Here is a 108,374-nt window from a genome sequence, read left to right as displayed (position 1 = left end):
CTAAGAAAATTAGTTTTTGTACTAAAAAAAAAATTGATGCCAAAAAAACACCCTCTTTTTTTTTCTTTAAGGATATTTAAACATTATGCGAAAAAAAAAATTGATGCGTTAAAAGTTGCGAAAAGTTTACAGTAAGTAATATAAAAAAAACGGACCACCCTGAATAATTCTTGATCTAATGATCGGATCTTCTATCACTCAATCTCAATGGCTAGAGGAGGTGACCTCAAATATATTTATTAATTAGTAAAGACGATATTTTAAGTTACGAAATCAAACAGAAACCTATTTTGGGGGTCAGAAATCCGGTTCCATCGAAAAAAGGTATGCTTAAATTGTTTTGTCTAATTTCGTAACTTAAAATGTCGTCTGCACTAACTAATTAGCATATTTGAGGTCACACCCGCGACCTATTAATATTGAATCCTAAAACGTGAAGATTCGATAATTTATTTAGGATGGTCCGTTTATTTATTTTTTTTGGGGGGTCACTGAACATGTAAAACAATTCTGAAAATTTATAAGAAAGGAAAAGGCAAAACTTATTTTAATAAAATTTTTGAAATACTTAATATATTTCTAGAATTTTAATAGTTTAATTACATAGCTCTCACTTTTTTCTTTCTAAGGTCACCAAAATTAAATAAATTTGCTCATTAAAGAAGAAATTATAAACTTTAAGAACACATGAGCTATGGTCCGTCATTTTCTTAAATTGCGTGTAATTTCAAAATGTCCCCTTCATCGTAGTTTTTGCGCAAGCAATTTTAAAAAAAATATTCCAGCCCTTTTTCAGCAAGTACTTTCTCACAAAATTGCATGAAAATGTGAGAGTTGGCGTTCATTGGTCCAGTTCATTTGATTTCGACCCTATATATCAATTAAAGCTCTGGTAGAATATATTAATGTTTGATGCAATTTAAAAGCAGTATTATAACTAAAGTACTTAATATTTTGTAACTAGAGTGTATAAAATAATAATTGCAAGCTAATCCTGAAAAAAAAAAATCAATTTCTAAGTTCAATTCTTTCATGAATTTACTAAGACACAAACTGTTGGCAGAGCAAGTTTTTCTTCAGTATATAATAAATCGTGTGTTTAAAGGGACGTAACACTAAATTGGTATTATTGAAATGTTTTTATCCTATAACAAATTACTCACACTCAATGGAAAGTTATAGTAAGTTAAATGTTTCACAGCAGTCTAATCTACATTTAGTCAATTTTTTTTTAAAATTTTTTAGTCTATTCTGAGCATTAAATAATTATATACATTATTTCCCTGCATAAAACATTCAAGAACTATAAAATGAGGCTTAAAATTTATAACCTTTATATTTATAAATATTATCCTGAACAAAAAAATTTTTTGACTTAATAATTATTTGTAATAATCATTAAAAAATCAAGCGATTTAAATCATGTCAACCCTGTTACAAATATGTACTCATGAAAAACATTTGTCACAGATATTATTAAAAGAAATCGATAAGCAAGAATGTATCATATCTGAATTATAATTTCTTAATATATCACAGATATTTTTTTTTTTAATTTGAGTTTTTTTTTTAATTTTAAGATCTTATAATCAAAGAAAGATAACTTTGTTTTCTTTATGTACATAACCATGGAATTAAAAAAATGTTGGGAAAAAAGCTAAAGAAAAATGTATTTACGAAGAGTTTGTTTAATAATGAACTGGAATATTTTGGTGTTAACGTTGCAACATTAAAAATAAAAAATTAACGATTGCTAATTAGCGCAGTAATGTTATTAAAAGTTTCTAAAAAATTTTTTTTTTACTTTAAAAAATTCCAGGTAAAAATCAAAAAGTTAATCTAACCGTAAAAAGCAAAAAATCAATCAATGAGCAAAATTAAAAAAATAAATACAAGTGGAAATGTAGGGGAAAATAGCAAATATAAAGAATTTGCAAAATAAATAAATATAATGAATGAATTGGGATGTGTTTATTCTATTTCATCATCAAGGTTTGAGGTATCCAGCTGACCACAAATGTTCAAGGTTTTTACAAAAAGTTATTCTTCGCTCTTTTCGTGCTATCATCTAAAACGCTGAATTCTTTGTTTTTTCCGTATTTATCAATAGTGCGGGTGGGGGCATTTTTAAACAGGTAAGGGCAGAGTGTAACAGATCCAAAATGAATGATTCATTCATATCTTTTGGATTCATTAAAAATGACGTATGTTACTAAAATAAAATTTTATTTTGTAACTTCTGTAGCAAATAAAGAGATTTGAATAGCTTACTGATAAGTTATATTGCTTTCCAAAGGTTGTATTTTTACATCAAACTGTTTCTTAAAATTGTTTCCATGCAGGTTTTTTTTTATCAGTGCCCGAAACTTCCACTAAGATAATAGCTCAATACAGAGAAATAACTGTTAGTATGCATGCACGGAAATTATGTTGTTGTTTTTTGTTTTGTTTCAGAGAGAATGTTAAAATATAAGTAAATAAAAAATAAACGCTCTCCTGAACAATTTGAAAATGTGGCTTGTTATTATATTGCTCCCAAATAATTCAATTTAACATTCGTAGTTAGCGGTGGCTGGTCTATTTGAATTCTATTCTTGGTTCAATCCGACCACATTACTGACGTAAAGTATCGTTATCATGGATCGGAGTGCCCTTACCGTCGGGCTAACGGTGGCAGGTTTCCGATGTTTTCCTCTTCGTGTAATGCAAATGCGGGTTTTTCTATCATGAAGTCTAATTTGTCCAATTTCTAGGTCTAGGAATTCTCTTGTCTTCCAGATTCTACGCTAGTTATAAAACAAAATTAACAGTCATGAATTACATCTCAAAATAATTTCGTGAAAAATGTGCATACATTACTTTTCATTGGATTTTTTTAAATATACAGGGTGTTCCAAAATTATCTTTACAACTTCAAAAATTCATAACTTCGAACATAAACAAGATATATATATTCTGTCTTTTGCATGTATTACTGCAACTAATAAAGTTTTTTTTTTCAATAGGCTGAAAAGTTTTTAAGTGAGGATGTGGACACCACAACAGAAAGCTCAATGCGTCTCATGGCCGTATTCGTCTCATGGTTCATAGAGACGAAATCAGATACACAGGTGCAACGGAACTTCAGGACAAATTTCCAAAGAGACTCAATCCAATCCAGACCCTCCATCCGTGCATGGCACACAAGCTTCATGAGCACCGGATCAGTATTGCATAAAAGTGGAGCCGGACGACCCAGCACAAGTCCAGAAAATGTGGAGCGAATACGGCCATGAAACGCATTGAGCTTTCTGTTGTGGTGTCCACATCCTCACTTAAAACTTTTCAGCCTATTGGAAAAAAAACTTTATTACTTGCAGTAATACATGCAAAAGACAGAATTTAAATATCTTGTTTATGTTCGAAGTTATGAATTTTTGAAGTTGTAAAGATAATTTTGGAACACCCTGTATAATTGAACAATTCCGATTTTTTTAAAAATAACCGAATTAATAATTGAACGTGTACTGTTTACTGTATAGTTGACTCCTTGACGGAATTTACAATTCATTCAAACAATTAGAACTCTTACAGAGAATATGTTCCTTTATTACATTTTAGCCAATCAGATGAATAAAAGATAGTAATTCTACCGTTGAACAGTGTTCATTAGACAAACACTGTTCATATTTTAAAATTTTTTGGACGGAGCTATTCCAACTAATATCTATTGATAGACTAGATAAGAAACAAAACAATAAAGAGACGAAACAATAAAAGATAATTGATTGATCACGAAAAGTGATTTCACTCAGTGCATCGCTTTGTCTCTTGTTTTTCTACTTTTAATAAAAAAGTTTGATACCTTACGATCTTAATGTAATCGAAAATGCAGTACCATCTTTACATATGGGCACAAACAGGCTTGAGAATCTTACTTTTTATTTAAAAAAAAACTAAGAACAAACAACTTTGCTTTACATATTTTTTAAAATAAATATATGTTTGTGTTGTTACATATGACTTTATTGGAAATATTAATCCATATACAATGTTCAGCTTTAAGTGGACATAAACAAGGAGTAAAAAGGAACAAAATTACATTAACAAGCAAAGAAAACACATGACAAACGCATATTAACACAAAAAGAACACAGAGATAAAATTAAATTAAAAAAACTATATACAGTGAAGAATGAAGAGTAGTCTTTACAGAGTGATCTCTGGCATCCCAGTAAAGTTTACAGAGATCACCCCGCTCTTGAGATTGTTTGTCCAGTAAAGGGCATACAAGCAAGTGGTCTGAGTTCATAGTTCCCGAATTGCAGATTTGGCACTCACTAGATAGAAGGATACCTATTCTGTTGAGGTGCTCTGCCAAGCAGTCATGGCCTGTTGAGAGTCTGAAGTTTGCCACAGCCTTCTTACGGGGACTGTGACAAAATTTCTTCCAACTGTTTTGGATGTTAGCCCAGGGTTTTCCGGTGGATTTTACTGCTTGGTTGCGCTTTAGGTCGGCCATAAGTTTCTCGGAAATTTTTTTTTTAAGGGAGTCTGGTGGAATCGGTTTATTACATTGTGGTTCGAGTGTCCCTTTCTTGGCTAGCTGGTCTGCCTTTTCATTGCCACGTGCGAAAATAAATATATTATATTGTATAAAGTGTGCATTTTGTTTTTCTTTCTAGAAATAGTTATGGATTATCAATAATTTGGATAGTTTATCACCAGAAAAACTTAAAAGGGTAACCGACATCTGTCATTCTACTTTCTAAGGTTTATACTCACCTCACTCACCTGTAAAATAAATGAATGTGAGCAAGTTTTAAGTCATAAAAATGCTTGACCACTACCCACTCTTTTTAGTATTTGAAATGAGTTGAATAAAGCAATAATTGTAAGAGTTTGGAGGGACAGCAACTTCTAAACTGGTAATGGCTGTTGCTCATTGAAAGATTAATTGTTTTAATAACTGCTAAGTTTGACAAAATATTTCACACCGTTTGATTTTTTTTCTCGATTTGTTATACCTTTGCGTTTTTTATTTAATTATTTTAATTAGCTTTCGTGGTTTAGAAAATTATTTTATTATTTGAGGATTGAAACTGATTAGAATCTTATTTATTTTTTAAATTGTGCATAGTTATGTTCATTGAGTTTTTGGGGTAATCAAAATGTGTTTAAATTTGTTAAAATTATTGCATATCATAAAAATGCTTTATTTCATGTATGTGAAGTTTTTTAGTTCGATTTCAAACAATATGACGTGCTATAGAAGCCCAAAGCATTTCTGTGCCCTGCAAGAACGCATAAGATATCGCTATCTAAATTTCAGTATTGTAGCACTTATAACTCTGGAGTAACAAGAGCAACATACACTCATGTCCACAAATATACAAACAGACGCATTTTTGGGGATAACTCTAGAAATGTGCCACATCTTTCAATTTTTTTTTCAAAGGAAATGTAATACACGGCAAAAGTGGTCAATCCCATTGGACATTACAGACATTTTTTTAAAAAAAATCAAATAATATTTTCTGTGTATGGTCTAGAAATTTTGATCAAAAATTCAAAAATTTTAGTTTGCTTGAAACAGTTATATAATTGAGTAAGGAAATTCTCTGACCGGGGTACCTGGTTGGTAGAGCACTGAACTCCCGTTCGTGACTCCCAGCCGACTGAAGACTCCCCGTGTAGTAAATGGTGACCGTGTAGTAAATGGTCCACGTTCAATCTGTCGGGTCATAAAGTCCTCCATGTTCGGATAACAAATTATGTATCTGGGGGTACTGGATTGGAGATTAATCGTTCTCTGGTTCAGGTCAAAATTACAATCTGTGGATGAATGAAAGGGCCCGCTATGTAAAAGGGTGTGACGTATGCGTCCACAAGTCGAGTTTTTGGCCATAGATGGCTCCACTGGAAACTACGAACAATCGCCCCCCTTTGCCTTAATGGCCTACGGCAACAACAAAGAAATTTTCTTTGCTCTATAAACTTACTTTTAATCCCAGAAACTCAAATAAAATATAGAGATACGTACCGTGGAAGATGAAATGGATCGCAAATTTTGTGCAGACTACTTTTCACCCAATATCCTAAAAAAAAAATTTAAAAAAATCATACCGGAAGTCTTGAAGTCCACCTATGACGTCATAGCAGCTCAGATTAGTGTAAATTGTATATCAATGCATTCGTATAATCGAAAGAAAGTTATAAACACCTCTGTCGTCTGCTGATAGTAGAGAGAACCAGGTATACGATGAATACTATCTAGCATAATCTTTTGCGTTGAATACGTAGTAAACAGCAAAAATAAAAAATATTCTTCTGCAAGGACAAGTCCAATGAGAACAGTATCTAGAAACGATGATTTTGTAATAGGTACCTATAACTGTATAGCTTTTTTTTTTTTTTTTGAAACTGTTATTTGATAACTATTTTCAGTCAGAGAGTGAATATCTGTTATGACCCAGTTACAGTAACGGTGATTTGTAATAGTTACGTATATTTATATACTTTTAAACTGTTACTTGATAACTATTATCACTCAGAAAGTGAATATTCTGTATCAACGTATTAGAACAGTAGTAACACATGTTTCTGCTGTTCTAATCCCTTTTATGGAAGTTAGCAAAAGTATGATGCAGGTTTCAAAAATGTATGAAACAAAAATCATATATGTGGCTGAATAGTAAACAAACAAATCAAAATTCGTTGCAAAAGAAAATTATAGTTTTTTTAGTAGTTTAAAATGAAGGTTGAACCTAAAAAGAGAAAGAGAACAGCTAAGAGTTTGACAAAACTGATTAAAAAAACGCGTCCAGGTAGAGTTAAATGGAGAAAGCTTAAACACAATGGTCCCATGTTTCCACCAAAATACAAGCCTTTGCCAAGAAATGTCTCTTTCAAGTACAATAACAAACGTTTCAAGTTGAATAGGAAAGCTGAAGAAGTCGCCACACTCTACGCCAAGATGCTTAAGGAGAAATACGTGAAAAATGTGACGTTCAACGAAAATTTTATGAGAGATTGGAGAGAAACGATGACTTCGAGAGAGCAAAAGAAAATTACTTATCTCGAAAAGTGCAATTTCACGGAGATTACGCAGCATTTTGAGAAAGAAGCCGAAGCCAAGAAAAAATGGAGCAAGGAGAAAAAGCAACGGGAGAAAAGAAAGCGGGAAAAGTTAGAGGAAAAATACACCTGGTGTATGGTAGATGGCAAGAAACAAAAGATTGGGAACTACAAAGTCGAGCCACCAGGTTTGTTTAGAGGCCGAGGCAATCACCCGAAAATGGGAACTTTGAAAAAAAGAATCGCGCCAAACGATGTTACCATCAATTTATCAACGGGTTGCAAAGTACCGAAACCAAGTGTAGGTGGGAAATGGAGGGAAGTGGTGCACAACAACACTGTCACGTGGTTGGCATGTTGGTTTGACGACATATCCAACACTTATAAGTATGTATTTCTTAGTCCAAGCTCTACATTAAGAGAAGAAGGCGACATTGCAAAGTTCGAATTGTCGAGAGCTCTGCATAAATATAGCAATAAAATTAAAAAGGATTACATGAAAGGTATGAAATCGGATTGTCCCGTGTACAAACAAACATCAGTAGCTTTGTACTTTATAGACCGTTTGGCGTTAAGAGTTGGGAATGAAAAAGGGAAGGATCAAGTAGACACTATTGGCTGTTGTTCGCTTAGAAAAGAACATATTAATCTGAGAAAAATGGGTCGTAAGTGTGTCGTAAGCTTTCATTTTCTTTCTAAAGACTCTATGGAGTATAAAAATACAGTCGAAGTCGAACCATTAGTCTTTAAGGCCATACAGGAGTTGCTAAAAGGCAAAGGTCCAAAGCACAAACTCTTTGATGAAATAACGCCGGCTTCACTGAACGAGCACTTGCACACGATAATGGAAGGATTGTCCGCGAAAGTATTTCGTACTTACAATGCTTCTAAAGTGTTCGAAGAACAGCTGAAGGTGTTCACAAAAAAGAACATGAACATGATTGAGAAAGTTAGAGCATATGAGCAAGCGAATAGGGAAGTTGCTGTACTTTGCAACCACCGAAGGATGCCCCCCAAGAACTTCGATAAACGAACAAAACAGCTGAAGATGAAAATAGGCGAGAGGCAAAAAAAGTTAAAGAAACTCAAGACCGAACTTGACGATTTTAGAGGCCTCAAGGAAGAATTACCAAACGAGAAGTCGAAGAAAAAAGTGGCCGTGAAACAGCGAATGATAAAAGCTTGCGAAGAACAGTTGGAGAAGCTAATTAATACTAAGGAAAAACACTTACTGAATAAACACATTGCTCTGTCGACGTCGAAGTTAAATTACTGCGATCCTAGAATTTCGGTAGCTTGGTGTAAAAAATATAAGGTTCACATAGATCGAATTTTTACAAAAACTCAAAGAGAGAAATTTGAATGGGCAATTCAGATGACGAAAGCAAATTTTAAATATTTACGAAAAGACTGATAATGAATCTTGATTTTAATTCATCCTTTCGCTGAAATCTATTTACCAGCTGCGAAAAACTACATATTAAATTTATTTTGTATTTTTTTTATATTCATTGCAATTTCATTATGTTTGTTTAGATCAAATTTTTCAACAAAAAAGAATGTATATTTATTAAGAATTACTATCTTTTAAACGGAAGAAGAATAAAACACTATATAAAATTTTTAAAAACCACGTTTTGCAAATAGACCAAAAAGGAGATTTTACTTTTATTCGTCAGATCTAAAACGAAAAACTTAGAGAGCATCACTTTGCAAAGACATCAGATAAATCTTCGGTAAATTTATTTTTGAAGTGATGTGTCCTACGTTTTTAATTTTAGATCAAAATAAACTTTTTATAGGGTTTTCATCAATCTTCTCTTTTTACATTTGTGTCTGTTAGTTTGTTTTTGTTGCCGATTATGATGAATCGGCAATTGATATATATAGCATAGCATGGACGGTCAAAAAACTATTGAAGCTTGTATTATTCATTGGACAGTGCTAGCAATGCCTCCTAGAAAAGAAAAGACCTCAGTTCGGGTTACCATAGACAAGAAATTCGATCCTTTGGTAGTCCAAACGTAATGACATCTTTCGTATTAACCACCACTGAGCAGCTTAGTAGCCCGAACGCAATGACATTTGTCTTATTTTTCATCCACTGCGCAGGTTATGTTCGTTACATCGGACTACTAAATTGATCCGTGCTGAGGCCTTCTTTCTTCTAGGACGTGTTGCCCCGGCACGCTCCGCTCACCAACCCCCATGGTAGCCTCTTATTCATCATTATTTTCTCCCTTTTTCAGAAAGAGAGAGAGATAGACCATTATGTTTATAAAATATATAAGGATTATCATTTTATGTCTAAGAACAGTTTGCTAATGTGTCAGTCGTAACTAACAAAATGAACGATTATTTGGATTTGTAAAATATTCAACTGTATTCGAAAAAATATTTAAACTTAAGATTACCGAATCTGTTACCCAATAAGAAATAATAAATGAGAAGTAAATTTTTTTTTACTTTCAATATACAGTATACTCTCGATATTTCAAAGTTGAAGGGACGTGAGAAAAAATTTCGAGATAGCGAGTTTTCGAGATATTAAGTTCAGAACTAAATAAAATTCTAAAAAGTAGAAAAAAAATACATTCTAAAGTATTACTCTAAAAAGTAGGATAATGAAACATAAGAATAACTACTATTAAATATGTATGTAATGATAGCTGACTATAAGTCTAAATACAACAATGATAATTTTATTTTTAAACGTAAGACAAGAACAATTATGCATTAAATAGAAAAAAAATTGGTTTACATTGCGATTTTTCCGAGAAAAAAATCATTGTCTATTTCAAAAAAAAGTTCGACACAGCAAGGTTTTGAGAAGAAACCCTTCGACATAAGAATTCAAATTAACCAAAGGTGGATATGTTGCGGCAAGGGGGAAAATATTTTTTTGACCTAATAAGGTTTTCAAGATATCGAAGTTCGTGATAACGAGAGTATACTGTAATATGTAATTGAATCTTACCAAATGTAGGTAAAAGTGCTCTTTAATTAATTTAAAGTTCAGTTTGCAACTCGATACTCTATTTGTACTTTTCAATAGAGCTGGGTAACACTGTGGATTTATAGAGAAATATTTTTTTAAATGTCACAGAAACAATATTTTATAATATATTCTCCCGGCATACTGTACATTATTTAAAGCAAAATTATTGAAAGAAATAATCGCGGAAAATGCACTTTAATTACAATAATGAACGAACAAATTTTATTTAAAAAAAAAAAGAAAAAAGAAACTTGTATTCAATCCTTTAATGAAAATGTCAACTCTGTAGTTGCATTTCATCGGGCAATACATCGCCCCTCGTGAAATTCTTGACTACAAGTTTAACAGCTTAACGTCATTCTCCTATTGAACCTTAATATTTTTTTATTTCTTCTCCTTGTAAATAGTCTTAGTTTTTGTACAACTTAACAAAAATAATCACGGGCAAAATAAGTGAGAAAATATTAGCAACATAGCACTTAATATTGCAGTAACTTTCGATCAAATTACAATTAAAAAAAAAAAAAATTCGTTTTAAGTTTATAAACAAAAATGGTCCTTTCTGCAAGTCAAATTTCGATTGTTTAACTGCATTCCTGCGGCTTATAGGACAGCCTGCATGGGATTTTTTAATTTTTTTTTTTACTGCAAGTTATTAATTATAATAAGAATATAATTATATTAATTATAACAGTTATTAATTCTCGAAATAATTATCTAATGCTAATTTTTTAATTACTCCTAATGCATCTGTGTATACAATATTGTCATTTCAAGTTTCTAAGTCTCTCGGTTTATTCGCTGCAAAACAAAATGTAACGTTAAGTTAAACACCCGAAACAGCGGCCGCTCTTTCAATTTTCGAACATAGAAAAAAAATAATAAAAAAATTGTTAATCCAATATTGACTTTATTATTAATTGGGGATAAACTCCACAATAACATTTTTAATTATCTAAGGGACATTGGTTTTTACAAGTCTATTTAGCTTAAACTTATAGCAGAATGTTTTTTTATAAAACAAGTTGGCTTTTGCGCCAATAATTCTTAATAAACTAACTTATTAGGAAAGAATTGCCCACCGTTTTATTCATTCCCTTCTTCTCCTATCAAAATAAATCAATAAAGAAAGCGATTTTTTGCCAGATGTGACAACCTTTAAAACTTTCCTCTGGCGATCTTCTGTCGGGGAAGGTGAGAAGGAGGAAGGGATCATCTTACCCACGTGATTCAATAATGCCATTTACTAAACTCGGAAAAATGGCTTTTTGCCCAATCTGGACAGTGAGTAATCAACTGAGAGGCGCACGACTAACAATCCACTAAGGAAATTAACAGTCAGTTTTATTAGAACTTTTTTTTAACTTTCTTTATCGTACATCAAAGAGATTAGCGAACGGTGTAGTTGAAAACTTTTATTTTGAGTTTATCGTTATTTTTTTTTTTAATTAGTGACATGATTTATCGTTTAAGAAAGTCTTAAAAATATTAATGTGTGCCAGATAGATACTTTTATCTATTGATACATATCATTTTTTTTTCTCTCGACATGGACGATGTGTGAATGAATACGCAAGTATGTTTTGACGCCAGGCACTTCCGCGGTCATGGAGAGAAAATAAGTGAAAGTTGAAGTTATTTTTAATTCAGGTAATATTTTATAATTCTTTTTCATATTAAAATATTCTTTATTTAGAAACTATGCTAAAACGAATCTGAGAGGCTCGCGATTTAATGTTTAAAGAGGACTTTCCAAACTTGAAACCTTAATCTGAAATAGTAAATAAGATGTACCAGGACTTCTAACTTTACATTGCATTTTTATCCTTCTTTTTGCAATGAGTGAAAGATTCATAATTATGATTTATTATATTACATGATTAAAAACTTTATTCGCTTTAAAAATATATTAATAGGAAATAACAGATATTTCCTATTAATATATTTTTAAAGCGATTCAAGTTTTTTAATCAATTTATATCTTACACTTTAAGTTTCTTAGGATTATTTATTTAATAGTTATAAAATTGGAATTTTCTAGAAAAGTCTCAAAAATAAACATGTATGTTTAATTTTTATTAAGTAGTGGGGTAGTCACAGATTGTTTATTTCTCATGAAAGTAGAATTAGTGATTAGTACTTATATATTTTCCACAAGGGCAATATTATGTTTACATTTTCAATATTTGTTTGGTCATTGAAGAGATAAAATACTATTTTTAACCAATTTCTTGGTGAAATTACTGACACAAATGTGACTGCCACAAAATTAAAATTTGAACTTTCTTTTTAAATTTTTATAGCGCCCTTTTTTCTAGAAATGTTTCGTTAAAATATTTTGGGACTGTTATTGATTAATGAAAAGGAATTCCTTTAACTTATTACCAAAAATAGTTTGATTTAAAAAAAAAAATTCCTTGGAAGATGCTTTGGATTTCGAAATTTTATCTATTGTAAGGAACTGGCCATTAACTCGAGTTCATGTCTTTTAAATAACCGAATTCATAAAAAAAATTTTAATCACTAAAAAACTTGATGAAAAAGGATTAAATGAATGAACACATACCACATAAGAAAAAAAATAGCTCCCCAGAGTTGGCTTATCTACTTGATCCCACTCTAACCTTTACTATTTTTTTTTTAATATAACCTTCTTTGCACAACCTAGCCAATTTTTAATTATTGCTATTATCCACATTTCAACCTTTACTATTTTCCACATTTATGTAAATTAAGTAGTGCATTGAATTTTTTTCGTGTGTTTTCTGAAATTATATGAAGACGGCTGAAAAACTCATTTGACATTTAAAAATTAATGAAGTTGGTGTGTGTGTGGAGGGGAAGAAAACTTAAAATGGGTTTTATTGAAGGTTTGTTACTAGAATCTATTTGCTAACAACTTAATTAAAAGTTTTTATTACCGCACTTCCCGTTGTATAAGTCTTACCACTGTATAGGTTGCACCCTATTTTTTATTACGAAATAGCAACTTTCTGGTATATCGGGTGTATAAGTCAACCGTTAAAAAACCCAAGAAAACTTAATATGTAAAGAAAATATGCTGCGAGAAAATGCAAAATTAATTGAATATTGACATAATAAAAGTAGTTTTTGAAAGAGGTTAATCCATACAGAATTATCCATATGTATATCATTGTTTATAATGCATCGATATTTCACGATCAACGAATGTCTGACTTTATACCCTCTTAATCGACCCCCCCCCCCCCCACGATTTATAAAAAAATTTAGTTGTTTGGAAATTCGACCTTATACTCCGGTATATACGGTATTTTTTTAAGTTTTCTTTCCTTTGGCGGCATTTCTTTACAATAAAATATTTAATTGAAAATTTAGAAATTTAATTTTGCAAAGGTTTTAAAAGAATAACTTTTAAAAGTTTGCTTACCATTGTTTCACAATAGGAATTATAAATGATTTTTTTAAAGAAAAATTTCAAAAGTTGTTCTTATAATGCTTAGTTATTTATTTTTTGAAGCAGGAGGCTCGGCTCACTAACCCTCGTGATTGTTTCGCATTCATCATTGTTATTCTCTTAAATGGGAAAGATTTCCGTATCGGTATTTTGCGCCCAAAAAGTCGCCAAGTTTCAGCAACAACATGGCTAACACATGTTTTTTTTTTTTTTTTAAGCCTCTTTTAGCCCTGGCGGTGGTAGTTTGTTACTACAAGTACCGATACGGAAATGTGCCCCGTAAAAGTTATTATTTACCACAAAAATAAAGAATATTTTGTGTAAAATGTATCTAGTTATAACAATTTTATTTAAGAGCATTTTGTTTCTGTGTTAATTGGAAGGAAATGAACGATAATTAAGATTTGAGAAGTGCCATGAAAATGCTTAAAATTTGTAACTTGAAAATAATTTTTTTTTTCAACTTAGGAATACAGAAATCATGGCATAATTTGAAGTAACAAATGAAAAGTAACTTAACTCGTTACTTAACTCGTTATCGAGCTAAGTTACTTTTCATTTGTATTTGCTAAGTTACTTTTCATATTATATCAATAAAACAATTCAAATAAGAAACTGTTATTTGCATTAAAATGTTATTATATTTAAAAATTTCAGTATCATTGTTAAGTTTTTTATCTAGCAACATCTAACTTGTCTCCCTTTCCTTTTTTTTTTCTTTCTAATTTTCGATATTATTTCGAGAGAAATCTAAACAATGGATAAATAATTATTATTTAAATCAAAATAAATGAGGGAAAAAAAATTCAATAACTTCAAGATGAATTGAAAGTACGGAGAAAACGTGTGTTAAGCTCATCAATGAAAATGATTAAAAATTAAAATATATATAAAAGTAGATTTAAAATTTTGAAATTTATGCAAGGTTGTGCGTATCGATTGTATGCGTATCGAGACGCATCGAGGAATTCATTTTATTTCTTTTCATAAACTACTAAAGAAACCGTCTGTCATTTATGATTTATAGCGAGCTGGAATGAAATAATTTAAAAAAAAAACTCATTACTGATTTATAGAGTTGTGTAATAGTGCAATAGACAGGGACAACAAACATCAGTTTCATATTTTTATAGATTCCATACAAAGTGAATGCAAAAGAAGGAACCTAATTGAAATATTAGGAAGTTCCGTTCCTGCTTGCTCCGTACATCGAACCCAGTAATTCATCCTTGTTTCTTAGCCATCATTTTCAGATCTCGGAAAAACTACATTATTTTTGTAGTTTACAAACACAAGTAGTTAACTAAAACTACTTTTTTTTTAAAAAAAATGTAGTGACTACAAATTACTTCGGAATTGTAGACTACTTCACTACTTTAAGGAACATAACTTTACTGGAGAAACTAATTGACACCAGTATAATAATTTACACGGATGGAGAAATCAATTGACACATATTATGTTGAAAAGGGTTTTGAATGAAAAATTGTCTTACATTAAACAGGAAGAATTATTTAGAAATATTTACACGAGTCAGTTTGTTATTCTGAATCACTTCTTTTAAATGTGTTCATTTGGTCTTCAACTTTTTATGCCCTTCATGACACCTAATATTTAATTTAAGAGATGACAGGAAATTTATCAAATACTCGCTATTTCGTTTAATGTTTAAGGCTCTTTTATTTCCTTTAAGAAATGAAGTACATCGAAAATATGTTTTCATCTTATGAAATATCATCCATGTTTTACGAGCCCTACATTTGCGTGTGAAAGTGCGACCAAAGAGATAAATTATCTATTATTCATCATGAGTAACTTAAATATTAGTTATACGTCACTCTGAATACGCGATTCTTATTAACTCACAGTAACAGGGGCATTTAAAACTGTGTCCGTTGATTTGTCTGCGAATCTTTGTACCCATGAAATTCAAACAATTTTATAACCGTCGTTGAACAGCAGACCCAATTTTTGGGTTTCATCAGAATTGGCACGACTGCCCTTTGTGAGCCTGGGCCTTCCTCAGAAGCTTTTCCCATTCTGTCCTTCTCCCAGCAATTGTTTTCCAGTTCTTTACTTTTAGAATGGCAAAATCCTCATCTACACAGTCTTTCCATCTCTTTTTGGGCCTTCCTCTTGGCCTTTTATTGGAGGGGGTTGCATTAGAGACTCTCAATGCTGTTCGTTCTGGGTTCATTCTCACTACATGCCCGGCACATCTCATTCTACTTAATTTAATAGATTTAATGATATCATCGCCATCAAAGATCCTATATATTTCAAAATTATATCTTTTCCTCCAGTTGTCGTTATCGAGTATAGGGCCAAAGATGGTTCGTAGGACCTTCCTTTCGAAGGTTGCTAATAACTTTTCTTCCTTTTTTGTTAAAGTCCATGTCTCTGAAGCATAAGTCAAAACTGACTTGATTAATACCTTATAAAGTAAGATCTTAGTCTTTCTTTTTATTAAGTAAGATTTCAATAATGATCTTAAACCATAGAAGCAGCGATTGGCTGCGATTATTCTTTTTCTAATTTCAGGATTGATGTCATTTTGATAGTTTATTTCTGATCCTAGATAAGTAAAATTTTTTACAGATTCAAATTTACGACGATTTATTTTCAACTCCGTTTCCTCGTAATTTCGAACCCAATCCAGGAGACAAGGGAACTCCTAGATCAAGTATAGGGAGAAATTTGCCTTCGTGGAGGACTTTTTGGTGAAACTAACCCTCATTTCCGTTATATGGAGAGGAAAACCTCCCACGGTTAGCCTGACAGCAAGAGGGCCCTAACCCATGATCCGCCTACCACTGAGGATATATTACGTCAACACTGTAATCGGTGCAAACCGGATGCGAAATTCGTATCGACCAGCCATCGCTGGGATTCGAACCCGGTTCACCTCATTGGAAGGCGAACACTCTATACCCTCAGCCATCGCTGCTCAAATTCGAAAAAATAGTTGCTTTCAAACCCTGTTTCTTTACTAAACTAACCTAAAAAGTAGTTGCTAGGATCGCTACAAACTACTGTTCTTTTTTTTTTCTTTATTGCACTACTCTCAACACTATTTTTTTTTTTTTTTTTAAGTAGCGAGCTACACTTCAAGCTACGAAAAAAAGTAGAGACTACAATAGTTTCACTACTTGTAGTTGCTCTACTTCCAACCACTGCTCTTCTCACTAAAGTTAATATTTTCCTTGAAAACAAGGAGCATTTTGTGAATATGTAAATTACCTGGAACGATTACCTGAATTTGATAAATAATCATCTTTAAATGAAAACAAAATTTAACCTAAGGAATTCAGATTGAGTGACTCAATAAGAAGAAATAAATAAGAAATAATTGAATTAATTAATAAGAAATAAGAGAAAATAAATAAGAAATAATTGAATTAATTAATAAGAAATAAGGAGAAATAAAGAAGATATATTATAAATAAAGAAGAAATATTTCGATATATAATAAAGAAGAAATATTTCGTAACCTTAACAATTCAAATAGGGAAAGATTATGTTACCTCTATGGAATGGGATAACTGCAAGTAACGTAGTGTGGGTATCTCGATTCTGATTGGTTGTTGAAAAGTGGCATTTGTTTCCGTTTGCAACTGTTCTTTCCATTCTATTTCGAGTAAGCCAAACCCGCACGTATCAATTCTATTAAGTGACACAGCCTATATTTTTTTCTTTCACAAATACTTAACAGAAAGACAGGAACGAAACCATGTCGAACATGCACAATCTTATTATGCATCGAAGTTGCCAGGTACACAAAACAAAAATATATCACGGTTACAATAAAATACGTAAACAAATAATATATAGCTTAAGTAAAAGAAGTAGAGGAGAAAGAATTATATTTCAACTCATTCGATGCGCGATACGGCTATGTATTTAATTAACTTTATTTTAATTAATAATCTAAGTTAGGCTGAGAAACTTAGATCAGCTTTATTACGCGATTGTGCTGATAAAGATTAGCTGACGTCATAGGTGTGGTATGGGTTGTCTTCTTCTTGGAATGCAAGTACCCAATTGCATTTTTTTTCATTTTCAAAAATTTCAATATAAATAATGAATAATGAAAATAATATAAATAATGAAATTCTTAAAAAATAATGATCTCCAGACAGAAAAATAGGTTTTTCTACAGCAATTGATGAATAACTAGTAATTACAGCAACAACAAAAAAATACAGAATTATTTAACGCAAAAAGCATTTAAAGTTGTTATAACTTTTGCTTAAAAAATTTGTTTCAATTGTTTCGTTTGCAAAATTCGTTCGTATTTCGAAGGAAACTCCAATGTGAAAGGTAATTTTTAATAATAATTTTTTTTTATTATTCTGCTTAATATTATTCGGAAAATTTTTTTACTGTAAGATACACTAAGTTTTACATCACTTGAAAGTGTGTCATTTTGAATGAGAAAAAGCATAATTTGACCGAAATCGGTCATATAGTTTCTGAGTTATTCAATTTTTTAAAAAAAAAATTATCTTTTAAATTTCATTCGACTTATTTTTCTCAAATTTTGTCATCAGCATAAAACTGTATTAAAAATTTTTGGTTTAAATGTTATCCCAACGGAATCGGGAACTAAACTAGTACAATAAAAAAACTCTGGGTTCTTTTAATTGAATCTTTTTAATTTTGATGTAACACTCTGTTTATGGATAGGAAGTGAAGATGGCGACATTGGTAGTTCTAGTGGAGCTTTGTAAGCGAGAGGGTGGTGTAACCTCTTAGTATATAATGAAATCCTTTTACACAAGCAGTTTTTTTCTTCTTTTTTTCAAATCGGACTGTTCTAGTTACATAGTATAAGCCCTGGTGATTCATTCACTGATTCATCGGATTTGACATGACTCAGATAAGATAATAACAAGACAAGGCATATAGTACAGTACATGAACGGCACAAATATTAATACAGCGGCGGGGGCTCAGGTTAGAGCTTTCGCCTCCTAATGAGGAGACCCAGGTTCGAATCCCAGCAGTGGCTAATTGATACAAATGCCGCAGTTCAGTAAAATATCCTCAGTGGTAGACGGACCGTTAGTAAGAGTCCCCCTGCCGTTTCGCTTACCATGGGAGGTTTTCGTGGTTTTCCACTCCATGTAACGCATATGTGAATTAGTTTCACCAAAAACTCTTCGGCGAAGGCTTGTTTGTCCACACACTTGATCCAGGAGTTCCCTTGTCTTCTGGGTTGGGTTCAAAATTACAAGGCTACGGAGATGAGCATTAGTATTAGTAAACCCGAAAATTGGGTCGGCTGTTCGACCGCGGTTATAAAATATGAAATAAAATAAAAATCACCACAGTAGTATCATGAGTTAGAGTCCCCTTGCCGTCTGACTAACCGTGGGAGGTTTTCTTCTCCATGTAACGCGAATGCGGGTTAGTCTCATCAAAAAGTCCTCCACAAAAGCGAATTTCTCTCAATACTTGATCACACAAAGCTACGTTTTAGAACTATAATAGTCGTAAACTCAAAATTGGGTCGGCGTTTCAACAACAGTTAAAAAATTAAAAAAAATAGCCGTTGGTTTCTATAGGTTTATTATCAGTTTTCCATGTCACTTTTAGACCTGATTAAGAGGTGCAGGATTTCATACAAAAGGGTTAAACGACGACGTCACTATTTGTTTTGATGCAGCTCACAATGTTTGTTAAGCGAAGGAGATTCGTCATAAACAGTTGAGTGTTGCAATGCTTCTCTTGACCACTAAATGTCACTTGTCATTTTTATCCATTATCGCATTTCATCATGCATCCACCATAAATATTGCCATTGATCGAATGAAAATAGTGACAATCCTATAAATTACACTAAAACAGATAACGTATCGTCTTTTTTCATCTTAAAAGATATCGTTAGGGTCACTCCTTCAAAACAGTTTGTTTCGTACAATGCGTATTTAAAATAAAAACATATTTATTTAAATGTAGTAATAATGTGGATTTTTATTCATGTTGACGTATGTATGTGTGTAAACAGTGATAAGAACAGTGCAGAATTTTTTATGAACGTTATTTTTCAGTTTTAATTTCCATTTTAATAACTAGGGGAGAGTCGGGTTGCCTTGCCCAGCGGGTACCCCCACCCACAGACAATTTCATACGTATAGAATATTTTTTCAAATCAATGGGCCATCGGACATTAATTGTTATATTAAAAAAAGATTATTTTCAAAGTTTCAATCATTTATGCAGCTGGTAACATGGTAAACAATAGTTTTGAAAATATGTTGAATGCAGTAGTCATTAAATTAAGAGAAATCGGTTGAATGTTTCGATTAAACTTCATTTTAATACTAGAAAAATAATTTTTTCTATACATACAGCATTAAAGTATGTAGTGTTAAGTTCAATTTGCATGAAGAAAGAAGTTTATATGTGAAAAATTGCTCGAGTCATTACAAATTTACAAAAAGAATTGGATTTCGGGTAGCCCCGCTCACATGAATGTCGGGTATCACCGCCCAATTTTATTTCGTCGATAAATGTACGGTTGCAAAGATTATATTTTATTGCTTCAAATTTGAATGTTATATGCATTTTTAACAACAAGTATTGTTGTTATTAAATGTTTGTTATTAAATGATAGAATTCACTAAAAGTATATAAATATGTAATAAATGAAATAATTTTGTGATAAAAATGATAATTGAGGTTTATCTATTGTCAATACATTGGTCACTTTCATTTACACCTGAAAAAACAGTCAAAAAACATAATTTTTGTAACTGGGTGGAGCTACCCGACATTTTTTGAAAAGAGCTGAAGAACATGTTTTTTTAAATTTCTATTTTAAGTTAAACTATTCTTTTCTTGGTTTATTCTTTTTGCATTATTTAATTAGATGGTAAAACAATAGAAACATACAAAATACTAATTATTACTCAATATTATACAGAAATATAAGCAATACTCCTTAAGTGGGCGGGACTACCCGACTCTCCCCTATATGAAATTTTAGAACAAAAGGTAAATCCCCAACATTTGAAGTTTTAAAGAAATATTTTTTTGCAGGAGAAATAACGGATTTTTTTAGAGCTCTTATCAAAGAACATTATCTTATGACCTTTTATAGGTTACCGTGAATGATCGAAATCAAGAGAATGTCGACTTTCACCGGTGAATGTCAACCATCACATAATCGCTTTGGCGAATGCCCAAAATATTTGCTATATATCCGATTTGATATTAATTTATTCGTTGATATTATTATATATTTCTTCGATATTTTAATATCTGCTGAGGATAGATTAGGAGAAACATCAGTGTTCGGAGTACCGGTTAAATGCATACTAGGCAGTGACACTTGTCCTTAAAAATCATTGATGTAGGGCATACCGGGCAGTGACTCTGAACTAGACCTAGTATATATTTCGGACAACGGACTCTGTGATTGTCAACACTCACCGGTGGAAGTCAACAACCACTCATTTCTGTCATTCACAGTAACATAGATATGCTTAAATCATTAATTCATAGTGTTACGCAAAATTCTTTTGATTTTAATTTAATAAATTATTAACACACGACATTTGCTACCACTAGAAAAAATGTTTTCCGAAAGTATGTGTGCATTCTGCAGTAGTTAGTGGGTCAATATCTAGGCGTCACTCTTACTAGTACTTTAAACTGGAATACCCATATTGAAAATATTCTTAGCAAAGCGCAAGGAGCCTATAGATCTCTGAAACCAATATTAAACTATAATTCAAAACTATCACTCAAAACAAAACGAACCCTATACCTCCAATGCATTCGACCGATCATCAGCTACGCAGCCCCTGCATGGAGCACAACCACTGTTAGTCAAAAAAAGAAACTGGAGATTACTCATAATAAATTCCTCAGATATATCACAGGAGCCCCCAGATCCATGAGAATGAAAGATCTAAGACGAGAGCTGAAAATCAACAAAATAGATGAGCACGTAGCTGAACTATGTGCAAGTTTCTTCAGAGATGCACTCTCTTGTCATACGTGCAATTACTTTAAAAATTTTAATTTTGAGCTCATCAAAGACAACATAAAATATAGCCCGGCAACCGCCTTTTTCCTATCCGACGGAGTTTTGTCCCGTAAATTTTGTAAATAGCTGTAAATACTTGTAAATAATTTTGCGCATTTATTATGTATTTCTCCTTTTCTCTGAGGCTATGTGGCTACTGTGCACCTGAGAAGCTCGGGGGTAATACCTCGAAGGGAGGCGAGGCAGTCTGCCACAAAACCTCTTCTCTCTCTCAAACTTGTTTGTTCAATCTCACTACTTCATTTTAATTTTCTCTCAGTAAAAGATACTGAACCCCAACTTTCACCTTTCAGTTGCGCTTCGGCGATTTATTATTTATTTCCACTCAGATGAATTAGTTGGAGCCCCTAGCGGGGCTGATGCTAAGATAACCAACACATATGAGTATGAGATGAGTGGGTCAATATAAGCTATGCTTAAAACTACAACAGAAAAGAGGAAAAAAACTGGTTGTTTTAAACAATTTCATGTATTACTGGTTTTCGGGAGAAAGAAAACAAGCTCTTACTATTCTTTTTGAAGAGCTTAGTGAAAGAGCCAGGTAAATGACATTTTAGTGAATTCGAGTAAATGTTAGGCATTTAAAGTTTTGTTACCTTGTTTTTGTTACTTCTCTCAATCATTACATTTTTTTTTTATAGATAGAACACATGAAATTTTTTGGGAGTATATTAATTTGACCCTAACTCTGTCTTAAAGGTGGATTTTTAATATGTTTTTTTCGAGTATAATTTTTTTTGAAAATCTGAAATCAATATGCATATATATAGGCTTAAGTTCTTAAGCACATGAATTATTTTAAATTTTTTCATTTAAAAATTAGCAGTTTCATGCAAAAATTATAAAACTTTAATTTATAAAAGTGTTTATAAATCTGTTTTGGATATTTTTTTCTATCGTGATAAACTACGTGATTATGATTAGCCATTTTTCTTCATAATTTAAAGTTACCGTTTCGCAAATTCCAGCATTGAACGTTAAATTCAATGGGTGGATATACTTTATTTTTTTTTTTTTCATTTTTAACTTCTTAGCCTTGAATCTAGAAGACAAGAGAACCCCTGCTTAAAGATCCGGGTCACATTCACCTTCGAGATGAATTTTATAAACGAAACTAATCACTATTTGTACAAAATGGTGGTAAAAAACCACGGAAACCCCTCATAGTTAGCCCGATGGAAAGGGACCTCTGTTCTGTCTTTACCAAACTATAATTTACATCAGCAATGTAATCTCTGTAACTAAACATGAAATTTAAACCATCTATCTCAGCGATTCTTTTGCATGTGGGTTTAATTTGAGCCATGTTGATTTTTATGAAAAAGTTGCCATTAGTGTAACAATTCGGATTCAAACCTTAATATTATAAGTATGCGCGCGCATCTTCAAGATTGCTAATGAGCCTCTAGTTATCTAAAAAAGGAATTTATTTAGTTACAGTTATTACAGGTAGGTAGATACTTTATTTACGTCACACTAGTGTTGCACAATGGGCTATTGGCGACGATCTGGGAAACATCCCTGAGAATGATCCGAAGTAGTATATTACTGATATTTTGTTCATTGGTACTGTTTTAATATTCATTATATGTACCTTATAGGTTTTTGTAGCCCACCCAATGAGATAAGTACAGGAGAAATTTCTTGATTACGGTAATTTTTGACATCGATTTGAGCATTATGCGAAACTAAACATCGTTAATCTTTATTTTCATAGAATGAACTCCTAGAAAACATGTTCTACTTAATCTAATAGCGTAAATCCAGCAGGAATAACTTGGAATAATACTTTTTATCGCTCACCGAATGGGATAAGAACCGGAGAAAACGTCTTGATTATGGTAATTTTTGACCTCCCACAATAGCATTATGCTGAATAGTAATGGATATTATTAATCATTATTTTGATTGGATGAACATCTAAAAAACATGTTCCGCTTAATGTAATAGCGTAAATCCAGCAGGAAGAGCACCCAATAATCACAAACTGGAATAGTTTTAATGAATGTCAATATATCTCTTACAGTTGGTCTTGGGTCAATATATCTCTTACAGTTTTGTGCATGGTTTTGTAGTGTTTTCATTATCGAATTATTGATTATTTAGTCTCTTTCAACAAGAGACATCAGAGTCTGGCACATGATGGCCATAATATGTCTTCATAAGAAATCTCGATAAGTCTGGTTTAATAAAATAAATTTATTTTATCACTCATTTTTTGCTTCCAATGCCCACCTGGATCATCAGATATCAGAAAGCCTCCACACAGTATTTTATAGTTAGTCTGCGCAGACTATTTAATAAGTGAACCAGTTGTGCGCATGAATCTAACCTTCGTTCGTTCGTTGTTGTAGAACTGGGCGTCTGATGACTAAATGGCCCTTAAAAGTTTAAAAGTAATTGAGAGAAATTTATCATATCTATTTGAGAATTGAATCTGTAGTGGTTGACAAACCAAACATATGCATAAATTAAAAAAAATTTCGTCATATATTTGCTACCACTTTCTTATTTTTACTAGATTTTGTATTAAATGGCTCTTTCGTAAACAGGATTATCTTAGTGATCTAATCAAACTACCTATAAGAAGCAGTGTGGAGGCTCTCAGTTGGAGGCGTTGCCTGGGTTGGCCAACGTTGCTCCCACAGTAAGGACAGATAGTGCAGAGAATGAAAGAAAAAATATCAGTGCTTTGTCCGGGTTTCGAACCCAGAATCTTTGAGATGCAAGGCCAGTTCCCTGATCCCTATACAGTCCTGTCGGCATCACTAATCAATTATCAGAGAATAAATTTTGCTGCACTTCTAAATATTCGGATAAAACCCTTATACTTAATAACGCGCAGTTCAATTTTTATAGTTAAGTGTTTGAAGTCAATGTGGTTTTTAAATTTTATTTGGGCAAAGGAAGCATTGTGTTAATTTTTGATTTAATTTACATTCCCTGTCATTTCACCTAGACAAAGTTTTAGTTTATGTGTTATTTTATTTAGAAAATTATTCAATAATCTTTAATAAATTCATTGTATTTATTTATCCATGAATCCAATCACGTTTACATTAACCTTGTTAATTTTTGCTTCTATTTCTGTCCCCTGTCATTTCACCTTGACAATGTTTTAGTTTATGTGTTATTTTGTATAGAAAATTACCCAGTAATCCTGATTTATAATAGAAATGCAAAGAACAATGCATTTAATTGATAAGGAATGTTACAGATAATAAAACAATCTTTTGGTATACATTTTTATGAGATAATTTTTTGAAAAAGAGATGTAATCAATAGTTATTGTGAAATTTGAAACTAGTTTAGTTTAAAGATCAAGATGAGGAGATTATTGTTCTATATAATTTTTTTTTTTAAAATTCCAAAACAATATCAAATATCTTTACAATTGTACTCTGTTTACATTTTGAAAAGCATTGAAAAAACTTTATGCAAACAGCATTTCACTCAGTGACTATATATAATTATTTAAGTAATTCTTAACAAACAATTTAATTAATAATAAAAACTAGTTCTTTTATTTACCATAGAATATTTCAAAGTACAAATCATGAAACATGTGAAATGCAAAAATTAACTATTTTTTTATTTAATAAGGTTTTATTTCATTTTTAATAAATTATTATTTTTCAATAGTTTCGAAGATTACTTAAATTTATTATTTCAAATGTTAAATCTCATGAATTTGAAAAATATCTATTGGTTATCTTATGAAAGTTAAATTTCGCAATAAAACATATTTAAATAAAAATATACTATCTCATTTTTTTATTTAAAGTTTTTTTTTATATCATATTATTGCAAAATTGCAATTAATATGAATTCTTATTTGATGAAAATTTTAAAATTAAAGAAATCTTCCTAAATTTTAAAATTTAGAAAAATTATGTTAAACAAGGATATTGTTGGTTATCTTTTTGTTACTCTCTGAAAGAAGAGCTTTTTTTTTGTTGCTCACAATGAAAAAAGGTGGTAGCACAGATATTTAATTTTTCATTTATTATTGAGGAAACAAGACAGGCTTGCTCACCATAATACGCTTGTAATAAATAAAAGTTCTAATTATATTATATTTTCGGACATACGTGTTTTCTAAGAATTTGAGTCGTAGTTACTGAACCTTAGGACTTACTGCTATCTTTAAATATACGACTTTTAAAATTCAATTTTTCAGGAACTATTCGATCAACTTTGGTCAAAATTTGTATTTTGTCAAATGAAATTACATTTTTTTTTATAATGAAGTAAAAAAATTTATACCTTACATTTTAATCTTTTTCAATTATTATTAAATTAAATAATACAAAATTATTATTTGCTTAAAATTATCTCTAGATAAAACTAACTAACTAACTCAGTGGCGCGACAGCCCATTAAGAGGGCCAAGGCCGTCTGTGCCCATCTCAGTTTTCTTGACCTTGGGCTCTGGGGTGCAGGAGCATATGTTCCGGTCAGGTGGTCAGCCGAGCGCGGAACCCCCAGTGTTAGTTCCCAAGCATGCTTGGTACTCATTTTATCGACCCACTGAAGGGATGAAAGGCTGAGTCGGCCTTGCCCGGCCCAAGGATCGAACCAAGGACCTGTGGCACGACAGCGCGAAGCGCTACCGCATCTCTAGATAAACTAATCTTAATATTGCTTGTTAATTTTTTTTTTCAATTTATTTAAAAAGTTGTAGAGATATAGCGATAAAATGCAAAAAGTAAAATTAACATTGTGGGGACCAAACTTTGGGCAGCTCATCTGGCCAAACTATTAGGATCATATTTCCCAGATTGTGGCTACCCTCTCCCCCATAATTTGAAGGTAAGGAGTCCAAATCAGAAAAAAAGGTACATTTTTATGACTGATTTCGTATACTATATCGTCAGCTCAAATTCACTAGTATATGTGAGATCACCACTCTGAATCATTAAATTTGAATCCTAGTACATGAAAATCCCTTAATTAGATCAAAAATTATTCAGGGTGGTCCGTTTTCAGATCGATGGTACCAACTTGACGAGAAAGTAAAGGCGGCTTGTGAGAAATGTTGACCCTCATGCCCTTGATTACGAAATTGTGAAGTCTAAAAGTCAATGACCCCCTTGACCAACAACAGGCTGCTACGGCCGTGTTTTATTTTTTACCTTTACAGTATTAGATTTTTTTATTTATTTATTATCATTTTTGTCCAGCAGATTAAATGTTATCGTTTGAGAAAATATTCTTCAGAATGGATAAATGAAATAAAATTGGGAATTGACAAGACAGTTTTTTTTTTAATGATTGGATACAATTCAATGAAAACACAAATCATTCTTTAGATAAAATATTGATTGATCTGCAGCAGATATTATTTACGTGGAAATAAAAGACTTTCGCTCGCCTTTCAGTCGATGAAACCAGGGATGCTAACTGCTCATTTGCTTTTACGAAAGAATGTAGTGCAGAATTTAAAGTTAAACGAATTTTGTCGAATTACACCAAAATGAAACTAGAAAAAAATTGGCCAACCAAGCGCAGTAAGTTTTGCATTACTGGAGGGATTCATTACATCTCTGTATAAAATTTGTTTCATAATTTTATGCCTGCTTTTGGAAGGCATTTCTTTAAACTTGTTGTTATTTACAATTTCAATTAGCTGTTACGCAAATTTAAAAATGTATATAATTTAAAGTTTTATGTAAAAAAAATCAAAATAAAAAAAATAATATTTTAAAAAACCCCGTTTTAGTAGTGGAGAATAATAATTAATAAATAAAAATTTGAAAAACCAAAAACGTGGGGCGCATGAAATGCATAACAGTAATGTTATGTTAGTGTGTGTATGTGTGCTCATGAGAATATGTGTATTTATATCTGTAATTGTAATTGTATCTGAATGTGGATGTGTATGTGGAATATGTTTGTGTATATGCATGTGTATGTGGATGTATATGTGGATGTGTATGCGGCTGTGCATGTGCATTAGTAAGAAAATGTGTATATGTATGTGTATATGTACTGTTATGTATTTCATGCACCCCACGTTTTTCGTTTTTAAAACTTTTATTTTTTAATTATTATTCTCCACTACTAAAACGCGGTTTTTGAAAATGTTATTTTTTATTTTGATTTTTTTTGTACTCACTTCCAAAATCTCAATTTTTTCACTCACAGTAGACAAAACTTTTCAACTGACATGTGACACTCAATTGAAATAATCGAATCGACAACAAAAGACAATCGCTAATTTTAATCGCTAATTTAAGACTAATTTTTCTTTAATTTTATTTTGCTTTGTATGTCTTCTTTCTCTTCATTTTCATGCATTGTCATCCAATTCTGAACTATGCGCCAAATTTGAAGTGTGTAGCTAGTCGGGAAAATAGTTTAAAATCGATTACAAAATTCCACCCGGACAGACATACACGAAGGCAAGTTAATATAAAAGTGGTAAAATAACGGTAGTTATATGGTTATTTTTCTGTTTTTTAAAAGTAAACATGCAAATTAATGAATTTTTAGAAATACCTAAGGCGAATAAGAAATAAGTTCGCATTTTATTGTTTATAACATAAATAACAAATGTTACTTTTTCGAATAAAATTTTATTAATTTCTTTTTTATTGAACCAAAGGAAACAAAAATTAGCCCTACTTTTCAAACACCTGATGCTTTGCGATGTTGACAGGAGATTTTTTTACGTAAATATTTTAGATATTTATTTAACTTATGATTTTATCCTCCGTAACACAGCAATATTTTAAATAATATAATGAAAGTGAAAAGATCCTTCTTAAATATTCGAAGCTGTGTCGTCAGCCGCACGCGATACGCACACAATTATAAAATTCGTTAATCCAAAGATTATTCCATGAAAAGTATAACTTTTAATAAATATTTATTATTTTATTTAATAATGGTCAAAAATATTTTAACTCGTAAAGTATGAAATTTTTTACATCATTTTAAAGGATGTAATTTTAGATGGCTGAATACAAAATTTGAACAAAATCAGTCGAATAGTTCCTGAAAAGTCGAATTTAAAAGAAACCGTATTTTTAAAATTCGATTTATCGTGAACTATTCACCTGATTTCGTTCAAATTTTGTATTCAGCCATGTAAAATTACATTCTTTAAAATGATGTAAAAAATTTCACGCCTTACAAGTTAAACTATTTTCGACAAGTATTAAATAAAATAATAAAAAATATTTACAAAAAATTATCTTTTTCATAGAATTATGGTTGGTTGGTGTCGTATCCTCTATTGAATCATATTTCATGGTGTGCTTGAATAGTTTTTGTTATTTCTATGGCATTAAAAGAATACAAATCCTCTTCTGTGGGGTAGTTTAAGAGGTGAAGGCCTGCAGCGACTGCAGGGCAGTTAAAAACATGATATGGTGTCAGTTCCACATTAAGACAGTTGCCACAGTTTTGATATTTTCTAGTCTTATCTGTAGAAATTTTCATGTTTTTATGTAGTCTGATGAGAGTAGTGGCTGTCTTCCTATCGATGTCAAGATTAGTTATTTGATCGTGGGCTTTGATTTTTAAAGGGTGAATAGTCTTGACTTTGCAAAAGCATTTGCATCTGCCAACGTGGTTGGGATTGAATTTTGATTTAGATCTCTGCCATTTTTAGCCAAGGATCATAGAATTATGTCGTTTGGATAAACGAATTTTATAGTTTTGTGTAAAACATTTTCCATTCGCTTAAAAAGTTCTCGAGACATGGTGAAATACGAAAAAAATAAAATTAACATTAAGGGGACTATAATGGAGACTTTATTTCCCAAATTGCGACTATCCCTCATATTTTGGAGATCAGTAATTTGCATTCGTCGAAAAAAATTTATGTTAATTCAGAGATCTAATTAATTTTATATAAAATATCTAATTAATTTTATTTTATAACCGTCGTTGAACAGCCGACCCAATTTTGAGCTTACGACCAATAATGTTCAACTTCGTAGCCTTGTAATTTTTAAACCAATCCAGAAGACAAGGAAACTCCTGGATCAGTACCTCCAGAGGTATTGATTCGTTATAGTAACATATGGACTTCGAGACTCGACAGATTTAACTTGCATCAGTCACTATTTACTACACAGAGAATCTTCGGTCGGCGAGGATCGACTCTCTCTCTAATAAATTAGCATATGTGAGGTCACTTACTAAAAACGTGGAAATCCGATCATTAGAACAAAAGTTATTCTCAGTGGTTCATTTTTTTCTTATTTTGTGCCTGGCAATTACTTGTTACTTGTACATATTTGTATTTTCCGGTTCCGATTTTTAGTTTCAAGATCCGTTCCCAGGTAACCGGTTAATTTAACCGGTTATCCAATGCTGAATAACACTTATTTAGGTTCTACACTATCATATTCAGATTCATAGTAATTTTAATAAAAATAATTGTACTTTAAGGAATCTATGTATAGGAGGAATCTATGGTATCACGGGAGATCGTTGTAACTTCTCAAAGATTTTCATTATTCGGCAAATTTTGCTTGGGCATTCTGCATGTTTACGAAATTTTACGTACTCTCTTTTTATTTAGAAAACAAAATGAAATCATTGATACCTATTTTATTTTATAACCGTCCCTGAAAAGCCGGCCGAATTTTTGGGTTTTACGACTATCAATGTTCAACTCCGTAGCTTTGTCATTTCGAACCCCATTCAGAAGACAAGGGAACTCCTGGATCAAATATTGTGAAAAATTTGCCTTCGCGGAGGTCTTTTTAATGGATTGCATGGAGAGGAAAACCTCCCACGGTTAGCCTGACGGCAAGAAGACTCTAACCCCATGGTCCGTCTATCATTGAGGATATTTTACGTCAGCACTGTGGTCGGTGCAAGTCGTGGGCGGAATTCGTATCGAACAGACATCACTGGGATTCGAACCCGGTTCACCTCATTGGAAGGCGAATGCTCTATCCCCTCTCCCACCACGGCTCTGACACCTTTATTAAACTTTTTTTTAATCAACAAAAGTATGCATGAGTATCGTATCAGATCTCATTTCTAATATCTTCTTTAAGTCCTCCCTCCCCTTTTGAAAAATCAATTTGTAAATAACTCATCATCGAGTTTCCGTATACAAACGAGCCAGTTTCATCAGAAATTGGGAGATAAAACACCAATCTTCAAAAACTCTTTTACCTTTCTTTAATGAAAAAGAAAAATTTAGGAAGTGTAACAATAAATAGGTAAATACAGTTCGGTTAGGAATACATAAGGAATGTTGCAGGAAGTTAAAAAAAAACAATTATCAATTTAAGAAGAAACTTATCTTAATTTTTAAATACGTACAACTTTTCTACGACTGAAAGACTACGTAGTCAGTACAAAATTAAATGTTCAGCCTACTTTTAATGCTTATCAGTACTTTGGATTATCTTTCTATATTAAATTCTATTTTGACTATCTTTCTGTAATTGCCGCCGTCACCGTCGTTTCAGAAAATTATCAACGCGCATGCTTTTCACTGACATAATACTCTATTACATGAAACGATATGAAATTTTGTATATTTTTAGTAAATGGATTGCAGATTGTTTATATAATAAAACGTTTTGGATGAGAATGTTATCTCTTGAATTATTTTAGGTCAAATTAGATTTTTTTAATGAATCGCGTAATTTAGTTTAGCGAAAACTATTAGCAAGGGAATTAGGATTTTTTGGAAGCCGCATATCCTTGTGATTGGGTTTAAATTTCGAATCAGTTTTGAAATGATTAAATAATTCAGATTAAAAATGTTTCAGATTTTTAAAAAATGTAACCACAGTAATTATTATTATTTTTTTGGTCACACAATTTAATCGGGGTGAAATTATTTGAAAAAGAATTAACGTTTTTGACTGTAGAATTTGATATCATGTCTAAGGATGTACAACGCGTTGGACATTTTTTAAATTGCAAAATAGTTTTGCAGTTATTAAATTTTTTAATTTAATTTACTGAGGTTTTCCATAATGAAGAAAAACTAATTGCAGTCAAAATACAACTTTCTGTAACCTCAAATTCTCGTACGTGTCCAAATATATTTTATTTTATAACCGTCGTTGAACAGCCGACCCAATTTAGAGCTTACGACTACGAATGTTCAGCTCTGTAGCCTTGTAATTTTGAACCCAATCCAGAAGAAAAGAGAACTCCTGCAAAAAGTATTGGGAGAAATATGCCTTTATAGAGGACTTTTTGATGGAACTAACCCGCATTTGTGTTTCATGGAGAGGAAATTCACGAATACCTCCTCTGGTTAGCCTGGCGGCAAGAAGACTCTAACCCATGATCTGCCTACCCCTGAGGATATTTTACGTCAGCACTGTGGTCGGTACAAACCGGGTTCGGAATTCGTATCGACCAGCCATCTCTGGAATACTAACCTGGCTCACCTCACTGGAAGGCGAACGCTCTATCACGCAAAATCAAGAGAATGTCCACTTTCACCGTTGAATGTCAACAATCACATACATTCGCTTTGGTGAACGTCCGAAATATTTGTTATATCCGATTTGATATTAATTTATTCGTTGATTCATTCGATATTTTAATATCTGTTGAGGATAGATTAGGAGCACCGATTAAATGCATACTGGGAAGTGGCACTATGCCTTACAAAAACATTGATATAGGGCATACCGGGCGCGAATTGCCAAAACATACCGTAGATTATAAACTAGGCGATTGCAAGTGGAATTGGCGATGGATTACGCGTAAATGTGGTGGGAGAACGAAATTACATTAACCTAAACAGTGATATTATTTTTTTCCTTCCTCCTCGACTAGCCATGATGAATAAAAATAACTCCTTAATTCATTTTGGTAGAGAATTAAAAAAGAAAATAACCTTTTTATTCTTAGGACCACTTTACAAATAAACTGTATTTATATTTTATAAAACGATCTAGTTTTTTGATATAACAGATTTAATTTTTTAATTTTCTTTACAAGAATTGTGTTTGTGAAGAAATAAAAATAATTTATTAATGAACCAATCACAAAAAATAACGTAACATTTTAATACCATGTTTTATTGGAACGCTATTTTGAAGAATTAATTCTATTTAACTTTTATTGTAAGCCTGTCCTGCAATTTTGTCTTCATATCCAGATGAACAGCGACAAATATATCAAAGCGAAGCGTTCTATTTACGTTCTATCTATTCAATATTCATTTTTAATGCAAAAGTTAAACTTTTCTCCACTTTGATAAATGTAAACCAATGCGAACCTTACGATTAAATTATTAATTCCTTCGTATATTATTGGTTTAAGTTGTCGAAAATTAATATTTCATTTGTAAGGTTCGCATTAGCATATATTTATAAGAGTGGAGAAAAGTATATGCAGTTTTTAATAGTTTTTTGAATATGGCTCTTTGAAGACGAAAAAGCATAGATTTTCTTACAAAATGATTGATAACTAAAAAACTAATCCAAATTTTTGAAAAAGAAAATAAAATACTTCTTCATTATTTCAAAACACAATTATGTGCCGAGTTTCGTGCCTGGGCGAGGCTTCTGGGGCGATATATTGTGATTACAGACAGACAGACAAACAGACACACACACAGCCGCGTTTATTATTATGTATAGAAAACATAACCTGTTTTAATTTAGTGATTTTCTCTGTTAAATCAATCTTGATAAAAGAATAATGTAAACTTTTTTATGAACATTTTTTTTAGAAATTAACAAAGACATATTATTTATTAGAAAAAAAATTGGAGTATTCAAAAATGTTATCAAGCTTTGAAGAAAAAATTTCTTGCAAATGAAAAAATCGATATTTTTGAAATTTTAAAGCAATCGGAAATTCGCTAGTGAAAAAAGAAATAAGTGAAATAATTTCAAGAAGGGAAAAATGTACAAATGAAGGGATTTTTCTTCAATGACCTATGTCGTGTTTGTTTCATTACTAGAAGCATTTATTGTAAAAAAAAATATTTATTAAATAGCTTTTTTTTTAATGATCTTTAACTTCGTGAAAAATTGATGCAATTCCTTAATATATACATAAAAGTCCGCAAATACTTCATTTATTATGGAGGTCATAGATACCTTGATACTCTTTCAATATAAGAATAATAAATGCAATTAATAGAAAATGCACAATTTTAAAAATATATTTTATTTACATATATTGTGTACAGGTTATTCTGCAACGATCATACGTAGCATGAATTTATAGATTCCTAAATACTGTTATATGAATTAGGTAATTAAAAACATAATTAAAAAAATAACAGAATTAAAAAATAACATAATTAAAAAAAATTGTCAACCTTTAATTAGAAGCTTCCTGTTGTCAAGTATTAATAATAATTATAATTTTTGACAACTTTTTTAAACAAAAATTTTTAATTCTCAAACTTAATACTATCCTTCATATGAAAATATCCGAAAATTTGTAAAAGAAAAACTATATTTTAAAATTGAGCCATTGGCGACTACAGAGGTCAGATGTATATACTGAGTTTAAATAAATTATATATTATCGAACTTACATTTAGGACTTAGATCAATTTATTATCAGTTCATAAGAGTGTTTTTTAATAAATAAATGTAGTGATTGTTTGATTTATAACTGTAAGTCCTGAGTGTTTAATGTTAAGTTATGTTTCCTTTGAAATAATTTTTGAACTATGCAAAGCAGGGCGACACTCATTTCAACTTAAAATATATCAACTTAACTTTCAATAACTATAGATAAATAAGAAACGAGAATTAGATTGAAACTTTACATGAAATGCTTTTAGAAAATTACTTTCTAAATAAGATTTAAATAAAACGCAATCACTTCGCCTGAGTGATTTTGTAAAGAATTCTAAACTTTTTAATTTTACAAGTTAGGTGAAAAGTAAATATCTTACAATAGTGGTAGGGAATTAAGGAAATTCTAAATTAAATGAACATTAGAACATTGAGTGCAAAAAATTTTCAGTTCACTTAAAAGTTCACTGGAATGTTCCCAAGATATGGTGAAATTCGCAAAAAGTAAAGTTAACACTAAGGGGTCCTAACATTACATTGCTTTCCTGACCAAACTATTGGGACAATGTTTCCAGATTGCGGCAACCCCTATATGCTGGGGATCAAAAATCCGAATACGCAGGAAAAAAATTTCTCAAATAAGCTCGTTTTAGTGTCTGATTTCCGAACTTAAAATATATTGTCTGCTATAATTAAGCGGCATATTTGAATTCACCCTCTCGATCCATTAAAATTGAGTCCTAGAACGTAAACATCTGATCATTAGATCAAAAGTTAGTTTTAGATTTTTGTTTACTGCTCCCTGTACACTAAAACGTGATTTTTTTTCTTTTGAAATTTTGATTTTAATGCCATTACTTCAATCTCCTTCGGGTTGTGCTTACTTTATAAATTTAATCTCAACTATATTTTTCTCTCCACTTTTAAACTGTAAAGACTTTTTCTGCATTTGTAAATTAAGAAAAATATTATTAATCTGATTGCGTAAACAGTTAATTCATTAAAATTGGACATTCTCAATTAATTCCTTTCAATAGTCATTTATATTATTAATAATAATTATTTACACAAAATTATAATGAAGGAAAGTCTGATTAGAAATTTAAAAGTTTTTGCTGCTATAATTAGGGAATTTCTATTGACAAAATTCAATTAATTTTTTTTCCGGAGCAAAATGCATTTTTATTTAAAAGGGAACAATACTGACTTAATATTTATACGATAAAAGACTCTCTAATCGCTAACAACGATGACAGGAGAAATTTTCAATTTTTTCTTTTCCACAAAAAGTTTAAAACTTAAATTGTTGTTCTTTCATTATAGAGCAATCGTATAATGTTCTCGTATCATGTAAAACTTTATAACGAAGTTACTTATCTACCGTTTTGCAGTTATGAAATGAAATAATTATTAAATTCTACTTGCATTTTAAAATGTAATACTCAATTGTTCAATGAATTTTACGATTATTATTATAAAACTGCGTATAATGAACATTTCAATTAAAATAATTAGTACAAAATAGCTGCTAAAAATTCTCTCAAACATTTACAAATATTATACATTTATAAATTTCAGCTTTTCGCATTATTGCTAAATAATCTCTACGTCGAAAAATATTTAAAGAATTTCATAATAACAGAAAATTAAATAAAATTTTAAAAAATTTGGAGATGGTTATCGAGCAGAACCATTAAGTTTAATTAATGAATATAGAATTGGAAACCAAGTCTCTGCTAAACAATAAAAAAAATTTTTTTAAATCTTTTAAGTAAACAAACTTTATTATAATAATCATTTCATTATTAAGGATTAAAGGTTATTGTGAAATTATTAATTCTAATTAGTGGATGAGTAGGAAAAGAATTTCACTACTCGAAACACATTTAATGAAAGTTATGAAACTATAGAATATGTAATAATGTGTAATTTTTCTATCTTAGTTCTATTACGACCTTTTAAAAAACGCTAATAAACACAATTTAGTCAACAGATACAAACGATTATGTCGGCGCTATAACAGAAAAATACACTTTATATTTTATTTGATGCAGAAGAATCTAATGAAGACCCGCTTAATTGAAATGTCGCACCCATATCTAACTTGTTGAATGTTATGCGATACCGAAAACAAAACAAAAACATTAGCACACAGCTGTTTGGCAATTTGTGAGAACGGTCCTTTAACGCCAATAGAAATTTTCGCCAACCCTTTGCAATCTACGGTATGTTTTGGCAATTCGCATACCGAGCAAATGTATACCGGGTATTAGGCACTTAACTAGACCTAGTATATATTTCAGACATTTAACTATGTGATTGATTGTCAACATTCACCCTTGGAAGTCGAGAATCACCGATTTCGATCATTCACAGTAACATATATACATTATATTGTGAAATTTTGAGATAGTTTTAAATGAGTGGCATGTTAATCCTTTTTATGGGTTGAATTCCTTGGTAGGAATATTAATAACCACTGAAAATTATCTTCAATCATTTAAAAATTTAAACGCCTAAGTTTTACGTTTTAGATAAAAAATATAAATTGTTATAAATATATTTAGATGTAATAGATGTAAATTGATGTAAGATAGAATTATAGACATAATTGATAGATATAATTTTAGTTGAGATATAAATAATATTTATAATTTTAGTTTTAGATATAATTAGGTTAAAATATAAATTAATATAATAAGACTAAAGTATTTTTACAGTTTTAGTCTCCTCAGGAAATTTATTTTCTTAAAATCTTTATTATATTTTATTATTAAACGATTAGTTCATAATATATATTTTACCGTTTATATAGTGTAAAAATCTGTTATTCTACACATTATCGAGATAATGAGCAGATTAACTTAAGCAATCCGTTAAATTACCAACAAAAAAAAACTGTTTCATTTTTCAAATTGCCTATGTAATCTGCAAACAGCCTAGATAATCTGCCTACTAGGCACTCCTAGGCGCTCGTTATAGTGAAAATTAGATCTTTTCACTATAACGAGCGCCTAATTTAGCGTGGACAACAGCAACGTTTCTGTATGTTTAAATTAAAACAATGTTACTTGCTTATTTTTCTCTATCTAAAACATCAATAACCAATTAAACAATCAGCGCATTAGTTAATAAAATCTATCATCAATGAATTTAAAAAATCTAATACAAGGAATCAAACGTTTAAAATATTACAATTAACCAAATTAAGTCATTAATTTATTTCCCAGCGTTTAGGAAATCTACTCAATCGAATCTATGAATTAATTAATAGAATGAGAGAAATAAACTTTTGAACTTAAACAATACGTTAATGAGCACAGTACTTAGGTAAACAGAAAAAATTTTTTGATTCTGCACTTTAACGAATCACCCTAATTAATCAACAGAATAAATGGATAATATGTATGTTAACGGTTTTCAAGCTCTAATGATAATATATTTATGTGTATAAAAAGAGGATCAAAATTAAGCTCCTACTTTATCATGAATCCTCGCAAGATAATCTGCGTAATATTTGATTTCATATAAAGTATTTTGCGCTCATTATCTAGGTAAATTAAGGAAAACTTTTGATTCTGCACTTTAATGGATCATCCTAGTTAATCTGCAGATCAAGTGAGTATTGTGGAGCTCTAGCTGTAATATATTTATATGTATAAAATAGGATCAAAAGTAAGCTGATTATACTGTTTTATCATAATTCCTCAGAAGATTATCTTTAACTTTTATCGGACAAAAAGTATTTACAGTAATTTCTCACCATTTATCACCTCCATTTATTTTGTTTGTTTGTTTTTTATTTAAAACTGTTTCTTCTTTTAGATAATTATGCAAAAATCTTCTCAGAAACTATTACACTTAAATCTTACAACATTTTATATCGAACTGCGGAAATGTTTCTCGCTTTGTCACAAATGTGTCACTAAAAAAAAAAGTTGTCGCATGTGTCCGTAACGCGATAAAGCACGATAACGTACTTTACATTCAGATAATAGAATAATAGCGATTGTTGATATTTTTAGGAAGTTTTATTATTGCTTTCTTATAAACAATTTATATTGCTTAGGAAAAAGATATCATTGAAATTATTCGATATCGTTTGTTGGTTCATCGTTGCGTGGTTATTTTATTGATTTTTTGTGGTTCTGAAATTTCGCACTCACGCATGATATTAAAACTGGAGCTACATTTTAGTAGCTTATTAACTTACATTTTTTACTATATCTTTTTTGTAAACTTTTTAATAAAAAAACGATAAATAATTTTATGCATCTACGCAAAATTTACATAGATGTATGAAATCATATACATTTTCATAATATAGATACTCATCAATTTTTAGTAACGGCCACTTTGTGGTACAGTTTGATTTATAATAATTTTTGCCAAACTTTATGGAAGGATCAGCCACTCAAAACCAAATTTTTTCTGGACTTATATTTTACTAACTTGTAAAGAGGCATTTCTTAATGCATTAGTATTGAAAAATTATTCAATCAATCAATTTAAAAAGGCTGTATGTGCGTAGGTAAAATTTGCACAGATTTATTTATTTTTAATTCTTGGAATGATATAAATTTGCACAGTATTTGCCTGATACTCATTCATTTGTAAAAACAGCTACTTAGTGATACAAAGTTATTCAAAGTAATGAATGCCAAACTGTATAAAAGAATCAGACTTTCAAAATCAAATTGAGACTAAAGCTACATTTCACTAACTTATAAAAAAGAATTTCCTAATCTATTTTTATCTACAATTAATCAACCAATCAGTTTTTTTAAAAAAATATCCAGTAAATGGTTTTATGTGTGTAAGCAAAATTTTCACTTATGTAGTAATTAACCTTGTTCAACCATTATATAAACAAAATTTTGAATATTCTAAGGTATGAGAATTCTTCATCATTATTATCTTAAATTTTTATAATTATGTATCAAAATAAAAAATTTAAATGAAGGCTTTAATGATCGAATAGTTCCTCAGAAGTATAAATTATAAAATATGACTTTCTTGAAATTTTATTTCGTAGAATCTATTTGCCCATTTGATTGATTTGTTCGAATTTCGTAATGTAAAATAAATAGTTTGAATTGTAATAATTTGTAATCCTTACAATTAAAAATCTTTTCGACCATTATGAAATAAAATAATAAATAATTATTAAAAATATCATTAGATAATTGAGTTTTCTAATTGTGTGTAAAATATTTTTGACTCACTTAAAAGTTTTGAGGAAACAGCGAAATACACAAAAATGGAAATTAACATTAAGGTATTCAAACTTTTGACTGCTCTCCTGCTGATAGTTTCCGAATTGCGGCTGTCCCCCCCCCCTTTTATTTTGATGGTCAAGAATTAAAATCTATCATATCTTTTATATGGTAGATTTTAATGATTGATGTTAATACAGAATATGTGATAATTGATGTTTGTAAATGTAACGATTGTTGTTTGTACAGAAAAAGAAAGTTTTGTGTTCTCTCTTTTAATTTAATAAGTATTACTCATTAATCTGCACATTTGAGGTCAGTCCTGGCTGGCACTTAAGACTGGCACTTAGTGCGTGAAAATCCGCTCTTTTGAACAAAAGTTATTCACGATGATATTGTTTTTCTTTTTAATGTGTGTATTAAACACTGTTGTTTCCAAAATTTTACAATAACTTTTTTTTTTTTACAATTTCATCAAACTTTCTAATCTTTGATCCACGTCGTACAAATGAGAGTTATTTTTATCTGTCTCGGTGCGTGTCGTATACAATCCATTAACGCATGCTTTGTTTTTGTTGACGTTTGTTATCATTTTTTTTTCCTTCTATTGACCAAAACAAACTTTGGAACACGCTTGTAAGAGCAAGAAATTGATAAGACCCGTAAATGTTTCTAAAAACGATTAAGATGACATCATTCAAAAGAAAAAATAATGCATCGAGGAATCTGAATTTAGTTAAACAGTATATTTAGGATCAGTTAAAGGTATAAAAACGTGGAAGAGCATCGATGTTGATTTACGAGATAATTGAAGAACTGAGTGTTAATGTTCTGATTGCCATTATAATGCATTTGAGTACAATCAGAATAATAATAGAGTTAATCTTAATGTGTAGACCAGTACTGTAGACCAGTACTTAAACTGTAGACCAGTATCAATTGAAGGTTTAAATACATGAGATTCTGGAAGAACATTAGTGTTGGAATAATGGGTAATTAAGAAGTGGATAAATGTTCTAAATGACATTTTGATAAATTAAACAAATTAGTTAACCTGATTAATAGAATAATCTGAATGTAGTGTGACTGTAGACTAGGATCAATTAAAGATTAAAAAACACGAGATCCTGGAGAGGTGTTGGAGGCAATGGAAGCGTTGAGTGGATGAATAACACTTTGAATTAAAACAAGTTAGTTAACCTGATTAATAGAGTTAATCTGAATGTAGTGTGACTGTAGACTAGGATCAATTAAAGATTAAAAAACACGAGATCCTGGAGAGGTGTTGGAGGCAATGGAAGCGTTGAGTGGATGAATAACACTTTGAATTAAAACAAGTTAGTTAACCTGATTAATAGAGTTAATCTGAATGTAGTGTGACTGTAGACTAGGATCAATTGAAGATTAAAAAACACGAGATCCTGGAGAGGTGTTGGAGGCAATGGAAGCGTTGAGTGGATGAATAACACTTTGAATTAAAACAAGTTAGTTAACCTGATTAATAGAGTTAATCTGATTAATAGAGTTAATCTGAATGTAGTGTGACTGTAGACTAGGATCAATTGAAGATTAAAAAACACGAGATCCTGGAGAGGTGTTGGAGGCAATGGAAGCGTTGAGTGGATGAATAACACTTTGAATTAAAACAAGTTAGTTAACCTGATTAATAGAGTTAATCTGAATGTAGTGTGACTGTAGACTAGGATCAATTGAAGATTAAAAAACACGAGATCCTGGAGAGGTGTTGGAGGCAATGGAAGCGTTGAGTGGATGAATAACACTTTGAATTAAAACAAGTTAGTTAACCTGATTAATAGAGTTAATCTGAATGTAGTGTGACTGTAGACTAGGATCAATTAAAGATTAAAAAACACGAGATCCTGGAGAGGTGTTGGAGGCAATGGAAGCGTTGAGTGGATGAATAACACTTTGAATTAAAACAAGTTAGTTAACCTGATTAATAGAGTTAATCTGAATGTAGTGTGACTGTAGACTAGGATCAATTAAAGATTAAAAAACACGAGATCCTGGAGAGGTGTTGGAGGCAATGGAAGCGTTGAGTGGATGAATAACACTTTGAATTAAAACAAGTTAGTTAACCTGATTAATAGAGTTAATCTGAATGTAGTGTGACTGTAGACTAGGATCAATTAAAGATTAAAAAACACGAGATCCTGGAGAGGTGTTGGAGGCAATGGAAGCGTTGAGTGGATGAATAACACTTTGAATTAAAACAAGTTAGTTAACCTGATTAATAGAGTTAATCTGAATGTAGTGTGACTGTAGACTAGGATCAATTAAAGATTAAAAAACACGAGATCCTGGAGAGGTGTTGGAGGCAATGGAAGCGTTGAGTGGATGAATAACACTTTGAATTAAAACAAGTTAGTTAACCTGATTAATAGAGTTAATCTGAATGTAGTGTGACTGTAGACTAGGATCAATTAAAGATTAAAAAACACGAGATCCTGGAGAGGTGTTGGAGGCAATGGAAGCGTTGAGTGGATGAATAACACTTTGAATTAAAACAAGTTAGTTAACCTGATTAATAGAGTTAATCTGAATGTAGTGTGACTGTAGACTAGGATCAATTAAAGATTAAAAAACACGAGATCCTGGAGAGGTGTTGGAGGCAATGGAAGCGTTGAGTGGATGAATAACACTTTGAATTAAAACAAGTTAGTTAACCTGATTAATAGAGTTAATCTGAATGTAGTGTGACTGTAGACTAGGATCAATTAAAGATTAAAAAACACGAGATCCTGGAGAGGTGTTGGAGGCAATGGAAGCGTTGAGTGGATGAATAACACTTTGAATTAAAACAAGTTAGTTAACCTGATTAATAGAGTTAATCTGAATGTAGTGTGACTGTAGACTAGGATCAATTAAAGATTAAAAAACACGAGATCCTGGAGAGGTGTTGGAGGCAATGGAAGCGTTGAGTGGATGAATAACACTTTGAATTAAAACAAGTTAGTTAACCTGATTAATAGAGTTAATCTGAATGTAGTGTGACTGTAGACTAGGATCAATTAAAGATTAAAAAACACGAGATCCTGGAGAGGTGTTGGAGGCAATGGAAGCGTTGAGTGGATGAATAACACTTTGAATTAAAACAAGTTAGTTAACCTGATTAATAGAGTTAATCTGAATGTAGTGTGACTGTAGACTAGGATCAATTAAAGATTAAAAAACACGAGATCCTGGAGAGGTGTTGGAGGCAATGGAAGCGTTGAGTGGATGAATAACACTTTGAATTAAAACAAGTTAGTTAACCTGATTAATAGAGTTAATCTGAATGTAGTGTGACTGTAGACTAGGATCAATTAAAGATTAAAAAACACGAGATCCTGGAGAGGTGTTGGAGGCAATGGAAGCGTTGAGTGGATGAATAACACTTTGAATTAAAACAAGTTAGTTAACCTGATTAATAGAGTTAATCTGAATGTAGTGTGACTGTAGACTAGGATCAATTAAAGATTAAAAAACACGAGATCCTGGAGAGGTGTTGGAGGCAATGGAAGCGTTGAGTGGATGAATAACACTTTGAATTAAAACAAGTTAGTTAACCTGATTAATAGAGTTAATCTGAATGTAGTGTGACTGTAGACTAGGATCAATTAAAGATTAAAAAACACGAGATCCTGGAGAGGTGTTGGAGGCAATGGAAGCGTTGAGTGGATGAATAACACTTTGAATTAAAACAAGTTAGTTAACCTGATTAATAGAGTTAATCTGAATGTAGTGTGACTGTAGACTAGGATCAATTAAAGATTAAAAAACACGAGATCCTGGAGAGGTGTTGGAGGCAATGGAAGCGTTGAGTGGATGAATAACACTTTGAATTAAAACAAGTTAGTTAACCTGATTAATAGAGTTAATCTGAATGTAGTGTGACTGTAGACTAGGATCAATTAAAGATTAAAAAACACGAGATCCTGGAGAGGTGTTGGAGGCAATGGAAGCGTTGAGTGGATGAATAACACTTTGAATTAAAACAAGTTAGTTAACCTGATTAATAGAGTTAATCTGAATGTAGTGTGACTGTAGACTAGGATCAATTAAAGATTAAAAAACACGAGATCCTGGAGAGGTGTTGGAGGCAATGGAAGCGTTGAGTGGATGAATAACACTTTGAATTAAAACAAGTTAGTTAACCTGATTAATAGAGTTAATCTGAATGTAGTGTGACTGTAGACTAGGATCAATTAAAGATTAAAAAACACGAGATCCTGGAGAGGTGTTGGAGGCAATGGAAGCGTTGAGTGGATGAATAACACTTTGAATTAAAACAAGTTAGTTAACCTGATTAATAGAGTTAATCTGAATGTAGTGTGACTGTAGACTAGGATCAATTAAAGATTAAAAAACACGAGATCCTGGAGAGGTGTTGGAGGCAATGGAAGCGTTGAGTGGATGAATAACACTTTGAATTAAAACAAGTTAGTTAACCTGATTAATAGAGTTAATCTGAATGTAGTGTGACTGTAGACTAGGATCAATTAAAGATTAAAAAACACGAGATCCTGGAGAGGTGTTGGAGGCAATGGAAGCGTTGAGTGGATGAATAACACTTTGAATTAAAACAAGTTAGTTAACCTGATTAATAGAGTTAATCTGAATGTAGTGTGACTGTAGACTAGGATCAATTAAAGATTAAAAAACACGAGATCCTGGAGAGGTGTTGGAGGCAATGGAAGCGTTGAGTGGATGAATAACACTTTGAATTAAAACAAGTTAGTTAACCTGATTAATAGAGTTAATCTGAATGTAGTGTGACTGTAGACTAGGATCAATTAAAGATTAAAAAACACGAGATCCTGGAGAGGTGTTGGAGGCAATGGAAGCGTTGAGTGGATGAATAACACTTTGAATTAAAACAAGTTAGTTAACCTGATTAATAGAGTTAATCTGAATGTAGTGTGACTGTAGACTAGGATCAATTAAAGATTAAAAAACACGAGATCCTGGAGAGGTGTTGGAGGCAATGGAAGCGTTGAGTGGATGAATAACACTTTGAATTAAAACAAGTTAGTTAACCTGATTAATAGAGTTAATCTGAATGTAGTGTGACTGTAGACTAGGATCAATTAAAGATTAAAAAACACGAGATCCTGGAGAGGTGTTGGAGGCAATGGAAGCGTTGAGTGGATGAATAACACTTTGAATTAAAACAAGTTAGTTAACCTGATTAATAGAGTTAATCTGAATGTAGTGTGACTGTAGACTAGGATCAATTAAAGATTAAAAAACACGAGATCCTGGAGAGGTGTTGGAGGCAATGGAAGCGTTGAGTGGATGAATAACACTTTGAATTAAAACAAGTTAGTTAACCTGATTAATAGAGTTAATCTGAATGTAGTGTGACTGTAGACTAGGATCAATTAAAGATTAAAAAACACGAGATCCTGGAGAGGTGTTGGAGGCAATGGAAGCGTTGAGTGGATGAATAACACTTTGAATTAAAACAAGTTAGTTAACCTGATTAATAGAGTTAATCTGAATGTAGTGTGACTGTAGACTAGGATCAATTAAAGATTAAAAAACACGAGATCCTGGAGAGGTGTTGGAGGCAATGGAAGCGTTGAGTGGATGAATAACACTTTGAATTAAAACAAGTTAGTTAACCTGATTAATAGAGTTAATCTGAATGTAGTGTGACTGTAGACTAGGATCAATTAAAGATTAAAAAACACGAGATCCTGGAGAGGTGTTGGAGGCAATGGAAGCGTTGAGTGGATGAATAACACTTTGAATTAAAACAAGTTAGTTAACCTGATTAATAGAGTTAATCTGAATGTAGTGTGACTGTAGACTAGGATCAATTAAAGATTAAAAAACACGAGATCCTGGAGAGGTGTTGGAGGCAATGGAAGCGTTGAGTGGATGAATAACACTTTGAATTAAAACAAGTTAGTTAACCTGATTAATAGAGTTAATCTGAATGTAGTGTGACTGTAGACTAGGATCAATTAAAGATTAAAAAACACGAGATCCTGGAGAGGTGTTGGAGGCAATGGAAGCGTTGAGTGGATGAATAACACTTTGAATTAAAACAAGTTAGTTAACCTGATTAATAGAGTTAATCTGAATGTAGTGTGACTGTAGACTAGGATCAATTAAAGATTAAAAAACACGAGATCCTGGAGAGGTGTTGGAGGCAATGGAAGCGTTGAGTGGATGAATAACACTTTGATGAATTAAAGCAAATTAGTTAACCTGATTAATAGAGTTAATCTGAATATAGTGTAATTGTAAACTAGGATCAATTAAAGGTATAAAAACATGAGACTGTGGAAGAAAATAGGTATAAGAGACAGTTGTAGAGCTGATTAAATGAATATATTCTGAATGACATTTTAATGAATTTTAGCAAATTCGTTACGCTGATTAATAATTGAATTAATCTGAATATAGTGTCATTGTAGACTATGAACAATTATAGGTTTAAAAACATGGACGAACATAGTGTGGGTATAAGAGATAATTGAAGAGATGATTGGATGAGTGTTCTAAATGGACAGTTGTAAATGGTGTATGTCCGAAATATTTGTTATATCCTATTTGATATTAATTTATTCGTTGATATTATTATATGTATTCGATATTTTAATATCTGCTGAGGATAAATTAGGAGAAACAACAGTATTCGGAGTGCCTGTTAAATGCGCACTGGGCACTTGACCTTTAAAAAAACATTAGTGTAGGGCATATCGGGCAAATGTATACCGGGCAGTGGCGTTTAACTAGACCTAGAATATATTTCGGACATTTACCAAAGCGACTCTATCAACATTCACCGGTGAAAGTTAACAACCAACAATTTCGGCCATTCTACGTTAACTTATATAAAACAAATTGTTAGGTATATAATTTGAATGGAATATTTATAAGTCAATTGCTTCACAGGATTGCATATTTTTAGAACACAAAAAGAATACTATAATTTAAGGTGATAACCAGCAAATCTAGACAAATATACATTAATGTCTAATCAATACATAAATATCCAATGAACTAGCTAAAGGAGCTAGTTTTACAAAGCAATGCGGAGGGAACTGTGAACACACTTCTTTTCGGATTGTTCCATTGGTACTGGAGTAGTAGAGCCTTCTAGTTGCTTAAAAATTATTTTAATCGGAGTAACACACTCTATCTATAGTTAGTATCTAGCAGTCGCATGTCGCTTTCATGTTCGTATGTTCTCATATGTTTGTTTTGGGAATAAATTTATCCTTATTATATCAATACATAGCATGAGCGATAAAATTGCATTGGAATTTCGTAATCTAGTCTGTCACGCCTGCATTAAAATAATCCATAAATTCTAATATATTCTGTTCAATTCAGAGAAAGCACTTTGTAAATCAAGCTTTGCATTGAGTACAAAGATTTATGCATGAATGAAATGAAGAATAAATTCATAAGCGAAAAGCTTGAAGATTCTCGGATTAAATATGAATTGTAATGTACTCCTTTCAGTGCACATTTTTTCTTGAGATTTTTAACGAGTAATGTTTGTAAACTCTCAGTCAAAACTATTTATTCTCTAAACAAGACTTAGGCTAGGGGAATCTAAATATAAAATTATGGACTGTAAAAGTCACAGGTTCGTGTCTCATTTGTTTAGTGAAAAACTAAATAGCAAAACTAATATCGCATTATATTACATTTTCATAAATGCGGCCGAGTACATGCTTAAGTCAACTCTTTGTCAAGATGAAACAAAGCACAACTTACATAAGAAGGAAAATAAAAAAATAAAAAATACCCAGAGTTTAGGTGTGATTCGAACCTACTGACTCTAATGTTTTACTAGTATTGACAAAATACGGATGACTGGCACCTACTGAGATTCCTGTTATGATTTTGTTTAAAATTGAAGGGCTCGAACAATATAATAACAACCCGCACTTTGAAAATGTACAGAAAAGCGTTATTATGAGAGATTGAGGTGAAAAATACTAAGATTCCTATGCACACAATAAACTGACTATGAACAGGCATTAAGTTTCTTCAGTATGGGAATTCTATGAATTTTTTAATGCACCCATCTGAAAACAATACTATGGAAAATTTTGATGAAAAAATTTTACTTTTGATGAAAGTGTAGCTTATATCACCCCATGCACTTGTGTGCCATTTGTTCTCACCCAGGGTGGTTCTTCGGTGAATTGGGAGCTGCTATGTAGTTAAAATTCCAGAAACTTGCAAAGTTCCTAGTTGGAAACTTCACTATACAATTTGAAGTGAGCATGTGACCTTTGAAAAAATTGCGGTTTGTATTGCTCCAGTTGTGCGCGATTTGTCTGTAAGCGCTTGGGATAGGATCAAAATTGTGATGGCATGTCCTCGTATCGTCCTCCGGGATGTTTCCCAGACCGTCGCCAATAGCCCATTGTGCTACTCTAGTGCGACGTAAATGAACTACAACAACATTGGATTGAATTTTGGGATTTTCATTGCCTTGGGCACGAATCTGTCATGTCGTGGATAATCATTAGGTTACCTGGGCCAGTAACATTGAACTATAATCTGTTTGTTTTAGTGTTTTGTAGAAGGAACGGCTTGCAAGCCCGATTCAAAATTTGATTCTTCTGATTTCTCAGCGTTATAATGATTGTCCATACATAAATAATAAAAAAACTAAAGATTAGCCCCTTGAGGACCGCGATAATATAAACGTGATCGTGCGATTCTCACTTTACGATTCATGGTATCCTATATAAAATGAGCTTTTCTGATTCCACCGGCCCAAGATCAACGGTCGTCATCTCAAAACAGTACCCTCGTTTCACATCTCGTAATAGTACGCATCTTCAGTACATATAAACTCGGACTTTGTGAAGCGCTTCTTTCGTTTTTCGTCCGTCCTCAGGGGGTTAATAAAAAATACCGAATTGTTTTAACGAATTATCGTTTACTAAAACTCAAGTCCCACAGTGGACTGATCGTAAAGACACGGTTTCCAGTTAGAGCACCGAAGTCAAGCATCACTGCGGTCAGTAAGCGGGTGGGTGAACGCTTTGATCAATTTGCGATGGGACCGAGGGTGTCTGGTATTGATCTTCGTTATACTGTTCTATCATAAAGTACACGACTGTAAGAGCAGATCTTCAGATTACCGAAACGGGGTTGCCATCCCCTCTGCAGAGGATCAAAATTGTGATAGCATGTCCTCGGATCAACTTCAGGGATGTTTCCCAGACCGTCACCAATAGCCATTGTGCAGCTCTAGTGTAGTTAGGTAGTAACTTTATTAACGTCGCACTAGAGCTGCACACTGAGCTATGGGTGATGGTCTGGGAAACATCCCTGAAGTTGATCCGAGCACATGCCATCACGATTTTGATCCTCTGCAGAGCGGATGGCTCCCTTGATTTTGTACCCCGATGATTTGTGCGTGAAGTCGAGCACGCTACGGTTCAACAATTTAACGCGGACCGATACCGCGCATCTTCGGTCCCTACTCAGGCTGATCGAAGTGGTCACCCACTCACTCACTGACCACAGTCAGTGATGCTTGACTTCGGTGTTATATTGTGAACCGGGTCTCTTTACGATCACCCCACTGCGGAACGCTCTAGTATGAAAACAATTAAAATTTTAAATATTCGTCGCACTCGCACTTATCCGATTTTATCATGATTAATAAACAATAATAATAATAATAATAAAAAAAGATAATAAGTTTAATTCGAAATCACTTTTCACGCGACATCAAAGTTTTCGAAGAAATCGTGACCTTGGCAATGTCATTATGGAATTTAAATCGCCGTATTACATTTTCAAGTTCAAAAGAAAAGAAAAAAGAAGAAGAAGAAAAAAAAAAAGAGTTCAATTCGTGTGACGTCATACCCATGTATTATATTTTCCTCTATGGGTTCTTACCAGTCGCGAACATAGAGAGAGAGAGAGTGCTCTGAAATATTTTGTGAGTCAGTTTGCAAGGAAACGGACGCTCGCTTTCTGACAGCCGACGGATCACGTGGTTTGAAGGGGGGAAGTTGCCGATTAATCTTAGCGCTTTCAAACAACATTTATTATTAGTGAGTGAGAAAAATCGGAAATAAAAAACTTCCGTCCAGATTTTGATGATTCCGGCTTTAACTCGGACTACCGGACCTTTTCTCAAACAACCTCGCTCGATTATTATGTAAGTAATTAATTTGTTTTTAATTGCAAATGAATGCATGTTCAACAATGAATTTTTTTCTATTATTTAATGAAATATAGTTTATTTCTATGGGAATTCTGATTTACATGTTATTGATAACAGTAGTTGATTGGCTTAAAAAATCGAACTATTTCAGTTTGTAATTTATTGAAACTTTAGTTTGTTCCTATCGAAAAACATGATTAGCATGTTATTACAGTATCAATTATTGAAATGATCAAAAATTACAACGTTCAATTTGTAATTTATTACAATTTTTCTTGTATTCGTGGGAAAATCTGTTTAGCATGAAGTAAAACTAGTTCAATTACTAGTTCTTTTATTGAAATTTTACTTTGTTCCTGTAAAAAAAAAACATGATTAGCATGTTATTACACCATTAACGAATAAATGTATTAAAAATTTAACTAGTTGTATATAATTGAAATTTGTTTATCTGTTGAAAAACCCAATTATCATGAATAAAGCTAGTTCCATTTTTAATTTATTGAAAGGTTAGTTGTTCAGAAAATGTTTGCAATTTATTACGTTCGTCATAAAATTAAAGTACAAGCTGAAATCTGGATGAATTTAGTTATCATTTTATTAATAATGTAGAATTTTTGTTTATCGAAAAATTTGCGGGTTTTGTCAGTATTATAAATTGTGAAGTACAAATAAAACAATAAAAAAATAATAAATAGTTAAGTCAAATATCAATCGTGTACTTTTCATTTTAATTTTTTCAACCTAATTTCGGTCTATCTAATCTCAAAATTCCTACTCATTGATTAGATAAGTAATTAAGTGATTCGTGGGACTCTTTTATTTTCAATTTCAAAATTGTAATTAGATCTTAGTATATAATCACTATATACTTGAAATTTCTTTAATAATAAAATATAAGCATGTATTTCAATTATTAAGAAACAAATTATATTCTAACTAATATCCAAATTATTGTTCATTATTGATTTTGAAACTTCTAACTAATCCTCTTTTTTGTCCTCTTGTTACGTAAAACGTAATTAACCTTTTCTCTGAAGTGATATATTAAGAAATTTTATCAAATTCAATAATTTTCATTTAGTTATTCTACTGTAAACCGATGCTGTTTATTGTATATTAGTATATTGTACCTCCCAAAGGTACTTGTAAAGAATTTTGTCAAAATTGGAAGTTCTAATAAGTTATTATACTGTAAACCAACGTATATTTGTTGTATGTACCTTAACGAAGGTAAACAATGTACCTTTGTTGTAAAAAGAGCATAGTGCCTTTCAAAAGTGCACATGATGAATTTTGGTTAAATTGGAAATTTTACCAAAATTTGTTTTAAAATCCTAAATTTTGTTAAAATTCTAATTTTTATAACAATTTTATACCGAAAATGCGAACAATTAAGTAGTGAACCTAAAAGTTCTATATGAAAAGAATTGTTTTTAGGTTATTATAACTTAAATAGATGCACTCCGTGTTTTTTTTTAAATACTAAATAGTACCTTCCTTAAAATTTTACACGATGAAGAGGAATTTTATTAAAATAATAAATTCTGGCAAGTTATCGTACCGATGTACTATATATTTTATCGTGCATTGAGATGAGTGCTTAAAAAACTTTAAAAATTATATAAAAATCAAGTTTAAGTTGTTATGATATAAATCAATACATTATATTTCATCGTATAGTAGTGCTCCTTAAAATTACCAAAAATTAAATAATTAGTTCCTGATGTTGATTCTGTATGTTGAAACTTGACACTTTAAACTTCATATAAAAAGGTTTTTTTTTTCTAAAATTTTAATTTCTGATATAACAATTTTACTTTCTAGTATTTTAACCAAAACGTGGTTCAAACTAAGGTAAACAACGTTAACGAGCACAAAAATATTAATTATGGTTATTATGTTTGTTTAAAGTTAAGTTTTAAAGATCCAGTCAAATTATTAATATATTTAAAGATCGTGGTGAAAACACTCAACCCCCCCCCCCTAACTCATAACTTTCTAAATTTCGATAGGAAACTATTTTCTTGTTTATGCGGCCATCTGTCTATAACTTTAAGAGAATAAGGAGGCTTTATTTATATAAATGTGGGTAAACAGTAAAGGTTAGCGTGTGGACAATAAGAGAAGCTGACACTGGGGAGCTATTCAAGTATAAAGTTAAAGTTTATGACCCATTCTTTATATTAGATAAATTTTTGAAAAATCCTCTCTCTATCCCTTCGCTCAAAAATGATCGAAAAAATCAATTTAATTTCCGGTAATAAGCTAAATGAATTTCTTTTTATAATCAATCTTAGTCCTAAAAATATTTTAACATAACCAGAAAACACCCCTATGTATTCCTTCGTTTCCTTGTTAGTAGCAAAAGTATTCACATAAAATGTTCGATGCTATCTTTTAATGGATTAAATAAAGATTAATAAGCTTCTTGATCGAAAAAGGAAAATATTTAAACTAAGAAACTGATTTAGGATTAAAGAATATTCTTCAATCTATAAATTGAAGGAGTAGGATTGAACGTATCGCAATTTTCACTTTTATCGCTATCGGCATTCTTGTGTGACATAAAAACTGAGTCACTTTCACCGGTAGTTGAGCAAATTATTCTTATTCATTGGAGTCGACCTTCTGAAACTAGTTTCTGAAAACAAAACGACTTTGAAAAAAAAGAACCAATTAATCGTGATTGGGATGATCTCTCTTCTCTCTCAAAACTGGATCTCTGTTTACAAAATAGAATTACAAAAAAAGAACACATTATAAACACATCCGTTGCGTTTTAACATACACAAAAGTATTCATTTAATATCTGTAAAAATATAGAAATTAACCAGGAAAAATGTTTTTTACGTTGGCTTCATTTCAACGTATTTTTAACCGCTTAATAATCTGATTTATTTTGGCGGAAGAATTGTTAATTCATTTCATTTCCAATTTTCTCGAAAATTTAAGGATTTTAAATAAAGAATAATGAAGAATCTTATTTTATTAACATTATTAAACCACTTAAAAATCTGCTAGAATACTCATCAAACCATTTAATTTTATTTTACAAGAACATTTAAGAATAAATGTTTATTTTCCTAGAATAATTATTGAACTTTTTAATAATCATTTAGTATTATATTATTTCACTTATTTCTTCACTTATCACTTTATTTTGCTTCACGATTTATTACCCCCCCCCCCCCAAATAAATAGGTTTATTTTGTCTAAAGATTTATTAAACCACTTATTTGATTGCACGTCAGGGACAGATATTAAAATTTTTGTGTGTGTGTATCTTTAAATAAGAATAATTTTTGTGTTAACAGTTAGTCAAACATATATAAAAAATATTCAGATTTACAAAAATGTTTGAGCAAAAAGTGTTGATAATTAATACTTTTAATTATTTTGCGTACCTCAAGTGAGGGGACAAAATAGGAGAATAGCCCATTAAATGATCAGAAGATTCAAATGAGGATATATACTTTGTGCTATTTATGAATAAAGGTAAACAACGTGAATAAACCATTGTTTTCAGTTTGTGTTTTACCATATTTCTATTTTATTCACGTTGTTTATGTTTTTCTTAATTAAAAGATTGACTTTAAGAAAGACTTTTCGTTCGCTTTTGTGAATATTTTTAATTTTTCTTTCTTCGTTATATTTGTTAAGGTTCTGGTTTTTGTTTTAGCAAACTTTAGGCATTCAACATCACAATGTTATTTTTAAAAATAACTATACTGTAACTAACAATACTATACAATAACTATACAATAACTAACTGTCGAACTATAATTTGGATTTTTTTTTAATTCAAAAACTTAGAGCAGCAAATTTAAACTAAAAAACTTTTTATTTCGGGTAGATAATTTAACTCTCTAAGCCTGTCTGAATTTATGAAATATACTTTTATTTCTTTGTTCAAATCTACGTAAAACCCAGCATGTTTACAAATGATTTTGACGCAGAAATGTTTTTAAAAATAGATGAAAATTGTACGATCTCTTAGAATAAATTACTTTTTAAACATACGAATTGAAAAATTGTTTAAAAAAATTGTTTTTTTTTGGGGGGGGGGCCTGGAATAAGAACTAGTATACGACGTGCTATGTATCCCATTTTGATTCTATGAGCTTTTAGTTTTATTTTGAGCTGTTCTTCCAACAATTGTAAATTTCTTTATTTTTTTTACTTTTTTTGCGACAATTTTCTAATAAAGTTTTTTTCTTATTAAATAACAAAGTAAAATCTCATCCGAATTGAATTTCAAGTAGAATACTGCAATTTTAGGTTCCAACAATATTTTTTAAACTTTAAATGAAAACGTTAACTAATACTTGAAGTAACCTTTATAATACCAAATTTATATTTATTATTTCACTTTTGTGAGGTTATCTTAAAATCAAATTAAGTTATTAGAACTCGAAAACTTTTAAACTAACTAGAGTATACAAATCTCCACTGGAGTTCCTTTTGTTTCCAATTGTTATTTGAGGACTACATACAGAATTTACCGCAAGACAAAATTTTGATTACTTTGAGTGAGCTCCAATTTTAGCGAGTGTTCTTTGCTATATGACAATAAAATTTTAAAGTTTCTTAACGTTGTATTTAGAAACTGTGTCACCAAGGAAAATGAAAAAGCCTTAGTTTAAGTGTCTTACACTTGAACTGCGCTGTATATATAATCCTCTGGGCTTTAGAACAGAGAAAAAACTGAAATATTTTAAGTTATTAAACTTTTTTTAAAAAAACATAGCGAATTAGGCGACATTTTTCCAACTTAAAGAAAATTATCAAAATTACTGCCTTATTCTTAGTTTTTGCAAATTTTGCAGCATTGAAGGAAGTTTTTAAACTTTAAAAAATTAGACCACAGACGCTTTTCATTTTTACAAAACTGTGTCTTTTCTCCGTATTGGAGTTTTGCTCCATTTTAAAAATAACCGTAGACAGCGCTAGCTTTAGATAAGCTAAACTTGACCTAACTGTTATGAGTAACAGTTGAAAACTCACAGCAATTATAAAAACAGCGTATTATTCGCAAATATTCACCTATTTCATAATCATTTTGGACACATTATTGACAAAGGGAAACAGACTAGAAAACTGAACTAGAGCTGTGGATGCAAGCTTTTGATAACAATAAAATAAATTTTCTGATTGTTATAACAATAATTTATACCGATATTATATCTAAAATAGTTTATCGTCCATCAAAATTTCGACCTTTTTCTAACAAGCAAGAGTACTAACATTTTACCTCGAATTTTAGTGTGCGCGTGTCAATACATGTTACAATTGTTTTCTAAATGCTGCAATCCAAAATGTATCAATATTTTATCGTCCATCGGAATGTTTATTACTTACAGACATTAACTGAAATATAATTAGTATGAAAGAAAAAGAACGAAAAATAAACATTTAAAACAAAATATTCAAATATGAAGAAAGAGAATTTTTGTCAGAACTAAAACAAAAAAAACAATGAGCGCATCACTTTCGCTATGGATTTACATCACCGCTAATTTATTTTCGCGAGCAAAAATAGGAAAAATGAAGTATTTTCAAGAGTTATTTATAACATGTTTTTTCTTCTTTGTAGTAAAATGTCCAAGAAATGTGTCAGTGAACTTTATCTATTAAATACGTACGATAAAATTCAGATAAAGTTGACCAAAAATATTGGATTGATTTTTATTGGATTGGATTCATTGATAATATAGCCTAATTGGCAAATATTAGTAGCTTTTTATTTATTTATTTAGTTTTTGCTCTTAAACTACAAATGTCAAATTACTTTCACTCAACCGGGGCAATGCTAGGCTTTTTTTTGTAGCTCTTTTAAAAAATAAGGTTTGGTTCCACAATTTAATTTAAGGTCAATTAACCAATTATTTAATCTTTGATAGTATATAATAAAAATACAATTTTCATAAATATTCATTGTTAACGCTTATTTTATTAAAATATACATAGCTTAGTTTTATAACTTTATCTGGATTTTATTGTATTGATTATTTATTTAATAGCGAAATAAAGTTGACTATGATATTCCTTAGTCATTTCACAACAGAAAAAAGCATTTTAAAAGTAACTCTTTAAAATATTTTTTCACGAGTTACTTTTAAATTCTAATTTTTGACCTCGAAAATCTATTTTCATCTCACTGTATACCGCAAAATTCTGCAGAGTTTCAAAGGGTTGATAAGTATGTTTGAGGTATAACAAATATAAATTTATAACCTCCTTTTCAGTCTATGCGAAAAGTGTAGTCTTTATAAATTTTTATTAAAATAAATTTGCTACCTCTATTATTAATGTGCCTCCTAAACTATTAGAAAAACATGCCATAAGTTGCTGGAATTCCTCCAAAACCAGAATATTCATGAAACTTCAGAAACTTTAACTGTTTCCAAAAATTCAGAAATTGATTCCGAAATTTCTTAAACACATTGATTAGACAAACTTAATTTTATTTTTTACAATTTAGCGAAAGTTGTTGCTTTTATTTTACAAAATTTAAGATTGAAAGCTTTTAAAAGATGTAAATCATTCTAAATGAATCTGCAGATAAACTGTTATTTCAATGCTCGCAATATGGCATAAACATTTTTTTAAACATCATTTTTAACCATCGCCTCTAAAAAATGATTTTTTTCCCTCCCATTTATTTGAAATTATCATGCTTCATAGAAGGAAAAATCGGAAATATTTCAATATCAATTACATAACGTTTTAATACCAAGGCTAAAATGCCTTTTTCATTTGACTTTTTTTTAGTGTATGCGTTGTAGAAAAATGAAAAAAAAATATGAACTTTGTTATCTGCATTAATAATATTTAATTATATCGTGACAAATAATTTGAGCAAGGTTAGATAAAAAAGCAAATCAATGCTTACTTATTTTGACCGTTATTTTAATGTATAGAAAACAATCTTACAGTTGCTGGAAGTAATAAACGAATCAACTTAATTTAAAACTGTTGCCGAAAGGTGTTCCGTAGTTCCTTAGGGTTCCGTAGATAGGTTACAGGGGTTCCGATAGTTTTAGCACTTCATTTAACAGATTGTTTTTTTGAACCTGTAATTATATTTATATTCAAATCAATAATTTCTTTTAGTTTTGTGAAATTTAATAAAATGCTACAAAAAAAAGCAATATATTTTTAAAAAATAATGAAATGGATATGCATTCATAGTCAATAGCTTCTTCCAATCTAACTTTTTCAATTCAAAATAAAACTAAATTCAACAATAAAAAGTTTCCCTGATAACCACTCAACTTTCTTGTTTGCATTGCAACGCAAATCATAATTCAGCTTATTTTATTACTTTTAAGATTATACCAGAGGCGTAAGTAACACACCCGCTACCCTCTCGGCGTGGCGAGGCTCACGATCATATAGGCAACTATACACTATATGATAAGATTTTTTTTTTAAATCTGAAATTTTGAATTACGCATTTAATTTTTTCTGAGGTTATTCTCAGATTTCCAAGTGTTTCTTAAAGTCCCGATCTTTTTAATACGATGTAAGACTATCGTGCATACTAATCACTTTTGACATGCTTTGTTTGCCGATTTCATCGCTAACCAAAGATTTTTTTTTAATTGCTCTATCAACAGTTGTTGCTTGTTATGGCTTTTCCATAGGGTTTCGTAAATCCGGTATTATATATCCGGTATCCGGCAAGCGATTTTCTAATTAGGCATTTTGATCATTATTTTTGTCCATGTTTTTTTTTCAGTTCTATTTCCATTTTTTTTAAAAAATTCCAATTTTTTATACAATATTACAAAACGCAAAATTAGAATGTGAGTTTTAAACTGTTACTGTTTTTTTTTTAGCTTTATTTCTAATTTTTGGTAGTTTAAACCACCTGCCGTCAACATATTTAGATACTTATTGGGCACGTAGCCCTTCATTCAAAAAGGTTGTACAACCTACTATATGAATTTCAATGCAAAGATTTTTATATTTTTGGAAATATTTTTTTTATCTGCTTTAAAAATAAAAATCTTTAAACTTTTAAAGCATTGTAAGATAATGAATTATTTCGTCGTATTAAGACAAATTTCATTTCAATGTAGTTAGTCAGTAAGTGTATGCAGAGTTCCAATTTAGTTTTTTTTCTTCTAAATTTTACCTTTTCATCGCAATTTAATTCTTTATCAATCAATATTGTAGCAATTTTAATTAAAATGTATAAATGTAAAATCAAATGAATAATTTAAAATTCTCGATTGTTTCTTCAGCGCCCGAGTTTCTTATTAAAATTTTAAAAAAATTATTTTAAGTCTCAGATGGGGCGCATTTATAATTTTTGCTGGGGGCAGACGTGAGTCTGCGCACTCCACTGGCTTATACACTTTTTTTTTATAACCGTTGTTGAACAGCCGACCCGAGTTTTGGGTTTACGACTACTAATGTTCAACTCCGTAGCCTTGTCATTTTCATCCCAATTCAGAAAACAAGGGAACTCCTGTATCAAGTATTGGGAGAAATTTGCCTTCGTGGAGGACATTTGCGTTACATTGAGAGGAAAATCACTAAACCCTCCCACTGTTAGCCTGACGGCAAGGGGACTCTAACCCATGATCAGTCTGTCACTGAGATTATTTTACGTCTGTTCTGTAGTCTGAGCAAGCTGAGTGCAGAATTCGTATCGACCCACCATCGCTGGGATTCGAACCCAGTTCACCTCATTAGAAAGCGAATGCTCTACCTTCTGAGCCACCACGGCACTTGGCTTATACATTCATCAGAAACACATACTGAACTAGACCGATTTACGGGTATTTAAACTAGTTGACTTTAAACTTAATTTTAAGCCATGCATTCGAATTTACATTGAAATGATAATGATATAGATCTTAAAAATGTATCCCATGAATATGCTGAGGATTTTTTATGTCTGCAACTAAAAATACCCAAATTGGAAATGATGTTATGAGGTTTAAAATAGAGTTATAAAAGTCCGCTACTGCTTAAAAAATTTAAACAAACTATGCTCTAGATCTAGAAACATGAAAGCTAACTGCAACATCAATTTTTAAAAAAATGAAATGTTTTTCCATATTTGAGAGTCATTATGAATATATTTGAGACTAGCACCATTATCAATGAAATGATATTACAGAAAACAAAAATAAAACCTAGACGTAAAGAAATTCGAAAGTGGCGCTTTACGGACCCTATATTAAAAGTGAATAAATATAGAATTCTGTCTCTCACAACTGGGCATCTGATCTGAGGAAAACAGGTAGAACGACCCAAACTAACGAGGGGCAGGATGTTGGAGAGAGAGGCTTGTAGGATGCAAGAGTGGTTGCAGGAAACAGTGGACTGAGAGCCTTATCTGCCACTGGAGAAATGATGAATAAAAACTCCATTCATCGCATTTTTAAAATAATTAGTCTTTAAATTGCTAATGAGCTTAATTGACAAAGTTGGTGGTCCACACAACAAAGGTAAGGTTCCAGGAAGGTTAAAGAATTCAAGAACTTATAAGTTTTTTTTATTATTTATTTTACAACAGTCATTAAACAACCGACCCAATTTTGGGTTTGAGACTACTAATGCTCAACTCCGTAGCCTTGCCAGTCCAGAAGACAAGGGAACTTCTGGATCAAGTATTATGGGAATTTTTTGCTTTCGTGAAGGACTTCTTGATGGAACTAACCCGCATTTGCTTTACATGGAGAGGAAAACTAGGAAGACCTCTTACGGTTAGCCTGACGGCAAGGGGACTCTAACCCATGATCCGTCTACAGCTGAGGATATTTTACGTCAGCACTGTGGTTAGTGTGAACCGGATGCGGAATTCGTATCGACCAGCCATCACTGGGATTCGAACCCGGTTCATCTAATTAAAAGCGCACTCTCTATCCCCTGAGCCACCTCGACTAGATCATATAATGTTAAAAAAATTGGGCACTGATATCTTCTGGAGCACATCTTTTCATATCTTCTGTTCTTGAGCACTCATATCTTCTGGAAACTAGTAATAGTGTAAGTTTCAATCACTTTTCGACCGCTACATGTTTGAGTTATTGGATTGTCATTTTTATCACCAAATTTATTGTCAATCAAAATTTAAACCAACTTTAACTCACTGGAGCACCCATCTCCTTTAAAGCTATATCCGGCGACAATGCTAGTTTAATTATCTTCTTTCAATGTGCTTGGGGAAAAAAATTTAATTGTGTTTTTGCGTCAGTCTTACTTTGTATTATTGATTTCGTTGCATTCTACATTAAAACGTTTATCGCATTGTCTGCTATTATGTCATCGAATCCTTCATCGAATCAATTTATTTCTGACTAAATTATTTAAGAGAATCGAATGTTCATTTGGTTTTAAATCGTTTCTGAACTGCATTAAATTCCACTTCACCAGCTCTTCCCAAAAAGTGTTCCATGGAACCCAAGGTTCTGGGGAAGCAATAGGTGGGCTCCGTGAGCTTTCCATTTTTTTTCTTTGTAAATCATTAATGAGTTTTGAAACCCGCCATTTAATCAAGAATACATTTAATATTTCATTTATTTTTAAAGAAATAATAATAAATGTCCGAACAAAAAAAATAAAAAATTTTTTGACGGAAACATTTTTTTTCTTATAAATTTAAAAAATATATAAATTATACAAAAATTAGTAATTATATAATATAGTAAGGTGCAATAGCAGGCCCCGCTCTATGCATTCACCACCTCGCCAAATGCAATAAAATTCCCAATTTGGCGAAAGTATCGTCGAATGATTTTTTTCCACTGGAAAGAAAAATATATATTTAACTAAATCCTCAAAATTACGTCGGAATGAATGTTTCTAAACAATTCAGCATTTTTTTAAATTAAATTATAGTCATTTTCGGTAGATGCTCCGCATAACCAATTAGAATTGGGTACAAATATGTAAACCTGAAACAATAGTTTTCTATAGGGAAAAATTAATGATAAATTTTTTTTAAAGATTTGGTATTTAGCGAAGACTTCTGAAAATTGGCGAATACTTTTTATGTTTGGCTAATCTACAGGCTAATAATAAGAAATCCTTAGCTCGGACCCTGACTAAAATTTCCCATTGAGCTTTTCAATTCAAAATAAAATAAATTCCTGTAAATTCAACGGTTTTACAACAAAAAATTTGATCTTAAAATTATTATTGATGAAACGATGAGAATTTCGTTCTACCCAAAAACTATTTTCAGAATAATCAGCCGGGCTTCTTCGGTTAATAAATTCTGAACTTGAGGGGGGGGGGGGTTCCACGGAAAGGTCAATCCTTACAGGGTTCCATAACCGAAAAGAAATTAGGAACCGCTACTCTAGACCCATAATGGCCAAAATATTTTACTTCAAACTATCGCAATCGCCGAACATTATCAGTTAATTTAATCAGATTAGCAAACTATCGAAACGCACTCTGGTCGAATGAAAGTAGGCATGGAATTTGGTTAGCCACAGTCCCTAGATTAACAATACCGATTGTTCTTCCGAATTATTCTTTTGAGTGTCTAATGAAATATTTTTATTAGAGCAGATATGTAAGAACAGTCTATCTGTCCCCACTGAGTCTCATTAGATAACCAATAAATCACTTTATTGTTAGAACGACATTGATGCCCGAGTACCTGTTATCATGTGTTATGTTCCGATAAGGCTCTTTAACACAATGCCGGTGAAGTGCCTTTGCTATAGTTAAAGAATCTATTGTTTCTATATTCATGTAAAAACTGATTAGATATACTTTTTTTTCATATTAAGTTACATGTATCTAAGGTATGGATTTTTATTTTTTGCAGATCGTTCCTGCTTTTAACAATTCCAGCTTTTATGGGCTTTATTGTAAATAAACATTGCGAACTGACAAGAATCGAGATGAAGTTGACGCTTTTGTTTAGTATTTAAATGTAAGTTTGTTTTGTATAGTACATGGCAATAGGTCAATACACTTTTTCAACATTTTTTTTTCCTCTATAGAGTTTATTTGTATGTTTTATACTACTTTTTATAGTTGATTTGAATTTGATATTTTTGAATTTGATTAAATTTGATTTTTATGATTTGTTGAATACGAACTGACACGGGTTCAAAATTGTTACTTTGCATCAGGATTTAAAAAAAATACTAAATATGGTAATAAAGTAAACTGAATTTTTTCTTTTTCTTAACAAATGATTTATATGTGATCGGCTTTGCCTTTATAATTTTACCAAATTATAAACTTGGATTATTTTCCACATCTGTTGAAACATTTCAAGGGTGAGTTTTAAGTGAGAATTTTTACGAAACATTTGTATGTAAAATCTGCCTTTTGCACGTCCATGAAACAAATTTTAAAAATAAAATTTAAATTTATTAAATCTCGTCAAAATATATTCTATATTGAATTTAACCTTTTTAAATTTTAATAACTTTAAGAACATAACTTGAACCCTCCTAGATTCAATAAAATTTTAAACATCCAAATTTATTTCAATATCATCAAATAACATCAACTTTTTTTTAGTTTTCAACTTGTTAAAAGTTAAAAAAAAAGCAGTAATAAATTATCATGTGTCATTTTATTGTTTAAAAAATGTTAAATTTATAATTTTTCGTGTCATTATTAAATCATTACTTTTCTTAACATTTTACGTGAACGAATTTAAAATTTTACATAATTAGACACTATTTTAAAAAAGACGAGCTTCGAGAATCTTTATTTAATTACGTCACTTCAAAGCTACATTAACGAGCTACCAGATACGGTTTCGGAAAAATACTAGCAATGATCAAAAATATAAATGCATTTTTATATTTAAATAGGTACATTTTTCCTATACTTACTAATAAAAGTTAGCGATGAACAACTTTACTGCCACATTTCACTGTCAAAACATTTGGATATAAATATGTATAGGCTAAAATTATTACAAAAAATATTTAATTTTCTGAAGTAAAGAGCAATGAATCGAATTTAGCTGGTACAAAATAAAATACGAAAATTTACTGCCATTTTCTAGAATTGAATAAAAGCATAGTTGAACGGATGTCTTAACGTTTTTAATGCCAGTAATGGAAATATAAATTTTGGAAATCAACAAATGGCGATAATTATTTCAAAAATATTAGAATTTTCTCACTTATTATTTTCAATCTTTTATACAACAAGTACGTTCTAAATATATTTGCCGTAATTATATAGACTTAATAATTTTAATACACGATTCGAGAGTGTGCTTACATCATTTTCTGTCACTATATGTTTAAAGCAAACAAAATATTTAACTTTTAGCTTCCACTTTATTTAAAAAATAACATATTTGAGTTCAAAAATCAAATTTCAAAAGGAGATTCTGATTTCTTTCCAAATTAATACAATAAATCCTAATTTAAATACAAATTTTGCGTGAACTTTACGTTTCTTTTTATTCTTTTTAATTTCCTTCGGGGTTTTTTTTTCTGACTGATTTCTAGTAAGAATTTAGCTTCTGAAAGAGGAAAGCTACGTCTATCAGTATAACAGATTACTATTACAGATTCACTATCACAGATCTATGACAAATATCGCAATTAAATTTGCAAGCAGTCAGATGGACCCCCCACTATGGTGAATTTGAACCTAACTCTGAACTTCGGTTTAGTTTAATTAAAAATGTGCCGTATAATGTTATAAATGCAAGTCTAAATCAGAATTAAAGTCACTTTTTTAAAAAAATAAATTATAAAATGTTATCAAAACCTAATTTTAATTTTTAAAATACCTTTGTCTGCAATAGAAAAATTCTTCTGGTATACTATTTTATTCTTATTATTATTTTGTAATTGCTAAGTACATTGAATTCTACGTACATTGATTATACTATTTTAAACGCCGTGATGACTAAGGGGATAGAGCGTTCACCTTCCAATGAGGTGAACTGGGTTCGAATCCCAGCGATGGTTGGTCGATACGAATTCCGCGTCCGGCTTGTCCCGGCAGCAGTCTGACGTAAAATATCCTCAGTGGTAGATGGATCATGGATTAGAGTCCCCTTGCCGCGAAGCTAACAGAGGGAGATTTTCATGGTTTTCCTCTCCATGTAACGCAAACTCTGGTTAGTTCCAGCAAAAAATCCTCCACGAAGGCAAATTTCTCCCAATATTTGAGCCAGCCTTGTCTTCCGGATTGGGTTCAAAATGACAAGGCTACGGAGTTGAACATTAGTAGTCGTAAACCCGAAAATTGGGTCGGCTGTTCAACGACGATTATAAATTAAAATAAAAAAATCTACATATCTAAGAAAAGTAATCTGCTTGCAAGTTCAATAGCGATTTCTTGCCTGTCTTAATCTAGCTGAAAAATATAAAATTTGGATTCATAATATAGTATCACTTGGGGTACTTGTTCTACTATCGAATAGTAAAAGGGAAAAACTTTTCCCACCAATTTCTAATTTCTAAAAGTTACAACAGAGCGTACATATATAATGTAATTCTTATTCTGCGTTATTGCTCGTCAAAGTTTGAACTACAATGATTCATTTCTGAAAATTACTGCGAGGCTTCTGGCACAAAGTTAAAAGTTCTTGGATAAGGGGAAGAGAAAAAAATGTATATAATAATTGTTTCATAATGTGACAGTAAAAAGGTTTCAAATCGAAATTTTATGGTGCGTGGAAGTTGACTGCTTATCACTCGAAGTTAAAACAATTTGGTTAAGAGAGAAAGTCTGATTGCGTAAGTTTACATCCGGAAGAGCGGTTTCGCAGTAAGCTGTTTTGTGAATGAATTATTTTATTCTTATGTTATTTTAATATGAAGTTCCTGTTTAGTAAGTTACTACACGAAAGGTTGCTGAGTTTGTTATTTTAACATGTAGATAATAGCTAATGAAAATTATAAAAGATGTTTAATAATGAACTGGTGACAAGCTGCTGGTATGACAGTTATAATTTTATTATTATAATTTTTTCATTTATTATGAAAAAATTAGGTTATTTTTCATATTAAGTTTTAATAAAATTATGCGCAAAGTTGTAAGGAACAAAGTTTGTTTATGGTATGTGTGTGGTCCATTGTACGTGAGTATGATCTGGTCTTACATACACGTACGAAGATCTGAGCTCACGCATCCCACAAAACAACCTTTAGTTCTCTACAGACTTAGAGCATAATTGACATACGAGAGCACGCGGGATGCTTACGTGAGAGACCGAAATCAATCTCCTGTATAACTTTTTTAGTTTGACTCTCTAATTCAGATAGAGTACATTGAAGACGGCTGAATTATTGAGATTATAAAAAGTTCAAAATTTTATGAAAGTTTTTCGTAAGAAGAAATTAGGGAATCTAATTTATATATAGTCTAGGGCAGGGGTGGCGAACCTTTATACACCAACGTGCCATTTTTTCTAGAAAATTGTTTAATGAGGTCATAGGCGTACCGTCAAATGATTTTGACTTCGTGATTATTGGGAAAATAATAATACTAAATACTATCAACTCAAAATTCTTTATTTACATTGAAAAAAAAAAAAAACATTTTGCAATGTCTCAGTTATACGCGTAATTCATCATCAGCGTGACTTCTGTTGCTGCAGATTAGATGACAAACAACTTATATTAGGTCGTAACAAGTTAGTTTAAGTAGGACTGTTAATTTTTTTTTCTTTTGCTAGTTATTTATAATTAGATTTTTATGGTTATTAATTGTTTTTTTAGCATTAATTGTTAATTTCTTTATTAATAATTGTTTATTATTTTGTTTGTTTTATGTGAATTTTAATTTAATTGTTGCATATGCTTCGTAGTGCAATAACAATTGTGATCGGTGGCGTGCCCAAAATATTGTGTCACGTGACATAAATGGCACGCATGCCATTGGTTCGCCATTCCTGGTCTAGGGGTTTAAGCCCCCTGTTCACTGCTGATGACTCCGATCCCGAAAAATTGAATATTTAACTTCTTTTTTTTTCAAATTTTTCTAAAAAAAAATCGAGTAAATTTATAATTCATAACCTCAATTAATAGAGTAAAAATTTATATTAAGAACAGGTTTTTTAAAAAAAAATTTCCCTTCTGACTTCAAAATTCCGAATTAGTTTCGGAGATTTTGGCGTTTTCATATCATCCAGTAAAATTTTAAAAAATGTGCATTTTTTACGTCTTTTGGACAAAACAGAGACACACATTCGTATGAACTAGTATCCAAATTTTTTTTATTCTTCGTCCATCTTAAATTGCGTGACTCCACATTACTTTTTTTTCTCTTTTCGATGTTTTTGTTTTTAATCCTTTGAAAGAAATTATTTTCCAACTTAAATCTATACCATTTTTAACCATATTTTTTTAAAAATTGTTTTTGGGTTAAATTTGATTTAAACTTGTGTGTATGCACTGACAGGTAAAAGATTAAACGAGTAAATTTAATTATTAAAATGTTGCGATATAAATCCCCAGTTGTCTTAGCGTAAAATATCCTCAATGCAGACGGATCATGGATTAAAATCCATTTTTTCCTCTGGCAAACAAAAAAAGGCTTTCTTAGTTTTCCTCTTCATGTAACGCAAATGCAGGTTAGATCCCTCAAAAATATCCTCCACGAAGGCTAGTTAGTCCCAATGCTTGATCCATGAGCTCCCTCATCTTCTGGTTTTGGTTTAAAATTACAAGGCTTCGAAGTTTGATATTGATAGTCGTAAATTCAGAATTGGGACGACTGTTAGAATGCGGGTTATTAAATAGAATAGGTGTATCATTATATTTCAATGTTATATTTTAATAATTTATGTTTACTTATTTTTGGAGAACGCACACTCTCAGATGATAACGTTCTGCAGGACAAAATAATAAAACTATTTCGATAGATTGAGAGTTATTCTTTTCCTGTTTGTTTCAGTTTTCTCTCGGGGTTCAAATTAAAGGCTACAAAGTATGTGTTCGTTAAAAATATGCTCCGATTTTGAATTCAAAATAACAGAACACCTTTTAAAAGCTATGTGTAAAATTTATATCAATATTATTTTAAAAATAAAACATTATTGGAATTCTATTTGTTTTTATTTTGTTTAACTATTAAAAAAGTCATAAAGCTACGATTTATTTGTACTTAAATTTTGAATGTTTTAATTCTTACAAATAAAAATTATAATTACAAGTCTTTTTTTCCCCCGACGGATTTGGATTTTTGACTATCAAGTTGTGCAAGATAGCTACAATTTGGAAACTATGGTTCTTACTGTTTAGGCAGGAAAGCGGTAGAAAGTTACGAACATTAATTTCAATTTTTGTGTATTTCGCCACAGGGCTAAAGAGAATAGAAGGGCTAGTTCACTCCGCTCTTAGAGCTGAAGCTACGATTCCCTCCTCATGACGTCACTGTGTCCACAGATCTCGGAGATCGCAAGCAAAGATATGATATCTTTGCATCTTTCTCTTTGTAAAAATAAGTTAGACTTTTTCTGGTTATTAGCCTTCAAACTTTACGTAATTAACACATTATTTCCGTTCATAAACATAGTTTAAAAAAAACTTTCTTGGTTATTATATTAAAAAAAATACCATTTTAAACTTATAAAAATGTTTTGCTAGTTGGTGAAAATGACACGATAAATACTTTATTTTAAAAAAGTTCAGTTTTAACTTTAACTATTAAGAAAAATGAAGGCATATATCGACACTTTTTTTATCTACATATTCTTTTATAACGATAAGTTAAGTTAAATTTAGAATCCCTGATTTTAAAATATGTCGTTAATAGCAATTTGTTCATACTTAATCATTAGGAAACATCAACCTTAAACGCTAATTACTGAAACAAAATAATAATTTAGGTTCATAAGACATTAGAAATTTTACAATTGTTTATAGACATTTAAATTTACGATGATATAATTTATAGATATTTAAATTGAAGAGAATATAATTTTTAAAAAGAATCATAAATATTTAGAATAACTACATTAAAAAATATGTTATGAAATTAGGAGAATTTCAACAATATACTATATATTTTATTTATACTTTTTATTTACATTTTAATTTTCTTTGACTTTATCCATTTTTTAATTCTTTTCACCTGCCTTTCTTTATGAAGTAACGAGGCGGTTTCAATTTAGATAATGAATTTTTATAAAAGTTCTTTACGACAGAATAAACGTATTGCTGTTTTATATTAACTGTGTCATTTCGGAATCCATTCTTTACATAGTTGTTCATTTACTTCAGGGAACACGCGAAAAATTATACTTTTTTCTTTTGTTTTTGTATCAGAATTTTTGCAAGTTGCAATCGCGCAAACTGGCATTTCGATAATAGTTTTAAATTCTTGTAAATTCACTGCAAAAACTGAGGAAAGTCATTATAGAAAATAACAAATGTCATAGAATATCTCGCAAAAAGAAATGATCCAATATCGTTTAGAGCTTGTAAGGCCAAACGCTCCGTTCTTGAAGTAAAAGTGCTAGCTTTGCGCCTAAGTGACGTCACTAGAGTGACGTCGGAGGATCGGCGCGGCGAGAGATACTTCAAAGGAGTGAACCAGCCCTTCTATTCTCTTTAGCCCTGATTTCGCCATAGGAATAATTTTAAACGAATCTGTAACTTTTCGTACTCAGTTATAAAATTCTCTTTCCCAAAGGCAAGTCCACGTAAAACATTTGTAATTGTTTAATTTAGAAGTCTAAATAATTTATAAATGTGTCGAAACTATTGGGTTCCAGATTAGTTTATATTCCCTATTCCAAATTTATTATCCAAATCCCGTCGGAAAGCTTTATTCTTCAGATAAAGCACGTTTTGTATCAGAGCTTAAAATACATTTACATATCTAAGGACACTAAGTGCATCTTAATATATTAAAATCCAATCATTCGAAGAAAAATTAGTGTTTAATATTTATTTTGTGAATTTTATCTTAAGGTTCTGCTTCAAATCAATGTACAGTGTGCAAAAAACAGTGGAGCACCTTGAATAACTTTTGATCTAATGATCGAATTTTCACGTTCTAAGACTCAATCTTAATGGCTCGAAGGTTGACCTCAAATAGGCTATTGGACAAAAGATATTTTAAGTTACGAAATGAAACACAAAAACGTACTTTCTCTGAATAAACACACTTTTCTGGACTGATTCGTATTCTCCATACTTCAATCAGGAATGCGTAATTTAAAAGTAAAATTAACATTAACTTAAAATTAACTATTAAAAGTAAAATTAACTTTAAGGGATCTAAACTTTGGATCCCTTAATGTTAATTTTACTTTTTGCGTATTTCGTTATGTTTCGAGAACTTAATAGAATAGAAAAATATTTTCACACAATTATAAAATTCATTTAGGAAAAGATATTTCCATGCAAAAATAGCCTTTATAAAATATCTATTATTTTATTTAATAATGGTCGAAAAAAATTTGGATTGTAAGATATGCAATTTTTGGCATCGTTTTTAAGAATATAATTTTACATGGCTGTAAATAAAATTTGAGCAAAATCGGCCTAATACATTCTATTCGGCTGAATTTGCTGGAATTTTGTATTTTTCCATGCAAAATTATATTCTTTAAAATTGTATACCTTACAATTAAAATTTTTTTGACTTATTAAATAATAATTACTGAAATTTATTTTTCGCATCTTTGGACAAACTAGTTTTATAATTGCGTGCAAAAAAATTTTATAATTGTAGCGAAATGCGCAAAAAATTAACATTAAGAGGTCCAAATTTTGGGCTCCTCTCCTGACCAAACTGTTGGTACTATATTTCCCAGATTGCAGCTACCCCCCCATATTTTGGGGGTCAGAAATCGGAATCCGTCAAAAAAAAAAATTTTATTCAGAGAAAATACATTTTTGTGTCTAATTTCGTAACTTAAAACATAGTCTGCACTTATTGATTAGCATATTTGAGATCATCCTCTCGAACTGTTAAGATTGAGTCCTAGAACGCGAAGATCCGAGGATTAGATCTTAAGTTATTAAGGGTGGTCCGTTTATTTTTTTTTTGGGGGGGGGGGTACTATACCTTTATTGAATTGGTTAAAATACCTATACATTTATAGTAATGGAACATTTTGTTCCATTAGCATAAACGTATCACCACCCTTCACACGTCATCCATTGCTTACAAGAACAAAAAAAAGAATAAAATTTTATGCCTCATCATAAAATCTGAATAAGTCTATAGTGGAAGTGTGTTACTAATTGACTCTTAATTCATTTCAGATTTCTTCAGAACTGCTTTTATTCCAAGCAGCGGGATGCCTGCTTGGAAGAGCGACCTATCAGGCATGGACTTCCTCTGTAGCGGTCTGTTCGCGTCCACTAAGTTGACCGGCTCTGAAGACGACGACAGTGAGAGTTCACTTCCTTGGGTGGACGACACCAACATAGATGAGCTAGACGCATACCTTCATGAGAACCCACCAGGTTGGAGTCCCCACTGTGAATGCGATGACAGCTTTTCACTTTGTTCTTTTTGTCTTTCCTGCTCATCAGTTGACAGCCTCTTCTCTCTACCGGTTGATGACAGGTAATCATCACTTTATTCAACAATTTTTACGAACTCAATTTTTGCTCACCTAGTTAATCTAGATTCTCCTGAGGAATCACGGCATTATAAAAATTTCATTATCAGCTTAGAATATACAAACAGACTATGATTTTTAAAATATTTAATGTGAAAAATGAAATCTGGAAAGTCCATTCGCCATTAATAAGAAAATTCAGTTAACAAAAAATCTTTAAAAAATGTAAGGGAAATGTATAATAACGAATGAAGCAACACTTCAACTGCGAATAAACGAAACTTTAAGCTAGCTTTTAAAATCTACCGAACTTGACATAACACCGTTTTCATAGTAAATTTAATCAGAGATCTCTCATTTCGTTCCATCAATTTTAGCATTACGCTTAATTCAAAATATCGTTTTTATTTCGTTGCAGTTGAATGCGTTATAATGGCGCAGTTAACGCTCAGTTCTTGTACCAGTAAACTCCTATAATCAAATTTGTTAGGTACTAGGCTTTTAGGTCATTTTGGGTCACATTATTTTTAGAACATTGAGTAAAATTTTAAGCACTATTTTTCATAGGAAATGCAGAATTCTCACGGGTCTTTAAAATATACGAACTGTTTGTGATGGTGACATTTGTGTGGAAACAATACACTTTTCCAAGAAAACATATGTTTGGTTTATTCTACGTCTGCGATTTAAATGTTTAAATAGTAACTAATATTAAAAACAACTTTTGTTTAAATTTATTATTACTGATTATCCTTCTCAAGGCACTGAAATATGAAGAATCCTTTTATTTTAATTCGAAGAGACTACATATTAAAGTGAGACTCATTAGTTTATAAATGCGATGTTTCTATGGATGCGGAAAAGATATATTCGAACCAAAGTTCTCAATTTTTATTCCGCAGCGAATCCCTAAATGATTCCCCTTCTTTCGGCGGATTCTCTACTTCTTAGATAAAGGCAACAAAGAGAATTGCGGAAGAATAAAAAACTTTATATTTAAAACAAAAGGAATGACATTTTATCATCAATAATCTTAATCATCAATAATCTTTTTATGTCGAACAGTTAGATTCAAAGTAAAAGAGCCACATTTTGTATAGTTATAAATGCTTTTTTAGTGTAATGGATGCTTGTTGCTGAAAATGAATAAAAACAAGCAGAAATAGAGAATCCGCTATGCTTTTAACTAAGTTCAGGAAAGTTCCCTATGCTTCACATGCGGTGACAAAGTGACAACACATTATAAACGAGACCAAGGGCGTCAGCAGCGGGGTGCAAGAGGGTGCACTTGCCCCCCTCTGGCTTTTTTTCTTTCTTTTTTTAAACAATTAAAGAGATACAGAAAAACAATTTTGTTATAAAAATTTCTTATTAAAAATATTTTTATTCAAAAACAAATAATTAAGTAATTATTGATACAGAACAATAAAAAATTTGTTTAATCAAACAAAAATTGTAATCGTCTTGTTCGCTGTCCAAATCTGTTTAACTTTTTCAGTGAATTCTGAGTCATATCTTTGATTCTTTTCTTATGCACACTGAGCATGCACAAACTTGGGAGATATCTAAGCTATATTTTTAAATTTCATTTAATAGAATATAAATAATATTATATTGTTATCAGTTATTTTGTTTAAGAAAGGTGTATAACACAAACTGACTTCTCACAACTGCAAAATTTCATCAACACAATAAATACCAATGTTAAGCGTGCACAAACACGTTAGTATACGAAACTACTGTTATTTGCGGTTATTTGTGTTTCAAAGTCAGTAGCTATGCCATCAATGCAGTTTCTCGTGGCAAAATTTGCAAGTACAAAAAATTCGTACTTTTTTTTAAATATCTTATTAACAATGAAGAAATGTATCTTGAGGAAAATTAACAGAGGAAAGTATATGCAAAAACAAAACAAAATTTAATGACTGAATATTTGAAAAAAAAAATTCTTTTTTTTTTGGGGGGGGGGGTAGTTTGTTAGAGGGCTGCACCCCCTTTTATATTATTCTGCCGGGGCCCTTGAACGAGACCCAGTAGTTACAAAAGTGATAGCCTATATATCACCATTTAAACTGGTATTAGGTAATTCAGCAGAAAATTCTTTCAGTGATATTAAATTGCAAATAGCTTTTCCGGTGGAAGCTATTGAGATGCAGTTTCGAAAACTGTGCTGATAAAATTTCGGTTACTATATCCTACGACGCTAATAATTCCCCCCTAATGAGTTGGGTTTCCTTCCGGACTTTTGTTCTTAAGATTCGGTAGAGACGGAAACAATTACTTCCGTTTTTCAAAAATGTATACTACTACTTTCTTCGACTTCAGACATACAATTTAAAGTAAATTTTGATGCAGAAAACATCTTTGATAGTACAGTAAGTAATTTTTATTTCAGGAAGATATATCTATAGTATTGTAACCCCCCCCCCCCGATTGACGCCACACAACTTATAAGGGATTTTCCATACACTAAAATAAGCACAAAATTTCCGTAAATGTTTATTTTTACTTTAAATACAACTACTTTTAATAAAGAATTGACTTAATGCAAAATAGTTTTTTTTTTAATTGGATCTCTATGTATTTATATAGGACTGTCTTAACACGTAAACACAACAACTGTTGAACTTTTGACATGCATGTAAAATAGTATACATATGTTTTTATATACGTTAACCTGGCACTCTAAAAAATGCCTAAAATAGACCAACAAAATATTAAATCATTATTGCAGATAGCTTGATCGTTCTATAGAACTCAAGCATTTCGTTACGTATAATTTTACATAGTAAAATTATAATTTTTTATTGTAATTGTAATTTTTTTCTCCTGCAGTACTACGCAGAACAAGTGTTATCAATCAAGTTAAGTTAGCTTTTTTTTTCTTAATAAAAGTAACTTTTTGTTGCTGAAAAATAATTTTAAATATAGAATAAAACTGTGCAAATTTTATTAGAATTCTAAAACTATGCTATAAACTGTTTATTAAAAACTGCTTATTAAAAACTGCTTATTAAAAACTCTTTATTGAAAACTGTTTATTGAAAATAGTTTATTGAAAACTATATTTTGAAAATTGTTTATTGAAAATTATCTATTGATAATTATAAATTATAGACCATATCAGTAAAATTAGAATTCTGAAATTGTAAAAAAATTATATATTAAAAACTATTTTAATTATATATTAAAAATCATAAATTAAGAACCATATCAGAAACATTTATTCAAAATGCATGTCATGCAAAATATAAGAGTTTGAGAAATAGGAAGTAACAAGTTTTTTGAAAAATTCTTAAGGAATTTTTTACGTATGCTTATTTTTTCATAATTTATTTAATATATTATTGTAAAAATATTTTTCACAAGTTTTGCTTATTTGGCATTTTGCACGTGTCCTCTTTCGTCTTTAAAATAAAGTGGGTATATTCATTATAAAATAATAGCATACAAAATTTAGTTTAAGTTAAATTTCAATTAAATTAATGGTAGTACAATTTTTTTTTTAATTTAAAAAATGTTCCGTTTTTTAAATACATAAATATCATTATGTATGCTTTTAGTATTCGAATAATGTAGTCTATGTTCTTTATAATGAATTAAATGCCGAATTTATTTCATGTTTATACTAAATATTGCTTCGAAAATAGGCATTTCTTTGAAATTTAAAAAAATGTGACAATTAAACAGATACAGAAACTTTGAAATTTTTTATAAAAATTATGAAATCAGTAATTTAATGAAAAGTTTAAAGAAGTTAATTTTATGGAAACGTTAATTAAAACAATGTGAACGTTAGCAATGTGAACTATCTATTATCCGACAATTTTTCCTTTTTTTTTTAATTTTTATTACAAAACTTGCTTTATTTAAAATTGTAAAGTGAAATTGAATTACCTTTTTATGTTTTCAATTTTAAACAATTTTTATACTTTTCAATTTTTAAATATTTTTTTTTGAGTAAACCCTAGTTTTTTTAGTATAAACTAGAGGAAATAACGATTTTTGTAATCACCGAATTAGACCACTTAAGTTGTCTTTTTGAGTCATTAATGCTAACAATAAAATTATTATATTGTCCATATTGATATTACTCCAAACAATGATTACTCCTCAACAATTTTACCACAAACGGAAAGTGACATCTCTAAAAATTTAAGGTATTGTCAACTGTCCTTTTAGTGGCAAATGACAGGTAAAAAAAAGTGTGTCTATACATTGTCACGAACTCTGTTCGCATGTCGGACATTTTATTTACCAAGCTGCTCGACCTCCATTGATTATGAGAGTATCGTGTGCATGTTTATCGTGCACGATTATTATCGTTTTACATAGACGTCGTCCCCCTTCGCTTCCTCTTACACGTGTCCTATTTATTAAATATCAAATTATATTCGATTTGATTATATTCTCTGTAAAACTTATTATAATTTTTCGCAATAGTAAACAATTAAAAAAAATTGGAAAAAAGAGTAAACACTTTAAGGGTTTTTTCTAATGATCGGATTTTCACGTATAGGGACTCATTCTTAATGGTTTGATTAGGCAGATGATATTTTAATTACGAAATCATCAGAGACAGAAATAAACTTTTTCTGAATAAACATACCTTTTTTTCAATGAGTTCGGATTCCTGACCAGCAAGATATGAGTGGGGGGGGGGGGTAGTCGCGATGTGGAAAAGAAGTTTGGCGAGGAGAGCGGTCGAACATTTGGACTCCATAATGTTAATTTTTTCTCCATTTCTTAATAGCGTTTTAAACAATTGGCTACAGAGCAGCGATGACTCAGGGGATAGAGCATTCGCCTTCCAATGAGGCGAACCGGGTTCGAATCCCAGACGATACGAATTCGACATGCGGCTAGCACCGATCACAGTGCTGACGTGCTCAGTGGTAGACGGATCATGGGTTAGAGTCGCCTTGCCGTCAGACTAACCGTGGTAGGTTTTCGTGGTCTTCCACTTCATGTAACACATATGCGGGTTAGTTCCATCAAAAAGTCCTCACGAAGGCAGATTTCTCCTAATACTCGACGCAGGAGTTCCCTTATCTTCTGGATTGGGTTCAAAATGACAAGGCTTCGTAGTTGAACATTAGTGGTCGTAAACCTATAAAATTGGGTCGGCTGTTCAACGGGTTATAAATGTTGGCTACAAATTCTAAGCAAATGAAACAAAATCACCCAAATTATGAAATTTGTTCACATAAAAGTAATAAAAATGCAACAAATTATTTTCAATATTTTTCCTTTATTTTACATATAAACCTAAAAATTTTCAGAATTTAAATGGCAAAATACACAATTTGAACGAAATCGATTGAATACTTTCAGAGCTATCGAATTTTTTAAAAATTTAGTTTGAAAATTGCAATTTCTCAAGAACTAATTCGATCGATTTCTTATCCGATTCGAGTGCGTGAAAATCCGATCATTGGATCAAAAGTTATTCAAGCTGTTCATTTTTGGTGCACATTTTTTTTAAAGTATGGAAGTAAAGAATTTTTGAAAGGAGAGAAAATACTTACAATACTTTTTTTTTACCTTTTTAAACTAATTTCAGTCTATTTTTTTTTCTTCCGTTTTTGAATGAAAAGATTTGCGTCAATCAACCAAATTTCTTCTAAAGCAGTGATCGCCAAACTTATGTAGCTTCTGTGCTGCTACCATGTGAGCTAGAAAAGTTAATATGTGATATCGACCAAAAAAAAAAAAAAACATTTGGTTAATCATCTCAATGGAGGAGTCCAAGTTAGTCAATCCTAGTTTTTAACATGATCGACCGAAAATGTCTCCTTGAGCTTCTATCTCGAGATCATCGGTTTAGTGATCATTGTCCTTAAAGGCTAAATCTCAGATTTTTGGGAGAAATCTCAGAATCAGTAATAGCAGAACATAAACTGAGCTTTAAATTTAGATTCAATCATACTTAAGAAATTGCAGTTTATTGATAAGCAGAATTTTTTTTTACCAAAGTGTCAATGGTGTTATATCGAACTGTTACGTAATATTTTCAGTTGTTTAAAATTTTCAGAAATTTACTTAACCCCAATGCATAGAAGCAGCTTATTGCCCAGGTAGAAATCGTGAGCTTTTTTCCACAAAAAAAAAAAGCTCTTCCACTTAATTTAAAAATGTGGCTTATAATTGTGCTTAGAGCCCTTTCATTTCATATACAGCCTCCTTCATATGTCTTTTCACACATCTTCAGTCTCCTTTCATCATACGGTACTGATCAACACCTCCTAGAAAAGAGTAGGCCTTTGCACGGGTTACCATAAATATCCTTTAGTAGTCCAAACGTAATGACATATGTCTTATTTTCAACCACTGCACAGCTTAGTACCCCGAACGTAATGACATCTTTCTTGTTTTTCATCTATTGCGCAGTTAACTTCGTCACATCGGACTACTAAATTGATCCGTGCTGAGGCCTTCATACTTCTAGGAGGTGTTGTACTGATTCGGCATAGGTTTCGTCAAAAAAAAAAAAAAAAAAAAAATTAAAATTACTTTATTTCAAAACTCCTTATCATTGACTTTTGCACTTAATTGTTATTTAAATGTCTTTACCAGCATTCAACATGTGGTAGCTTCTATTAAGTTTTTATAGATGTTACCTTTACTTAACTTTGCGATATGTTGATATTACTAGCAAAACTTGGTCAACGTTTATCATAATGATGATTGGTTGTTGCCAGAGGTGATGCAGGAAATTTTTTATTTCAGACGCTTGATATATAGGACTTAAAAGTTAAAATGGGAGTTGTGATGCTTCAGGGGGAAAGAGTTTTAAATTTTGAGCGTAAGTGTAAAGGAAATCCCTCAACACACTCCTAAAAGTAGTCAAATAGTTACAATAGCTATTTGAAATCGTTAACCTTTTTTTAAAAAAATACGTAGTTGTAATTAACTACATTTTTAATAGTATACAAGATCTAACTCTACAAAAAGTGTAGTTTTACCGATCACTGATTTTAATTATGTATTCTTAAATCTTCCGGTGAAATTCAAAATTAGAAAATTTTGTTATGGGCCAGAAGCAGCATATTCAATTGTGGGCTTTTGCAAAAGATGTGGCCACTTTTCAAAAATTAAAATTTATAATACATTAAAAACTATATTAATGTAAAACTTTTAATCATTTCTCAATATGGCACACTACAGGGTTCATTCTTAAATGAAAAAAAAAAAAAAAACTTTTTTTTGATCTCATCAAATAGGTTTATGTAAAATTTAAAAATTGTATTCAACGTTTTCAACTAGTAAAATTTAAGATTTGAACCAATTATACAAATTAAAATTTGTTTTATTAATTTTCACACGCCCCGATGTAGGTGGCGGTCACTAATTTTGTCCTTTATCTTCTAACCCATGAAAATTGTCCATTTCTAAGTGATTCAAAATTAGACATTTTGCATGGAAATGTGAATAATATCATCAACTTTACTTTTTCCAGGTCAGAATTCCTTGAAACTACGGAACCAGTCCAAGATTCTAGCCACCTCCTCGTGGACAAACTATTCTCGGACCCACGCAGTAGAGACGACCTAGTGGTACTGGGCGTGGATCTCCAGGCTTTATCTTCCGCTGTCCTCTGCGGAGAGGACATCCAGAATCCAACACCCGCCACTGTTCCCCAAACATTCCCTCCCACTGTGTGTGGAGGGCAACAGGACTACTCTAGATTGCTGTGCAATAACAATAAACCAGTGTATTCGACAGGAGGCAGGAATCCTGCTCTTCAAGAATGGTACTCTACATTAGGTATGCCGCCCTCTACAAACGTACCCACTTACGGCACACCAGTCATACCAAAACCACCCCGACAGCGTCGAGGTGGGGGTGGGAGACGTGCCACTGTGTCAGACGAAGAGAAAATATTTCCGTGCCCTTATGCTGGGTGTGCCAGAGTCTATTCTAAGAACTCTCACCTTCGGGCACATCTCCGCCGGCACACTGGAGAAAAACCTTTCGTGTGCCAGTGGCCTGGTTGTAAGTGGCGTTTCAGTAGATCGGATGAGTTGGCCCGCCATAAACGTTCTCATTCGGGTGTGAAACCGTACCAGTGTCCAGTGTGTGGGAAGCGATTTGGACGTTCTGACCACCTTGCCAAGCATGTGCGGATTCACAGGAAGCAGGGTTATATCATACCACCAAAAACGAACTCTAGAGGAGGTTCTGTCAAAGTGCAGATTTTAAGTACACGATCATAAAAATGGTGTGTTTATCGTTCCAGATGCCAAAGAATAAATTATTTTTATTTCATGCTTTCTATTTTCTTTTTTTCACCAGCTGTTCTTTTTTTCAACAACTCCAAAATGTCCGCTTTGAGAAATCAAAGAAAAACTGAGAGATCGAAATGTGTGGATGGTGTATTCAATATAAATATAAACCCCAATCTCAAGCTCTCTACCTGCTTCACTTCCGTGTAGAAAGTATACAGCTGCTTACTACAGCTTATTCTGCCAAGCGAAAATTAAGACTATTTTGTTTTCAATTACTGAAATTTTATTATTTCTGAGTTCAAATCTGCTTTCATAAGATATTAATGATGAGCCGTGATGAATCAGGGGATAAAGCGTTCGCTTTCCAATTAGATGAACCCGGTTCGAATCCTAGCAATGGCTGGCCGATCCGAATTCCGCAATCAGCTTGCACAAACCACAGTGCTGACGTAAAATAGCCTCACTAATAGACGGATCATGGGTTAAAAGCCCCTTCCCATGGGTTAAAAGTATATACATTAAATATTTCGCAGCGCACCGTAGTGTAGAAAACATCCATAGTATGCTGGAGTCCTGCTAAATTAAATACATACTATTTCACTTTCACTAAGTTACAAAGTTTGTCAACAGATTACTCTGCTAATAGGAAAATTCTTAAACAATGTCTTCTTCAGTATAACAGAACATTTTAACTGCTTAATTTGCATAAGTGTAAATTTTTTTCATCAGATTGCATCACATTGTTGCTACAAATAGTGGTTATTAAAGTATTTCATATTTTTCTGACGTAGCCAGCGCACTCTATTGACGAACTTTGCAGTTGAAAAAGTTAAATATCCATTAACTAAGCAATACACAGTAAACCGTACGTCACCATCTTTTAATAATTGAAATCTTCTTTCATTTGACAGTCGTTCTTTTAAAATATCGAGTTTAAGTGACAAAGCATTTTTTTTAACTCTTAAACACAAAATCCTGGCAGATATGCTTTTGACCTACCATTTATATTAGAAGTGTAGTTTCTTGTGACTTCTTAGAAAAAACTTGAATGAGATTAAAAATCATCCGAATGTTTAGGTTTAATAACATACAATTAAATGTAGGTACCACTTATTTTATTTATCCGTGTATTTTTATAGAGTTTTTTGTGAAAAATAGATGGTTTGCGAGTAGGCTCTTGATGTTTTTTGTAAATTTTGAAACTGATTTCCCCAAATTCATTAAAATATTACCGCTTAACACGTTTTCCCAATAATTTATTTGTGATCAGAGTCTGACTCTAAAATAAAAAAAAATATTTGAAGACATTAGAGATAACACACGCACGTTTTAGTTGACTACTAAGAATCAGTAAATTCTATCGTTTAAGTTACGATATTTTAAACGGTTATTTTCAAAAGTAAATATAAAGAAATGTGTGGGTGGTGTATTCAATATAAAAACTATAAACACCTATTTCAAGCTCTCTACCTGCTTCACTTCCGTGTAGAAAGTATACAGCTGCTTACTACAGCTTGTTCTGTAGAATATTTAAAGGCAGGAAGAACTTCGAAGATCGGGGAAATAAAACACTGGTTTCGGTGCAATCAGAGCCAAGATTGCTCAGGAGATAAGTTCCCCTTCCGATGAGGTAAACCGGGTTAGAATCTCAGCAATGATTGGTCGATACGAATTCCGCATCCAGCTCGCACCGACCACGGTGCTGACGAAAAATCTGCCCAGTGGCTGACGGATCACGGGTTAAATTCCCTTTAGTGTCAGGCTAACCGTGGGAGGTTTTCCTCTCCATTTAAAGCAAATGCGGGCTAGTTCCATCAAAAAGTCCTCCACGAAGGCAAATTTCCCCCAGTACTTGAACCAGGAGTTCCCTTGTCTTCTGGATTGGGTTCAAAATTACAAGGCTAGGGACATCAGAAGTCGCAGACCCGAATAATTGAGTCGGCTGTTTAACGACGGTTATAAAATAAAATTATACAATTGAAGGAAAATTATATTTAGAGCATTTGCTAAGAGATTTGGAAATTATAGCTAATAATAGCTACAATGAACTTGAAGCAATTAAGTAAAATATAAATTTAGGAGGGATGAGTTTATTAATTTTAAGGTACGCAAAAAAATAAACGAAACATCCTAAATAACTTTTGATCTAATGAACAGAATGTCATTTACTAGTACTCAATCTTAATGAGAGGTGACCTCAGATATGCCAATTAATTAGTGCACGCGACATTTTAAGTTACGAATTCAGACACAAAAACGTACAATATCAAAATAAACATACATTTTTTTGACGTATTATGTTATAACCCTCAAAAAAAGGGGATTGCCGCAATCTGAAAAGTAGGGTCCAAATTGCTCAGTCCAAAAGTCAGCGGTTCCAAACTTGGACCCCTTGATGTTAACTTTTTTCGTATTTCGCATAGAGTGAACTTTTTTAAGTGAACTATTTTTGCTATTAACTATATTTGAACTATTATTATGGAATTCATTTTTCCCAAGATAGTTCCACGTAAAAAATGATTTTGATCAATTTAATAATAATCGAAAAAATCTTTAATTGCAAATTTTCAAAAAAGTTGTTTTGGAAAATACAAAATTTGGACGAAATCGGTTGAATAGTTTCCGCAAAATCAAGTTTTAAATTTCAGACTGTTTTAAAATTCAATTTCTCAAGAACAATTTTACCGACAGTTATGTTTAGTCACAGAAAGTACATTTTTGAGACTTTATTTCGTAATTTAAAAAAAGGTAGTCTGCACTAACTAATCAGCATATTTGAGGTCACTCTCCTAAAATTCAGCCCTAGTACGTTAAAATCTGATCATTAAATAAAAGTTATTCATGGTTTTATGCACTGTATATATTTATACCATCATTATTATCAAAAATTTCTTCAGTCATTTTTTTAAAAGTTTTATTTCTGAAAAAATATCGAACTGAATTCCTAAAAATGAAAATTTTGTTTTCCGCATTTTCTGAATAATTTTTTGTAAAATGCAAATGCTCCAAAATGTGTTGGGAGAGGATGAATCGGCGACACCCACACGATACATCATGCAAACTTGCGAATTTTCAAACCCCATTTTTCAGAAAGCTATATTTGCCAAATACTACGGCTGATTCGCCTAGACCAGGGGTTTCCAACTTTCATGAGGCCGGGAGCAACAATTAAAAACACAAATCAAATGGCGGGCCGCAACTTTATCAAAATTTTATGTAGGATTCTTTTATGTTTGAAGAAACATAAAATATTACTGTCAGATTTTTACCAAGTTGTGCAAAACAAAAGTATTGAATTACAAATTAAAATAAGAAGTAGATTTTTAAAAAAATTCGGGCTACAATAACTTTAATGTGCACCCACGTATTAAACAATTAATGTGCAACAGATATCTAATTGTTAAGATATAAAACTTTAAAAAGGTTGGTATTAAAACTTACACAGTAGCACACAAAATGTTCAATAACAAAATTGAGGTTTGTCTGCTGCAACCACCAAATAGATATTTGCATTTTAAATTCACAAATGTGTGTGTAAATATTTTCATCCAAAATGAGTGGTTTCAAAAAGTTAAATCGGAGAATTTCTTCGAGAAAATTTCTGATACGCACGTGCTGAATTATATTCACAAAATAAAATAAAAAAATGAAATAAAGAGTAATATTTTTGTATTTGAATAAATATTTTCTTGGATGCAAAACCTGAGAAATAATTTTTTTTTTTGCACCGTTGGAATGATAAATTTCACAGGAACGAAAAAATTAGGTTTTTATTAAGAGAAAAGTATTTTAAACCCATATACACCGAAGAGCAATTACATTATGACCACCTTTAGCCCTCAAAACTGCTAGCACCCACCATGGCATTGATTCCACAAGGTGCTGATAGGTAGTCTGAGGTATCTGGTACCAACTGGTCCTGCAATTCCCTCACATTGCGAGGGGGTAGGTTGGCAGCACGAATTTGATTTTCCAAGTAGGACCACAAATGCTCGATTGGGTTAAGGTCAGGTGAATTTGGGGGCAAGACATGACTTGAAAGTCACTGGAATGTTCCATGACGATTCGACCCTTATGACATGTTGCATTATCCAGTTGGTAAACACCATCCCCCGCAGGAAAAACTGTTGCCATGAATGAGTGAACCTGGTCTGCAACTATGTTCAAGTAGCTTACAGACGTCAGGAATTGTTCTATGAGGATTATTGTTCCTGGGCGAGCCCATTGTTATAGATGGAGGGTGGTCATAATGCAAAGGCTCTTCGGCATAGATTTTTTACGAAAGTTGTCCGCACAAAAATGACTAATATATTTTAGAACAAATTCTACCGCACTAATATATTTCAGTTCGCCGGCCACAAAAAAAGGCTTCGCTGGCCGGATCCGGCCCCTGGTCGCCAGTTGGAAACCACTGGCCTAGACTATTAATGCTTATTTTAATTGTTTTTTAATGAGATATATATGTTCTCTGACTTATAGTGAAAGAGTTTGTTAACAATAATAGGCTGTTAAACCTGCACAACAAGAGGAAGAGCTGAGTCCAAGAGATTGAGGACTGCATTTGTAGAATTTAGGCCGTCTGGTATTAGTATAGCATTCGATGAAGTTGATTCAATGTTCGGAAATAAGCACTAAAGGATAAATCTCTTAACGCCAAACTGAGTAAAAACTATTAAACTCAGCGTCATATTACACATAGGTAATAAAGTCTAAATGCGATACCTTACGGGATATGGTCATGGCTAACTGATATTCCTTCCTGTTACGGCGTTAGGGCCCAGCTGTCACGTTAGGCGTAACTACCACTAATTAGTGATTTAACTAAGAACCATGTTAACCGAGCTTCGCCTAAATGCCATTTCTTATAGCCATATTAGTCTTACCTATGCCAAAATAATATTTCTCATTGCTAGTGGCGTAAATAACACCACCGCAACTCCCGCGGTGTTGAGGAACATGATCCAGAAATAATACACCATTTTAGGGGTGCACAATTTCCGGACCGTGGCAGCACCGGAATATAAAAAGAAAAATTATATTTTTTTTTTTTTTTAGAAAATAAAAAATATTGGAAATTTTGAAATCTAAATCAATGTAGTTTTTCGATCGTTTTTTACGGTGGTTTTCGCAAAAAATTTCCCAAGTTTTAATAAAAATCTCATATTTTTATTTCGACAAAATTATGATACGTGGATTTTGAATTTTAGTCATTACTTTTAAAGCTCTTTACTTATGTTCAGTTTATAGTTAATCTAAGCGATTTTCGATCGTGTTTTAGGAGGTTATTTATCGGATCACAAAGTATTTTTTTTTAAAAACCCGATCTTTTTTCTCGCTTTTCCAAGTATTGTAACGTTCCTCTAAGTATTTTCTTCTATTGTTTCTTCAACACTTATTGTTACTCATTTCCCCATGGTTTTGTAAATCCCGATATTTTTAATACGACATAATCGCACATTTAAATGTGCACTTTATTTGTGCCGTTAATAAGAAGCAAACAAATCTAAAAGACATCGCAAATCTAAGTTGTTTTTTTTTTTTAGTTTTTTCAACAGTTATTGCAACGCTTTTTCACGGGATTTTGAAAATTTTGGTATTTTTAATCTGGTATTATAACGATTTTCTAATTAGGCAATTTAAGCATCACTTTTGACGGCCTTTATTCGTGTCGATTTTATCGTCACTCCAAGTTATTTTTCATCATTTTCTTCTTTTAGTTGCGACTAGATATTTCCACATTTTTTTTCGAACGTGGGTTTCTTAAACCGTTTTTTAACTTTGTTTCCTTTTTTTTTAACTTAGCTTAAAAAACCGTGTTAAGATATAATATTCATAAAATCTTTCATAATTCACTAAATATAAATATCCTAAAGCTAACAATAGACTGAACTGAGTGCAAATTGAATGTTGCTTCTTATTTAGAGCTATAACGCAATAGTTTTATTTTATACCCAATACAATTTAATTAAGAAATAATTTGCATTTATGTTGCTCAATGAAATATTTATCTATTTTTTACTTTCACTTAAGAACATTAGAGATAATTTGTCTTGAAATGAACTTTTGTATTACGTAATATATAAAAAAATCACTTTTCCCCCATCTATATATTTTTTTCGACAAATTTATTTTTTTGATAAGAAGGAAATAGTTTATTTTTAAAAAGTATCACTTAAGTATTTTTCTGTTTTAAAGGAATTTTAACATTTAGAAGAATTTAACTTTATGCAAATATGACTGACACTTATGCTAAGTTGACTGACGAAAAAAAAGATATAAAAAAAAGAGTCTTTTTCTTTTAATTGCAAAATAATTTTCAAAGACTTAACATGATCATGATAAAATAACTAGTTTCTGACAAAGAACTCTTTTCTATATTAGCTGCCATAAAAACATCGAGAGATTTTTCGATTCGATTTCAGAGGGTGGAAAATGAAGCCTGATATTGAGAATATCTTGCAAAATGCAGCAGAGAGTGCTAGAATCTTACACAACTCAGCTCATTAAACGCATGTGAACTCGCAAGTATTTCATCAAACATGCAAAATGATCAGGGCTTTCATACACTATGGACCGACAGTATGCCGAAATAGATTGTGGTTTGATGAATTGTGAAAACGTTGAATAGAACAAAGTGAAAAACACGCTTTTGCAATAATATGTGGAAAAAATCGACACGGTAAAGAAAAAAAATCTCACTTTCGAAAAGGGAAAATTAAGCACTTTTAAAAACACCCAATGAAAAATGCACCTATAAGGGTTTTTAAAAATCGAAAATAAGCACCTTTAAGCAAATAAATAAATAAAAATTAGTCTAATTATTACTACATTAAGTTAAAAGTCAAATTATTATACTAAGTAAAAATATTCACTTGAATTAAGAGTGAAATATGAAGTAAAATATATTTACACCATATTTGGAGAAAATTAGGAAAATGCAAAGCAGCAACGCTATTTTTACTGGCTTTCGAAAAGAAGAAAAAAAACTTTTGTAGAAATGGTATGTAGGTGTTTATAAAATTAATAAATTGGGAAATTATAGCCTTACCTAACATGTCGTCGTAAAATTGTGTATTCAATAAAAAAACAACAACATTCAATTCGCTAAAATTTACATTTAAAATACAGATGCATTTCTTTAAATTTTTAAAACAATTTCAAAAATCAGTGTTACATTCTGAAATTTCGAGATTCTTGGAAGGGCCAAATACTCTTTCGGGGGCTGCAGTCACCTCCCCCCCTCCAATCTGCGGTTTTTCTTATTTAAACTCAGCTAGAGATATTAAATTCATTTTCAGTGGTTGCAACATTTACTTGAATATTTTACATATCAAACGGAAATCAACATTAATAAATGATTTCTTTTTTAATTAAATTTGAGATTGAGTTGAGAACACAATCGTTGTTCATCAATATTTCATGGAGTTTTACTGATTTCTTGTTGTTGTTTTTTTCAAAACTAGTTTGGAATGAACAAAACCTCAACCATCTTACAAGAAACAATCAAGTTGAAATTATACTATTGTTAAAAATACATAAAATTTAATATACAAATTGAAGAGTAATGCACATTTCCTAAGTCTCACATTATTCAAAACTGTATCAGAATACAATTTCTTAAATTATTTAAGAAAAATTAAAAAGCATACAAATAAAAAACTTGATGTGATATGAAGATTGAAAAGAAAAAATGAACAAAAAATATATGTTGTATTAACTATAAAAATCTCAACTGGACTTCACATAACTTTCAGCAAATAATAAAAATATAAATTGAATAGGGTGAGATTCATAGATTCTGATTTATTGATTTCGCGTTCTATATTATCACTGTACCATAGCAATATTATCATTTTAAAATTTCACTGTATCATTTATGCACTAGTCATACAATAATCCTTTAGATTTTATTTTCAAACTTTAAAGAGAGTTGCAATAAGCAATATGACACGCAACATCTTCTAAGTTTAACTGTTTTGTGTTTCAAAAACTATAATTTTCAACCTTGCTCATTTCCTATTGCAAACTTTTATGCATTTTACGTAACATTTTATCTTATATTTAATGTGGTAAAAAGTTAATGATTTCTTTTAATTTCTTAGATTTATAAATTTTAACAAACAAACAAACAAACAAACTATTTAACAAACTTACATTTTCGATTTTTTTTTTTTGAGGAGTTAATAAAATTTTGGAAATTTTTTCGTAAAATAACTTCCAAATAGCTAAGTGAATTTTTTATTTAACAAACTTTTCTTTGAGATCCTGACTTTCCCTATTTCAAATTTGTTAATGCATTTTATGGGGGAAATGTTCTTGAATTGATTTTCGCAGTCACTTAATTTTTAGAGAAAGCAATAAAATCCTTTTCCCTTTTTGTTTGCATTTCAAATGATTTATAAAATAAATAGTAGATACCAGTTTACAAGATAAAGGTGTATCAATTGCTATTTTAATTATGTCTAGCGTTTATAAATTTAAAACCCAGTTTTGTGCTGTTTAAGTATTTGAAAAGGTGATTTTTTGCTTAATGAATTTTCCATATAACGAATTTGCTATTGGGATTTAGCGGCTTTGTTAAATAGAGGTCCGACTGTATAGATATGATTATCTTATGATAGGGCATTTTTAAACTCCGTTAAAAAAATATATATATTTCTTCCCAGAATTGTAAATCAAATTACATTTTATTATTACTGAGGAAAACCATCGCTGGAAAGATTAAATACAATACAGCAAATGACTCTTAGATATGCTTATTTTTAAAAAGCTTCAAAAGTTTTTTTTATTTATTTCTGCATTAAAAAATTAATTTTTGAAAGCTGGGCAAAATGGAAATATATAAATTTACTTAAGTAAGAGAAGGATAGTCGGTATTAATATTAAAATTTATTCAATTTTCATTTTATTACTATTGAGAAAAATCACCCCATGGGAAGATTAAAGCTGGCAGATATGTGCTTTAATCGGACTACATGCAATCACATATTTTTTAACAATACAGCAGATAACTCTTTGATACGCTTATTTTAAAATTTTTAATGAGCTATTAAATAATTTTTAAAGACTAGGATTGTCTGTAATAGCAGTAAAACATAATTACAAATAAAAGTATCAGAGGGATAAGATAAAGGATACAACAAAAATGTGGTTAAGCTTCAATTTCCGATCTTTATTAATGCCTTTGCAAGAATAATTATTCAAATTATTATAATATATATATATATCCCTATCAAAATCTCCCAATTCATTTCTTAATGTCTGCGTAAGACTATCTACCTTGCTAATTAATTGCCCACAATCAAAATGCTCTTCATTTTGTTTTGATTTAACAAGGAATAAAGATAAAATAACTCATAATTTATGTAAATATTTAAACATTGCTGCCTTTATGAATGTTTTTTTTTAAAGAAAACAATCATATTTTGCGTTACACGTAAAGGGAAACCACGAAAATATCATTCAGATTGCTTGACGCTTAAAGAGTTCCAGCGAAATGCTCAGTAATCGTAATGAATTTTTTTACATAATAAATCATTTTTTTAGCATCTTTGACAGACAGTCAATTATTTCGGTGATTAGCGAGATGCTCTTCATATTTTTTGTAATTTTAAACTCATTCCAAAAATCAAAGTAGCGTGCAATTTAAATATCGGCGTAAAACAATGTTTATAAAAGTTATTAAAATCATTTTAACCAAGATTAAGTTGAAATTAAAGTAATCAAATGTTGCGTTAAATGCAAAGGAAAACCACGAAAAATTCTTTTAGATAACTGAACAATAATAAGATTACAGCTAAATTTTCACTATCGCAATGAATTATTTTTTTAACCATAAATTTTTTTATCATCCTTGACAGACAATTTGTCATCTTAGTGGATGTTGCGAAACACTTTTCCTATATTTTTAACTCTTAACATGACCCAGAAATCAAAGTAACTTGCAATTTAAATATCAGAGTAAAATCATGTTTATAAAAGCTTTTGTAGTAACCTGTATATTATTTAAAATAAAATTACAATTTAGACAAATCAAATGCTGCGTTAAATGCAAAGGAAAACCACGAAAATGTCTTTTAGATTGCTGAACAATAATCGCATTACAGCTAAATGTTCATTATCGCAATGAATTGTTTTTTTAACCATCAATTTTTTTTATCATCCTTGACAGACAATTTGTCATCTTAGTGGATGTTGTGAAACACTTTATTATATTTTTAACTTTTAATACGACCCATATATCAAAGTACCTTGTAATTTAAATAGAGGAGTAAAATCATATTATGAAAGACTTCTTGAATGAAAATAATTAGAATTTCCATTACACACAAATGAAAACGAAGAAAACGTTTTACTAGCAAACTAATTGTACGCTAACAGGCTATAATGAGACTATATCTCAGCAATTATTATCATTTTCCAATTTATTGTGCTAAATATGAAATTTAATGTTTTGACTAGCTTGGAATGTTTACTAAAATGTTCTTTATTTAATTTATTTATTAATTTTTTGTAAATACATTGTGTTTCATTTTATTTGAAATATTTGAATTTCAGAATGATATAAAGAATTAAATTTTAATAACATATTAGTTTTTTTTTTTTAAAGTTTAAAATTTTACAAATTATAAATCTTTAAAAAAATCTGGAAAAAAAAATGTGTCAGAAAATTTGCAAATTTCAAATTTTTCTGGCAATGAGACTGAATGTTATCAATTATTATTAAACATTACAACTTATAAGAATCAAATGAAAAAAGAACAAATTATGTACAGCTGCAATAAACAAGCACCGCAGTTCACTAGAGGGCGTGGATATAGAGTACAAACTAGTTACTAGACCAGTGATGTCAACGTTCACTGTGACGTCCGTTTGGTCGAGTGATTGATCTTTTTGCCTTTATATCTATGGCTGCCACTCAAATCTGGAGGAAAAAAATTCCCTGTACATATTATACACAATATATTAAGAGGAAACAATTACTGTGCTCTTGTGTCAGCTATATTGTGCTAACTATATTTATCAGTTTTAATTGCTGGAAAAACACCTGAACATATTTAAATAATGCTACAGTAAATAAAATAGTTTAGTATAGCTAAAATATCATGGTTAAATATCCCATAGATTACGCTTTGAGTAGTCACCATTTTTTAAAAGACAAAAATATGAAAGAAAAATTCCCAGCATTTTCCCTGTTATTTTAGGTGATTTTTAAATTCCCTTTTCTCCCTGTGGAGTGGTAACCGTGAATTATATTTGCTATGACAACTTATCCAAACGTTACACATTTTAACTCATTGTTTTCCCTACATTAAACTAACGGGGAAAAAAGGACATTTGAATTTCAGAAAAATTCACAGTGGAATTAATATGATTAAAATGTCTAAGAGAAAAAGAGTGAAATGCCATTTGCAAGTACCTCAAAAATTTTATTTAAAACTAAAGAAAAAAAACTACGAAATAACTGAAGAAATGGAAGAAGCACATCAACATTTCTGTTGCGAGACTGCAACTTAAAAAATAAAAATGATACCAGAAAAAAAAGCTTATGAAAAAATTTCTACAAATCTTCAACTTGTGCTTATTGAAAGAGAACAAATTTCATATAAGATTTCCTAAAATGCTCACAAATGCATGGTATATAAATTCAATTTATTTAATAAAAGATGTTAAATATCAGAGAATGTTATAAACAAATTTAGAAAGAAGAAAAAAATTAACAGCAATTAGAAAACAAAATAATTCATAATAATAAAAGTTTGCTCTTTGTGATCAATCTATTTATGTTTCAAATAATGTTAACACTTTTTTAAAAAGTAACAAAGAGAATTGGCAATTGTGTGGAATCAAGCTATTGTTGTAATGAGAAAAAAACAATGCAGGTACAAATGTCCGAGTTCTATGGCAAGAACATTTTAATATGACATAATTTTAATCTAATTTTCTCATCACGTTTTCATAATTACAATACAAATTAAAGAGCAGCCGCTCCAGAAATGATTTCAATCAGTTCTCTAGTGATTACAGCTTGTCGAGTACGGTTGAAAGTCATTGTTAATTTGTCAATCATTTCACCTGAAACAAACAATTTTTTTAATCAAGTACTTTCAAAACAGCAAAAATATATTTTAGTATACTCTTTATCATAATTAGTGAAAATAAATGGTGAAACTTTTCAACCTATAAGAATATTAAGTTAAGTTTTTAGATCCAAAAACCCCGGAATACAATCACCCCTGTTTTATAAGACTCTCGACAGCCAACTTTAACACCAACTTCAGTAATCTTCAAATGCTAATGGAAAATTATTTTCCTATCGTTGCTGCCATCTGCTGGTAACTTCAGAAGATACAAAAAAGGACTTTACATAAATTTGGGTACAGTAAAAAGGGTTACAATGGGGGGGGGGGGTCAAGCAGAGAGGGCAACACTGAGGAGCTGCTTTATTTTGTCTGTTATGCATACGTACCCTTGATCACTTCCCGAGTTTATTTGCAGTAATAAACAGAGAATTTATAAATTCAGTTATTTTAGAGCACAGAAGTTCAATTCTTTACGATAGGTAAACTTTTGAAAATCTAATAAATAAATAGCAAGGAGAAATAAAAATGGAACCCTAACAACTTTCTTTTTAAAGTGAAGTGATTTTTCTTACACAAAAATACTAAAGTAAAATATATTGCTGCTTTATCTATGATTAGAATGCACAATCAAAATTGCAAAATGGAGATTTCAAATTCATGTCATAAAAATATCTGACTATTGCCAACTAGAATTTGATTTATTTCATACAGAACCCTATTCAAGAGTGACTTTGCTTTGTTTTCCAGTATTTTATTATATTTATTTATCGAAAATAAGCTCTCGTGGAAAACAATTTCACATTTCAAGAATATGCTTCCTAGAAAGAGGAAGAATCAATGAAATACTTTGTGCTTTAAATTATAGTTATTTCCTGTCTTTTTCTCTACCCCCTTCAAAATTTTAATTCGATCTCAATCTCACATCGCCACAAAAAGACTATGTCCCAAAGTATGACACACATTAAATAACAAATTGATGAATAACATAAAATATAAAAATTGCTTTCGCTTTAAATGGCGATTTTAAAGTGACATACTAATTTGTGTGAGAAAGCATATAAATTGGAATAATTATATTTTGACACAAAACCCACAACTTTTAAATCACTTCCATTTTGACATCCCATTTTTTCATGTCATATACTATGAGTTTAAAGTATCATTGTGCACTGAAAACATAAGCCTCTTAGTGAATAGGGCAACCTTTAAATTAAACTGGGTTTAAGTTTTTCTTTTTTTTTGGGGGGGGGGGGAGGAATGCTGGATATTAACAATGATACAATGTCATCCTAAACAGCAACAATAAAAGTCAAATATAAGTATTCCATTTTTTTTCTTACATATTATCACTTGATTAATATTAATACTTTAAAAATTCACTAAAAAAAAAAACCCAGACATCTTTTGATATCTTGGAAGGACATAAATAGTTACTATTTGATGCCCTTTTTCAAAAGTACCTAAAACATTGCCAGAAAATATTTCATGGGTGGAGTCAAATATGAGTTTTTTTTAAAAATAAATATTATTATATATTTCGAAATTATTGTAAAGGAAAATTATGACTTTCTTTTTGAATCTTGTAAAAATAAATAAATAAAAAATTTCTAAATATTTAATTGATTTTTTTTTCTTAAACTTAAGAGTTTCAACTATTTGAAACTGATATATGGAGAGAATGCAGTTTATACTACCAAGTCTCTTACAAAAAGTTATATAAGAAATTATAACCACTTTTTCCTACTGAAAGAAAATATTTTAACAATTTTACAATTCCAGATTTTCCTTGACTAATAGGAATGCTGATATATACAGAAACAATACATAAAAAATTTTAAAATCACAAAAATAAATGACCTAAAAAAAGGTAATGCTGATATTTATGAAAACAATGTATAAAAATTTTAAAATTACAAAAATAAGTAAACTAAAAAAAGGTAAAAGAAATGTAGTAGTGAAAAAAAAGAAAGAAATGGTGACATTACCGGCATTCTTGCTGGCACCATCCATAGCAGTCATCCTAGAGCTTTGCTCAGTGCATGCATTCTCTTTCATGGCATAGAATATCATAGATGCCAGTGAGTATTCTTGATAAGACTTGATCACATCAGCATCTAAACTGTCATATATGCTGATCTTCTCAGCATTGGAAATTGCATCAGCGCTGAACACTGGAACTTCGGTAGTTTGATAAGAAACTACTGATCTGTAAGACGAAGAATCAAAATAAATATAGTCAGAAAAACAAAAATATTTTAAAATATTTATATTGCTCAGAATCATTAATGATCTTCTCAATGCAGTGACACTTAAATTTAAAAAAATACTAATTGCCCATTTTAATAGATTAGGATTAAAACTACCAAATAGGACTATTTATTTCCATATAAATCTTATACTAACCCAAGCAATTTCAAGATAGATTAAAATTGAGATCTTTTAAGTACAAAGGTTAGATTCAGGATTTCCAGTCAGAGTCCTGTTTTGTAATTTTGAGAAAAACAATGCAAAATTTCATGAAAAATAATTTCTTTAAAAACTTAAAGAGAACACCGGGAGGAAAAACTTTATATGGCAAATTCTTTTTTGCCTCCATTGATATTTTAAAGTTTAGAGAAAAGTTATGTTAGGCAAATTAAGCATGAAGTTAGTAAAGCAGGAAATTTTAAATTCTGAAAAATATATTTTTCAAAATGTAAACTGATTATGACGGGATACCCTGGTTTTAAGTAGACCACTGTACCCCATGTTTAGGGTTTCACAAAAGATCACAATTATTTTTCTTAATATAAACTTAAATAGCTTAAATTAAAGATCTAACCTTGAAAAATAATTTATTATTCAATAAATTTCAGAAGGTAAAGCACTTAGAGTTCTAAAAATCACTTGGCAGTATTAAATAACTTATTGAAATAAAAAAGGCTTATTTTAACTGTGCTACGCAAATCTTTCATTGATTTGTAGTGCTAGCAAAGGACACAACAAAATAAATAAAAATATTCAGTAGTATTAAAATAATTGAGCCTGATCACAAGTGCGCATAGGTTCAACCTACCTTGCCTAATATTTAATAAGCTATGTATACTTTAAAAGTTAGAAAATTGAATAGACTGTAACTAGTCACAAAAAAAAAAAAAAAAAAAAAAAAAAAAAAAAAAAAAAAAAAAAAGGGAAATGAAAGTACAGTACGGAACCGATTATCCGGAACGATCGGGACCATCGCTATTCCGGATAACTGATTTTTCCGGTTTTCTGAATCGTTACAAAAATCCGTTTTTTTTATTGTTAAACCCAACTTTAAAAAAAAAATTTTTGGAAATAATCTTAAAAAGAAGAAAAAACGGAGTAATACACTAATGATTATTTCCAAAATGATGGTAAGATAAACATCTCTCAAAAAAGAAAGAAAAATCCTAAAATCTTATGAGGGAAAAAAATTGTTTTTAAAAATGGCGGGAAAATTTATCGAATTTCGTTCCGGTTTTTTGGTTTTCCGGTTTTCTGATTTCCGGATAACGGGTTCTGTACTGTATTTTATAAGTTTGATTTTTTTAATCAGTTAAATACTATATTATGACAAGGAAACTAAGTAATATTTAATAAGGAAAAATCTAAGGGGAAAAAACTATTGCTTTGTTTTCCACTTGAATTAGTTAAACATTATCTTAATAAGAAAAACCAAGGAATATTATTTTATAAGAAAGTATTAAGTAAGGCAAGTAAACTATTTTATATTTATAGTGTGATTGCTAAAATTGGTTAAATATTATCACAATACGGAAACTGGGGAAGTCAGGGCATTAGATAACTGCAACATTTCACAGACTCATTAAATTTTCTTACTTGAATCTATTGAATATTATCAATCCCTTCTCAAATGTGAAACCACAGTTGATAACATAATCAGCAACCATAGTAGCATCTTCAAAAGTTGGAGGCTTTTTACCATAATCAGAATATACAGCCATGATATTTTGACCAAAGTGCCTAGTGAAAAATAAACAAATATTTTTTACAGTTTTTGACTTCAGCTATGATTAGGAATTGTGAATAAACTTATTACAAATAAATTAAAGTGTTTCCATCCAATATTGCTGTATTTGCTGTCAAGCTAATAAAATAGACAAAAAAAATTTATCGAATCTATAAGCATTTATTTACAAACTTTAATCATTGTAATAATTATGAAAAATAAAAGTTCCTCAACTTAATCAGGGGAAAGCTAGAAACTTTAGTTTTTAATAAGATCAAGAGAATTTAACATTTAAATTCTGTAAATTAGATGTGCCATGTAGCTTGAAGAAATGAGAATCATATTGAAATAATATTCCTCTGACAATTGATTCCAGGAATGATGTTTTTATGAAATTAGAAAAGCAGCTGATGTTAAATTGGAAGAAAAAAAATCACTAAAAATTTGAAACCTAATCTTTTCAAAAATGTTTGAATAAATCAATATATATAATATAATACAGGCAAGAGAAATGTAAAAAAAAATAAATAAATAAAAAATTAATAAATAAATAAGATAATAATAAACAGGAAAATAAAAATAAAAGTCGGAACACAATAAAGTGCTCCTTCATTTTTTTTTTTTTTTAAGTTTACTTTCTTTCCTACATGATTTCTATAATCTGATCTTCATTAAATCGGAACAAAACAATTGACTTTTCTTTTAATTTTTACATACACGCAGAACATTTTAAATACTAAAAATAAAATAATAAATAAATAAAAAGCTAGTTTTTTGCCCGATTGTTTAGTAATATTGTGTAAAGTTAATTCCTATTAACAGTTTTGTATTTATAACTTTAATTGCACGTGTCTGACTGAAAACCATTCTATATAAAGTTGATAATAAAAGTAATGTATAACTTATTCACTGTTAAATAATTGCAAGAAAGTTAAGTTACATACAATTTTCAATGTATTTCACAAAATTTTACATAATAAAGAAATATTAAGAGATTATTTCAAAATACGAATACCACTTGCAGTTTCAAGCCTTAAATTTGGAATAATAAATAAAAGTCAAATTGTAGTAATAGTAGAGAATATTAAAGGGATGTAGGGTGATAAATATTGCAAGTAAATACTTCTAAATGAAGAATAAATAATATATAAGTAAAATATATTTTTGGCTAATTTTATGATGAAGGCAACAGAAGAAATCTAGATAATTTTGTTAATTATGGAATCCTACTATACAATTATCTGGCCAACAGGAATAGGCTGAAAACATTGATAATTGTTTTAGCCATTTTATTTATATTATATTGGGCACATGCTCCGCACCAAGAGACTTTGACTGTGTTGTTAAGAAGTACTGGAGAGCTAGACGACTAATGCCCTAATAGCCAATGGCTGGCATTTGTTTAATAATAAATAATTTCTATTTTACATTGAGAAAGAGAGCATTTTGGATAATTGTTGCACCTATAAATTGACAATAAAAACATCTTAAGGTAAAATTTATAAATTGTCTTTTGCATATTTAGTACTATAAAAACATTTTATAAAAAGATTTATATCAACAAATTTAAATAGCATTAAACTAAGCACAGCAAAAAAAAAAAAAAAAGCGAAATATAAAAATAAAAAGCAGAACGATGTATAGTGTCTGGAAATAAGTAGGGCCCATATTTACCTACAATAGGATTTAATTCAACATAACTCACTGATAGTTAAGCAAAATTTCATACAAAGTTCCAGCTCAACTTTTCAGCATTAATTCTTCTAATATGCCCTTATAAATGATTTTATTATACCATTCACTTGTAACAATTCTATTAATAGAAAAAAGGAAATTATTATGCCTAACTGAATATCTAGCTGAAGGACATGGAGGACTTTTTGATGGAACTAACTTAACACAATTTACGCTACATAGAGAGAAAAATCACAAAAACCTTCCACAGTTAGGACGACAATAAAGGGGATTCTAACCTATGATCCACTTATGATGTTTTACATGGCTCTTTTATAAACTATTCGAGCCAGGCATCTGTCACTGCTTGGACTCGAATCCGAGTCCCCTCACTGGGGGCCCTAAAACTCTGCACCTCAAATGACAATTACTCAATTACTTTGCTTTCGATGGGTTTTTTCAGGTGAATTTTTTCTCCATGTGGGGTTTTTTTTTTTCAGTTGACCCACTTTGGCAAGCCTTGCTAATGTTCAACCAAGGAATGCATTAAAATCCTTCTACAACAATTGTCAAATTGTTCAGTAATTGTTATAAGACTAATCACTTCAAATAAGAGGAAAAAAAATAACCTTCTTAACATAGCTCTACTCTTGTCTCCAATACAGATAACTTTCATATCAGAAGAGTCAGACACTTCACTAATCATAGCACGAATCCTTTTAGCCACACTGCTGTGAACAGCACCACAGAGACCCCTGTCTGATGTCACAGCAATGATCATGGTCCCGGGTTTAGATTCATCGGCTTTAACTTCTGCTGAGTCATAAAATGCTATTTTCAAAAAAATAAATATAAATAGAATATATTAAAAAATACAGACTATTCATAGGCTGAATCATAAAATGTTATATTTTAAAAAATTTTTTTTGATTATACAGTGCAACCTCGAAAATCTGGACTACTGGGGGGTTTGGAAGGTTCAGATTTCCGAAATTTCCGGATTTTAGATACGTTACTTAAATTGATAGAATTATCGCACTCTCGAATTCGCCAGGCCGATTTCACGCTTAAACACGCGTGCATAGACCTCCAACGTCAACTTTTAAAACTTAACATAAATATACACTTCAAATAATAAATAAGAGACATTAAAAATCAAACTTTTGTCATTTCCCCCCGTAATTTCCTTATCAGCTATGAGCTTTCATTCACTCCCCACCCCTACCTCTTCATCTACTGCATCATTGTTGGAGTTTTACACTTTTACATTTTTATTTTAAGCTATTTTTCTTTTAGAAATTTTTTTCTGGCGGACTGGACGTAAGAGTCCGGATTTTAGAGATTTTCGATTTTGCACTGTACTAAGAAATACAGGCAATTCATAGACAAAGTACGCATCTGAATAACAAACATCAAAATTAGGTTCTTGTAAAAATGATCTAGTCAGAAAGAATGATTGTCTACCTTGATTCATAAAACCATGATGTATGAGAAATTATTTATAGTTTACTAAAAGCATACTAATATATAAATTTTTATAAACATACGAATATGTGGCATATGATAAATTAATACAGGGATGAGAGTAGTCAGAAAGTAAAAAAGAGGAAATCCAATATATATATATATATATATATATATATATATATATATATATATATAAATCGCATTTTTTTGTCAAATTTTTGTTTAAACTTGTAATCCATGTGATTATAAATCCCGATATGAGGCTTTTAAATCACGTGAATATGAAACTCTACATCGAATTTAAAAAATGCGAAAATACAAATCATGATGCGTAATTTTTAGATCAAGATGCATAATTTTAAAATCGCGCGATATTACAACCGCAAAAACGAATCACGACATTGGATTTTAAGCTCGCGTAGCTACATAGGGTTTTAAAAGCTCGTAAATACAAATCGCGATATTGGTTTTTTAATCTCGTAAATAAGAATCGCAATGTACAATATTTAAATGGCCTGAATAAGAATCGCAACGTTCAACTTTTAAATCAGGTAAATACGAAAATCGATGTTTGATAATAAAATCGCGATTTTAAAAATGCAAAAATACAAAACACGATATTAGATTCTTAAATCTCGTAAATACGAGTCATAATGTACGATATTTAAAAAGCGTAAATAAGAATTGCAATGCGCAACTTTTAAATCAGGTAAATACGAAAATCGATGATTGATATTAAAATCGCGTGAATAAAAATCGAGATATTTGCAGAGTCTGGACTTCTGATTTCTAAAAGACTTGTTTGAATTGTTTTTTTCTTACACAATAAATAAAAATTTACAAGATTAATTGAATGAGCAAATAAATATTTTCACCACAAATCCACCTCTATTTTTTTTTTTTTGCTTTCTCTCCAGAATACAAGAAGCAGCGACGTCTAAATTACGAAAATACGAGCTATCCCGCCGACGGATAAAAAATACGGAAAATCTTATTTTCTGTGCGTGAAATCGGAGAAAATAGCTAATATAAGTAAACATGCGGAAGGATTAGCAGCTAGGACATAGTTTGAATTTTCTGTTTTTCTTTGAAAATCGTAAATAAATATAATAATTTGACTTCAACGACTGAATTTTTGTAAAAAAAAAAAACGGGATATTTATTAATGAATAAAAAAAAAAAAAAAATTTTAGAGAATCTGAGTTTTTGATAAAAAGGCTGAAATTCGAGAGACAAAAGCGAAAAAAATCTCATCCCTGTATAAAGGTCAACCAGTTTTATCCCAAGGAAATGATTTTTAGAGAAATTTCAGAGGGAGGAATGAGGATTTCAATAATTTCGCTCAGCGGAAAATTAAATTCCTCATAAAATATTTTAACTTGTGAAAAAAAAATTTCAGCTGAAATTAGCGGAAAAAATGGAAAAATCAGAGAAAAAGCGGAAATCCGCGAAAGAATCTCATCCCTGGTTAATATCATGTTCCTGACAATATTAAATTATATCAAAGTAGAAATTATAATTATAATATCAATACCATAACAAGAAAACACTTTTGCCTCTTAAAATGAATAAAAGTTTATTTCATTCACACTTGCTTAACATGAAACTACAATTGAAATTTTTTCTAAAAAATAGGGAAATACCAAAATAAAATATTTGTTATTAAAAATGCTACACGAATCATTAATAATAATAAATTTAAATATACGTCTCCAAGATGAATTTTAGTCATTTAACATAATAGTTATTTGCGATACTTAGAAAAAATGAATAAAATAAGTCTTACACTTTGTGCCTTCACCAAAGGGTTTAGCTTGCCTCAGTTCACGTTCAGCTCTAGCATACTTAGCAGCTGATACCATCTTCATACTTTGAGTAATCTTCTGTATGTTGCTTACTGATTTCAGCCGCATTCGAACTGGAAACAAAATCACATCATTGAACAACAGTAAATGAAATAAAAAATTATTTAAATCAGATCACCCCCCATTTACCAATCTAAATTCTGATAAACTTTTTTTTAACCAAATTTATTACTCAAAAACAATATTACAGTAAAACCTCTCTGTTCCACAGCAAAATGGTTATTAATGGAGGTTCTTAGGGGTCATTCACTTCAAAATGTTACAACATCTTTTGCAAACGATTTTAATTTTCTTGGTGTGGAAATGCCACTTGTGTTGGCATCATGACGAATGGTTCAATGAATAAAATAAAAATTAACTCTACTGATTTAATAATGTGTTAAAACAAATTTACCAATTAAGAAATATTCCAAATAAAGAAAGAATTATGTTTTTTTTTGTTTAAGTTAGCATTGAATTTTGTATTATAAAAATTAGTTAGCTCCAAAAGATGAGAAGAGGTTTGTTTGTTTGAGATGCTTAGTTTCTTCTAAAATAACTTTTTTTTTTAGTTTAACTTTCAACTCTAAAAATAAATTATTGATAGTGCAATCTGACTGCAACATGTGTAGATATCTTTCAGAGACTGCCATAAAGAGCTCTCTAAATAGTAGCCTCCCACAAATATTTTGAATACATTTTTAATCTACTTATTTGCTTTGATATTTTTTTGTGTTTCCACACTTGACTTTTTCTCCATTTGACACAGAGGCTTTCCCGGTCGCCGGGAGAGGTTTCAATGATCTCTCCCAAAGGTTTCCTTCAAACGCAAATCTATGGAAAAATTATTAACAAATCCATGAAAAAACTATTTACTTTTACCTTTCTTTTTTAATTAAAAAGAAAGGTAAAAATCTTAACTAAGAATAATTCAAAACTCTGGATAAAATTCCTAATAGCATATAATTGATGTTAAAAGCAGGTTAATAGTATGCTTTAAAAAATAACATACATGAAACCTAACCTTCTTTTACTACACTGTGAAATCCCTTTAACCAATAAAGAAAAAAACTACTCGCTATAAGAATAATTAAAGAACAAAACATGATTCAAATGCAATGTTAGGAAAATATCCAACGATTAAAAAAAGTAGCATGAAAGAAAATTAAAATTATAACTTAAAAAATCTCTTGATAAGAAAATTTTCAATACTTTATGCACCAAAAAGCAATTAAAAACATTTTTCTAATTACCATGGAAAATTCTAAAATTTGGAGGAAAACAAAAAATTATATGGATAAAATTATTGGCTGCATTTTTAATATTAGTATAAAGGAAAGCAAAGCAAAGAAATATGTAATTAAAAAATTTTATTCGTAAGAAAATTTAAGAAACAAGAACAAGAAACTATCATTTCACAAATAATTTGTCCTAATTTATTCTTTTTCATTTGAATTTAACTAAACAAATTTTAAATGAATGAAACTCTAGAATGGTTAAAAAATAATTGAAGACAAATCATTCTCGGTATGTAAGAACAAAATCATGCATATTACTTACTATCCTTTAAGGTTGCCATATTCCTGGTTTGAATAACGCTGAAAATAATAACAGAAAAATTAATAAAAAAAACTTGATATTAAAATATGCAAGTCAAGGCAAAATGAAAAAGACAAACTTAAATAACTTTAGTTCTAAATATCAAATTTTCAAAAACTAATTGCCAATATTAATGGTTTGAAAGGTAGAACAAAAGTATATAGATTAATGAGTGATAACTATTAAATTACAGATACAGACACAAAAAAACATACTTTCTCTGAAAAAACATTAACCTCCTTTTGATGGATTTAGTTATTTGGCATTCAAAATAAATGAAACAAAATAAGCCAGAAAGTAAAAATAAAAGAAAAAAACTAAATCCATTGGGGAAAAAAGTTATGTTTATTCAGAGAAAGTAAATCTTAGTGTCAGACTATGTAATTTAGTTAATAGGCTAACACTAAGCAATTGACATATCCTATCAGAGCTCACCCTTTTGAACCATCAAAATCGGCACTTAGTTCATCAGAGTGATATCTTTTTTATTTTGCCATCCTCTTTTAAATGGAAAAACTTTGAACCATAGTTAGACAACATAGAAGCCCCCCAAAAAAACATTTGCTGGGGGGAAAATCAAATAAGAAGCAGACGACAGCATAATTAATGAAAGGTAGATGGAGGCTGCATGCGTGATGTGACCATAAAGAAAACTGCCAATTCAGCCCTAAAATTAGTGATCCCACTGTTAGCGGATGAGCAAACTTGACATGACTATTGCTTTACAATGAAAATAAACAACTAAGGTAAGAAATCCTTTAATGTAATTTTATTTATTGATAAGAATGAGACACAGTTGCCCAAGTTTAACACAAAAAGTTAAATATGACTTTCGCAGTGAAGAATTACAGGAGCAGAATTATTAATATTACTTAATTCTTAACATGATAATAAATACTTAACACTAATCGTACCAATACTTTGAAATACAACAAGACTGATCTTTTGACTGGTTATGGTATGCTTAATGTTAACATGAGTGCAGTTCTTCAATTTCATTTTAATTTGGGATTATTTAAATTAATCTTCCTCTGATTTTCTTAATTTTAATGTGTATGTATATATGCATATTTTTGTCAGAAATAAATAAATATGTTAAATGTTTGTCATTTTTGTAATGTTATAAAAGCATTCTGTACTAAAAAAATATCATGAGCCTGCAGAAACTTTTGGGTTGTGTGCACCGATACTTAACTTTTTTTTTTTTTTTACCTTTCTATGATGAGGTGCCCATTGAAAGAAATGGGCAATTCTTTTTATCAGCAATCATATTTCAGCACAATGAGCTGTCATATAAAATGGCCAGATGTACAGTAAAATACTAGAGTTGCTGTACATAAAAAAAGATTTCTCAGCCTGGCAATCAAATTTAGCACATAGCAAAAGACACTACAAAACAACCCAAAATAAAAAATATTTTATAAAATAGCATATTTAAAGGCCAAATGCAAACAATTAATATTTCAAAGATTATAATTATAGGTTGTAAATTTTTACTTAAATAATTACAAGAGTATAGAAGCCCCATTAGAGATGGATTAATAAATTATAGGTGCTAATTGAAATCTATCAACATTTTTTCTATGTGAAATAATTTATAATTATGAAAACATAAAACTACAGAATTCTTATGCAAAGAAAATGACATATAGGATTGTGTTGCAACTGGAAACCTCACATATCATTTAACTAAAGTCTATTTGTGTACAGTTGGGTGTTGCTTAATTTGTTTTACCATTTCATGAACTACTAATGTTTCTTTATGTATTACTTGTTTATTCCTGCAAAAATAGCAGGACTCTGTCGACCGCAGTTGTTTACAATATAGCTTAATAAGTAATTTCATTTCCAACTCTATTAACTTTAGAAGTTGGTTGAAATTTTAAGTTGGTCATACAACTGTACAACCACCGTAAACATGGTGACCCTTGGAAAATGAACCTTTTACTGTCTATTAAGTCTTCTATTTTCCTATTGTTTAAATCTCAATTACTTACATAACTGATGTGTAAATAATGAACAAGTTATATTGAGTATAAACATCACAAAGCTCAAGATTCATAGTTAAATTTAAGTTAATAATTAAAAACATCGTGAGGAAACTTAATAAAGTAAATCAAGATGTTCAGTTTACCATGGCGAGAATATAATTGCTTTTGCTGCTGAAAACATAGTGAAAATTTTATTAAAATAATTTTATAACTCCAATGTTTATCAAAAATCGAAGACCGACGACGACCTTGTGGTACTTCGACTTCGATGTTACAAATATTGCCAGTTGAAACAACTAAAGTCTCACGCGATAAAGCTTATTTTCACTAAAGCAAACTAATTTGTTCATTTTTCAGCAAGTTCCTTTTTTAAGAAAATAAAGGAACAATTTTAATGAATGCAGTGATCCACTTCCGCTTGTCGCCAAGGTAAAATTATAATTTTTTTTTCGCGTGCTAAGAACTCACATATAAATTTTACCGATTTTTACTGGTTTACCGGATTTGTGGAAAATAGTTAATCGCGAAAAATGTGAGAGTGGCCCTTCAGATTCTTCATTTTTCTCTGCCGCGACTGGAAATACGCGAACCGTATTTATTGAGTATTTATTGAGTTTTTGATTGATAGATTTGTTTATTTACGTCGTACTACTAGATCTGCACAATGGGCTATTGACGACGGTGTGGGAAACATCCCTGAGGATGATCCGAAGACATGCCATTACAATTTTGATCCTCTGCAGAGGGGATGGCACCCCTCGCTTTTGTATCCCGACGACCTGAACGCAAAGTCGAGCACTTTACGGTAGAACATTTTAACGAGGACCCATACAGCCCACCCTCGGTCCTTACGCAGACTGATCCAAGTGATTACCCACCAGCACACTGACCACAGCCAGTGATGCTTGATTTCGGTGATCTATTGGGAACCGTGTTTTAACGATCAGTTCACTGCGGGCGCCTGAGGCTGTTAGCGGCTCTTTTCTCATCCATTTTGAAATTTTATCTTTAAGGTGGCTCTTTCTGGTAATTGGAATGGCCTTTAAAGAGAGTTTCTCCATGTAGTGGCATAGAAAAAGGGGCGACTCAAGCGATCCGCATGTGATGGCACTTTTGCATGAAATAGATGATAATTTTAAAAGTTCGAATGTTAGATTGAACACTATTTAATGATATAGAATATTAGTTCTAATATTAGGGATTCAAGAGTCCAGCGTTTTCTAACACGGCAGTATTATATTGCATCTTTCTAATGTTAAATAATATCATTTTGCTACCAGGGTAATAAGAAGATACATATTTTTTTCTGTTCATTTACAAATATTTTTCCAATGTGCTATGGATGTCCCTTCTCTAAAAAAAAGAGATGCCATTTTGTTTTCGCTTGCATAAGAAATAATAACTAATATATTTCTTTTTTAAATTTAATAAGCCACAATAAAGAATGAACGTTACAATGCTACATTAAGGACGTCTCCAGAGTAACTGAATGACTGTTCATATGGAAATCGCAGGAATTCGTTTAACAACAATTACCGCTATAATTCGTTGCGATCGATAATTATTACCCTCCGACAAATAAACTGCTATAAAAATAGTTTGGCTGCCATTTTTATCGTTTTTACCCTGATTATCGACACCCTGAGAATGCATATATGACTCGCCCGTCTCGAAGATGTTAACAGTCAACATTACATAAAGGAAGATGAAGTGTAATGATAGATGACCTAGGATTTAATATTATAATTTTTCTAGGAAGAAGGACTATTTATAAGAGTATATTTATAAGGTGGAAAGGGAATATTTATATGTGCTTATCATACAATCGTCAACATACAAATGGTGTCGTCATGGTGTTCATCGTCAACATGAAAAGTTAAGACCAGTGGTTCCCAAACTTTTTTGACCCATGGACCCCTTTTTACAGTCGAAACTTGTCCACTGACCCCCAAGTGAAAAACTGTTTATATGCACGGTATAAAAATTACAAATTAAAAAAAAAAAGCATTTTGTTGAAGAGCTATTTATTGAAATTATATCTTTTGTTTAAAATAAAATAAAAAGATTAATGACTTGGATGAACCTTATTTATAGCTTACTTAGGGCGTAAAAATCGCTACTATTTTATTTATCTTAATTTCCATAATAATAAAAACCAATCACAATTTTATTATTGTACATTAAACCTCACGCGGACCCCCTGACGTTGTTCAGGGACCCCTAAATCAGCTTTTATTTTTCACGGACCCCTGGGGGTCCATATGGACCACTTTGGGAAAAACAGCAATAGACAGTAACGCCTACTTTAATCTTCCATGCTTTGCTCGCAGTGCGGACCAGCTTGCATTCGGTAATTACTATCTTAAGTTAAACGGAGATTAACATGAATAAAATTTAATTTTCAAATAAATAATGTCTACAGGGTTAAAATTGTTAAAAATCTATTGAAACAATAGAAGTTTTTGTAAATATATCTTTATTTAGGCACTTACAACCAAAATAGTACTTAGAAATATCGTAATTTTATTAAAGTTCTGGCAATCAGACTAAGTTCTACACAATTTTAATGTGTTTTCTCTGCATTGCTAATCATAAAGCCTAATATACGATGGACTTTTTGTTCTTTACCTTTTTTAAAAAACATAACTAAAAATTCAACTTTAAAATTTTATTTTTAAAACTACCAGTATTTAATTACTATAAATTTTATCATATTTTTAATTAAATTTTATCATAATTTATCATTAATATACTGAATACTTAAAACTTACAAAAGCTCTCTTTGCCATTAATTGTACGCGGAGAGCATGAATGTCATTGAAATGAAATACTAACTAATAGGGTCACCCAGTGTTGCCAAATTGGGCTACTTTTAAAAGTCCGCTACTGAAAATCGAATTTGGGCTACTCAGTATCTTTGGACCGCTACAAATCTTAAAAATGCGCTACGTTTTTTTCTTACAGGAATATTTTTTTAAAAATTTTTCTGAAATTATAAAACTATTCCGAAAAGTGTGCAGTTTCTTTACCTTTTTTAAAAATAAAACTTTTTTTTGTTGAAAACGCATCTACTTCAGTTGTGGATTCATGATTTGTTTTGCTGCTGGGAGTCTATTATCTTTCCATATCTATGTATCAAATCGTAGCTCGTAAAATCGAAAGGATATATAGGTAATTCTTTGGAAACATGACAATTCGTAAAAAAAAGTTTCTTCAAATTTAAAGTCCTCAAAAAAAAATTTTTTTTGTTTATTTATTTGGTTACATTCATTAATATCTTACAGACAGCAGTGTAGTTTATTGACATTTTCTCAAGAAAAAAATGTAATAGAAATTCACCAAATTTTGAATGCCAGGAAAATGACATATTAGCTTAGAAGTTAAGAAAACAGTCATTTTAAGCTAATAGTAAGTAACACAACTTAAAAAACTCAAAAAAGACAAATTTGAGAAGTTAATTTTAACTTTCTTATGAAAATAAAATCCAAAAAAAAAATTTTTGTGAAAAATTTTAATAAATGTTTCAAATATAATGAAAGTGAGAGAGTAACACACACAATGAGTTAGTTTTTAATTTTACTACACTTTAATTTGCAAAAAAAAACAGTTAAAACAAAGAAAACAAAAAAACTTTGTAAAATTTCATTAATCTTGAAGCTTTCAGTAGAAGCAAAATGCCTGGGTAAGGAGCAGGCATTTTTGAATTTGTGATATTCTAAGAAAATTTGACACAGACTTTTTTCCCGGGCCACTTCAAGTGTTTTGCCAGCACGAATAATAAACTTAACTATCTTATCGAACTTAAATATCTTTATGACGACTTCAAAACTTCTACATAATGATAATCTTAGGAATTTTTTAATTAATTTTGTAAAAATTCACATTAAAATTAATTTTATAATAAATTTACATCGAAATTTTTTTTACAATATTATTTAAATTTAAAATATTTAAAATCTTTTTATTTTACCACTTTACGACATTCCTTAATTTATACACCCAAGCATCGTTTAAAGTCTGACAGAATTAAATTGTACAGTGATGTTCTTAGTTTACTCTTCATATTTTTAACTATCCGTGTTTTGAAAATAAAAAACCTAAAGCCTTTTGCGTTAGAAGGACCATGAATTGTTTAAATTAATTACTTTATCCACTGTAGAAAGAATCAAAAATGTTTTTGTTGTTAGGCACAGAATAAAATTGTGTATAGTAATCAATCATTAAATAAATAAATAACTTTAATTACATACGAGCATATTACAATCTTTCATGAACTGGGTATTAGGTTAATATTTGTTTTCCCTCTCTTTACATTATAGTTTTCAAAAAAATTTTTTATAACTGTGTTAATGTCCTGGAACTTATATGCCAGGAAAATGGCAGCCAGGATAATGGCAATTTCGTCATTTTACAGCATTTAACATTACTTTAAGATTTTTGCCTAAGACGTTTACTTTCTGCAGAAAACATCAGGATTTCTTGAAATAACTAATGTAAATGTAAATAGTTTATTATTAATGATTTCAAGAGCATAGAAAAATGACAATTTAAAAACCTTCTCACCCTGTAAAATTTTTTGAAATACATTTTGACTTGGAAAGTTGGCTCTTTATTCCTGCAATTAGACATGTTCTGATAGTATTCTAATCAATCTCTTAACCTAAGATATTGATTGCTGGCGCTATCTATTTTGGCTATAAATTACTAAAAAAACTGCCAGGAAAATGACTGAAAAATTATTGACAGAAAAAATTATTTTCAACGAAGTTTTTGGGAATAATACCCTCTGCATGTATTCTAGAAATGCTTACAATGGTTGAGATAAAAAAAATAAACGAGATATTGAAAAATTTATGGGAAGCTTTGAAGCTAGTTACTATTGGAAATATTGTTTAAGACATACCAGGAAAATGACATTTTGATATTCAATTAAATATTTTAACTATACAAAACAGTCAATGCTAGTGCAAAGTCATTTTAAAATGCTAACAGCTATGTTATTTATGAATTTTTTTTAAAAAAAAGTTCTTTTAGTAGTATAGTATTAGACCTTGGAGCAAGGGACTGTGAATTGTCATATTTCTTGAGAATCACCCATAGATGGTAAAATGCACGGCGAGTATGATGGAAAAAAAAATCTTTAAATCCAACCATTATTAACCGTTTATCTCCCATAAAAATAAATCACGTGACCTTTAATCTGAGTTAAAACGAAATATTAAATTGGACTATTTAGTATATATATATATATATATATATATATATATATATATATATATATATATATATATATATATATATATATATATATATATATATATATATATATATATATATATATATAAATAAAATTTTTTTGGGCTACAAAATGTTCGAATCCGCTACTTATGGAGCTTCCATTTGCTACTTTTTAATCTTAAGTTCTGGCAACACTGGGGTCACCGACAATGTCGTTGCTGAACTATCAATCACTTTTACAATCATACCTTTGTCTTAGACAGAATTTTGCCAATCTCGTGTAAGTATGTAAATAGGTGCATACATTCTCTCCATTATTTTCTATTTTATAACATCTGCGTAAATGTTAATATTATTCTGACCGCTGTAAATACTTTTATATTCTTATCT

The 108,374-nt window shown here is 30.7% G+C and overlaps 2 protein-coding genes and 1 long non-coding RNA gene across 8 annotated transcripts; 1 reads left to right on the top strand and 2 right to left on the bottom strand.

Annotated features, from left to right (window-relative positions):
• Positions 1–6,022: 6,022 nt before the first annotated feature.
• LOC139426244 (uncharacterized) lies at positions 6,023–13,601 on the bottom strand. Its single transcript, XR_011637478.2, has 2 exons — positions 13,464–13,601; positions 6,023–6,077 (listed from the first exon to the last, which is right to left on the bottom strand). It is a non-coding gene; the product is annotated as an uncharacterized LOC139426244 (long non-coding RNA).
• Positions 11,325–78,155, top strand: LOC107437769 (uncharacterized). 6 transcript variants are annotated; one of them, XM_071184329.2, is made up of 4 exons: positions 11,325–11,704; positions 61,203–61,310; positions 69,586–69,892; positions 77,347–78,155. In XM_071184329.2, exons 3-4 carry the CDS (start codon positions 69,621–69,623, stop codon positions 78,101–78,103), a joined length of 1,029 nt encoding a protein of 342 aa, XP_071040430.1. In that variant the 5' UTR covers positions 11,325–11,704; positions 61,203–61,310; positions 69,586–69,620; the 3' UTR covers positions 78,104–78,155. The 6 variants fall into 6 exon arrangements, with proteins under 6 accessions (XP_071040430.1, XP_071040431.1, XP_015905351.1 ...); XM_071184330.2 differs by lacking the exon at positions 11,325–11,704 and adding an exon at positions 26,897–27,055; XM_016049865.4 differs by lacking the exon at positions 11,325–11,704 and adding an exon at positions 49,010–49,396.
• An 11,843-nt stretch (positions 78,156–89,998) lies between these two features.
• Positions 89,999–103,181, bottom strand: ATPsyngamma (ATP synthase, gamma subunit). The gene is made up of 7 exons (XM_043047511.3): positions 102,890–103,181; positions 100,717–100,754; positions 99,099–99,230; positions 96,475–96,676; positions 94,042–94,185; positions 92,184–92,404; positions 89,999–90,190 (listed from the first exon to the last, which is right to left on the bottom strand). Exons 1-7 carry the CDS (start codon positions 102,925–102,927, stop codon positions 90,090–90,092), a joined length of 876 nt encoding a protein of 291 aa, XP_042903445.1. The 5' UTR covers positions 102,928–103,181; the 3' UTR covers positions 89,999–90,089.
• Positions 103,182–108,374: the final 5,193 nt, after the last annotated feature.

The sequence above is a fragment of the Parasteatoda tepidariorum genome, chromosome 10 (assembly GCF_982258835.1).
Source record: "Parasteatoda tepidariorum strain Cologne lab strain chromosome 10, Ptep-v5.0, whole genome shotgun sequence".
Lineage (NCBI taxonomy): Eukaryota > Metazoa > Arthropoda > Arachnida > Araneae > Theridiidae > Parasteatoda > Parasteatoda tepidariorum.
Note: the sequence above shows the minus strand (reverse complement) of the source record. Positions and strands in the feature narration are given on the sequence as shown.

Excerpts from the sequence above, each read along its gene's own strand:
- ATPsyngamma (XM_043047511.3), bottom strand. The coding sequence starts at position 102,927 with ATGTTTTCAGCAGCAAAAGCAATTATATTCTCGCCATG. Across the intron at positions 100,755-102,889 it reads GCAATTATATTCTCGCCATG|CGTTATTCAAACCAGGAATA; the intron begins GTAAACTGAACA and ends TATTATTTTCAG. Across the intron at positions 94,186-96,474 it reads AGTAGAGCTATGTTAAGAAG|GCACTTTGGTCAAAATATCA; the intron begins GTTATTTTTTTT and ends ATTTTTCACTAG.
- LOC107437769 (XM_071184329.2), top strand. The coding sequence starts at position 69,621 with ATGCCTGCTTGGAAGAGCGACCTATCAGGCATGGACTTCCTCTGTAGC. Across the intron at positions 69,893-77,346 it reads TCTCTACCGGTTGATGACAG|GTCAGAATTCCTTGAAACTA; the intron begins GTAATCATCACT and ends TACTTTTTCCAG.